The 144,179-nt window shown below is 37.5% G+C and overlaps 4 protein-coding genes across 4 annotated transcripts; 2 read left to right on the top strand and 2 right to left on the bottom strand.

Moving 5' to 3' along the window:
• Nucleotides 1-6,164: 6,164 nt before the first annotated feature.
• LOC140237079 (adhesion G-protein coupled receptor G6-like) lies at nucleotides 6,165-25,359 on the top strand. The gene is made up of 14 exons (XM_072317019.1): nucleotides 6,165-6,294; nucleotides 7,317-7,435; nucleotides 8,638-8,863; nucleotides 10,200-10,313; nucleotides 11,317-11,441; nucleotides 11,651-11,797; nucleotides 12,310-12,495; nucleotides 13,305-13,445; nucleotides 13,974-14,240; nucleotides 15,549-15,719; nucleotides 16,790-16,899; nucleotides 17,428-17,705; nucleotides 18,929-18,995; nucleotides 24,858-25,359. The coding sequence occupies exons 1-14, from the start codon at nucleotides 6,165-6,167 to the stop codon at nucleotides 25,357-25,359; spliced, it is 2,583 nt and encodes an 860-aa protein (XP_072173120.1).
• An 8,799-nt stretch (nucleotides 25,360-34,158) lies between these two features.
• On the bottom strand, nucleotides 34,159-60,233 carry LOC140236673 (calcyphosin-like protein). Its single transcript, XM_072316596.1, has 5 exons — nucleotides 60,093-60,233; nucleotides 57,151-57,328; nucleotides 55,666-55,875; nucleotides 35,763-35,932; nucleotides 34,159-34,339 (listed from the first exon to the last, which is right to left on the bottom strand). The coding sequence occupies exons 1-4, from the start codon at nucleotides 60,161-60,163 to the stop codon at nucleotides 35,831-35,833; spliced, it is 561 nt and encodes a 186-aa protein (XP_072172697.1). The 5' UTR covers nucleotides 60,164-60,233; the 3' UTR covers nucleotides 34,159-34,339; nucleotides 35,763-35,830.
• Nucleotides 60,234-65,663: 5,430 nt separating this feature from the next.
• Nucleotides 65,664-91,035, bottom strand: LOC140236669 (cystathionine gamma-lyase-like). The gene is made up of 9 exons (XM_072316593.1): nucleotides 90,729-91,035; nucleotides 84,670-84,751; nucleotides 83,671-83,876; nucleotides 82,760-82,891; nucleotides 81,021-81,156; nucleotides 77,117-77,269; nucleotides 75,780-75,954; nucleotides 73,904-74,042; nucleotides 65,664-66,000 (listed from the first exon to the last, which is right to left on the bottom strand). The coding sequence occupies exons 1-9, from the start codon at nucleotides 90,921-90,923 to the stop codon at nucleotides 65,989-65,991; spliced, it is 1,230 nt and encodes a 409-aa protein (XP_072172694.1). The 5' UTR covers nucleotides 90,924-91,035; the 3' UTR covers nucleotides 65,664-65,988.
• Nucleotides 91,036-98,411: 7,376 nt separating this feature from the next.
• On the top strand, nucleotides 98,412-120,136 carry LOC140237080 (uncharacterized). Its single transcript, XM_072317020.1, has 14 exons — nucleotides 98,412-98,415; nucleotides 105,313-105,539; nucleotides 106,789-106,896; nucleotides 107,995-108,246; nucleotides 109,659-109,745; nucleotides 110,232-110,330; nucleotides 110,902-111,006; nucleotides 112,131-112,268; nucleotides 112,731-112,859; nucleotides 113,278-113,486; nucleotides 114,338-114,433; nucleotides 115,252-115,538; nucleotides 118,558-118,768; nucleotides 119,875-120,136. The coding sequence occupies exons 1-14, from the start codon at nucleotides 98,412-98,414 to the stop codon at nucleotides 120,134-120,136; spliced, it is 2,214 nt and encodes a 737-aa protein (XP_072173121.1).
• Nucleotides 120,137-144,179: the final 24,043 nt, after the last annotated feature.

Genomic DNA, 144,179 nt, shown 5'->3' on the forward strand with positions numbered 1-144,179 from the left:
TCGCTTCCTCGTATTCTCGGTCTTCGCGTCGTGTAGCAAAAACTTCCTAATGACAAAGGTTTGCAGTGGCTTCTTCCAGGATCCTCCCATCAGCAAGATGAAGGGCTGTGGTCTCTGCTTCCTGTCAATTTGTCCAATGTAGAAAGCCAGGTCTGTGCCCTCCTGTAAAATGAAATGGAAGTGGAAAAGAAATATGCATTCTATACATCTCGATAAAATCTTGAAATAATCTACGCAGAAGTGTTGGGTTGAGGCATTGGTATAATGAAGTCCATCAGAACAGATATATTTCCCACACCTCTCCAATGTTCAAGGTAGAGTTCATAATAAAGTGCCTGCCCAAATTCTGCAACATTTCATTTGCAAACATATACCCTAAATTGGGTATTTTATGTAGTATATAACATCCATGTATTACATTTTCTATTCTTGCAAGGGCTAACCATGACCTGGCTGAATGAATTTTCAACTGTGTGGCCTATGGGAACTTCTGAAAGGCAATTAATTTTATTGCTGGCAAGCCCAGGCAAAAAGTATTATCAAACAAAAACTACTTCTGAATTGCATTTCATTATTTTGGGTAAGTTACTCTTTCCAATACTAGTAGTATAACAACTTTGTCCACTTACATTGTAGGAACATTAAGGAGTATGCGAGGTCTTTGTTCTTTTTGGTATGGGGGGGGGGGGTGGGGGGAGACACCCTGTATCACATTGGATGTATGTGAGTGGTATGTGATATATTTCCAGCATCTTGCTGAATATAATGATACCATAGGTCAAGTGCAATATTTATTGATAAATGGAATATTCCTTATTGGTGACATTTGGGACCAATTTTGCATTTCATGCGAATTTTTCCCCTTTTTATCAAAATGAAAAGGACATATTGATATTGGACAAGTGTGTGATTGAGCAGTCAGGCACAAAATAAAGTAAATATGTATGTTGACTATGTAATATAAGATTTTTTTTCATAAAAAAAAAAAATTATTGTGATTCACAGCATACATTAGCAACATAGTAAATTTGCATAAATATGTAGAATCCATGGACTAAACTAACAAATGAAACAGCATAAACTGGGAATTTCTGTAACTATGGACCACAGCTTGATGATTTTTATATTTTGTATTGCAATGTCAAAGTCCATCTCATCATTTTAATAAGAGGGCAACACATCACTTGTTTTAGAAGATTAGCCTCCGAACAGTTAGGTACTTACAGGTTGAAAGTCGTAGAATAACTCCAACGACTCCTGAAAGGAGCACTTGCCCCACACCCTCGCAGTCCAGCCTCGGCAAACTAGCGGCAGCATGCTGAATGCAAGCGTCTCTTTTTCCTCTGTGGAGCAAAATGTATGACACAGGGGGAGTATTTGAATGATAAGTACAAATATACCCTTTAAAAATATTAACACAATCAAGGCTGATAAAGAGAAATGCTGACAAGAATCAGCTCATATTCAGATGCTAGCTTATGTACTTATATTGTACTTGATTGCAACCAGGATTACTAACTGTGGGGGGGGGGGGCTGTTTTAAAGTTGTTTGGAGGGTATTGTAGAAAATACTACACATTTTGAATGAGGGACTGATTCTGGCAACGGCATTTACTACCAAGACGGGCAAGTAATTGTGGATGAGTAGAGCCAAACTTGTAAGGCCAAGCATTAGAATTATAATGCTGTAATAATCATCATGCTATTCTACAAAGCAGCAATCAGAGTTACCATGAACTTGAATGAAAGAAAGTTGAATGGTGTTGACAGCCAGTGCCTTAATAAGAATAATCTTGCACTACTGTTAAGTGCTTAACAAAGACTATTGCAATATGAATGACATTTGGGCTTTTGCAGGAGGTTCATGTCATATTTTGGCATTGCATAAAGCAAGATCAGTTGATATGCATATATCTTAATTAGATTAGCAAGAGCAAGGGATGTTCAAGGTCCAGTGACTTTTATTTCAAGTAGTAGGAAAAAGAATGCAAGAACTTTAATAGTTCATAAAAGACTTCTCTGTTAATGTTATCCTATAATGACAAAAGCTTGATTATCATGTGAGTTGATCAGGCAGTGGAGAAGAAAAGGGGAATGGTAGATGAAGGAGGCAAGGACAAACCGTCCAGAAGTTTCAGTGTACATGAACTGTGTGGCCGTGGGGTGCTACAATGTGAGAGAGGGGCAGGAGACAGCCTCCCCCAAATAATTGTCCAAGCTGTAGTTACAGTCATTAAAGCTGCACTACCGCATGTGATACAAGGAGCGAAAGAAGCTTGTATGAGCACAATTAAAGATGTTCTGAATCCACATGTCATCTCTTGAGGATTCAGTTCCAGCAGGACGAGGTCCAACATGAGCTAAGGAGGGACAATCTCTGCCTGACTGGCCTGCCAGAGGGGGCTGAGGAGACAGAGGAAGAGCTTACTGAGGGCGAGTCAAATGTTGCCAAGGAAGTTGGCTTAGACATTTGGAAAGAGGACATCTCATCTTCATGATCTAGTCATCATCTTGGGGAAAAGGCAAGAAGGAAAGAGCATTCAGATCAAAGTCCACTTTATTGCAAACAAAAGGAACAAACTGTATTCTGGGCATTCTAGTCTGAAAGGAAAAGAGAACATGAAAAGTGTGTACATCAATGAAGATCTAAAGGCATGCAATGTGTCACTCGATCAGTGCATGATAAATGCCAAGGAAGCTCATGATGTCGAATCGGCAACAAAACCAAATACGGGAACATGACATGCAAGTTGAATGATGGACAAAGCAGAGTCATCAAGAGCCCGGATGATCACTTTGATATTGGCTTTGAAATTACAGATCCACTTCAGTTTTTGCAAGTTTTTGCGAAAGTCTTAGAAATTAACAAGCATTGAATGAATTTATCGGTCTAACAATTTTTTTTTTTTTATAGTCATGTTCATACTGTAAGTATTTTGTTAATAATGTTAATAAATTCACCTCAACTCAAATGCAAAAAAGGAAAGGGTGGTACTGGTGCTGTAGATTAGAATCTCTACACAGAGCAATGCTATCTAAAATGTACCTTGGGAAAGGCCATCGGTGTCACCCGTGTGATGAATAAGCAGCGTTTGCTACGATGGACATCTTGATTCCCCACAGTAGAGTACTTTGTTAGCATACATGGCCATGCTGCAAACATCCTGTCTTCAGCCATGATCTCCTGGCTGAAGTCTTGCTTGATCTGTACAAATTAGGGAACAAGATTGCATTTGTAATCATATTAAGGGTGGCCCAGACAGAATGCTATAAACCAAATGGAAAAAAAATATAATACTCATGTTAATAACAAAAACATAAATGATGGAGTGAATTGTGCATGATCATTAGCTTCTGCAAAAATGTTCATTCTATATACATTTTTCTCACAAGTTTGTGTGAATTTGCACAATGTGCTTCGTTTGGCATAATCTTGACAGACTGAGAAGAAAGCTCCTAATCTTTGCATAGAAACTTATTTGAAAGTGACAAAAGTGCCAAAAATTGGTTCCAACCACCTACCTACACGAAACAAATAGAACTCTACTAAGGTGGTATATTATTACTACAGGCATTAAGTTTACGTGTGGTGCATAGACTATATTGTGCGTTAAAAACACCACAATCTGTTTTCTGTCTTTATCTTCATTTTCTATAGGGGTTCTAGGCCTTTTTTTCTACTAAAAGCTTACGTAGACCTTAATTCATCGAGCATCATTGATGGCAATGATGCTCAGTAAAGAATGAATTGCTCCAGCAAAAGTATGGTAGCAGAACTTAACTTGCACTTTAGTATTGGATTTTAGGGGGTTCGTTATGTTTACAGTAGATTTTGGTTGTACGGTTGGACTTACTACTCATCGACCGCCTAATGTTTATTTGCTTGATAAGAATATTTAACACTACTAAAATTCATGCAAAAAACTTGACCTACATGATTGAGAAAATCCAGAGCTAGGCTATCAAATGCCTTTGTTCCCTTTTCGATTCGAAGTTTCAGTGCAAAAATATCGCCGTCGAACTTGCATGGCCTCGTTTCAGCTCCCCGCGGTAACGCTCCTTATTGAGATCGACCGCTGTTTTTGCATTGACAATGCACGCAAACCGAGTTGTATTGAACACCGTGTTGTACGAAGCTTTTTAGAAACTTCCATAGACACTACATTACGATTCGGTGAAAATATTCATTCGAAATTTTGTCCTTGATTAAAACCATTAACTTTGTTAATGAACGGTGAATTTTCGCGTTTTCCCACACCATCCTCATCAACAGTCAAAGCCAATCCATTTTTACAACTGTATGTGCTTTGCGTGCAGTGAAGTGCGTATAAGCGTTCAGTGCGCCAATTAATGCATGGTCGGTCTATTACAAGAGGGTGGTCGATGTGGTAGGGCTATCATACAGCCGACCATAAGTTCTAAATTATGAGGTAGGATTCATAGGAAATGATCGAGACATGTCATTGTGTAATTGAACTTAGTCTTAGTTAGCACTAGCAGTCTAAAATATAGGCCCTAGCCCTTGGCTAGGCCCTAGCATTGCCTAGCTAGGCCCTAACCGTCACGTTAGACCCTATGCCTAACTAACTTGTTAGTTGTGTTATAGATTTCTACATCATCGAACTCGGACACTGCGCCTATATAATTGTGCATGATGTGATACGGTGCCTGTTACAACTTAGAAGTTAGAATACTGTACAACGAATAGGCTACTGTACTGTGTGACAATGGGAATATTCCGTACGCTGATTTAGAGATTAGTTTTTGTAAAAGAAATTCGTATTTTATGTGAAGTTTTGAAAATGTATGTAAGGATTGAATTATGCAAGTGTTTATACAAGCACGAGTTGGTTGAAAAACATAATGTACGTACCGGTACAGACGACCTATTACTTAACGTTAACATTAACAGTTTGTTAGATCTAAACGTTACATGCATAAAGGCGAGGCATAGCGCAGCCCGGCCAAGAACCCAAAGCGTGAGCCGTGACTATAGCTTCATACATCATGCAAATTACAGATGGGCATGAAGCGATGTAACTATCAGTTAAATAAATAAATACCTTGGAATGACTGGCAAAGTTCTTCTATAGCTAGACCCCATTTGCTGAGAATGTTCGTGACTCCATATAGCTGCATTGCAGTCATCGTCACCGCCGTCCATCATGATGAATAGCCGCGTATGAGCTGTATAGCTACATTTATTGTAGCTATAATGTACATAAACGTGTGATGTACGTGTGTGTGTGAGGCGCGGTGGCCGCGGCGCCCGGCGGCGACCGATCGATTGCGCATGCGACGAAGGATACATGCAGGCCCGCTGATTGGTTCATGACTATCACATGACTTTTGCCCATCAATTTCTAAACAACGATGTTTAATTGTTTGGACAATCATTTCGAATTGTTTTTAAACAACCGCTGTTTAAGGCAATCAAGCTCCAATTTTCTATATTTAAACAACATTGTTTAGAATTTTAAACAACAATATTTTAAACAACGAAATTTTACACAGCGTTCTAACAGTGTGTTCACAGAATTAACTGTGTGAATACACAGTGTGTTGACTGAGTCAACTGTGCATACACTTTGAATACACTGTGAACATAGTAATACTGTGGAACCCTATCAAAGTATCTCAAAGTAAGAACAAAATATGGAAAACTTTTAACATATGGCTATAGTAGACCTTATGCATTCGTGAAAATAAAATCAAAATTTTTTCCCTGTTTTGCTGAAAGTGAAATCATGCAAATATATGATTCATTAAAGCAGAATATTCATCAAATCCAACAGGAATGTAATTCTCTTCCCCTCATTCAAAAGCAAAATATATTTTTGATAGGTTTAGACGAAGCAAAATATCGTAAATACTGGCCCACTAGAGAAAGCCCGTGTGTATCACATCTTCCCTTATATTGTTTCTAACGTCGGTCTTTGTCAAATGCTCACTTCATTCATCTATCAAGCGTGATTTAGCAAACATGAACAAGTAGTAAGTGAATTATCAATAAACCGTATTCATTTCGTTATTCTCTAGCATCTATCACAGTACGAATCAATCCTATTAGTCATGAAGTGGGTAAGTCTGAGAGAGTGGAGCTGACGTGTGAGTTTAACAACGCGCTTTACTTTGAGTGGCAAAAGGACGGTGCCCCCATTCAAATGACGGCGATGCAGAGAAAGTACGTGATCGAAGCCGTGTCGGTAGCTGATGTCGGCTACTACCGATGTGTTGGACGTGGAATACTAAACGACACTGCAGCTACCGTCCCGGCGGCGGTTGCAATAATAGGTAATAGTAGCTTTTACACCAGTTAGGTGCACGAAAGTGCCCAAATTAAGTCCCTGGCAGGAGATAAGTCGTATAATCCAAAATTATTCTCATTATAGTCAGACATAAAATTTCTTTGATTCTCATAAACCAGTTGGCCTAACGCAGTTCGAAGTGTTTTCGTATCCAGCCTTCATCCTCTTTCATTTAATCTATTCTGTCAGTGCACACTTCAACGTACACATATATATGGCAACAATTGACCATTGACTTATGTTGGTCAAACATAAACCCAGAATCTATAACTGGATGAAGGCCACGAGTTTGACAACCACAAATCATACAGCCCACGAGTCATAGAGTCATAGAGTCCAAGTTCGTCACTAAGCAAATAAGGCCTAGAGCTGTGAGTCCGACACTAAGCAAACAAGGTCCACGAGTTTGACACTAAGAAAAAAAAGGTCCGCGAGAACGACACATTATTAAGACCCGTGATTTAATGTCGACCTCGGAGTTCGTTTTTACTTAGTGTCGAACTCGCGGGGCTGCTGGCAGGACACTTTTGCTTAGTCGATGTGGAACTCGTGGGCCTTGTTTGCCTGAAGTTGAACGCATTGTTGTATGACTCAAGGACCTTTGTTCAATGTCGAACTCGTGGGTGTCGGTCTCGTGGGATAACCCCATCTAACTCCACCATAACTTAAATTGTTACATTTTATTTTCTATTGGGAATCAAGTCTTGTACTCTTGAACTCATCCGCAATAGCTATACATCCTTTGTATTGTACTGCGACTATTTTACGCCAAGTAGGAATCATATAATTCTCATTGTGTTATACCTCAGATGTAATTAATGTGAAGCCCCATCTATAACCCCATCTAACTCCACCATAACTGAAATTGTTGCATTTTATTTTCATTTGGGAAGCATGTTGTACAATAATTGAACCCGTCCTCAGTAGCAATACATTTTTGTATTTTACTGTGACTATTTCACGCCAAGTTGGAATCATAATTATAATTCTTATTGTGTCATACCTCAGACGTAATTAATGTGGCTGTCAGTAACCTAGTGTTCAACTACCAAGTAAGGCGCCCTCAAGAGCTATCTGACCCGTCTTCTGAGACATACAGAAACCAGAGCAGGATCATCCGTGACTTCGTAAGCAGTTCATCTTTTTTATGTGATTTTGATTTAATTTGATTTATTTATTTTCTGTATGGCATCATTTACCATTCTTTTTTTTTATCAATATAATCAAACATATAAACAAATATGATACTCATTATAACTAGTTTCTACTATTTTAACAAGTACATGTATCATTACAATCATATACATCTGTGACGTAATTGCAGCACATGTGTTATGAATTACCATACATTTTATTTGAGGGAGAGATGAATATATATATATATATATATATATATACAATGTATATATATATATATATGTATATATATAATATATATTATATATATATATATATATATATATATATGTATATATATATATATATAATAAAAGATGTACTTAAAACTGACACTTAATGCATTCAACCGTTTATTACACATCCATAAAGATACCTAAGATTGGGAATGGAGAGTAGACTATAATTCACCCTTCAATTTAACTGATCATGTCACTACAGGTGTACTTATCTAATCTGACATAATTGATGATAGTCATCCGACTATCATCATAATGATGCGTAGGCCAATTTCGTGTGGGCAGATCGCCTAACGGTCGGGTAGGGCTAAAATAAGATTCAAAACAACCGACCAACTAATCCACTATGTGGTATCTATTATAAAGGAGATCATAAAGATGAAACTATCAATTAACGCCAAATTATACTTTCGTTGAATTTGTAGAATTCTAGGTATCATTTACCAGGTTAACGGCTTGTTATAATTGCAATTACAGTGGACTGCTGTTATAACGAAGTCCTCGGGACCGGCAGTTTTCTTTCGTTATACAAAATTTCGTTATATCCAAACAAAATAACAATGATGATGATGACATTAATAGTAATAATAATAATAATGATAATAATATTAGTGATAATAGTAATGATAATAATAATTATCATAATAATTACAATAATAACAATAATAATAATTAATATACTGATAATAACTATTATTATCATTATTATAATAAACATAGAACGTATAATGTTGGGACCTGAAATTTTATTTCGTTATAACCGGAATTTTGTTAGAACGGTGTTCATTATAACGGGGAATGCACTATATAAAGTATATTCCCTTATATTTTCTCCTATCTTAAATCATGCTATAAGATGGAAACCAAACAGTATATTCCCTTATATTTTCTCCTATCTTGAATCATGCTATAAGATGGAAACTAAACTTGATCTCGCCGATGAGTTCGAATATATGTTACCCTTCGTGGTCGTGTCCAGTCTCCGACCAGGAAGTGTCGTAGCCGACGTTGACATTTACGTAAGTAGTGATGGGCGTTCCGCCACAGAACTTCAGCAGCAAGTAAGCGACGCTCTCACCGTCATCGCTCAATCTTCCGACGGTCTTCTCAATATCTCACAAGTGACGGTATCAAGTCCATGTTAGTATGCACCGACGACTTAGTCATTTAGGATGTATCTGAAACCAATAAACCATTCAATGATAAGATGATCAAGGATAATGATTGCACCAGAAACGGTGCCAAAGAATTGATTGTGCTTATCATGCCTGCCACATATGTTGCGTATTTATGTATAAGGTGCCTTGAAACACCAGCGTGAAAATGAAAGTAATAACACTTTTTACACGGTCGATATCACACCAAAAAAAAAAAAAAGTACCAAGACAGTTAACGAAGAAAACCTAAATTTTCGAAGGGCAGGGCAGTTATATCATGATGTTGGAAAGATGCTCATAATTCATGAAAACAATGTAGCTTGCAAATAAAGAGTAGAAAATAGAATCCACTGGAGAACCGTATCAGTTTACCTGGATCTTCTCAAGTTTACCGCAATTTGATTCTAGAATCTCCCTATAGGCACATTCCATTTGTTCTCTGCAGGTAAGATAGTATTGCCACAGAATAATAATCCCACAATGTAGATTTGGGTCGAAATACAGGGTTTCCCAAATATTGATACAATTTTAAAACAGCCCCCCCCCCCCCACCCCACCCCCATTTAAAGAATACTGAATTCTTGGGAAATCTGTATATATATTAGGTGGAGGTCTCTTCGGTCATATGGAAAGAATGAGTCTGGAAACATTTCCTGTTTGGTTGAGCACTGCCCACTTTTGTAAAAGATATTGAAAAAACAATGCTGTGCAGTATTCACTATTTGGCTGGTGGGGTAGGATAGACCTGTGCCTGCGAGTGCCCCCACAACAAAATGGTAGTGTTGGTCTAAGAAATATGGAATGAATGTTTCCGAGTGGAGCGAAAATGCTAGAGATGGACCTACGACAATGAAAATCATCTCACAATATAATTCGTGGCAAGTTTAAAAGTGTATAGTTTTATTTGAGACACCCTGTAGCGATACCTAGATCACATGTGTCTTGTGTGCTTCCATTGATCGGAATGCTGAGCTTTATAATCTTCCACGTTTCATTTTTTTGCACATATCTAACATAATGTTCTATCTTAAAATATTGGAAAACAAGGCAATTGTGAAACGCTCAAGAGTTTCCTTTCAAACGCCTTTGATATGAACGTTGACGACATAGGGCCTATGATATATATATATATATATATATATATATATATATATATATGATATTTCACAGATTAATTAAAGGAAAATATAACCCTTTCCATCAAACGTTTAACACTACAATGTTCAAAAGGGGAAGCTAAATAAACAACTGCAATTGTGTGCTATTGGGGTATAATGTTCTTTAAAAGTTAAAGATAATGACTCGATTTTTTTTTCCAGTGATCTGTTACCCATCAAAGTGGTCGACCGAATATGGCGTAGTGTCTTTTGGACAAGGAGAACTAGGATCCATGACGTCGTCCACCAACATCTGTCCATTCTACACTTCAAATGGTATTTACCAGTCTTTTGAAAACGTGCTTCTTTACTTGGATGAACTGTAAGAAGTATAGGCTTTTTCTCTTTTAGTCACAGTTTTCTCAATTTTAATCTTCTCTTGTTTACTTTTTTCTCTCTCTTTCTCAAGTATATTTTCATTAGTTTTCTATATTCCTTCCTTCAATGTGCATAGAGACATTATTTCATATGTATTTGTGTGTGTGTGAGTGTGTGTGTGTGTGTGTGTGTATGTGTGATATGCGCCCTTTTAGTTTAAGTAGCATTTTTTTTTTAGTGTGTATTTCTCATTGAAATAGATTTCCTTTCTGTATCACACAGAGATAGCTATTTTCAACAACAGCAGAAGGGGCCTTTACTGCAAAGCTGGCCCGAGGTCATCCCACAAGCCCAACACCCACGAGTCATACACTCTACGAGTCACACAGTCCCGAATCTTACGGCCCACGAGTACGACATTGAAAAAAAAAGGGTCCATGAGTCATACAACCCATGAGCTCGACACTACTCAAAAAGACCCAAAAGACCGACATTTGGCGAAAAAGGCCAACGAGACCAACACTGCGTACATAAACCCTGTGAAATTATAATGTTGGGCTCGTGGGCCTTTTTGGCCTAGTGCCAGACCCGTGCGCCTTGTTGGCCTGGTATATCGTACTCATGAATCTATTTCTGGACTGGTGGACCGTATAGCTCGTGGGCCCGTTTTATCGAGCCCATTACTTAGTGTGTATATACCTTAGTGTTGACCTCGCGGACTGTATGATTCGTGGGTTGTATGATAGTGGGCTGTATCACTCGATCGTGGGTGTCGGCCTCGTGACGTGCATCCGGCTGGCCCTCACTACACTCCTACACAATTGCATCAATGCAAGAACTCCCCTTTTTTCGCTAAGGAATACAGTATGCGGCCTCGATGCTTGATGCTCATACCTACTTACCTCCCCATTTCATTTGAGTATATGCTCATACTCACAAAGAAATATCACATATTTTTCAGCTGGTCAACGTATAGCCACTGCCATGTGTTCAGGAAACAGAATATCCCAAGCCCAGTGGGAGCCGTCGGAAAACTGTGGAGAAATCACACGCCCACTCTCCAGAGTCCTGGAAGATGTCCAGTCGGTAACGTGCTGATATCTTTATGCCTCGTTTGATGACATAAAAAAAAATTATCTTCATTTTGTAGAAATATAGCTCGCATAGTACCTCCTTGTACAACACACTGAAAATTACTTGCTCTTTGATATGGGGACAAAAACTATCTTAAAAGCACTTGGCAGACTATTAGCACGTGGTGATCGGAAAGCCCACATGCTCTTTTCATTGAACAGGGTGGCATTTCTGCAGAGACGGCAAACCAAGCCAGCAGTATCGTGGCCAATGTGACTAAAGATACACCCTTGATAACGGCAAGAGACATCAACACGATCGCAAATATCACAACCGTAATTGCCAACTTGAACATCGGAGATCCAAAGGTAGGAGTTGAATTAGGACGTAAGCTACACCAATTCATCTTAAGTTCACAGATGATTTTGTTTTCCGCCAGTTAACCTGTCGGATCTGTTTTAGGATCCATTTTCGTAATGAAACTGTTAAAGTATGTATTGGTTGTTTACGTTGAGAAATGATAAATGCTATGCAGCTGTAACAAATTTTTACCGTACATCCGCGAAAGTTCTGGCGAAAATAAGTTTTAGGATGTATTTGAGATAACAATGTTCGATGGAACAGTTTCCTCATTGCAATAATGCTTAATTTTGCGTGCCGGTGATTCTTGATGTTGCATTAATGTATACAATATTGTTAGGGGATATACTTTGTGTATTTGACAATACATGTACGGAGTGCATTAACACAGTTGAGATTCCACAAACTGTTTTGTGATAAAGCAATTCAACACGCTAACACTGTTTTACCACGAGGTGAAATAGCACGTCAAAAAATAGAACGTCAAATGCAAAACCTTTATTCTTGAAACTGGTTGCAGGTAACTGAAAACATTGTAACAATCGTCAGCAATGTGGCAGCGGTGGAAAACTCTCAACTCGAGAGAGCAGAGGAAGAAAGCGATGCCATCTCCGACATCGTCATCGCCTTCGAGCAGCAGTTGATGAACACGGACGTCGAAGTCGGAGAAGCATTGGACATTGCAGAGGAAAATGTTGTGGTTCAGGTACAATCAGCATTCATCATGAGCGTCAGAAAAGTAAAATCACCCTTAATGTTTTCATTTCGACGCACACTCAGACAAATGCAGTGGACGCGCCCACTTACAAATACTGTGTATGCTGTACCATGATACGTCCTAGGGCCCCATTTCATAAAAGATATTAGGATAAAGATAATGATAATGATAATGATAGTTTTATTTGATCCTAGCAGGAATGCTAATGAATGACACCTATATAGCGCTTAATACCGATGTTTCTAAGCGCATTAATCCGGAAAATGTTAAGGTAAGATACAGAATATTGTACATGTAACAACAGCAACAACATCAACAAAATTTATATTGAGTAAACAGGTAAGTTTACTAAAAGATAAAAAGATAAGGGTAGTAACTCTTGCTGGAATGGCACCTTCCAATAGCATCAGCCAATCAGGAAGCCGGATTCTTGTTGTTACCATGACAATTGACATTCCTGCAAGAGTTGTTATCATATCAAATGGTTCCAAGAACGCATTCTCACAACAAATACACATAACTTTTTGGGGAAAAGTGGGAATCTTATTCAAATCACGCATTGACATTTCATTTCATTTCTGATCATGTAGTTCATAATGGATTTAAGATAATCTGTATTCAGGTACTTTAATTTCCAATGTGTAATGAAGTGGGATGAAATGATTGAGGATTTTAAATAGGTCCATGTTGTAATATCCTAGGGAACTTTAAAAATTTTACATCATTATATTTGGTGACTTGTCATCGTAGTTACACAAACACTTGACACCACTTTGTAACTTAATGTTGTTCTGTAGGTGACGTCTCTTCCATCAGACAGACTGCAAGGAGGCGTGGTCTTGACAGTTCAGGGAGAGGGCGTGTCTGATTTGAGCCAATCGGAAATCAGATTTAACGCCACCGGTGGAATTTCTGGCTCGGAGGACGTTATTGCTCAGGTTTGTGGCGTAGTAGGTCTACATAATGATGAAGCTCCTACACACCATAAAAGATATAAGGCCCTAATCAGGATCCAATTTCATAAAAGGTTGTTGTGATAGCAACTTCTGCTGTGATGGTAATGAAAGTGCCAAGGTATAATGACAAGAATGCTGCTTTCTGATTGGCTGTCGTTACAAAAAGATGCTTTTCGAGCAAGAGTTGTTGCTGTCGTAGCATCATTCAGTGTCTTTCATGAAGATTACGTGACAGTATCATTCATTTCTTTGTAGAATGGGAATACCGTGTAGTTAATTAATTATTGATTAGTTGATTGATTGATTGATTGTCTACATGTTTTTTATACTCGTAAAACAAAATCAATCGAACAAAATTATTGAGTATAATTATGATAGTTTGGATGTAAGTGTAAGTGACTTACTGAAGTACGATTTTAACTGGAATAAGAGTAATCCGATGATGCTCTTATTTCTACAAACACATCTCAAAAGTGGATAATTTTCTTCCCTCCTTTTTCCCCGTGACAGAGCGCCATTCCGCCTGATATTGTGGGCACCGTGACACCTGTTCCAGCTGGTACTAACCAAACAAACTCCAGCAGTGAGAACGTGCGGGTAATCATGAGTTTGTATTCCACACCAAGTCTGTTCATCTCCCAATCGGTGATAAGGTTTAACCGACAGAGCATGTTGGTTGACCGCAGTGCCAACACACCCGTGATTTCGCTGAGCGTCGGGGAATCAAAACTCGAGAACCTGGCTGAACCAATCACTTTGACTTTCGTCGCTTTGGAGGTACTTACGGTTTATATCTATTTCCAAAAGACAGGGCCGGCGCAGTGTTTTCAAAAGTGTGGGGGCCCACTTTTCCGGGTTTCATGAGCTAACAAGCAAAAAAAAGAAAAAGAAAAAAAAAGGTCCTCAGCTCATCTCTCCCCGTCCCTGTCCACTTCCGGGTTTCTTCAGCTGACAAGCAAAAAAAAAAAAACAAAACAAAAAAAAAAAAAACAAAGAAACAAAAAAGGGTCCTCAGCTCATTCTCTCCCCTCCCATTTCCGGATGTTATTAAAAAAAAAGGTCTTCAGAGAAAACACATAACCTTACCGCCGCCATACTTCAAGATCTCTATCTACATGTATTTCTATTTTAGTGCCACTTACGTACTTCTGGGTTGAAAAAAGTGGGGGGGGGGGCCCTAAGTGATGACACCTTATGTATTCCTTTGTATGGTGCACAAAAAGTGTGGGGGCCCGAGCCCCCACGGCCCCCACGGCTGCGCCGGCCCTGAAAGAGATTCGTTCAGAATCGAGTAATCGGTTTGTTTAACATGAATGTTTAAAATCGATCGCTGAAAACTTTGTTGGATCATCATATCGGATGACGTCATGACAAAGACTTACATTAAGTAAAACATTTATCTCTGAGAGCAAATGTTTCCATCAAACTTATATTGTTTCATATTTTCAGTGCTCTGATATGCAATGGTATCTTTCCTCTGGCATCCTCTCTATCTCCACCTCCCTCTCTTGCTCTGCTTACAATGTGGAGTTTATGTTGTCATGATGAAATTTGTGTAATCTTGTCATGAATTAATTTGTATATTGTTTATATGAAAAACAAATAAAAATTCGAGATTCACGAAAACAAAAATAATCTATTATTTTTATTTTCATTTCTTAAAATGAATCTAGATCGATTCTGACTCTATTTTCTGACGATGTTTTAGTTTTTAATCGGGCGGTTTTCAGAGAAGGAAAATAAAAGGATTTTTTTTTTTTCGAGAAAGAAGTTTCGGAATGTGCCCAATTGCCATGAGCAAACTATCGTGTCACCGTTGCGGTCATTTTGCGAGAATATGTCTTAAAAAAGGAAAACGGATTTCGTTTCTTCGGTCCAAAAAAAAAAAAAAAAAAGGAAGTCATAATGTAAGATTGACATCATTTTGTACAATGTTTGTGTATAATGCATTTTGTCTTTGTATAATGTCTTGTTTTTGATTTTGTGCATGTGAGTTTTGTGGTATTGGACGAAATTCGAATAAAAAAATAAAATAATCACTAATAAACACACGTATTTTCATACACACGCCGCGGAAATTTGTAGGGCGGATCAACCAACCAAACATGCGTTTCATGGGATTTTCTCACCTCTGATTGGTCAACGGATGGATGCATCCTAGTCAATGTGACTGAAGAATTCAACCTCATTTCTATGAACGGAGAAGAGTACTATGTGTGTTCTTGCAATCATCTCACGAATTTCGCAATCCTCATGGTGAGAATACAGGAGTTACAGCGACGCCTATTGTTTTGATGATAAGTCCAGTCAATTCAAATAAGATTTTTTTTAATTTTATCTATTTCTAGTTGGGGATGAGCATTATGAAGGAGGTAGTACACTCCTGTTAATAAAATGAATAATGATAAAGTCCCAGAGGTTCTTGAACACCCTATATTGTAAAGAATACAATGTTCCACAGTGTGTTCACAGTGTTGTCACATAGTAGACTGAGTGAAAACGCTCGAATTTAACAGTGCAAAGATGATTTCACACTGTGGTTTCTTTTAACAATGTGTTTTTGAATACCCTATACTGGAAAGAACACAGTGTCCCACAGTGTGTTCACAGTGTGGTCACATAGTAGACTACGTGAAAACGCTCGAATGTGCGCAAAGATGATTTCACACTGTGGTTTGTTTTCACAATGCGTTCACATGATAATGTTCTGTGAAGCACCGTGAATTGATTATTCACAATGTGTTCACATTGTTAAAACACTCAAATTTAACAGCATGAAAGATTTCACACTGTGTTCGCAATGTGTTCGTAATTACTGTGTTCACATTGCGTTCAAACTGTGCTTCTCACACCGTGGGACACCTTGTTCTTTCCAGCAGGGATATACATACAGTACCAATGCCCTCACAATATCCATCGTCATGCCATGGAGCTAAGTAGTTCCATGGTCATCTACGAACACACACACACACACAAAAGAGTCATAATGTCCCCTGGATTTAGATGATAGTAGATGATTCGTATATTTTGAAAACACCAATCCATACTTTATTTACTCAATGTAGCAGCGTCCACTTTCTCTTGATGAATGGAGTGACCTGCGTTTTAAATAGAATACTCGTTAACGATGGTTATACGACATAATCATAACGTCGCGATTAAAGCACTTTAATCATGGGGCGGTATGAAGTCGTTATCTAACACCCATAGTAAGTGAAGGGAAAATTCAACAAATGGTTTTATTTAGCAAGGATGTTTATCGTATAATGAGCTAAATGCGAAATGATCTGACTCTTTGCCAACGTTATTATTACTGTCTTATACAGGACATCCGACAACGGGAAAGTCCGAGGGCATTTGGCATACTCACCTACATTGGGTGTGCTGTGTCCATTGTATGTCTGGTGCTAACCTTGGCCACGTACCTCTGGAACAAGTAAGACGAAAAAAAATAAAAATGAATGTAAAATGTTAGAGAATCATGTCACATAAAGTGAAACTGTCATTTCTATGCTTTAAAATTCATCAAGAAGACTTTAACCGACATGATATTCTGACACACTTTTTAGTTTCATTTCAATTCATTTTTATGTTTCTCAATGAAAAAATATATCAGATAAAACGAAATAGAATAATTCATATTCCATGTATCCAGCTTGGATGGATAATAAAATAATACTGACATAGAACATGGATCCGGGAGGTCAATGTATGAAAATTTGAATCTAAGTAAAAAATATAATATTAAAGGAATACCATGGACCCTACCTAAAAAGCAAACTTATTATTCAAAGCCACCGAGTGCAAAGAACAAAACACTTTTGGCCGCTCTGTCTAAGCTGTGGTGATTATGGCTGGCTGTGCCCATACTGTGACCAATCTTTTCATGGGTATGATGCCATTGTGTCCATGATGTCATTTACAACTTCGGTCAAATTTGGTTCAATTTTCCTTTACTATGCAGAAAACTTCGCAACAGGCAATCCCATCGTATATTCATATGTCTCTGCGTCACTTTGCTCGGCTTCTACGTCACGTACGTCGTCATGATCTCACTGGACTCGGGACTGAGCGAGGCAAATCCCATCCCGTGTAGCGTCGTCGCGGCATTGGTTCAATTCTTTATGCTGTCATCCATTGCGTGGATGGGCGTAGAGGGCTACAACACCTACCTCATTGTTGTCCGTGTTTTTAACACCTACGTGCCGTACTATTTGCTGAAAGCGTCTCTCGTGGCTTGGGGTAAATTAGAAGTAACATCATATCCTCTATTGAGTTTACGTCACATTATATTCAGAGTGTACAGGCAATTCAATGAAACGCCAGTGTGATTAGGATTCATTTCTGGTCATTCATAATCGCTTAATGAAATTGGCCTCGTTGTAGGCCTACGTACGACAACCACAGTACAGCGCACTCCCGTTATAGCGAAGTCCTCGGGGCTGGCAGTTTTCTTTCTTTACGTCGACAGTTTGTTTAGTCGAACAGTAAAGTACTAAAGATAGGCCTATATTGATGTTAATTTTCGGACCTGATTTTTTACTTCGATGTTAAATGTTCGCTATAACGGGAGTGAACTGTATTGCAGGTTAAGAAATCTTCGAAGTTTTAACTTTTTCCTCTGATCGTCGCTTTTCTTATGCTTTTATTAAGATTTTTTCCTTCCGAATTTCTTTCCGCTGACTTGCAATGATGACAGGTGTCGATCTCCTCTTTCGTTACTATGAACATTGTTATTTTTTATGATGTTTTCCACACATTTTCATTTTTTTGGTTATCTAAGGCACTAGGTAAAAATGATTAACATTATGTCTATTGAATCGTGGGTGCCAAGCATTCGTTCGAGTATCTTTATAATGCACGGCTTTCCTATATTTCTATAAAATCAATACAATTTCTGTATAATACGTGGTGGACCTTTTTATTGATATATTACATTTGATATTTTCGATCGGGAAGAAAAATACTTTAAAATTACTATCTTGGCAAGAAAGTATATGTAAGAAGAATAAAGGAGTAGGCCTATAAATAAGAATGGAAATTCGTAATGGGTATACCACACAATATTAAAAAGAGTTATATTCATGACTGATTGTCATTATCAATATTACCTTCAGATTGGGGACAAATTTCAAGATATTTCGCAAGCAACATGACAGTAGTCCTACTATGTAATGATGAATAGAAAAGATCTTAAGATTATGTTATTAAGGCAAAAGAGAGCCCACGTTCGCGATCAATTTGGTGTTAGGGAGCCCCTTCCCCAATCACCCACCACCATCACCACCATAGTCCTTTATCCTCCCAAAATATTGATGGGATATACGTCACGCTAAATGAGTGAAACATATTTGCTTCAAAAGCAGGGTGTCTTGTTTTGCATTCTCGTATCTGGTGTGGTATCTGGCATATTCAAATGATAGTATTCAGCTGAACCCTATTTTCTGACCATTTTGATGTTACAGGGATCCCAGCCGCGGTAGTCGGCGTAACCGGCGGTATAGCACGCAACGACTACGTGAGGGACAACCTGTAAGTATTATTGGACAGTCGTTACAACTATCAGCAATAAAATGCGGGTGATTTGAAGTGACACGTACTCCTCTTTGTGTTAAAGTCGATTGTTCGGAATAGCAAGGTCGAGTTAGCAGAGCAATAAAAGCTTCATATACACTCTCAAACATTATTAGATAATTCACTAGCTTATTATCCTTTCCCATTTCTCAGTTCTCACCAAAAAAAAAAAAAGCGAAGACAAAAACTTATATATAAAAAGTATAAAAGTATAAAAACGATCAAGCAAAATCAAAAGCTTTGATTTGATTTGATTTGATTTATTCACAAAATGCATATACATACATTATTCACAAAAAAATATGCACATAGTTTGTACATGAAACATATTACACATTTTGTCTGGATCGTCATAAGCTACGAAAAGCTTGACTGGGACGTCCAGTATGGATAACGTACACATATTATGTACATAAACATCATTTAAAAAAAATGATAGGAAGATGAGAGAAAGAGAGAAAAAGAAAGAAAAGTGAGAGGAAAAGATAAGGAGAGGGATACTCTACATCATGGTAGTTAAAGGTATACAAGATTGACAATTCTGGTAATAACTAACATAGAAAGACTCGATGCTATTATGTACGTAGTGTACGTATGACAAAATAAACCTGTGAACCTGGGGTAAGACAGCAGGCAAGAACCATGCAAATAGTATTGTTTAAACGTATTTGTAAAGAAGGGTATTCTTTACTAGTCTTCTAAAAGTATGCTTTGATTGGCACCGTCGCACTTCATGAGAAAGAGAATTCCAAATGTCAGAACCGGCATGTCGTATGGATCGATGGGCAAGGGCAGTTTTTGGATTTTCTAGGTGCACGTTTGTCGAGGTTCTGGTTGAATAACTATGAATAGCCGAATTAAAACGAAACATGTTTAACAGGTTGGTGGGAAGTTCTTGCGAATGGAATCTATACATAAAGACAGCACTTTGGAGGTAATGAATGTCGTAAATGGAGAGTGTACGCAATTGAAAAAAAACGGGTGCACGTCACGAGACCGACACCCACGAGTCATACAGCCCACAAGTTATACAGCTCACAAGTCATACAGCCCACGAGTCATACAGCTCACAAGTCATACAGCCCACCAGTTATACAGCCCACGAGTTCGACACTGAGTAAATAAAGCCCACGAGTTCGACATCAAGTAAAATAAGCCCAGGAGTTATACGGCTCACGAGACCGACACTACACACAAAAGGCTCATGAGACCGACAGTAAGCAAACAAAGCCCACGAGACCGACACTACACTTTAAAGGTCCACAAGACCGACGCTACGCATACAAGGCTCACGAGACCGACATTACGCAAAAGAGGTTCACGAGACCGACACTAAGCAAAGAAGGCCCACGAGACTGACAGGATGAACAGCGCCACCTATAGACCAATAGATTGTTTAGGGTACCGTGTCCTGATAATAGCATAGGAAGATATGAGAGATGGAAAAGAAGAGTTGCCATCTCCGGCAGGGTGTTACCCCATCAGTTGCCCCCCCCCCCCCCCCCCTGAAATGATCAGGATCTTTAATTGTGTTTGCATGGGTGTGTGTTTGTGCCAAAAAAAAATGAACAAAGTACAGTAAAAGTGTGTAACAGATCTTTCCACAATAAACCTCCGAGGGTGTTGATTTAGTATTAATTAAAAATAAAAAGTAACGGAATCGTCTATTAAGGTAGCATTAGGGATTCGGAAAAAACCAGATGCATCCATGAAAACAGCTATTGTATTTCACGATAAAATGTACTGTTCGGAGGAGAATAACACAAGCCACAAAATTGAGGTGAATCCCTGCGATATAAAACGTTTTAATCAGTAGAATTACATTATAGTTACAGAGAAACGTACAAATAGATCTCACTGCAAAACGTCAGGGCAGGAGGGTAGAATATATAAAATAGAATAAGTAATTAGTGAATCGGGAAAGAGAAGAGGTAAAATTTATACCTTGTCCATCTTCTAGCTAAAAACTGAGAAAGCCTGTTAGAAATAGCACGATGGCATTATCAAAGCTCTGAAATTAATCCATACATCGTTATTGTCCTCTTTTAAATTCATTTGTGGTTTTGTCTCTTTTGGGGGGCATGAGGAATACAATTCATAATATTTTTCTGCTTGATAACAATTTCGCTCCCTGACACACTTGCCCCCCCCCCCCCCAGAAGTATGTAGAAATACATATTTGATGTCGTTCATAATTGTGTAGATGGTCACCATCTTTTAATTGATAGCGTTACGAAATTACACCCGCCAGTATGTTATTTTTCTGTTCATGGAACACCCTGTACAGGTGATTGACATGTAGATGGCGCTGTTTATCCTGTCGGTCTCGTGGGCCTTCTTTGCCTACTGTCGGTCTCGTGGGCTTTCTTTGCTTAGTGTCGGTCTCGTGAGCCTTTTTAGCTTAGTGTCGGTCTCGTGGGCCTTTTTTGCCTACTGTCGGTCTCATGGGCTTTTTTGCTTAGTGTCGGTCTCATGAGCCTTTATTGCTTAGTGTCGGTCTCGTGGGCTATGTTTGCTTAGTGTGTCGGTCTCATGAGCCTTTTGTGCGTAGTGTCGAACTGATGGGCTGTATGACTCCTGAGCCGTATAACTCGTGGGCTGTATGACTCATGGACCTATTATTGATGTCGGTCTCGTGGACCGTATGACTCGTGGGTGTGGGTCTCATGGGATACTCCCGAAAAAACAATGGGTTTGCATGAGACCTGTAATCCGAGTTCGTGCAAATACGAACAGCTTTTTTTTGAAGGAGAAACAGTGAGTTGAGTTTAGTCTTCTGACAAGCCCAAACGATATTGCAGTAAGAAATATAAGGCAGGATAATAGAATTATAAATAGTGAACAACGTAGAGCTTGATATGTGTGGTCTGAGTTTGTACAATATTCCAACTCCGCGTGCTACAGAAGTCACAACATTGACAATATGCAGATTCCAGTTCAACTTGTCATCTATAGTAATGCCTAAAAACTTCGTACTTTCTTTCTGTTCAATTTTCATGTCATCTATAATAATATCAAAATGAATGCCACAGTTTAGTGATCGTTGACTTTTGAACTTTATATAATTTGTCTTTTCTACATTTAATGATAACTTATTGCTTCTGAACCATTCGGAGACTTTGGGTAATTCTGTATTCATAGTGTCAATAAGACGCTCAAGATTATGATCAGAAAGAAATACATTGGTATCATCTGCAAATAGAATGAAATGAAGTAAAGAGGATGAATTACAGATATCATTGATGTATATAAGAAATAACAAAGGCCCCAGGATTGAACCTTGGGGAACCCCACATTTGACTGGTAATACATCAGAGTGAAAGTTATTATAGACGGTATATTGTTTTCGGTCACAAAGATAGTTCTTGAACCACATAAGAGGAGTTCATCAATGGTATCAAAAGCTTTACTAACGTCCATAAATACTCCAAGTACATGTTCTTTCTTAGACAATGAAATGGAAATCTTATCACATAGTTCAATAAGAGCTATGTCTGTTGAATTGTGTTTCCTAAAACCATATTGACAAGACGTGAGTAAGTTATTTTGTATCAGAAAACCGTAGAGTCTGTTATATACAATTCTTTCCAGAACTTTTGACAAACTAGAGAGAATAGATATAGGACAGTAATTGCTTATAAAGGAAACATCTTCTTTCTTGTGAATGGGTATAACTTTGGCAAGTTTCATTTTACTTGGAATAACACCAGTACTTAGTGATAAGTTGACAATATGAGTAAGTGGAGTAACAACATTCAAAACTACTTTCGTTAAAAGATTATTACTTATATCATCATGACTTACTGAATCACTACATTTGAGCGAGTTAACAACTTGAATGATTTCATTATGTGTTGCTGGAACAAAAAATATAGAAAACTCACATGGGGTTTCCAAATAATACCTAAAATCTACCTTTGTGCTTGGCACCTTTGAAGTTTGATTAGGTCCAATATTTACAAAATATGAATTAAAAACATTTGCTATATCTATTGATTTATGATATGCATGATCTCCATGTCTGAAACTATTTTGGGTTGTTGATTCTTTTGAACGACCAAGTACATAATTTATAATTTTCCATGTACCTGAAATGTTACCATTTACCTTCTCAAATTTAGAAGCGAAATATGATTTCTTAGACAAACGAATAACAGATGTTAATTTATTCCGATAAACCTTATATCTATTTATATTACTCACTGTGGGATTTCTAATACTCATTTTATAATACATATTCCTCTTTCTTATTGACTTCAACATTCCTTTAGTTATCCAAGGCTTAATTCTACGTTTACGTTTACATTGCCTTTTAACTTTGGGTATATTTTTGTCTAAATGATACTGAAAACATGTCATAAAAACATTAAAAGCTTCATCAACATTTTCTTCCATCAATACACTGTCCCAATGTTCATAGCTGAGATCAATATTCAAATCTGCTATTTTTTCGGAGGTATTGTTTGTTTGTTTTTATTGTTCCATATTCCACATTTCAACAAATACATAAAACATAAACATCACAATACAAAAGCCTGGATGAATTGTCACGTACAGCTTATAAGACAATAAAACATGTGAAATATGAGGAATCTACATAGAAGCATTGCTTGTAGGGTGTAGATTCCCCGATGCGGATGTGAGATTATTTCTTACTTGGGTATGTAATTAAAGAATGACAATTTCTGAATTGGAGAAATATAAACGCCAAAAATTAAAAAGAAAAAGAAAAAAGAAAACAATGAAAACAATGTCCGCGGCACAGACTTCTTGAGTGTTGCGTGATCACCCGAGCGAGGTACAAGTCAGATGCAGTGTACAATAGCAGAGATACCAAATGTGTACAAAGGAAGTTCAGGAGATAATACAGAAATCACGAGCGAGGCACATGTTACATAATCGATAATGTCAGTAATGTGAAGTATGAACAGATAATATCGAGGAGGATTGAAGAATAGCTATAGATATGAATTCAGAAAAACTAGTTTAAGTTTATGTTTAAATGAATAAAGAGACTGAGATTGGACCATTTCTCTATCCAACTCATTCCAAAATTTAGGTCCTGTAGTGGTTATTGTTTTTAAAGCAGATACGGTTCGTACAGGAGAAAGATGAAAAGAATCTTTTTGTCTAGTAGGGTAAGAATGAACTTCAGTATTTTTGACATTATATTATACTCTTTTATGGTTTTCTTTGAGGTAACATAGTATTGTGGATAAAGTAGATTACACTTTATTGATTGTTGTTCCTACACCTGAAAGGTGCTAGGGACCTTCAGCATCCACCGTACAAGACCACTTTACTGTCCTTATTTGATCAAGTGTCTCCTGCTTTTATGTGATAGACATTCTAAGACATTAAAGCAGGAAGGTGCCTAGAAGTTTGCATGATTCAGATTTTAACTCGCACGAACAGCCCTGGCATTGGTGGCGAAGGTACAATTAACCATTAACTGTCTTCCCGAGCGTCCGTGATTGCGAAACATAATGGCAAAATATGGCACATTAACTGGACATAATGCGGGATTTTTTCTCTGTTTCTTGTGTATAGATAATGCACCTGCACGTTAGAAATGTTGACATGTCAACCTCGTGTTTCTCTAATACATATATAATCTCTTACTGTTGTCGATCTCGTGCTGCTACACATTTTATATTAATTTTCAGCTGTAATACGTAGGCCCTACCAGGAATGGGGCTCTGGACCCTACACCACAGCATCGAGCAGGTATCAACTGCGCAATTAACTGAGCAACAGTGATCCTGTGCTGAACCAGCCAAAATCTAACATACCGTCACTTTCTCCTCTCTTTCTATAAAGGTGCTTTCCAGACCTGTGGTCTCAAGTAGGCGGACTTCTCATCCCAGTGGCGGTCATCTTGCTAATCAACGTCATCATCTTCATCCTGGTCATCCGCCAGTTGGCGCTCTCCGCCAAAGTGGGCGGAAAGGTCAAGAAAGACAAGCAGGCTGAGCGTCGCGAAACCATTGAACGCGTTCAGAACGCAATCACCATTTTGGTGCTGCTCGGTCTCACCTGGATCATCGGATACCTCCTCTTGCTCGATGTCTTCGTTGACGTCATCCAAACCTTGTTCATTGTGTTCAACGCTTTCCAGGGCCTCTTCATCTTCCTACTCTACTGCGTGCGCAAGCCGGTCGTGCGCCAGCAGTGGGGGTTGACCTGCGCGACCCGCGGGGGCGCCACGAATGATGGAAGTAGCTCCGAGATGCGACGCAGGTCTAACCCAACCCCTGCTCCAACCTCCTCCATGTCACCCGCAACTGACACTCGTGCAGTCTCCCAGGACTTTAGTAGTTGAAAGCACAGCTTTGGAAAAAGCACTTTTAAAGGGATAGTATAGTTTTGGTTGAGATGGGGATTCAGGTTCTCACTTTTTACGAGATAATTGGAAACCACTAATATGAAATATGAGTTATATGCACTATTCTAAGAGGGATTAAATGTTTATTTGATGAAAATTGGTTTTAAATGGATGAGGTATCCAAAAAGAAGCAAAACAAAGTGGTCTAATAAACGATGGGACTCACATTTTGATAGGACCATCTTGTTTTCTTTTCTTTTTGGTTCATCATAAAACAGTTATTTTTTAATTCAAAGCAGAATGTATAAAAATAAATAGGCCCTACTTCTTTATTGGTACAAAGGGCTGGTCTCCGATGGTATTGTATGGGAAATGCATTTATGAGTGTGTGTTTGTGCATGCGTGTATGTTTATGCGATAGATAACTAGAGAGAAAGAGTGTATTCATGATAATTTTGTGATTAAATATTGCCTGACACAGTTTTCATAATCTCACTTTACAAGGGCGAAAAATAAATGGTGAACACTACTTAATTGTCTTTAAATTAGACAACTAAGTTGTAGGAAATAGTTAGTAGCAGACATGAAACGGATAGTTTACAAAACAGAAGTTCAGAAAGCTGAAAGCATTCTGAAGTATTCGGAAACGCAGTTTAAATTGTACGTGTATAACCCCTACCCAGGGAGGTGAGAGGAATGGAATCTCTTCCCAAAATTATGTGTGCAAATTTATGCATAGCTTCTATAGTGTGACAATTAAATGCTAAGTATTGAAGCCTCTCTTCCATATATAGATATTTTACATGATGGCCAGAGAAGAGATTCTCGATTGTAGAAATTTTGTGCTGTATTTCAGAGGGATTGTTAAAATCCTGTACGGAACTATCTGGTAATAAAATCGGAATAAATCCTTTCAGTTTTTCTTCAAATCCTTTTGTTACTTTTACCCAGCACTAAAAAAAAAAAAAAAAAATAGATATAGAAAAAGTTATACATCATGCGCACATTATATTGTGCATAATTTTGTTTGCCAAGTTAAGTAAATGTCCCTGAATGTGAATATTTTTGGATTATGTGATTCGCTAAATGCTTTAGTTAAAGAACTAAAATTTTTAATGATCATTATTATTATTATAATTATCTTCTCTTTTTTTTTTTTTTTTTGGTTCGCGTGTCCTGTTCTGTACGCACTAAGCAATTGCTGCCAAAAACGCTAAACAATGCTAAAAGGGACAGCAAACGTACTGCAGCTCGTTTGTTTGTTTGTTTGTTTTTTTTAAAAACAGTCGACAAAGGAGAGATTCTTGTTTCTTCTCCTTACCTTCCTGCTCTACCCACACGCCGAGTATTACCCAGATTACTCGAAGATCAGGTTATTGCGATGTTGGTAAGAGATCTCATAAAGATGAATATCAGACGGTAGTAGATTTGCAAACAAATTAGTATCGCTGCGTTTTTCTTTTTGCTGTGCTACAGTGACATCACGAGTTGTTGCAGAGTTTCTTTCCCGCGCTAGATGGAACTAACAAAGAACTACAATGTGCATACCGTAAATTTAATAATTTAGTAAAAATTGTGGATTTAGTTTAATAATTATCTAAGTATCTTTCGAAGGCTGCCGTCTAATGTGCTTTGATAAGTTGGTTGGTGTAAGTGGTGTGTGTATGTAATGACTGTATACCCAGTGATCTACAAGCTAGTACAATGCAGTATAGGTGAACATATACAATGTGATAAGCACAAGGCATCACCACTCACCACTGTATGCGCAACATGTTATGTACTGTATAACCTCTATTGTCCATTGTTCCGAATAACAAGCAATCAACAACAACAAATTGGAGGGGGGGGGGTGGGGACTGAACGGACAAAGCAACAACTATCGTATACAATCTAGCTAAAGGGCTCACACCTGTAAATAAAATGGAATGTCCCAGACCCCTTCACAATTTCGTACCAAAGATAACAAAATAAATGAAGAAAAAAATATGATTGAAAATGAATAATGCAGTTTGGCAAAAAACTGAATAGCTGCAGATGTTGAGTATAAATTCCTCTACAAACTGCACTTTGGTTGGAAGATGAAAGCTTTTCTCATAGAATTTGAACGGAGTATGTTTTATTGGGTGCATGTAAAGAAAGTATGTGATATTTTGAGTGAAAAGAACTCGTAGTCTGGCTTTGCGTACCCTTGGACAGAGTTTGAGCTGAAGAACCAGCCTTGGGAATTTGATGGATGAAAGGAAATATCTCACTTGTCCAGGTTAGTGAAGATGAAACACCTAATTTCTCCCAGCTGCTATTTCAGAGAATTTTTTTAATTTTAACACATGTCTCTATGGGGAATTATTTACCCGTGTGAGCCCTAAACTGTGTGGTCTTGTTCCTATCACATTATTTGTCCCTGGTTTCAGTGGTGTCGGTATAACACAACTGTTCGTGTCATACTTCATTTTGATATGATTTTCAAATAAAACTTTTGAGCTTCCACAGATCATTGGGCTGATATATTCAATATGTATTATCCAACGTGCCGAAATGCAATACCTGTGTGTGTGTGTGTGTGTGTGTGTGTGTGTGTGTGTGTGTGTGTGTACTTGTGTGTGTAAATAACTGCGTGTGAATTAGTCCACAAACGGTGCGTGGAATACAAACTGCCATCGTTAGAAGTGAGCTTCTTTCTGATGAATTCTCCAAGGCTTTTTCCAAGGGTTTCGACACGATTGACCAATTCTTCTTTGCAGATTGAATTGTTATGGCACACTTGGGAAGGCCTTTGAGTGGTTCAGAAATTACATGAATAATCGTTACATAACAGATGCTTACAAAAATGAATTTAAAAACCAACATGCTTGTTGGTACGAATGACATTTCTTCTGCTCATGAAACCACCGTCTTTCCGAGACCAGGGAGGTGAGACGCTCACCTCCCTGCCGAGACCCATTACTGTATACCAATAATACGGTGCGACATAATGACAGATTGAAAATGCCAGTAATCTGAGAAAATAACACGTTATAGGGTCATACCATACTGTATCAGTATTGGAAGATTCTTTGGCATCAAAGTTAGTATCCTATCAATTCTCTCTTGGAAAGCGGAGTCAACAAAAAAAAAAAAAAAAAAAAAAAAAAAAAATATATATATATATATATATATATATATATATATATATAGACAGGGAAAATTGTACGGCATTGTATGTAAATAACAGGTGTAATGACCCACCTACCAGCATTGTCCTGTTTTGTTTTTGTATCTAATGTGAATTAAGTTATGTTTTAAAAAAAGTGTTCTGATATCCATACACTGTGTATTACGTTTATGAATGCTAGTCACTCTCATGAAGTTGCCTACGCCAAACTGCTCGTCAAGGATAAATGCCTCAAAAAGAAAAAAAATCACAAGATAAACTATGTTTGCTTTGAATGCGTGCATGTGCAATCATAAGTGCATATCAAACTCCATAAAATCTAGTAGAAATATAATACAATAAATATAACATAACATAATAAAATATTCGTGTAATATAATATATAATATACATGTAATATATAATAAATAATAAATACACGTATGTATATATATATATATATATATATATATATATATATATAATATATATATACATTTTTAAATATACAGTGCATATACAATCATCTGATTCATCATGTAGACAGGATGGAGATAAAATAAAATCATGAATCATAGTGTTAGTATACTCAAGTGCACTGTGTATGTATTAAAACACCCTGTAATGTACATTAATTCATGCACCTGTTCTTTGTTCAAAGGCAGAGCCTCATTTTTCTTTTCTTTTTTTCTTAACACGGGTTATTCATACAAGAACTACGAACAGAATGAGTGTGCTGGAATTTTGTACATGTACTAACATTTCCGTAGCTGACCATTGTATGTTTGACAGTCCGAATGTATTAAATATTTGTCTAAGCATTAATGTCTCCAATATTTTTATAATCCATATTCTACCATCAATACACTCCACTGCACGAAGTTAAGATACATATGCCCTTACACGTTAAAAAAAAAAAAAAAAAAAAAAAATAGTAATTTTACAATGTCAAATCGCAGCGGCGACACGTCTTTATCTCTTAGAAGTACAGTCTGTACTTTAATAAAAACTACGACAAAACACGATTCGTCAAATACTACTGGATTTTATTCAATAATTCTTTTATATCAATGTAGACTACGATCTTACAAACTACTTGTATTAAAAACTTCAAATATATTTAATAGAATAAAAAGACAATCGTGCCCATTCTATCCAGAGACAAGTGAAAGACAAAATTACACTGTAGACTCTGTGCATAATATTCATCAAAAGATAATACCACCCGATAGTACCATCACCTTCTTGTATATAGTGATACGTGAAAACATAGAAAATATATCTATTTGTGAAGATTCAGATGAAAAAGACATCGACCTGCATATAATGCTTTACAAATGGAATGACTTTCTTGTTTCTAGGTTGTATATTTAAATGCACTTAGGAAATTACTCATGCAAAACTCTTATAAAATATACATGCAATACACTACATTTCACTACTTGTATCTTGTCAGTAACTTCCATTAATGTAAAAGCAACCCTGTTAAGCAATTTCATGATTAGCAAATCATCGTCATGCGCCGAAATAAAGCAAGGTTGCAGAAAGCATCTTCTAAAAACGTTTGTCGTTGATGTTGAGTAAAGTGAAGCCTACTCCTGTAAAATATTCTGAGCAAAATGATAAACTTACGACATACAGTTCACAAAAACAATAGATATTTTGATTTCTGAATGCACAGTGGTCCACTTTAAAAATCTTTTCTGTAATTGCTTTCCGTTAACATCTTGTAAGTATACACATCAAATTTTACTCTTTTCGCAAAACACTATGAACGGTCCTTAGATGGGAGTCATTATTTGGCATGAGTTACGCCTCTTGCCAGAGGCGCACGTTGTACAATGTAGTACCATGGGAAGTAGTGACTATCATCACAATGCTTTAAATCTGGAGAGTGATTTTAAAGTTATTGGAAAATGACGCAATTACAGGGATGTTTACTAACAATATGACTCTTTCATTACCCTAAAATTATACAATCGACCCCATGCAATTCTCATGCATTCCAGTAATGAAAAGTGTACAATCATAATTAATATCTTACTGATATTAATTGCATTTGCTCAATGCTAGCTGAATTTTCCAACTGTAGCTTTAAATATGCCATAAATTATGGGTATCATTTCAGATGTTTTAAATGAGGAATACTCTTGATAGTTCAGTACAAATATAGCTCCAAATACTGAATACCTAAAGTGACAAGCATTTTAGTGAGTCTTGTCTAAAATGACTTTTGGCATTTTCACATTGAGTACTGCTAAAAATATCAGTTTAATCAAGAATCATAGAATAGAAAGAATATTGATCACAAATTACAGGAATGTTCTGTCAAAAGAATATGATCTGATGTGAAAGTAAAATGTATAGAATCTCCATTTATAGTGAAACAGGATATCTTCAATTTGATCTGCAACTGACGATATTCCCTTAAAATCTGGAGAGGTAGGAGGAGAAACCTTCCTCTGTTACATTTTTTTAAACAATTTCAAGTTTGTTCTTTTTTCAAGACCCCTGTTAGTGACTATACATTTTAGGCTATAAAATGGGGGGGGGGGGGGTTCAAATAAATTATGAATACACAGAACCATTGCACCACTTAAAAAATGATGTACATGTAGCTGCTGACCTATCATGAAATACAAAGTACTGTCAAGAATGTAAATACTATCGCCAATTCTTGATCATTTAATATCTTAATGCAAACTTATAAAATATATAAATTACAAATATCTGTAGCATACCCTTCCTGATGTATACATTTCCATGTGACCTCCCTCTTTAAACTATAATGCTTTAAAAAAAAAATTAAAAAAAGAATGGGGGAACCATTAAGTTAGCAAAAAGCACTGAATTAAAAGATGCCACCACCATCAAGTAGTATTGTGCATCTTACAAATATCACATAATGTCCAATTGAATAAACACATACACTGTATTACAATACATAGATATATGCGTGAACACAATAAGAGTATCCAAATTCTTCAGATTACAGTTGCAGAAAGGAAACCAAACTGCTGTGTAACATTCAAACACTTTTCTCCCATGGCAATCATTTGTTCTGCATGACATTGTAATAAATCTCCATGACAGAATCCAGCAATTATGTATTAAAAGTCTTATGATTATAAAAAATCTACCTTACAGGAAGATCAGTTATTTACTTCAACAAGCAATCTCTGCACATAGTATGTATTTATACATGTGATTCCAATAGTTTTTTGTAGAAATATACTCTGATGAATTGTAAGGCAACAGGTGTGAATGAACTAAAGAATGTAGAAACATGGATTTTATCCTAAGCACACCTTAGTCAGCGTGCTATATGCTGCTGGCCATGTTTCAGTGCTGGTTCTGAGATTTGGTCCCTACCCTATGTACAGAGCGTTCACGCATGGCTCCTGCATATACAGTGTGCAATGGGTTACTATTATGCATCAATTCAAATACAACCCATATTCCACTGCACAAATACTGAAAAACTAACAGCTATAATGTCCTGATAAAGGGTGAAAAACTGCAACTGAATAACTATTCAACAAAATACAGCTTTGATGTAAAATGTAGTTTGTTCATTTCATACACATGCCTTTCTAACAATAGAACTCCTCCCTGGAGTTCTCAACACCTATGTAAGAACGGGTGCTGTTCGTTATTTCGAAGGTTCACTATTCCGAAGGTTCGTTATTCCGAAGGTTTGTTAATCCGAAACACAAAAATTCCCTATACCTAGAGGTTCATTAATCCGAAAATGAAAAAGGGTTCATTAATCCAAACATTTGTGGCGTTATTCCGAAGGTTCGTTATTTCTAAGGTTTGATAATCCGAAAATGAAATAGGGTTCGCTATTCCAAAGGCTCGTTTATCTGAGAATGAAATTGGGTTCGTTATTCCGAAGGTTCGTTAATCTGAAAATGAAATAGGGTTCCTTATTCCAAAGGTTTGTTGATCCGAAATGAAACAGGGTCCGTCACGAACCTCTGGAATAACGAGCTTTGTTTCATTTTTGGATTAATGAACCTTCCGAATAACGAACCTTATTTCTTTTTCGGATTAATGAACCTTCGGAATAACTAACCTTACTTCTTTTTCGGATAAATGAATCTTCGGAATAACAAACTTTATCACATTTTCGGATTAACGAACCTTCGGAATAACGAATCTTCGGAATAACGAACCTTCGGAATAACGAACCTTCGGACTAAAGAACCTTCGGAACAACGAACCTTCGGAATAACGAACCTTCAGAATAACAAACTGTAACCGTAAGAACAGTGCAACGTCTCTGGCTAGAAATATACATTTCACAGCTTTAAGAATCTGGCAAGAGATTCAAAAAACAAATGGAAAGTATGGCTCATCTACACAGCAGATTTTATGAGATGATAATTTGTGTAGGAGCATCTGCAGTAGGTCATATATTGTTGACAGTTTTAATCTGTAACAAAAGTATGACTGGCAAGAGTCAAAGGAGAAAAGTTTGCTTACACAGAATATTGACTTCTTGTATGCAATATACATAATATTGCAGTCAGTTCTCATGTCTGGGGTGATAATATTCATCAGAAAAGTGTCACCAGTGTGTAACATTTTTTTGATAAAGTGCACTTTATTTGGAAGTTGTTGGTAAAAGCAAATACACACCGTGTATAAGCACTCACACCATCAGACTTTACAGCTGTATAACGGTAAGCCACTGCCTACATTGTGGGTCCAGTATGCAGTTCATTGTAAAAGAAGGCATTTCTAATCTACAATTATATGTCTGCACTAAAACTGAGTAAATGCTACTCAGCTATCATTTCAGTAAACATTGATCTACCAGATGTATATTTGCACTCCCAAGATGCATTGTCTTTTGTCATGATTTAATGTTAAGAATGGTGACTCAGTTGATTACATGCACCTGTAAGGCAAATGTCAGAATCAGTGAGGAACAAGTGAGGAACAATACTTGACATTTCAGATATTTTGTTGAAGATACAACACACATGTAGCACCTTTATCTCTTTCAATTTTGAATTTAAAAAAAGTTCCTGCATGTTCATGAAAACACACAATTTCTTTGAGAAATGAAGTACAATGTACATATGTACACATGACTGATGTATTGCAGCATGCTTGCCATTACTACAAGCATGTATATACCAATACAACCAAGGTTGTGGTTGTTGTTTTTTTTTTCCTTCATGTGACATGTGTCTACGGAACAGCTGTAAAACCAAAGATGTTCCTGTGGATGAAACTTTCACAAATTTCACAAAATGCCAAGATTCACTGTAAAAGTAAAATGCATGTGACATGTTTCTGTCAACACAATGCATTGAATGCCACAACAATGTTGCACACAACCATGGTCAACAATTTGAAAAAGTTGTATGCTGAGAAAAAGGCCTTCAGCTCAAATATGCAAAAGGTTCATACTGCAAATATTTCTGGTTTTACAGTACTTGGTATTCTCCTTGAACACATTATAGCTTCTTGGAACAAAGAGAACCCTTGTAGAAACTGCATTTTGTGTACAAGAAATGATGCATATACAATTTGGACAACAGAGTTCTGTACAATCAGGAATTTATAATAATTACAATAATGAAATAAAGCAACACATCAAGACAGGGGCAAAATTGGTGGATAAATCCTGTACAAGTGTATGTGCACAGCATGGACAATCTAAACTACACATACGTAGTCCTACAGAGCATTTGTAATAGATATTTCTGCATTTTTCTACTGCATTTTGAAATGATGAGAAGAGACGGAACACCAGTGATGGGTGACAGCTTCTTGCCTGGCGTACCAGATTCCAGTTGAAGTTGTGAAACGGGTCTCACAGCTGAAGAACTGTGAGGAAACAACAACAACAACAACAAAATGTTTCTAATTAATGTTGCCATGAGAAGTCAGAACAACCTAAATCAGAGACTATAAAGTAAGAAGGAATTCACTCATAGTTATGCTAACATTTAAAGGGGATGGCTAGTAACTGATCAGTGGGAATCAGTGGGAATGCTGGGGGATGATTGTTCCAATTCTTGTGGGATGCATTTAAGAGTACATTATATATCTATTGTTGTGTCAAAATTATTTGCTTCAGAACGGTCTCATATTCAAGTAGTATATGCAGTTTAATGCCTCGTCACTGTACAGGCATGCTAGCCTGGAAACATTAAACTGCACATTACTTGAATATGAGACCATTCTGAAGCAAATAATTTTCACACAACAATAGATACATGTATATAATGTACTCTTAATTGAATCCCACAAGAATTGGAACAATCACCCCCAGCATTCCCACTGATTCCCACTGATCAGTTACTAGCCATCCCCTTTAACTCCATGCTTTCAAATAAAGCAGAACAACAGTTAAAGGGATGGTATATAATTTTTCTTGAGATGAGGCTTTGGGTTTCCAGCTTTTTCTGGGATAATGAGAAACCTTTTCTAAAATATTAAAAAGCATGCAATTTTAAGAATTCAAAGTTTATTCGATGAAAATTACATGAAGTTTTAAACAGGCTGCGATATCTAAAACAAAGAGGTTCTCATGAAAGGTGGGATGCACCTTTTATCAGGACCACTTGTTTCATTTTATGTTTTTGATGTCAGCCATTTCAAAGCCAATCTTCACCAAAATAATAAACTTTTCATTTCTCTTAGAATAGTATGCTCTTTTAATAATGTTTCATTGGTTTCTAATTATCTGAAACAAAGTTATAACCTCAATCCCCATCTCAACCAAAATTATACACCAATCCCTTCAAAGAAGTAAATTTGACATTTAAAGACAAAACAGTGAAATGATAGGTGGTGGAGCTTTGTATATTGGACCAAACTCTATTCATGTAATACATTTGGTCATTCCATCATATAAGAATATAACTTCTAATCAATTAAGTCACTCTGAAAAGATGTGTTCATAAACAGTATATGATTTTCTTGTTACAGCATAACATTATTCCACATGCCCTCTTGTTCCTGAAAATACAGCAAATCACACATTCACAGCATGTTCGGCAGTTCATTATGCAATATAATAACCAGTATATTTACATTATTAGAATCAAGCAGAAACTACAAAAATCAGAGCAGAATTAGCAATCACTGACAACATTGAAGGTAATAATGATCTTGTCAGAACAGTTACCTGTAGCTGTATCTTTAATTTAACCCTTTGGTCCTTTAAAGTGCCAATTGACACAGGAAACCCTGTAGAATTGTACACAATGTCCAAAGTCCCTGGCACAGAAAGGGCTATACTCACCTCTTTTGAACTACAGTGTACCATCTGCATATTATGCATTAGATGGCTGACCCTTGACCTCCAGCTGCTTACAGCTTCCATGCATTGGTCATCATTGTGATGAAGTAGATGTCTGTGTCAATGTTAGCACTGACTGCGCTGTAGTAGTTAATAAATTCTTCCTTTGTCACCTGCAACAAGAAAAAGACACATTGTGACAATTTTGAATGTAGTCCAAAGATCATGTAAATTTCTATCGAAAAGAAAAGTGCATTTCACATATCCTAAAAGCCAGAATATATCCTCACTGGGGTGACAAGACCTTGTATCCCAAATTTTGGTGAAAATGACTTTTTTGAATTAATGGTCAGATAATCAGTTAAGTGATGTTCTGACCAAATCCTAGGTGTCTTACCCCCAAAATGAAGTCACCATGGCATGTCAAAGGAAAGACTATCCGATTTGATACAGTGCTTTGACTGTCATGTTTTTTTTTTGTTTTGTTTTTGGTTTTTTTTTTGCTCTCCTGAACATTTGACATTTTGTAGATATGAGGTCTTGTCACCACAGCGATGATAGAAGTATACAGAGTGTAAATCCAATCATAATTTCACGCTGACACACCCATTGTCAGTCAAGGTAGCCATTCTGTTGCTTATACCTTCCTTTGACATCTTATATTTTTGACAACAAAAACAGAAACAACCTGTGTACCACTACAGCATACATGTATATTCATCAGATCTACACAAGGCTGAAATTAACTTGCAGTAAATTTGGCGGAAGTGTACCATACATAATAGGGGAAAAATATGGAGAATACAACACTCAAATATGGAAATACACGCATGTTAAAACTTAGATTGTAATCATGGCAACAAAAAACTTTGGTTTTCGCAATGCACTATCTTTGCTGGATGAGAAGGCTGTGACAGTTTGTGATAAAACAGCTATGGAATGATGTGGAGAAACAGAATTCCACATGTTATTATTTCCATTCTGCCAGCATCATGAAAGATGTCTTACCTCCTCCAGAACACAGTGTGAATGATATTACTCGAAATACACATTGTACATACAACTGTACATATGTTTAGTAACCAATTAAAGGAATATACAACGTATGTGTATTTTTCATGTGAAATTATATTTTGTGGAATTCTCTTATTTTCTTTATCATTCCAAATGTGACATGAATGGATGTAACCTTTCACACAGTAATGAAAGAACATGGATTTATCCACATTTTTTTTTAATATACAGAAATTCATATTGAATAGTCCAATTTCCCTCATGCTTTACAGATGTGTTCTTCTAATTTTGTTTGGTGTAAATTCCCCCTTCTTCTTTCTTTTTTTTTTTTTTTTTTTTTTTTTGGGGGGGGGTAATACACAAAATTTTCATTTATATTGGCAAACCATGAAGGGCACATCAAATACTGTCTTATCCTCTGAGCTAGGACTATGCTGGATGTGTTGAAGACAATTATTATGAGCCTGTCTAGAAATGCACTGTCTGGTTTGAATTATTATTTAAAAGCAGAAAAAGAACAGAAAAGCACCTCAATTTGAGCCTCAGTATTCAGTCACATTACACTACTTAAAGCTCCACTACCGCTCTGTTAGAATAGATTTGTTGTTTCTTTTTAATTAGGCACTGTCACATAATAGGAAGAAAGAGTGCCCTTTACAGTGTAGTGCAGCAAAACAGTGTCATCCACATTACAGATGAATTAACAAGCCATTTAAATTCAGTACTCTGTGAAAGTGACCTTGAGAAAAGTGAATCTAGCATTTAGAGAGCTCCATTATCAAATAGAAGTGGACGAGTGAATTATCCCTCATCCATTCAAAAGAGAGGAAGCAGGTGATGCATCGCCATAGCAACGATGCACACTCTTCCATGCAACCTGCAGTGCAGGAAGCAAGCCTTCAAAACAAATTTTTTTTAGGGGCCGGATCCGTCAAAATGAAGAGGACTTTTATACGTTCACATGAAGCAGTGCACCCCTTAGGAGGAGGAAAAAAACAAAAAAACAAACCTCAGTATGGTACACATGAACATTTGGAACTTGCCTGTATGTATCAATTGTCTTTACATTGCAAAATAAAAGATTTTTCAGCATTACAAATATCTTCACCAATCATGGATCTACAATGTATACAATTCAAAGAGGAAAGAAAAATTATATACAAAATAAAATCACCCTCTGTGATTCTGGTCTGCATTCATAAATGGCAAGAATGCTTTGAATATTTTGAAACATGATTCTAGTGTTACGTACTAACTTCACTACAATCAAGATTCAAATTATAACGCAAACTCAGTACAGTGTACAAAATGTGAAAGCTAGGAATAATTGTAATAAAACCAACAGTACTAATGAGAATGATAATTAAAACATTATTATCATAAGTGTTGACTAAACAAAGTGCTGGAAAGCCATATTCCCAAAGATGATTGCATAACAAGCATTTATACAAACACAATAATGGACACTGGCACTGGTCTGATGGTCCAGGACCAGCAAAAATCACTGACGGACCACTAACTTTTCCAGAATAGACCAGTAAAAAAAAAATGGAAAAAACCAGTTGGGTATCTACTGGTCCGACAGACAGGTCGCACCAGTAGAAAAAATGGGTTAGTGTGCAAGCACTGAATAACAATGAGCTGTACAACACACAAACTTGCTGTTCTGTATCTCTTGTACATACATTTTGTACTATGAATTTACATTAATTACTAGTATTTGAATTGTGACACAGTCCACAATATGAAATTGGATGCAATGGATGTACTGCACATACAGGCGCCTGTATTATAGTCAATTATGTAATGATGTCATATTCTCTAGGCTTGCTGGTTTTCACAAATACATCACTACAGAAACAACTTTCGGGTTTAGAGGCTGTACGTGTACAGTCTGTATTGTAGCAGGAAGAAGCTAATCCAAGGTACATTTTGTACAATATCAAGTATCCTGCAAATAGTTTTGCAGGTACATGTAGAAACTGTACACTGTTGAAAAGGCTATCAGGAGTTTGGGCCAGATCAGAGGGATCTTACCAGCACCAACATAATTAAGATGTCTTTGGATGGATGTACATTGTACAGACATGTCAATTGAACTCCATAATAAGATGAAATGAATCTTAGTATAGAAATGACACAAGTAAAGTGATTATTTGTAAAATAAGAATCTCAGCGAGAACAGACAAAATTTGTCTGTACTTGCAATATGAATATGCAAATTATAATGATGAAAATCCGATTTAACTGTTACATGTACATTGTACATTGTCAGGCCTCGAATTTCGCCAGTTTTAGGGACAGGCAATTTTTTGGTTTTAGGGGCACTCTCTCTCAAAATTTTGAAGGGCAGCAAGGAAAAGTTGCAGTAAGCATGGTAATTTTGAGAGAGGCATTGCGGCAAGTAGATAGGGCATTGTGGCAAATTGCCTTTTGCCTCCTGGGTAATTCGAGGCCTGCATTGTACATGTACATTGTACAAGTACATGTAACTGAGACAAAATCATACACGTAGATGACTGCAAGAAAGAAGATTTTCCAGCAATCTTGCAGCTTCAAGTTGTTTGCCAAGCATGCTATCTGCATGATGCATTCAGGACTACATGTAGAAGCACTGCACAGACCAAATGACAGTTCCTGCATTTAAAAGATCAAATTATGATACAAGTGCGTGGGCACACTATGCCTTTAACTTTGTGTGCATCACCTTCATGTCATAAGGGCAATTCCACGGTAACTGACGTTACACGTAAGGATTTTCATGAAATTGTTTACCTTGTAGTTTTGTGAATGAAAGCACCTTGGGCTTGCAATTAGCATTGATGAATAAGTTCATGAGAATGAAGAAATGGGTGGAAAGTTTTTCTCTCAAACTGCATTTCTTATCACATAGCAAGTGAAAATGTGTCGGTAACTGACGTTACTGAAAAAGGACATGGGAAATTGTGGTGTAGATGAAAATGGAAATATCTCATGTCCCTGACTTTTAGCCTTTATGTGTTTAATATGGCAATACACCTAGGTTCTTAGGAACAGGTGTGCAAAATAATGTGCACTTTAGATATTTCCTTTTAGCACCACGCCAATTTCAGTGAAGGCATGACGGTAACTGACGTTACGTAACTGACGTTACGCTTACATTTGCCATAGGGTTTACACATGCAAAATCATGATTGGGAATAGCTATGTGATATTTCATAATTCTGACCATTCAGAATGATTTGGTTGATATGGAGTCATACCTTGGTTTATCAGTCATAAATACACAATGAAATGAAACAGTAGTCCATTTTCTTTGTGTTCTATGAAAACTTAAAGGTAAACATGTCAGTAACTGACGTTACACATACTTTGCTGTGGGGTTTACAGAGAACAAATTTATTTAACAGGTTATTATACTGCTGCAATGTACCAGTGACAATCCCAGGCAACTACAGAGCTCAACAAATTAAAACAAAATCTAAAGACACAAATAATATTGGGTGGGCCCTTATAGGGGGCACCCCCCCCCCCCCATGCCATAGCACAGTTGGGCAAAAATAATGTAAATGTACAAGAGGATATTTCTTGACATTTGTCTGAAGATTTAACTTTTATTCAACATTTATGATTACACAGAGCCATTAATAGATTAAGCAGTTCCAAGTATAAATATATTGACGTGGCTAAGGGCTTTTTTGTTTGTTTGTTTGTTTGTTTTTTAATGAACAGGAAAGTTTTTATCTACAAATTGTACATAGAGTGCTCCACCCATAATACCTTGTAGTACTACACAAAACATGGATATTTTTGTGCTTGAAAAAAATATCAAAATATCTTCCAGGTCATGGGGAAAAAAAACATGTATCAACTCATAAATATGCATAAATATGTATGAAATCTATTGTGATATATTTCTCCTTCTTTTCTTTATTTTACTCCTGATAATGGAGATCATCAATTGATTTAAATGAAAAGTGTCGCACTTTTAATATTTCTCTGTGAAGAAGAAAAATAAATGCTTTTTTGGTCAAAAGAGCATTATTGTTTTATTCCTAGCTTGAAGTAATTTAACTGTTTTGCTTTTCCTTTTCACTGATATATCACGGCTTGCAAATACATTTGAGATACCAAGAAATCGGACTTTGCAACGAAAGAATACTAAAATCAATATAAAAGACTCTTCCTGTTCATAATTATCATGTGTTGTATTACAAAATGTCCCTGCTTGAATAGAGTAAAGTAATCAACAAATACACACTGTATGAACAATATTTTTTAAACCCTATAGAATCCTCTCTCACTTTGAGCAACATCAGTGAGTTTCAAACAATAATGAGTACATGCCTTACGTACCATAATGCAAGATGAGCCATGTTAACTACACCACACATTTAAGTGCAAGAGAAGAAATATCTGTTTGTGCATTTGCCTTGAGGTAGAAACTTGACTAAGCTTCCTGAAAAAAAAAGAAAAATGCCAGCAAAAGCAAACATTGGTGAAGATTGTTAAACTGTTGGTATACAGCTGTGCAGAAGTTTGTTTGTTTGTTTTTTTGTAGAAAATGTGGTTAACATGCAATCATGTCACTGATTAGGCCTACAAACTTTGGTAGCTTTATCATCCCGTAGGACTGGGAATGTATTAATTTGAGTGCGTACACTGCATGTGGCAAACTAAACTTCCAGATGATTTAACCTTAAACTTGTGCTGAATCAAAAATTGAAAGCTCAAGCCCCCCCCCCCCCCCAAAAAAAAAAAAGATAATCATGGTAAATGAATGAATAAATGAATTTAGAAATAAAATAAAAAAAAAATATCCATGGACATACCATGGTAATGACATCATTTCCTATGAAAGGGATTGCTGCTCTTTGTTGTAAGTTGACTTCCCAGATGTATTGAAATGGTCAAAAGTCAAAAAATTTGCCTCAGTTATAATTACTGTCATGGTAACTGACGTTACATACTCGTGTATGACGTTTCGGTAACTGACGTTACACATTTGGTAGTGTTCATTTTGACTCTCCAGTATGCCAAGTATCCTTATTTCTGGTATTAAAATAAAGGCATATGGGCATACATTAGAAATCCCAAGTTACATGATACAGCTCACTTCCTTTGATGAATTAACTTAAAAATTCCTTGTTTTTGGTAACTGACGTTACATCCATCATTATCAAAGTAATTAACAGTTTTTATCAAATTCTTTAAAGCAACCAGCTTTTTTTTCTATCGTGTGGTAAAAGACTTCTCTGGTAACTGCATGCATATGAAAGATTGTTGTTTAGGGTACTAATAAAGTGGATATACAGAGAGTAAGTTATGCGACAATACACTCTTTTCACCATTGAGTTATAGGCATATTTTGGCAGCCATTTTGAAAATCAAAATGGCCGCTTTTATTGAAAAACATAATGATTCTTAAAACTTCAACTCAAGTACTGTCTGAAAATGTATGGTGTTTGAAACAAATATCATTTTGAATTTTTGGCACCTGTGTCCTAGTTACCGTGGAATTGCCCATCAGAGCTTTGCTCTTCACATTAACCCGTTGAGGAGGACTGATTTTGCAACAACACACATTTCCCATAGACACCTGCCTACAAATTCATAAGTACATGTACTTGAGACTCATCCTCAATGGGTTAAATGGAAGGATGCCACCTTCCTTTTAGCCACAATTCGTGAACTTGTGTACATGAAACCTTGATACATGTGTGATTATATTCAAATACAATACATTGGAACAGCTGGGTAATATGCAAAAGCTACATACAGCACACACTAGGCCATTCACACAAAGGAGATCGTTTATTGGATCATGATGAAAAAATCAATCTTATTTGTACAAAATCATTCAAATACAGTCAACCTTGCCTATAAAAGTTAAATCCATTTTGTACTTCATGAAGAAATTGCTTCGACTTCGAGAAAATTCAACTTTGAGGAATTAAAATTGATAGAATATAAAAGAGAAGAGGACTTGAAAACACCTTTGACTTACAATGTAGGCGATTATTTGACTTACGGGTCTTTTCATAGGGTTTGGGCACATATAGGCATAATCTCATCACCTGCACATACAAATGCAACTTCTGTAAATACACACTACCCAAAGCTCAATGTTTTTTGTAATTATGGTATGTGTGTATGTATGTTATAATGTGTGGTACAGAAATTGAATCTTCCGTTTTTGTTGTTGTTCTTTAATATGTTCATTAATGTTTGGTGTCCTAGCCTATTTTTGGGGTACCAAGTGCAACACAAATGTATGTTGGGTTCAAAACACTGATACACAGAAGTGCCTCGTGATAGATCATATTAGATCATTGCAAATACACTATCATGAGTTGTCTCGCTCACAATAAAAATTTTATTTGGCCATCTGAAAGTTAATATTAGAAAATTACACATGAAGATTGCTGTAACTACAATGTATGTGATGTTTCACATTGATCCTTTGAATGGAGCATCACATAGGTATGCTGGCTATCCCATCAGAAATGTTGCATTGTTCAGAGCTGCAAAACCTATCAATGAAATCAACCCTGGGCCATAAGCATATGTGCCAAAGATGGAAGTGATTGGAAGCTTAATGGTTTCATAATTGCAAGAAGTAACAGCCATTTTGGGCTTTGGTGTCCTCATCACATACACTTGTAGACCAAGGAAATGTCAAAAGTCACTTTTTTACATTGAAGTCTTCAAAACTGACTAACTTATACCCCTCAAGTATTGTGAAATTGGATAAATTTTTTTACTACAGTTACGGCACATTTGAAGAACGCTTTATTTGGGACAAGGGCAAGTTTGAGGGTTTGGTGTCCGCATCACATGGTCATATATTATTGCTTGCTGGTTGCCAAATTTCACAATAGATTCAAAACTATCGCCTTTTAGGCTACGGTCACAACCCCCAAAATCAGCCTGCTCGGCGACCAGTCGGCGAGTTTTCAGCCAAAACCGGTCGGACAACCACCGGTGACCAACCAGTGACCGACCAGGCGCCTCTGATTTTTAGGGCATCGGTCGGTCGCCGCTGAAGTTTTAACGCGGAGTTAAAATTTCAGCGGCGACCGACCAGTTTTCACTCGCTGCCAAAAATACGTTCGGTGTCCGAGCGGGAACCGCCCAGGCACTGACCTAATCGAGCGGTCGCTGCCGAGCGCTTTTAGGGAGCAAAAATAATAGAGACAAAAATGACAACAGCACAGAAGAAAACCAAGAGAATAGATCGAGCGGTCGCCGTCGAGCGATTTAGGGACTAAAAATGTTTAGATAAAAATGGCAGAAGCACTGAAGGAAACCAGGGACTAGATGATGGGGGAGAGAAGCCAGGGCAATGTGGAAGAAGCAGGGGGGGGGGGGGAGGAGGGATAGAAGCAAGGAAACCCCACCAACATCTCAGCATCTCAACATTGGCAAACAACATGAGGGACATGGAAGACAGGGATAACCACTTTGGGCAAAAGAGATGAAAGCTAAAAGTTAGTGTCGATATGTCGACGCAGGGAAACATGGTTTGGTTACCTTATCATTCATTAAAGGCCTATTGATTGAAGAAGAAATGAATGACAAGAGATTGGGAAAATCAAAATATGGAATTAAATAGGAATAGAAAAATACTGTAAAATATAGAACCAAACAGGATATTTTGGAAAATTCTAATCTATTCTAATCTTTGTTCAATCTTGGGTGTTCCTCCCTTTTGTTTTATTTCCTAATTTCTAGTTATCTGTGGTATCACGTAACTGAGGTTTGTTAGTTGATAATTTAACTCTTAGATCTTTAGCCTCAAGTTTTATCTTAATTAATTAATTAACACATCACAAAAGGTACATTATAAACACAGGTAGCTCGTGAAAAGTTTTCGTCAGAGACCGGCGGGCAACCGCCAGTACGCCTACGGGTCACCGGTAGATGACCTATCGATCACCCGTCGGTCGCTGAGCGATTTCATAAAAATCGGTCGGTGGCCGTTGGGAGATCGTCCAGTTGCCGATGGGGCATCGCTCGGTGACTGCTCGGACTCTGCGCATTGCAGATCCCCATATTTCGCCAAAATTTTACTGAAAATCGATCGGCGACCGACGGGAAATCGACAGGGCACTGCTCGGTCATCGCTGGGGTTTTAAAGCCTGCTCAACATCTCCAAAAACTGCTGAGCGGTGCCAAAATTTCAGCAGCGACCGAGCAGGCTACAAATCGGTCGGTCGCCGCTCTGAGTTGTGACCGTAGCCTTATCAATGTTTTACGGTAGGATGGATAGATTTAATACAGAATTCTGTGCACAAAAATATTTTTTTCTCAGAGTTTGAGTACCTATGTGATGCGGACACCGTGTCCTAGATTTTTGCATCACATCCATAGGTAAATCCTGTTTATGTTCATTATCAATCACTATAAACAAACTATAAAACAATAATGATTAATTTCTAGTCCATTCCTAATGCTTTTCAGTAAAACAGTCAAAGAATAATGTTTCAGCTCAAGAAAACATACACAAACCACTTTTTATCCAGAAATCGATGTGATGCGGACACCAAAATTTGGTGTCCGCATCACATAGGTACAAGGCTGTACGTTCGCTTGTCAGCCATGGCATGGTTACTGCAGATATTGCATTGTTTCTCAACTCATTGTTTCTAGCAGTTACTTCAAACATAATTCATTTTATGGTCAAAATAAGCATATTTAGGCCTCCTTAGACCTTATTTTAGTTCAAAATAGTACCTACAAATGTATGTGATGCAGACACCATTGTGTCATTGGTGACCCCATCATCCTGACAGCCTTGCATTTCAGTTCTATTCATGACTCTTTGCACTTTGTGACTTCTATTCTGAGTCTTCAAGAATCAATTGCTACTGGAACAGTAGGACTTTGTCAGCCATGAATTTCTTCAAAAATATCAAACTACAATATCAAAATATAATATCAAAATATATAACTATACTATGATGTGGACACCATGTCCTCATCACATAGGTAACCGTCATTTCATATCTGTTACACAAAAAGGACTAAATGAGACAAAATTCATCTTTCTCAAAAACTTGCATAATTGCATTATGTTCATTCTGGTCCATTCAAAATGTTTCTAGAGCAAATTTATGACAGTTTTTTTCGTAGTCAAGTTTGACCCTTAATGAACATAAAGAGCATTTAATTAGTACTACTCCTATGACAGGTTAACTTCAGTATTTTGTGAAAAATACTGTTACTTGGGAAAAGTGCATCTAATGAGGATGCTATATTTATGAACTTGTATCGCTGAAATGGTCTGATGTTCTGAACTCTTTTAATTGGAATTCTCATGAAAAAAATCCCTCAAGAGCTCAAATTTGGTGTCCGCATCACATACATAGGTATTCATGATTTTTAACATTTGGTCATAAAATTCTAAAATTAACTTTGTTGTCTACAATTTTTGTTGAATTGATTGTTATAATGACCAACAGTTTCAAAGAACTTCATTAAACTTGAATAAAGTGATGATGAAATTTTGACCACTACATGTATGTTACATTTCGTGCCCCAACCCCATGGAAAGACCCTTATAAATGCGAGATCGACTTAAGCAAGGTTGACTGTATAGCCAAAAACTCTGTCAGATGCAAGCGCAGCATTTTACAGCAATCTCCGAACTGCGAATGCCTACACAATGCCTACAGCTCAACCCTGGGTGAGTCACATATTTTTGTACATCATGGGATTAAACAATTTCAGTTCTCCAACCATGCCTTATTCACACATACTCCATGAGGCAAATTATGACACAATTTAAAAAGAAAAGAAAAAATCAAGATACATGTAAATCAATTTTTGATTACATATTTAAGTAAATTTGTTTTTTGGGCATTGCAACGCACATCAAGACAGAATAGTCATTTGAAATAATACTAGCTTTCACAATCCGCTGCAAATTAATGATTCAATCTTAAAAACGTTCAATTTCTAGTGTGTGTGTATTGGCCTACCATATAAACACTGTATTTCAACCAGTGCAAAAAGACTCACAGCCATGAAAGTTATGTTACTGGAGGATTATCAAATTGTTATTTTTGGCACAAACTTTGCCTTGCTATCAATCAAGCCACAGCAAGCTTGGCATACTGTCTTCAAGTGCATTGTATGTATATCAGTGGAAACAGCATACCGGTACTGTAAAAGTGGATATTTTTGCTCGAGTACTTTTTTGCTGCTTGGCCGGATAAGATGAATTTCGAATGTTTTTAATTCTGTGGAATCAAGAAATCAACTACTGGGACATACAATGTACAGCAAGCACAAATATTTGCATGTGTATTTTCGCACAAGTTTCGGGTTGCACAAAATTTCAACACCACAAATATTTCCACTTTTACAGTAGAAGTTTGTTTGCTAATCACAATCACATGATTAAGTATATCAAGGTTCCTCAAGGACAAAGCACTAAGTGAATGTCCGCTTTTCAAACATTCATGATTTTCCAAATGTTATTCCAAATCTGACATGAAATTTCATCTGTTTGTTGCAATGATTTCACTCAGCGCATCAAAAACAAAAGAAAAACTCAAACTGTATGTTTCAAACGGCCTTGAAAAAGATGTCCCTTTCATGTCTAGCCTGCTTCAAGTTGGCAAACAAAAAAGGAAGCACACTGTAGTGTGTGCAGGGCAAATGATTAGTTGGTGACAATAAATTAATGAATGACAGAAGTAAACAAATCTAGCACAATCATATCTTCAGAAGTGCACTCACAGGGTGAGGAAAGCAAATTTTGACTACACACTGCAAAGAGTGGAACTTGAATTCATACATTATGCTAATTAGTAATGGGTTAGTGTGTACATCATTTATGTCTTTTGAACACCGCGCAGAACTATATCTCCAACCGGAAAAGGAGAAAATTTGACATTTATGTCACAAATTATTTTACATGGTGCACAGCAAATATAACTTTAGTATTAAAGTTGCAGAGGAACAACTGAAAGGAGAAGAGATGAGAAAAACCACTCAACAGTAAAAGATATCCTCTAGAGATCAATTACCTTGCCATCAAAGTTAATCTGAACAAGCGGAAATGAGGTGGTACACTATTTATAGCACCTTTTGACAATAAACATGCATACGTGATAAAGGGAAGAGCTACAGAAACTGATATGAATGAGGGAGCTCTGGCAATACTATTCTCTCAATTTGTGACCCTGCATCACAAAACCAACAAAAAGTCGCCAGACATGGATTTTCAGCTACAATGTAAGAGCAGATTCTGAAAGAGCAGACTCTAAGCTCTAAAATGATGTATAACTCAATTCAAATACAATTGTAGACTCCCCTATCGTATCCTAATATGAAAAGAAAGCACATACTCTGGAAAGTGCGAACTGAGAAAAGAGGCCCTGAAGTACAGGGTCTATTCAAGCTCTTAAACTTTCACCAAGCCGATCTAGCTGTGCGATGAAAGGGACAAAACACATGATGCAGGGAGGTGGGCCCCCTCCCTGCATGATGTCAACCACCGGAGCAACATCATTGAAGGGATTATCAGATTAAGCTGAAATTGAGCATGTTCTATTGACATATTCTGTCTATGATTAATGCCAACTTTCAAAGCAATAGCATTATCCTTTCAAAAGTTATTAGACTTGAAAGTGAAGGGTGTGCAAAGGATTTCAAGAAATGAAAAGGGGCCTCTAATTCATACCTGATCATTCTAATCTCCCCAAAAAAGGGGTTGTACAAAAACTGCTGAAAACACACTTTCCCATTCGTGTTATGGTCCCAAACTAAACATTAATGTAGAAATAGCTCTTTCAGAAAATACGAAAAACTCAAGATTGGTTGAGCTGACCCATTTTACCTGTTTTGAGTCCTCACGTAAAATAAAGGGGTGCAACTTTTTGTTCGCTTTGTGGTTCACGGTCACATTTAGTCTCAAACTCACAGGGAGTAGTTTTCCATACATTTGTACTAACTTCAGAGCTCTGTTCAGCATATGGGGAAATTATATTGAGTAATATCACCTAAGATGTAGATTAAAAACACAACAACACTGAAACAGAATGTTTAAATTTACTGCAAGAGAAAATGCATTTTGACTGATTCATGTTTCATGGCACTTGCATGCATTTACGTACAAAAAAGTACAATTGGCACTGGAATGGCAGGGGGTGCGTTTCCTATACGGCCATTTTTACAATCAGTGGTGTAAAACATGGTTTTGGCACTAATTGGTGTATAACTTTCTTATACACTGACAGATATGCATTATTTTTTCTCATAAACTTACCACCCACAGTGTCTACCTTGGGTACCTTAATGAACTTTCCTCTCTTTTTCTTTCAGATGTGGCATGCACTTACATGCTTGAAATCCAACACTTTTGGTGTATGCACTCTGACATGGTTTTTTTGTCAGACCTAGCATATTAAATTGTTTATTCCTTTTCATTATTTTTGTTGTTGTGGTGATAGACAGGTATCCAACATTAAGAACTATTATGTTTACCAGGTTCTGCTTTGTCTTCTTTAAAGACTGAAATTGTCCAAACTTTATGTTTCGGAGGTGACATTTTCCGTTAACAATTAACCCCTCTTTTGAGTTAGCTCTTGCTCACAATTATAAAATTCAACTTTGCTAATTTCCATCAAAACAGAATAGTAATCAATCTGACTTAACTTCGATCCAAAGATTATTTGATTCAAATAGCTTATCATTTTTTGGTGAGTGTTTATAAATTTATGCAACTTTTCCGTTAACTTTTCTGTCACCTCCGAGACAACAGATTTATGTATTTGATTTTTTTATTCTTGACATCAGTTGTACATTATATTTACAAAAATGTAACATATCCCCTCACATTATCTGTGAAGGAAGGTAGTAGAAATATAGCCTGTTGTTTTCATTTCGGAGCAATTTACAATTTTCCGTTAACACTTGTCACCTCCGAAACAATCGTCACCTCCGAAACAACAAGCATATTATATTTGATAATTTCTCGAAGACAAAGCAATTTTGTTTGATTCTGTCCAATTGACAGGAATCTCTTATGGATGAAAATAGTAATTTGGCAACAGGAAGTGAGAATTTTCTAGAGATTAATAAAAAATCTAATAAAAACTAAGAATTACTGTTTCGGAGGTGACAAAACACTGTTAACAAGAGTTTTTGCTCATTTCTATTGAAGAGAAACCATATCATGTACGCCAATGGTTTCATTTATTTTAGTAACATAAGTCTCAAAGTGGAGAAATCAACTAACACACTCTCACTCTTATTTTTATTACTATACTGTACGTTTTAGGGCAAATTTACATTTTTTCACTTTTTTAACAAAGAGAATGCACAAAATACACCCATCTGTTGTATATATAACATTGTAATCAAGATCAATTCTCCTGCTTTAGTTAAGTAAACATATAGATGCTTTCATCTTAGAAGCTTGATTTCCAATTTAAGCAATTTAGTTGTGAAGATTTACCAATCAAAGCTTTCCATGTAGGTTGCTTTTTCTTGTGTTTCGGAGGTGACATTGTTTGTTAACACCATATTGTTGTGTGATAGTGAAAGGCAAGACTTCAGTTACTTTTCACTATCTATTAACATTTTCAAATACATTTAATATCTACAAAATCATCACAATAGAAGTGACTTTTGTATACCTAGCTCACCAGAATTCCCTTGAGACCAAAGTGATACATGTGGCAGTTCATGCATGCCCTAGTCCACAATCTTAAAAAAAAATCATAAAATAATCAAACTCCACAAAAAGGCCACATGCCTATAGCTGGTGCACAACTTGTTCTTGAATACTTAGTTGTTGTTTTTCCATGTACAACGTGGTAATCATAAACAAAATTATGTGATTTTTTTTTTAATATGACAATAATTATTACATTTTCCAAGTTGAACCAACTGTTTATGACATTCTGACAACTAAAGTGAACAGAGGAACAAGTCCCCAGGACTGGAAAGGGAAAGATCCAAAAACAAGATTTGTAGTTCTATCTCAATATAATTTTGATGACGTGTTTGCCTTGTTTTGTTATTATGTTTTATCTTAGAATTTGGCTTTAAGTACTGGAATTTCAAGGAAAAGAAAATGGTTTCTTAAAGGGCAAGTCCACCTTCATATACATGTGGATTGAGTGAATGCAACAACATTGTAGAACACATCATTGAAAGTTTGGGAAATTGGACAATCCATTCAAAAGTCACGGGTTTTTTTAAGTATCTATGCAATCACTGCTGGATGAGACGACTACGACAGTGTATGATGTCACATGCATACAATGATATAAAGGAAATATAAGTGAATTTCACAAAACTTTACTTTTTGAAAAAAAGTGCACATTTCTTCAACTTGCTACTGATGTTATGTTAGGGCAATATTATTCACCCTGCCTTCCAAAAGAGAGAAGTCAAGTGTTCTTTGTTATGCAAGAAAAGTGAAAATATGTTGAATTTTCTTGATACTTTCTCTATATCCTTGTACACGTGTGACATCACAAGCTATAGAAGTCTTCTCATTCAGCTTTGACTGAGCAGAAACTTCAAAAATTCATAACTCTGGAACGGATTGCCTTATTTTCCTCAAACTCTCACTGATGTGTTTTACTAATATTGCTGTATTTACTGAACCCTCATGTCTATTGAGGTGAACTTGTCCTTTTTCGGTCCCTTATAGGGTTATTTGAGACCAGTTTGTGTCCGGGACCTACTGTGAAGTTGATGGGTAAAATTGCTGAACAAAAAAAAAGATTTCCCCATAAGTTCACACAAAAGCATTATGCTGCTCTCTTCAGCTGGGAAACACAAACTGTTGTCTTAACCAATCTGTAAAAACTTGCTAAAGATTAGTATGAATTACAATCTAAAACAAAATATGAGCTGGTATCCACTATCATGAAAGAGAATAACGAAACAAAATAACAAGAACTGAAAGAAAGAGCTTATATTTGAAAATTAAAGCCATGAGGAAAGACATGAACGTTCACAATATATTAGTTAACACCTGAGAAGTTGGGTTGTCTCTGTGTTGTGTCACCTTCAAAACAATAAAATGATTTTTTCTTATCTTATACTTTTTACTCTCAAAAGTGACTAATATATATGATTTGCTGGTAATTTTCAAGCAATTCAGAAAGATACATAAAATATATTTTAGTAATGTCAACAGTTTAAATGAATCTGGTATATAGAAAATTTATCCCAGATGAACCAAATACCTTTCACCAGTATTACGTGTATTAACATTTGTATGGTGGCTATCAAGAATGATGAAGAATTCATGAACATCCTTGAATTAATCTATTTATAATATTTTGTGCAAACAAAAACATAATACAAGTCAAATAAGAATTTTTGCTTTTGGCATTCATAACCTATGTCCCCACCCAAAAATTACAATGGAACCCTCCGCAACAATAACTTTGAAGATAGTGAATCAATCTAAAATACAATTTGAGGGATTGAAACTATAACTCATTGCCCACACCTTACAGAAAACCCCATTCAATTTGCTTCAGAGGTCAAAGAGAAATGAGGATTTTTGTAGAGCATGTCAGGAATCCCTTCCCTCCAAGTTCTGTATATTGTGTTTACACATTAATATGCAGTTCCAAGAGCATCCAAGTGCTAAACTTGGAAGAATCAGACTCCTGACATCCTTTATAACAATCTACATTTCTTTGAGACCACTTAACCAAATTGACTGGGGCTTTCTGCAAAATAGAGCTAAGATGTTATAATTTAAGACCCCAATGTAGATTTTAGCTGATTTATTGGGTGCTATCAATGCAAAAGTCTAATTGTATTTTTTTTTTTTTTTGGGGGGGGGGGGCATACTATATGAATACTTGAACACAATGTTAACATTGAATGTCACCTCCGAAACAAAGTTATTCTTCCCTGGTGTTGTGGAATAAAATGTTCTGAGAGCAAAGAAACATTACTAAAATGATCTTACACCCTCATTTCAATTTAAGGTAGAAAAAGGAATGCCATGTTTCTTCAGGTTACAATATCTAGCTTATGTCCATCATATTCTTACTGTAAATGAATATTTCAACACAATGTTAACATTGAATGTCACCTCCGAAACAAAGTGATTCTTCCCTGGTGTTGTGGAATAAAATGTTCTGAGAGCAAAGAAACATTACTAAAATGATCTCACACCCTCATCTCAATTTAAGGTAGAAAATGGAATGCCATGTTTCTTCAGATTACAATATTTAGCTTACAACCTTCGTCCAAATGGAAGGCAAACTACCAGTGCCCATGCTAATTAATGAAGTGTAAAAAAACACTTGTTCTGTGTGGTTTATCTGCTTGAAACAGGAGTTAATTTCTTGTTCTCGAGTTATGATTATTAAAAACATTGATAAAAAGAAGAAGTTTTGTGTTATTGTCACTTATTCTAAAAAAAAACTGAGTGTTAATATTAATGTCACCTCCGAAACATTCTATTATGTTAACTGTCACCTCCGAAACATCCATGTGTGAAAAATCCAAGATTTAAAGAAATGATTGGAATTTCATTTAACCTACATAGGAAGGTAGCCCTTCTTAAAGACTTGTTATAGTATAGAGTTTGACCTGGCTTGCCCTCCAATAAATAGTTAAAATCTTAAAAATTGCATGTCAATTGGTATTTTTACCAAAAATTTATAAATCTCATGTATCTTTTTTTTAATTCACTTTATATTCAACCCCCAAATAGTTTTGATTCACAAACTATATATTGTTGTTAACCATATCAACTTTGCATGGTGAAGTTTGACTACAGAGTTTTGTCATTATAGTGCAATTCATGAAAACAAAATTTTGCTTAAATTTACTTCAGGTGCCGGGGTTTTCCTTAAATTACACCAATAACTCTTCAGCTTTAAGGTCTGAAATGTTATTTTTTCAAAAATTTGAATACTTTCCAACAGGAATCAAACAGAATAATGAAAAAATATTTTGTTTGAAATTTTGACCCTCTGAGTACAAAAGTTACACCACTGATCGTAAAAAAGGCCATACACGTATGACTGTATGAGGTGTACTCCCACTGTGTGCCACACGCCCACATACATTGTATTGGTCTCTATTGAGCATGCAGTCAGCTACAGGTACCTTTTGGCCTAAATTCATTAAAGGTCCAGTTTACCTTTGGGAGCAGTGATTTCAAAAATGTTCAAGATATCACATTTGATGCATATGTGTAGGTCTGTTGTATCATAAAACATCCTACCGTATGAAAAATTTGCAATAAAACCTAAAATATAAGGAGATATCAGGGTTTTTCTCAATAAACCGTAACTGTATACGTTTTAGTCTGGAAACATTTTTATTATAACTATTGTTCACATTTTGTGTATTTAACAACACTTAAAATCGATTATACGGATTCAAATTTTGACAGTGGTTGTTTCTATCCCTAACTCACATTTTAGAACTATTCTAAAGCACTAATGCTGGATTGTTGTTTCATCTGCAAATGGTAAATTATGCCTTTAAGGCAGCCTAAATAAAAATCCATGAACATAACACAAATGTGAAATGCAATTTTCACATGCACAGCCTGTCACCGACATTTGTACTTTTAGATGTCTGTCGGCATCATAGGCATACGTGTTCTTACACGTCTGTAGTGCACATTATAATTTGCAAACTAAATTTAAATCACCTCCGTGGTTATTTCCAGTCATAGTGTAGACTGAAGATTTCTTCTTTTTTTCTTTTTTTTTTTTGGGGGGGGGGGGGTCATATTCTGTTCTACTGTATGAAGGACACACAATAACAGCCTTGGACAGTTAATATTTAATATTATGTACAGGCAGCAGTTATAAACCTTGCAGGCACACTGCTATCATATCATGTAGTACAAATGGGACTGAAAGTCAGTTTAGATGTATTTTTTGTCATCTTTAGATGTGAATGTTTACAGAAAGTAATCTATTTATTTCAACAACATCAGACTGAACTATTCAGAAATTCATTAGGATAGAAGTTTGAAGTTTAACAAGTTTTCATGAATCAGTGTTATCAGATACCTGGTAATGCAATGTATCCACATTATTGTGTAGGGAGATGATATTCAGTCTTCGCTGGATTATCTTCTCTGACATATCAAAAGTTGTATCCCTGCATATTTCCATGTTGTAATAACCCAGCATTGTGACTACTTGAAGAAAGAGCTGTTTTCAATCATTAGATACACAGTAGACTGAAACATGATTCTATATTTTGGTGAATATATAAACAGAAAGTTCATTACCTCATAGCTGAATGACACTTGTATCCCATGAAAATGTGAAACTTTGAAATTATGTACATGTACATTGTAGGTAAAGTATTTTACCAGTATTTCACCTTAATTTCAGATGAACTTCTACTATTCTATTTCTCTGTATTTATTCTATTCATTGAAGTCAACTAAAGCAAGATATGGGTGTTAAAGCTGAAGAAGAATTTTAGAAATCTGATTGGGAAACTTGCATACACTGTACCTGGCATAATGATAAAAGTTATCTAGGTGTCCATAGGACACCTACACGTATTCACATAACTGAATGTATTGGGCATTCGTTGGCTTGATACTTTCTGTAAAGATGGGGCCTTTAAACAAGCTTAAACGCTTTGCCTGTACGTGCTGTTCCTCCACCTGCGAAGTACTGTAAAACACAATATTTTCACGGCATGAAATTTTTGCGAATTGGAACTGACAGCCTTTTTCACGGCATGAAATTTTCATGAGTTCCCCCTAACATTCAATGCATCCCCATAGTGTAGACAAGAACTTTCGCGTGCATTCTAATTTTACAAATTTTGGCTCTCGCAAAATTCGTGAAATTAAAGTGCATGCGAACATTCCTCATTTTACAGTACCTCGGACGATTTGAATGCATGCATCGTTATGGAAGCAAGCACAGGTTCTCACCTTGCCATCCGCATTGTTTGGCTCCTCAAATGACTTGAGGTACTCCTCAAACACCTTTTTTTCATCCCATTCCCCGTTCTTGTACTTGGGATGTTCTCTGGCATTGTAGACCCCTTTCAGGTCCTTGACCGTCACAACACCATCCCCAGTCTTGTCCATCTTGGCGAAAGCTTTGTCAACGTACTTCATGCGCGACTCGGACATTGCGGGCTGGATTTAAAGAAAAAAATTGAAGAGGAGAGTCAAAAGAACACAAAGTAAACTGCTGTACATAGAATATCTCACTGACTCAAACATTTTGGAGTTGATGTCCAATGCTGTAAAGACAAAAGAGCAGCAAGACTTGATACCACAGCTACATACTATTAAAACAATTCAATAATGCATACCAATATATCAACATGATAGCAAATTCACTGATTTTTAAAGCCCTCAACATCTTCACTCAGTTGGGCATTTCTAGCTTAAATTCCCTATTGTTTCCACAGAATTTCTTTTCTTTTTTTTCCCCCCATTCACTTTTGCAAACATATGTATGCAAGTATGCACAGTGTAATCAGGGCTGCACACTACACTCAATTTTTCTACTGGTCCAACCTGTCTGTCGGACCAGTAGGTACAGTTCCCCCTCCACCTTTTTTAAAAATACTGGTCCATTCCAGAAAAAGTTACTGGTCCAACAGTGATTTTTACCTGTCTGGACCACTAGACCAGTGCCAGTGTGCAGCATTGGTGTAGTTTTCCTGTTTAACCCCTTTCTTGCAAGATTTTTTATTCAAGTTTTACATGGGTGGCAAAACATTATATGTGAAAAGGGGAATCTTCTCTAAAGCTAGGTAGATTTAGTGATTCCAGAAAGAGCAGAAGAAGGCATCAAAGAAGTTTGAGGAAAATCATGCAATCCTTTCAAATCTCTCAAATAATGAATCTATTAGAAATGAAATATAAAATCAAGTGTTCTTTCAGTTTCTGCCAGAAGAGCATAAATATCAAAAATACACTTCCTTTTATCATTCTACTAGTATGACAATTTGGAACTCTTGTCTTGTACTGTACTTAGTCGGTGATGGTAACCAAAAAAATGTCCAAAAAATCCATATCTCTTGAAAGGACTGTTCAACTTTCCTTGAACTTCACTGATGTCTTTGACTGACATTGCTACATTCCCTGAATCCGGATACATGTAATTGTGGTTAATTCCTCCTTTAACATTTAACTGCCATCACATGGAATTACAGAGCACATTACATGTACAACACATCTAACTGTGACATCAAAGGTTGAATATTATTTGTTATCCTCAAGCTGTGGGCTGTTTATTCAGACTTTTACCAGTACAGTGTACCTGTCTTTACTACTTTACCACTATCACTGGGAGATGATAGTGTACACTGTGGTTCATTTTATAGGTGTTTGCATCCTTCATGAAATTATGCATCACAACATAAAAAACACACAGGAAATGTAAAGGATCATTCTCCTTACCCGGACTCCCAGCAAGAATTCATCGAAGTTGAGCGATCCACTTCCGTCCTTGTCAAAGTAGGCAAAAAGCTCCTTCTGCTTCTCTGGAGTTAAACTCACTTTAAAGTCTGTGAGACCCTCACAGAATTCTTCAAGGTTAAGACTTTTGTTACCGTCATCATCCATGATTCGAAACTGCCTACAAAGGGAATCCATTCAGTAATGTTATGCAAATTATGCACACAAAATTGTTCATGTTATGAATCACTACATGTACATTTAACAACATAAAAAATCAGTTCCTTATAGTATACATGTAGATGCATCAATTTAAAACAAGAGACCCGGGGGTCAGCTGTAGTTTGACTTGGTATGAAAGGTTTATAGGGATTATGCAATCAATTATGCAAAGTAGGTTGTGTTCTATCCAATTAATATGAGATGAGATGTGACTGTCCCATTATACAGGTACAAATTGTATGTAACAAAATGAGAACATTCAAGTAAGGTTTTTTTTTTTCTCTCTCTCTCTCTCTCCTCTCTCTCTCAAATTAACAAGTTCATTGATGGTTGATGGAATTTGATATTATGGGAAGTTCAAATTTATATAAGTTTACAGAAGTTAAAACCATAGAAAGAGAAAAATAGAGATATAGAAATAATAGTTTTGATTAGGCAATTGAATTAAATATACCAACTTTATGTTACGTATGGAACATCCCCATTATGGGCCTTACACTTGTGTACCGGTACATATTGCATGTGATAATGTAAGTAGCTGCACGTAGCTAGGAAGGTCTCTCAGTTCACAAATGGTCAATGCTCCTGCAGAAGGCATCCTGATTTTGCAACCACTCTTTGAGTTATACTAAATACATAGACACTTGAGACAATTACAATACTCGACAGTTCAATTCCAAAGAAAAAAAAAAGCGGGGGGTGTAAATAGTAAATCAGCATCAAGCAGAGGACAGTGTACCCTGGTACCGGCGTTACAGTATACAGCTTGTATGATTGAAAGAGAAATGAAACCCAAATTTAGGCCTATGCCCTAAAAGATGCAGATTGAGTGACTGCAGCAAATTCATTGTTTCTACGTGTAGGTCTGGAGGAAAATTGGATAGAGTCTTGTAGAGTAAAATACCCAATATGCTGCAGGGTGCCTATTTCTGGCAGGGGCACTTTCATTCATCATCCACACACGCATACATTTTTTGTAATTTGCATTTGCCGAGTGGTCAACGCGCCATTTTGAATTCTGCAATGATGAACCCCGATGGTCGGGGATTGCGCTAGTACTAGTAGTAGGGCTAGTAGTACGTAGTGGTCGTAGTACAGTACAAAAGTGCCATTTTTTTTGTTCATAATGGACTTAGAGGATCATGATCGAGGACTCTCTATATGGACTTATGTACCTTCTGTAATATAAGCATGCACTTTACGCGAGTATTTAATGTACAAATGTCTACTATACAAGTAATGTATAAATTGTTGTAAGTTTTTAGTTGTGTTGTGGTTCCCCACTTTGATGGCGAGGCCCTGTCTGTCAGACGCTGTGCTTGCACAGCGTCTGGTCGGGCTATCAAACCCTACCTAACCCTAGGCCTTAGCCCGACCAAATGATGTTATAGTGTACTGTTAGTACGCCGTGCGACAGCGACTGGGCTGTGTATAGTAGATCTAGTTACCTAACCCTTAAAAGGAAGATAAACCCCAAGAACAATGTGGATTGAGTGAAAGCAGCAACATTAGTAGAACACATCAGTGAAAGTTTGAAGAAAATCGGACAATCGATGCAAAAGTTATGAATTTTTAAAGTTTTGGTGTTGGAACCGCTGGATGAGGAGACTACTAGAGGTTATGATGTATGAGTGGACTACAATATCAAGAAAATATAAAGAAAATACTACAAAAATCCATTTTTCATGAAAATTACAAATTCCATCAACTTGATATTGACATATGTTAAGGGTAGCAATTATTCCCCCTGCTTTCTGAAAGCGGTTGGTCCACTGCTCTTTCATAATTCTAGAAAAGTGAATTTTTGTTGAATATCCTTTATATTTTCTTTGTATTATTGTCCACTCATACGTCATATCCTCTAGTAGTCTCCTCATCCAGCGGTTCCAACACCAAAACTTTAAAAATTCATAACTTTTGCATCGATTGTCCGATTTTTCTCAAACTTTCACTGATGTATTGTACTAATGTTGCTGCTTTCACTCATTCCACATTGCTCTCTGGGTTTACCTTCCCTTTAACTGCGACCAGCAGCCCCATACGCATGCAATGGAGCTGCTAGTCGCAGTTCTAACATTGTTATAGATCTACCTTACTAACCCTAAAAAAAAAAAACCTAACCCTCCTAACCTAACCTTGCCTTGCTTGCTATTCAAATGCACGGGTGCACTGTGGTGGGGTCTTTTTCACGATTTTGCCTAACAGTTAGTTAGGCCAATATTTTATATAGAATCTAACGTTACAGGTAGAAATTGGCCATGCCCATGCCATGGATTGTATTGCCGACAACACAACCGTAATTTACCCGTGGCCAGCCGTACCCGTAACTTTAAATTTACGTGGAGTCGTAGTGTGTGGTGAGAGACTTTCCCTTTAATCTCCAACATTGTCCAATGCAATCATGGCAATGCAATGGAGTCCAGTCTTGCCCATGCTGCACATAGTTCTAAATATGCCCCTAAAACTACCAGAAATTCTAGGGCCAATTCATTAGCAGATCTAACTCTACTAACGAGGTCAGCACATTACTTGTAATGTTAGAACTGTCGTTTGAAACTAAATAAATCTAGGCAATATGTGGCCATGCATGCTGCAAGCTGTGCGTGACTGTGTGCCCTGGGGCCTCGCGTATGGACCGGAAGGGCGCATGTAAATTTTACAGCTATCGTTAACTGTTAAAGCAAAACACGACAAAACACGCATTTTTAAAGATTGACATTTACCTTCCCAGCGATTTGATACCACCAGGACCTCGCTTTGCCAGGCTAGCTTTCAATTCTTGTAAAGCATCCATTCTTGAGCAGGTTTTTTTTTTCCCTTTTGGCTTCTTCTGTATCTAGCACCGATTCAGACAGTCACATGGGCATACACTGCTACTAGTATACGTTTTTAGCAGCAGCTTGTATATCAAACCACACCTATAAAATATCGATACGCATGGATATGTACGTACAATAATGTCAAATGCAAGCGCGTGTGTATACACGACCCCGCGTAGCTTACAAGTGTGTGTGTGTATCGAGTGGATGTGGTGTGGGCGGCAGATAGTGTGGATGGGGTGCCACCTGCCATGCCAACCAAAGAGTACTAGTATCTAGAAGCTACGCTCTGTGTAGCTTCTATACTCTTTGATGCCAACAACTGGGTTGGATGGATGGTCGGACCAGACAACTCACAGACGGACCGTGTACCGCAAGTGCATGCTCGGAGGACTTGTGGACTAGACCAGGGACTTGTCTCACCTCCCTGACTATTGACCGATTCGGGTTCGTTGAGGGCAGCAGACATTTTATGGCACTGGGCGCAGCCATGAGCTCAAATTGCGGTGTCTCAGCCGACCCCCCCTGCTCTCCCCCACCCCACGGGCAACATGTTTATCGCGCAACTGTAACAAAGGTTCGCGCACTAAGCGAGCATTCGCGCACTCAGTACGAGATGCCCATTGGCTAAAACAACCATGCATCAGTTTTTCATTCTGCGCGCGTGAGAGGGGTGGGGAGAGAGGAGGGGGGGTCGGATGATACACCGCAGTAATGGCGCTGCCCATGCCAAAAATACACATAGCGCGTCACAGAATCGGTCAATAGACTGATATGCTGGCAGCGTTTCCACATCATCGATTTAAAATCCGCGGAATTAGTCTTTTACATAATACTCCATTCATGAATTAATCACTTAAGTCTTTCGATGAATCTCAGAATGGCCAAATTAAGTCAGTGGAATCTACATGTAGGCCTAGAGAGCGATGTGTAGCTAGAAAAGCTAGAAAAGCACTTGTCCGAGCCATCGATCAGCTCTTTTTTGTGTGTGTGATTCTTTCTTCGTCGATCACTAGAATGCCTTCATTTTATTTGCATTTCCACCATTTTTTTTTTTTTTATTCTGCCGTGTCTATCCACATCTGTGTTTTGTTTTGTTTGTTTTTTAATGGCAAAACTTATTTGCAGGTCTGACCTACATGGGAGCCATTCCAGCAACATACATCCTGTAGTGATTTTAAGTTCTCCAGGGTATTTTTTTTTTTATAGTTACCAATAACTTTTAATTTGAATGTTCCACAGAACCCCCTTATTTTTTACTTACTCTACGTGGTATATTTATGTGAATGCAATACTGTAAATATAAATACAGAGACACTTGCACTGCTAAGGACTTCACGCCAGAAGACCACTTTGCACATACAACTGCACACTCTTACAATTTGTATCACTTGCTACGGTACTTTTTACACTTCAACTTTTATCTCCTGCCTGCATGTGCCCCCCCCCCCAAAAAAAAAAAAGAGAAAATGTTGGAAACTGATCTAAAAGTGAAAGTGTACATTCAATATACTTCTTGTAGACTTGTGCAAATTATTATATGGGTGTATATAATATAAAGATGTCGATTACGAAGGAGTCTTTACATATATTTAAAATCATGCTATACATATGAAGAGTTTGTTTACAAAAACCGATAAGTTCATTTTTGAAGATTTTGAAGTACAGTTTCTGTCATAAAGTACAAAATAATACCTTTTGAATGATATATTGGTCACTACATATAAAGGTATATTTCTAAAGTTATGGTCAAAAGAAGCAAAAATTTTCTTATTATACCCTTTATTTTTCTTTACCTTTAATCGCAAATATCTCCATTTGACAAATATGGACTTATCGGTTTTTACAAACAAACTCTTCATATGTATATATATATATATATATATACAAAGATAGATATAGATATGTATGTATATATATATATATATATATATATATATATATACATATATACATAGATAGTTATAGATATGTATGTGCTCTCCTCACCAGGATAAAGCATTTTAATGCCAATTTAGATTTTAATCACATATATACATTTATATATCAAGACTCTTCCTAATCTACAGCTTTCACATCCAAGAAACACACTAAAATTTTTACAAAATAAAAATGGTGTCAGAAGGTTTAATTTGATAGAATGAAACAAAATGCCATTGAGATAAATACAATGAGTGAAATGATGCTAACATTATCAATGTTACTCTTGAAATTTCACATTGATTTATTATAATGATACCGACAAGCATAAAGGATTGATGCACAGGACAGAGTAGATTGGTGAAAATTGGACACAATAGTTTAATAAATTGGCGCATCCAATCCTCAACGATCCCCAGAACAGGCCTGTGCATCATTCCTTCCATAAAATGGGCCTGTAAATTTATGAAATTCAGCATTTTTCCCCATCATGCGTCCGGTACACCTACAACACTGCAAGGTATGAGCCATACATTCAGATTTTACCGGACTCGTTGGTTCAGTGTGGATCAGTAAAAATCAAAGCTTGATAATTGTCCCATCAGATTGAAAAGATTCTATAAAGTCCATTTCATAATAGTATTTGACCACATCTTTCATCACACAGTGACAAAGGAATGTGGTGGATCACTGCAAATGTGTTCACATGTAAAAACACATTATCTGTACAGATATATAGTATCTTTGCATGATATTCATAGACTCACTGAAATGTGTACAAATTGCGAGATAAGATTTCAAGGTATAAACTCTTCATAGAAGGTGAATCTGTGCAGTTATCAATGATAAGATTGTCATAGTATAGCTTTTGAGAGATAAATTAACCTAACACTTGTGCTCCCTGACTGCATTACATTTGCATTGTACACTCAACATCCTTGGTACATGAGAAACTATAAGTTACCATGTACAGTGAGTACCGCACACAAAGACTTTGATAGAATTTAAGTACAGGTGGATTGGAGTTCCCCTCATCCGCATGTATCAGGCACAGAAGCAGTGCACATTTGTCACTAATATAAGAACAGCTGCTCTCTACAGGCAAATTATTGCCAATATTCCAGCTACACTCAATCTTGGTACATCTCATGTCTTGACTTCAACAAAGTTCATGTACTATTCAAAACCAAATGGTAGATCACACACCCCTGTCATATCACTGAAGCCTTTTTTTTTTTTTTTTTTTTGTGTGTGTGTGTGTGTGTGTGTGTGTCTTTGTTTTCATCATAGTGTGACCAGAATCTGGCCATCTCTTATCTGTACTTCTCTAGCTGTTATCTGGACATGTTCATGCATTAAAAATGGGGGGGGGGGAAGTGATTTAAAACTCAATTGAAATTCAAATTATTGTAATTTTCCCTACAGAAATATGTTAGGAATTTTAAATAATAAAAATAATATATTTCAATTTCAGTAAAAAATGGACTGTAAGTTTAGGTAGGCTAAATACCACTGTTGTGGTCAGTGTGGTTGCGGTGTACACTACCTACCTCACTACCACTGGGTCGGCAGCTACATGTACATACAGGGTAAACATTGTTTCTCCCATATGCATGCAGCCAAATTATCTGAATGGGTGCCGGTCCCGACATGGCACGATAACAGAAGTCAGACAGTTTTTCCATGATATCCTTCCCTTGCCCATAGTCATCCACACCTCTGAAAAAAGAATATCTCTTGGACTGCATAATAAGATTGGCCAACTGCATGATAAATATCCTGAAAGACTGCTATACACGAACTATGAAGCTTGATCAATAAATATGAGCAGTTTCTGTTCCACTTATAGTATTGGTGACTACCATGTGTTTTGATAATATTCCCTTAAAATTTCTTGACACTGATAAAGAATGGTTCAAACACATTTATATTGACATGGATAGAATAAAACCCTTACTAAGTAAACATAGCCAGTAGTCATGCAGTTAAAAACAGAAAAGCTTCCACAAATGCAAGTAAATGAAGCGATGTGTTGATAATCACATTTTCCCCATTTACAAAAATGTGTTATTTCAGATACATGACAACTGCAGTACTCTAATTTCTGTCTGAAACACTCATTTCATAATTATGTGTTTTATCACATCATCTCGACAAAGATTGGGAAGTGAAAATAAGAAAATTTTGCAATGGGAAACTGCTTCCCATCCCAAAATAATAGCCTTCAACCAAAGTAGTAGCCCCTGCTTCAAACATAAGATTGGCTCTCCAGTATCTTCATTTCATTATGAATTTCATCCTCATCCCACTTTATACATGTACCACACTGGATTAAATTAGATAAACTACGATAAAACCTGACAAAACAATACCTAAAGAATTAAACTGAAGGTACAGCCGTACTAGCATAATTGTGCAATTCGATGAAACCTATAAAAGTGCACACTACTATCTACACTTTACATCAAATGTACTGGAATGCATGTAACACTCTAATTTTCTTCTTGTACACTCTACATATTTCATAAAATTAGAGCAAATATTTCTTATTGAGCTCACTGTGCAAGGAGAGTCAGTATAAGTTTCCAACCAACTGACAAGATTGAAATCGTCTCAAATTCTGCCCAAAAGTCTTTCAGTCTGATATCCATTATCTCTTCTAAAATCAGTTTTCATTAGACTTCTCATAGCTGATCTCAACAGATTTAGCAGCTGACTGGTCGATTAATGAATCACTAAACTGAATGGACCTCTTAAAACATCACATGTTTAATCCCCCCCTCCCCCAGTTTCCACAAAGAAAAAACAAGCACACAAAAAAGGTTCCCCCTCCCCAAGAAAAAAACAACAACACACATAATAGATGTCTACAAAGAGGTTGATACCTAAGACTGTGATGTCACTTCAACCCAAAGAAGCCAGGGATTGGTTACCATTACCTTAAAAAGTCATCATGCCCTAGCGATTGATGTTGGTCTCTTCCAGTCTATAGAGGGAATGCCACCGTAAAATTATTATCCTGAATATGTCACTTCCCTTTGTATGACAAAGAGACTGAAGACTGAACGCCTTAGTCTTGATACAAATTACGCAAATGCAACAGAGCATCTCTTGGATATATGGCAGTTGACTGTTACATAGTAGAGATAATATACAAATCAAAAGTTTGTGTACCCATCCCTGAGAAATCCTCTGACCCAAGAATGCTATGGTGGTATTAAAGAGTGAATAAGACCAGAAAATTCCAACAGGGTGCTTTGGAGTATTTCCAGACCTATTGGGATTCATGTGGGAAAATTGCACAGCTCATAAAATGATCTCAAACTACTGCACATACTCTGTGAAACACAACTGTACAAATTGTTTAACTTTTTTTTCCCTTTGGTTTTAATGTACTGTGGTCACTCTTAGTCCACTCTAATTCTTCACAATTTTGAATATGATCATTCACACCTAGGTATATCAAAGCTCAAACATGTGTTGTACCATGTGAATTCACAGTCCTATGCAGAGTCCAAAACCCTTCCCCATCATCACAGATTACCGAACATCTCATATGCAAGAATTGCAGATCATAAAAATACCCATGAGATAATGGGTTCAAAATTGTAGGTAGTCAGAATAAATCCAACAATTACAGATATGTTTGCGTAATGCTTCAAAGATGTGGATTTTAAGCCTTCTATTTTTACAAAGAGTCATGTCTTATCAGGTACTATGAATTAGGGCTATTAACAGAAATTTATTACAGTCCTTTATTTTCTTTTTCTTAAATCTTGAAAATCACATGGAAGAAGACTCAATCAGCACGGCATCTGTAGGCATCTTCTAGGCGAGACCACATCCTCACAGCTGGTGGTTTTGATCTGATATCCATCTCCTATTCGGGGACCTGTCGTGTAAAGGAATGAGAGGTAGTAAGGTAGAGGATGGTATCAACAACTCAACTGATAACACTGGGAGAATCCATAAAGAAAATATTATGAAAAACACAAGCACAAGTTTTCTAAACACTGAGTCATTCTGGAGGTTAAAGTATATAAAAAAGCACAGAAGGTGAAAAAGGATTTGAAGAACGTTCCTATTTCCTCACCTCCCTCTGGACAATTAAAAAAAAAAGAATAGAGAAGTACTCTGAGAGCGCAGACCTCCACCAAGCATGCAGCTCATTTCCACCACTGATCTTGTTCTTCAGGCGTGCTGAAAGTTGCCCGATTTCCCAATATAGAAGCCTTTTGATAGGTCATAAACTTCCAGCTGCACGGCGTGCCTTAGCAGAAACCAGAGCACGCACTTTAATAGTGCGCCTATGAAAACCTCAAAAATGCGCAGCTTGTACTCCTAAGTTCGTTGACCATACCTACCACAATATCAAATATCCTTCATAAAATCCATAAAAATCCCCGGATCACCACCTTAATTTAATCATCTGTTACTTGTGTCATTCTCAACCTTTCCTGCAAGTTTCATTCAAATCCATTAACAACTTTTTGAGTTATTTTGCACACGGACAAACCAACAAATGCCGAAGAAAATATGGTGTACAATGTATAACCTCCTCCCTTGGCGGAGGTAAAAAAAACATATTATCCTCAAAAGTTGTCATCTCTATGCCATCAAAAACTGCAGTTGATTACTCTTTGCTGACAATTGCAGAATACCCCGCACAAATCATACTATTACATCGTTGGCGAGCCAACGATCTACGATGTGCTTCCCTGGCGAGCCAACGACCTACAATGTGAATTACCTAGTTGGCGAGCCAACGGCCTACGATATACTTCCCGTAACGTATGTGTGCATGCAATCTACCATAAAGACTACTGCACAATACCCCCCACAAAATATACTACTACATTGTTGGCGAGCCAACAATCTATGATGTGCTTCCTTTTACCTGGCAAGCCAACGACCTACGATGTGAATTACCTAGTTGGCGAGCCAACGGCCTACATATGTTTGCATGCCACCTACCATAAAGACTACTGTACTACATCGTTGGACATGTTGGTGAGCCAACGACCTACATGTACGATGTGGTTTAACTCTTGGCGAGCAAACGGATCTACGATGTGGTTTACCTCGTTGGCAGCCAACGACCTACGATGTGCTTCCGCTACGCCTACGCATGCAAGCCACCCATACCACATGTACTAGCTACGTCGTTGGCGAATTGAACCAACGCAAACGTATGATATGTGCTCCCCCTAGCTACGCATGCATGCGACCTTCCGTGTACATCGTTGGTGAACCAATGACCTACGATGTATATACCTAGCCAGCTCACGCCTATATACGTTACGTAACTCGATCATACATTGTACCACCATATGGCCATTACCTCCACAGCGCATGCGCATGCTGCACTATTTGTGTGTATACTTTAATAATTAGTAACTGGACTGTCTGTATTATATAACTCTTGTAACTTTCTAACTGTAAAAAGTATGACTTTAGGTTTTCCTTCTCCATAAAGATTCATTGTTTATACATGTAAACGCTTTGTGGGATATTATCAAATGTTTTCTTAAAATTATTCATTTTGAAATAAAAATGATAATTTTCATTTTTTTTTCATTTTCCATGCCATTTGCCCAAGGATTTCTTTAAAAAAAAGACAAACACCATCACAGCAACTCACTCACTCAAAGTATACTTAGAACCTAAGAATATTGATTGTGTTATTTTACAATATATATTTATTTCATGAAATGTGTTTGTGGGATTGTATTATGTGCTCTTAAATTTTTTAGTGATGAAATGAATATGTTAATTTTTTTTTTCACTATCATACAGTATTTATTCTAATAAATACAAACACCAACGCAGCAAGTCACTCACTCAAAGTATATGTACTTATAACATAAAATCATTGACTGTGTTATTACCTCTGCCAAGGGAGGAGGTTATGTTTTCGTTACCGTTGGTTTGTGTGTTCGTGTGTTCGTGTGTTTGTGTGTTTGTCCTTGTGCAAAATAACTCAAAAAGTAGTGAACGGATTTGGATGAAACTTGCAGGAAAGGTTTAGAATGATACAAGTAACAGATGATTAAATTTTGGTAGTGATCTGAGAATTCTGGGGGAATTTATGACAGATTTTTGATATTTTGGCAGGTAGGGTCAATGAACTTGGGAGTTCAGGCTGCCCGTATTTGAGGTTTGCATGCGCGCACTGAAGTGCGTGCTCTAGTTTCTGCTCGGGCGAGGCGCGCCATGCAGCTGAGGGTTTATGATGTAACAAAGGCTTCTATATTGGGAAATCTGGCGACTTTCAGCACACAATGCTATAAGTACGTATTGGTAGAAATCACTGAAATCTCTATGGTAGAACAAGATCAGTGGTGGAAATGAGCTGCATGCTTGCCGGAGGTCTGCGCTCTCAGAGTGCTTCTCTAGTTTTACAATATATATTTATTTCATGGAATGGGTTTGTGGGACTGTATTATGTGTTCTTAAAGTTTTCACTTCTGAATAAAGGATTATAATTTTTATATTTTGCTCACTATCAAGTATCATACCATTTGCTGGTCAGAGTATTTAACACAAACATCAAACATCAAGTCACTCACACCGAGTACGGTACTTATGACCTAAAATTATTGATTGACTGTGTTATTTTGTATTGTTATTCTCTTCTTGTAACACAAAATTCTTAACGCAACCAGTCACTCACTCATTTAAAGTATTCATATGACCCGGAATGATTGAATGAATTACATCACATGATAGTGTTACAATTCTCTCCTTTAATAGAATATTCAACATATTTACATATTCCCATACATAAACAAGATGTTTTGAAACTTGAGACATGATTCTATATTCACATATTAGTATATATATATGCATCTACATAATCAAGATTTGTTCAAAATTTACGACATGATACTAAAGAAAACTTGAGCTCAAAGTAATGTTATATTCATACATTAACATTCCGACATATAATACAGGTTTTGATATATATATCTAACCTTTTCAACATATTCACATATTTACATTTATACATAATAATTACATATTTACATGTACATGAATAAGATGTTTCGAATAAGAGACATGATTCTATATTTTCATATACACATTACATAATTAGGATTTTTTCAAATTTTGCGACATGATTCTAAAGAGAAATTGAGCTCAAAGTAATGTACAGTCACATTTATGTATTAGCATTCTGACATGTCTACATGCAGGTTTGGATATTCGCTTTACCTGTTTCATTAACATAATTTAGAGCACAACTATTCGTTATTGGATCAAAGTACATGTATTTAAAATCCTGAGTTACATGCCAAAATTAGAATTACATTTACCACTTTATTTCATGGGAATATGAAATATGTAATATAATTGAAGATCTTTCTATAACCGTCAAAAGTTATTTCAAAAATTTATTATTTGGATTCATATGTTTAAACCTATGGCTGCATAATACCTATATGCTATTTAAAGAAAAAACTTTTTTATGTTCATGACTATGCAACTTTTAATTAACACGAATTAAGATATGTATTTGAAAACAGGAATAAAAGGTAATATAGAAGCACTTCAAAATTATGGTTCATAAAATCAACGCAGATCTGCAATTATGTATAATTTATTTGAAATTTATGAATTAAACAACACCATTTATTGAAACGAAATATGCATTTAAGGAAGCTTTCATTCTACACATAGTGCTCGTATGCTGTTAGAATAGAATGCTCATATATTTTATTATATCAAAACGAGTATAATAAGCATTTGGAAACCCTTTTACATAAATATGAGAAGGTATATTACAAACATGGATTTATATATTCATATAATTATTTAAAATCTACTTGGATATATTTCAAAATCAAACTGAAAATGACATAACGAATGTCATTAAAACGTAGGTAAGCATGCATTTAGAAGTTCCAAAAAATATCACAAAGTTACATTATTCTTGAATCATTGTAAGAGTAAATTTAAATGTGTATTTGGTGAACCTACAATTTCAAAGAGAAACAACTTAGTGCGTTGAAAAGAAAATAAACTTTAAAATGAATCGATGATATATTAGATGAACCCTATGAAGGGAGTTATTCTTTCAGTTCTTCATTTACTCAGTTAAGATCGACTCCTTACTCTTTCCACTTGCAACTAGCGCACTCCTCATGTTACCAGTCACGCAGGATGGAATTTTCTTCAGGTATGCTGCACTGTACTCCTTTCTGCTCAGCAGGTCGAAATTGTCCCAGTCGATGACCTCAGGGTCGCGCTTGACAAATACAACGGAAGACTTGCTGCGTGATCCGCTGCGAATCAACGTCACCTCCCCGACGTCCTTCAGGTCCGACAGCGCCTTGGAGAACTCAACGCTGCTTACGCTCCTCATGGACTTGATGCACGTAGATTTGAAGGAACGGTAGGTCAGCACACTCCCCGGTGTTCTCGCAACAGCGGCAGCCACGGTGGTTGGTGTTGGTTGCTCTTTTGCCGGAGTGGTCACTTGGGCAGTCAAATCTCGAAGTTCCTGTAAACATCAAAATAAAATCGAGAAAAAGAATAATTAGATATACTAGATAATTACCTGCTTTAATTGAAATGGAAACAGTACTATCAGTGATTTACTTCAATCAAATTGAAAAAAAAAATAAATTTAAGAAAAAATAATTAGATTTACGAAATAATCACCTGCTATATAGACACAGTACTACATGTATTTAGTGATTAAGAGCAATTTAACTTGAAAATTATTTTACGATCAACTTGCAAAGATGTATTTTGATTATTAATATTTTGTCCATTTCTCAAATCCATACATATAGTATGTTAAAAATAATAAATGTGAAAATCATGAATGTAATCAAAAAAGTAAACATTTCCATATCCTTAAAAGTATCAGTTTTAAAAATTGCATGATATCTGCAATATAATTACATAATGGTTTAGGTTTAGATATATTACTTACCGTTAGAAAAGTCTCTTTCTGTCCCTCGATGTACTCGACAAACTTCTGAGCTGCCACGAGGCTTTCCATGCCGATCTCGTAGTCCGGTGAAGCAGGCGTAACCCCATTGAGCAGGTCCTCGATAACCGATGTCAGGACGTGGATTGGTGCAGCCAGCCGGACAATGAGGTCAAACTTCTTGGTCTGTGGTGGCGTCAGTCCTTAAATGATGGCCTGGTTGATTGATTCTATGTACTGTTCACATTCCTGTGTGAAAGAGTACTTCACTCCTTTCTTGTGAAAGTTCTCCACGATCTGCAGAACATGTGTAATTGCCGGCGATCCACAGTCGAGGAGACGACGGCGTGCTTCTCGCGTATTGCTAGGAAACGGTCGCAGACAGTCAGGGAAGTGGATTAAGAGTCTCTCCATCATGCCGCTTCCTATATCGAGAGCGGTCAGTTGGTGGGCTGCTGGTCCTGGTTGCGTTGCACCCAAGATGGAGAACGCACGTCCAGTTTCTATTTCTTGCTTGCTTTGAGTCACGTGTGTGGTCGAGACTTTCTCACCACTGAACAAGTGGCACAGCGTGGCGATATCCCCGGTCGCATTGTCTCCGTCATTCTTGGCCATCTTCAGGAGAACAGCGTGTATTTCGTTGGACACCATCATACCATTCCCCTGCACCAGACGCGTGAACAGTCCAGCTGACGCAGCCTTCCCGATGATGAGGGAGTTCGCGTCATCCAGTGCAGTTGCCAGTGCATGAAGATGGTCCGTGGTTCCCAATTGAATGGCCTGGGACTTCCCAGTCGAGGGAGGCCCTACGAAGACAATGTACATGTTGGCGTTTGTCGACATCCCATTGTATTTGATCGTTGATCTTTCCAAGATGAGGTACGCTGTTGTGGCTAAGATGCTGTCAACTAAGTACCCCTCACAGGTACTAATTGCCAGTGCGTGATCTCTGAAGTAGCCCCTTATGCCGACGGGAAACATACTACCGTAGTCAAAAGGTGATGCTCGTAGTCTTGAATGAAGGTTAGCCCGTGTCTTACAATTCTGCCTGGCCACCGCGGTCATGCAAGACATGATGGTACGTTTAGAAGAGAAATTTCGCAAAAATATCGAGAGTAAACTGTGCCCAACTATGAAACGAATGATTACACTTATCCTCATTACTCCTATTTATACCCTTATCTCTATGAAGTTCAATGAAAAGTTGTATAGCTTTGATCTCACGGTCAACACCGCGGCCTTTTGTTTGAGGATTACTGTAGAACGGTAAGCAAAGGTAAATTACCACATAACCACTGTCTTTTGTACTTCAAGACTAGCACGCGACTTATAATGGCAATTCGCCGTCATGTCATGTAACACAAAAGCTTTTGTTTCTTTTTGTATCTTAGAGTACATCAGAAAGTGTTAGAAGTTACCGGCAAGTGATTTGTATACAATGTGTTATCTGTGTATCGTATCAGTTCTGTATCTATATGTTTCCCTCCAAGAGACACCTTTTATAGCATTTTTTTCAGTCTGTGTCCTGGGTTTTGTTGTTAGCCTACATTTTTTTGTGGTCAAAATTTGACGTTTTTAAAACAAATAATAATTGAAATGAGAATTCATTATATTAACCTAAATTTCAGCGATGCCCACATAGATTGTTTCTCTATAACTGTGAAAACAGTGTACCTATAATAGTGTATGGTCATAATTCAAAACCTGGAAACGATTCTGTATGGCAAAGAGAAGACGCGCATCATTTAGATATATATCTCTATGGAGACTCCAGTTAACTTCCTCCATGCATGCATATACATAAAATTATAAATAGGATACGAAATATATGTATATCACTTTTGCTTTGTAATTAGTTCAGCAGGTGTTGTTGATGCCATTCGATCCTTTCCAGTTCACATCGTAGGTCGTTGGCTCGTTGGTAGCTATTTAGGGGGCAGGCAGTGACGTCATACTATGCGTCCTTGGACATCGTTGGTTCGTTGGACAGCTCACATCGTAGCTCACATCGTAGGTCGTTAGCTCGTGGGCAGATATTTTGGGGCAGTGACGTCACAGATGCATCCTTGGACATCGTTGGTTTGTTGGACATTGTTGGTTCATTGGCGGATAAATCAATCCTTTCCAATTCACATCATAGGTCGTTGGCTCGTGGGCAGCTATTTACGGGACAGGCAGTGACGTCATAGATGCGTCGTTGGACATCGTTGGTCCATTGGCAGCTATTCAATCCTTTCCACTTCACATCGTAGGTCATTGGCTCACTTTCATAACATGCTCTCGTAGTGTGGGGTGTTCTGTAGTTGTTCCCAATTTAGTATGGATCATGCAGAGTTGGCATAGCAGCATGTGGCAGTATTCTCTTATGTGTGTGTATGGTGGACGATTTCATTACATTGGCCCATACACCTTGCAAGGAGTGAAGTGGGAGGTGGATCTCTCTGGAATGTGGGGCCTCTATTGTATTTCTTTAACAGAAAATAAAGTGATTTGACTCTCTATAGTACTAAAGGGAATTGAATGATTACTCAAAATATTGCTCAGTTGGGATTGCTGGGAAATCTGCTATAGTACTTTAAGGGGCTGATGGAAGCTAAAAGAAAGAATAATGACAGAAAGAGAAAGGGAAAAACCCACACATTTTCAACTTGGTAAATGGAGGTCACTGACATCACTAGACAAGGAGAGAAAATTTGGTTTAAAGGAAAAAAAAAAGAAAGGAAGAAAGGAATTGTCTATCTGTTTACATGCAATACAAATTGCACACCACCGCAGACATCTTTGATGGGCTACCAATATATTTCACTGGCTACTGGTTATTGGACTCTACCAAGTCGGTATCAGGTGCCTTACTCACCGCAAGCTTGAGAGCCTGTTCCAAGTCCTGGATGAGATCCTCGACGTCCTCCAAACCCACAGAGAGTCGGATGAGACTGTTGTCGATGCCCAGCTCCTTGCGCTGCTCGGGAGGCACGGACGCATGTGTCATGACGCCACTGTGAACGACACAGAAACACCACGGAAACATGCTTGATACTACCTCATTGTGGGAAAAATACAAGGGCTGCATGACAAAATCAGAGGTGTACGCTAATAGCGTTTCTTGCTACTAAATCAGAAACATTCTCGGCATAAAACTTTTGCAAACTGGAGCAAACAGCTTTTTTTTTATAGCATAACTGCCATCCATGAAAAATTATGAGTATATTACATGTACTAGTAAAACAGGGATTTTTAACTTTTGCATGCATTTTTAATACTTTTGCGAGCCTTGGTGGCTCACAAAATTGGCAAAATTGTAACATACATGATAATTTCTGGTTTTACAGTATTTTTCATAATTTTATCCTAATTGCTGTAAAACCCAATAGGCAGGCTGCAGAGTGCAGTTTACCAGTGTCATCATGTGATAGTCTTCTATGTGCATGATATTACGGGCTGATTTTGCTACAACACACATTTCCCAAGGACACTTGCCGGAGTATACTCGGGACTCGTCCTAAAGAGTTAACTATTTGTGAGCGTGCATCACAAAACAAACAAAAAGTCGCAGCCCTTGATTTTTGTACGCGAGGTCTCAAAAAAGGTGAAATGGGTCAACCGAGTCAATGTTGAGTTTGTCATATTTTCTGAAAGAGCTTTCCTTTTTCTACATTATTCTTTAGTTTGGGATCATAACATGAATGGCAAATGGGGGGAGAGTAGAATAATCAGGTTTGTCTTTTGAGGCCCCTATTCATTTCTTGAAATCCTTTGCTCACTCTTCACTTTCAAATCTAATAACTTTTGAATGGATATTGCTACTTCTTTGAAAGTTGGCATTAATCATGGATAGAATGTGTTATTAGAGCACGCCTAATTTCAGCTTAATCTGATAATCTCTTCATTGTTGTTGCTCCTGTGGTTTACATCCTGTGTTTTGTCCCTTTCATCACACAGCTAGCATGGCTAGGTAAAGATTAAGCACTAGGTAAAGATTAAGCCCTGTACTTCAGAGCCTCTTTTGTCAGTTCACACTTTTCCAGAGTGTGTGCTTCTTTCCAGTATTTAGATAGGTTCGGGGAGTCCATTTGAGTTGAGTTATACATCATTTTAAAGCTTAGAGTCTGCTCTTTCAGAATCCGCCCTTAACTAAAAATCCATTTCTGGCGACTTTTTATTTGTTTTGTGATGCAGGATCACATTTTATACAAAAACAGAAACACCTGTAAAACGATGCAATTCTTGGTGGTGATAACAAACAACAACAATGAAGCTAAAGAAGTAGAAAAATATACAAGAAATTCCTCCTGACAAACGCAGAAAATTAACTAACAACCTAAAGGGTGCAAACTTGGTGGGATTTGTAAACCAACGTTAAATCTATGTGGACTTTTACAGTATTGGCAATAAACTTCATGCACTTTCTAAAGCACTGATGAGTTTCACCCTACTGTTTTCTGACAGGAAGTTTCTTTTGAGGAGGTTATATTCAATGCATGTCAGTGTTATGCCCAGCAGTTACTTGGACAATGTGCTACAGATGGCTATGCATACGGCAAGCCAAATATCTCATAAATAAATATCTCATTGAAAAACTCAGTTCATCCACTGATAAACTTTTTTTTTCAGTGACAAACTAAAGTTTACTGATCGATAAACCAAGCTTTATTATTTATGGGACATCTGGCTTGCCATATACCTGGAGTTTGGGATCACAGCAACACACAGCTCCCACATTATAGTGTACTTACGGCAGCTCAGCCAGACTCTCGTAACCCCCAAGGCTCTCAGCCAATGTGAAGATTTTGAGGCTCTTGAGGAAGACCTTGGAGTTCTCGAGGTCGCCCTTGAGGTAGAACGTCACCATGCCTCCAAATCCCCTCATTTGCCGCTTAAAGACCTCATACTGAGGATGACTGGGAAGACCTGGGGTTGGGTGGAAGGTCAAGATGGACAATCTTGTTTAAAAAAATTAAAACATCTAAAAATCTGAGACAAGCCACATCCAGGTTGGTTGGGACATATTTGCAAATGGTTGTAACATAATTTCTATGGCCTACTGGTGGTTAATCTTAAATGTGTGAAGAATGAGCATAGTTGCTGTCCTAGGATGAACAATGGCAATACAGGTTACTGTATACGCCATATATTCAGCGAGTCTAAATTTTTGCGAATCAGAAGATTTGCGATCGTGGAGTGCTGTACCGAATGAAGAAATGTATATATGCACGCCACATTCATATCGGGAACGGAGTCATTATTTTCCTGCGTCTTTAATTTCGTGAATAGCACCAGATTCGTGAAATTCAAGAAAATAAAAGCCTCGCAAAATATTTGGCGTATACAGTTACTCAAACCTAGCTTTTACTGTAAAGTAGATAAGAAAATAAACCCACTATCATTTCTTTCTTTTTTTATTCAGCACATATTGTCAGGTATAGTTAAGGTTTACATGAAAGTGATAAAAGGCAAAGCTCAAATTTAGAGAATGGGATTGACAGCATCCAAACTTTGCATTCCTTGCAAAATGTAATCCATGATGACTCAACAATGACACCAGTAACAATGGTGTTGAGTTTTTTTTATTCCTGAAATGCTAAAATATCCTGCCCGCTCTACGAAACACTTAATATCAAAGTGCAATATATTCAATGTGAGATCACAGAAAATTAAGACAAACATGGGAGATGATTTATCTTATATTTAACCCATAGTAGTAGTTATTAAAAGTCAATGTAACCGGCACTGTAAGGAGTGGAATGCGAAAGTATTTGCATGCTTTTATTTTTGCACTAGCTTCTGGTTGCGAAAAATGCGTGGAAAATTTCAGCACTGCAAAAATTTCTACTTCTACGGGAGTAGTCTTCAATGTGTTAATGTCAATTACCAGTTATTACCCATTGTCTGATGACTTTGAGGATGACTTTGAGTACACAATCCTCTAACCACAGGAAGCAATACCAAGTTTACAACTAACCAGATATCTTTTGTATAACTATTGAGGAAGGAATGGTCTCACAACATCTCAGGAAATTGCTGCTGAGAACGCCCAATCCTGTCTGAAACCCATTCTGCTGATCAGACCCACCTGGATATATGACCTTTCTGACCCGAGGATTGCTCTCCAGGGCCTTAGCAACGGCGAGGCCATTCTTGTAATGCTGCTTCATTCTGATGTGAAGCGTCTTCAGACCACGATTGACCAGGAAACAGTCAAATGGTGATGGAACACTGCCACCAGCTGTGAGTGATTCAGACACAAAATTTACAACAGTTTAGATGAAGTATGTCAAAACTCCCACGGCATAACTAATATATCAAAGATCATAATGTGAACAAACAATAATAAAACTAAAAATTTCAGCTTTGGAAAAGAAGCATAAACACAAAACTGGAACGAAACTAACAGACCAAACGAGACAAACAAAACACAAAAGGATAAGGAGGATCATGTGAAATTCATGCAACAGCAGTTAGGGAACTAAAGGCTGGGACAGAGCAGGTGAATACTGCTTATACAATAAAAGTGATCCAGTGTAGTAAATCTGAGTGAAAAATTGCACACTAGTCCCTGCCCCCCCCCCCCCCCATATGATAAGTGGTCCATATATGTTTGCCTTCTGTGTTTGTCATTTTACCTCTGACAAAGATTGTGCTGGGATCAAAAGTTCAAACCCCTTTTCAATCAGTATTGATAAAGTGTACAGAATTGGCAGAAAAATAGGGTCATTTTAAAGTTAAGAGTACAACTCCTACACTGGGTAGTAGAATTTGGCTTTGATCAAAGAGTGAGCAGCCTGCAGAGCCAGACTTGAGGTAATCCTCTTGCACCATGGCCAACATCTTCTAATATAAGAAAATATCTCTAGGGCCTCTTCAGAGTATTAAAACAAAGCTCTCTGTATCTGTCAGTTGTTGTGTGGGGAGGTATCCCTCTATCTGCACCTGTTTCAATACTCATTCACAGTGTTTATAGACCTCTAAAAACTTTTAATACAGGCATTCTGGTTAACAAAGATTTGCACCCTGTGTTCATCATGGTGACAATGAAAGATTGGAGAATCAAAAATTACTTTAGTGCAATGTTTAAACAATGCTTGGTCTTTTATCTGAGTCTTGAAATTATTATCATTGTTTGTTTGTTGTTGTCGTTTTGGGTTTTTTTTGTGTGTGTGTGTTTTTTTTTTGCTACAATACAACCTGTAGTGTTTGTGCAGTTTATGATAACTATAACATATCTCATTGGAGATACTGTCAACAGAATTTATCTGAACTTCTGCACAATCTTTGTTGGCAATATAGCCTTTGGAACAAGAAAGATAACACTCTGATTTGAAGCATCTCAATATGCCAGTAGCTTGTGATGCATAGGGGAGGGGAGGTGGTGGTTAAGCAAGAAATGTTTTGTCTAAAATCCATATGGCAATTTTGATTTATGTTTGACCAATTACATATCTGTCACAACTGCTCCATGCACTGGTGAGAATGTTAGTGTTTGCCTGATGTAATGGATTGCCACAATCTCTTGTAGTTTGTAGTCTTCACACCAATGTCATTGATATTAGAATAGCTGGTTGTGTTTATGTAAACGCCCACTCTCAAGTCAACCACTTGGAACTGGTCACTGAATTCATGCTGCCTGAAATGTACAAGATATAACCATACATCTGGTATACCTGTGATGCATAAAGAAGGGGGGGGGGGGGGGGTCACGGTGCCGATGATATGATGATACAACCTACTGTATGTCCTCTCAGAGATCAACATATCTTCTCAAAGACATCACAGGATTCCACAAAATCACCCCTTCGAGGTGATTCTACCGCAGGCCTACCAGTTCCCATAACCTATCATTTTATGCAGTAGGTGCAGTATGCATTCAGATGCAAACCTGCATGGAGGTTTTAATAAGTTGGCCTTTTTACTATTAAGTAAAATCAAAGTAACAGAATGGTAGCAATCTCATCAAAATTTGTCTTAAAGTAAGAAAGTTACTGAGTTATATTTACTCACAACCACAGGAATGCCAAGTACTTGTTACAGTGATGTTGATGTCACGGCTTTTCAATATCCCATTCATCCTTACACAAACTTATACTACACTAAAATTCTTTTTACATCATTCACATCATAATATATCATGATTATTTAGCCATGATGTCATGTTTTAGCTAATGTTATAGTTGGTGAATAACTGTCAAAAACCTAAAAATATCCAAAGTTGATGAGATTCAAACATCGAACATTACCTGATGATGTTCCATTTGTTAAAGGGATGGTACAGTATTGGTGGAGATGAGAATTGGGCTTTTAACTTTTTGCAAGATACCAAGAAAACATTTTTGATACAGTACAAAACATACCATTTTAAGAGGAATTCAAAGTTTATTTGATGAAAATCGGGTTTAGAATGACTGTAACATCTAAAAACAAAGTAAAACAAAGCGATCATAATAAAGTGTGGGTCCCACTCCTTATTAGAATCGCTCTTTTTTTAGATATCTCAGCCATTTCAAAACCAATTTTCATCAAATAAACATTGAATTTCTCATTATCTCACAAAAAAAAAAAAAAATGTTAGAAACATGAAATTAGGTCTCAACCAAAACTATACGATCCCTTTAAAGTTGACTTCAGCATGGTGTGGAATGGAACTATAGCAGAAATGTATTTTCTGTTTCTTGTTTTCAGGTCAGACCATTCAACCCTTTCCACCACCACCCCCCCCCCCCCCTTTTGCTCAATTCTATACTGTTTTTATTTTTTCAGCTTGTTTCATTTCACTCTGAATTTTCTCCCTATCTATAATTCTGTCTCAGGTTCAGGATATTGCATCTTTGTTCATCTTTATCCTTCACAGGTTGTCCATCTATGTCCTCTATAGAGACCATTAACCCTAAAAGGGCCGGGCTTTTTTGGCTATGCTCAGACCGGGGGATGTCTGCGGCCGTCAGATGGTAAAACGGTCTATCTCGAAAATTGCTGTTCTGAGAAAAATGACTTTAAAGTTTAGAGGTTTGAGCTTTTTTAGGAGATGGGTATAATGCATTTTTAGCAATGGGACACGAAGAAGCATATTAAACACTGATAACTGAAGAATTTTGTACTTATTTGGGGTTTTAATTATAAAATAAATGAGATTTTTGTGCAGATAGACTGTTTAACCACAGCACATGTATACACTCCCGCTACACATCATAAGATGGTAAAATGGTCTATCTTCTAGATAGACCACAAACACTATGTAAACTGGTCTAACTCGAAGATAGACCATTTTACCATCTGACAGCGATGATTTAAAAAAATCTCAGTTAAGAAGGTTATATGGTTTATGTAAAAGATAGCTCGTTTTACCTCCAAACGATATTACAGACAATGGGCTAACTCAAAGATAGACTGTTTCACCATCAAATCTGAGGGAAAAATACAAAAAAGTACCAAGATAGCGGAAATTATCTCTATTTTCTCGATAGCACCATTGGAAAGTGCACCCTCACATGTCCCAGAAAGTGAATTTACCTCAAAAAGTCAAATTTTCGAGTTATACCGTTTTACCATCTGACGGCCATCTGGTTGTGCATCTGTGGTTCATCTATGTATATTTGCATTCTGTGTCTTCATTTTGCCTCTGACATAGTTACTGCTAATATTGAAAGCTCACATCCCCTTTTTTGGCTCAAGTCTACTGCACTGCCTGGCTGTTCTTGAATATTAAAGCAATAAATGACAGCTCATTTCCCATGCTGGCTAAATGGAATATCTGTGAGCACCCACTGACAGAATAGATGATATGTAATCATTTCTACATAGTGATACAAGGAATCAAACATGCAGATGTATTTTTCTGAAATTAGGAGCCCTAAGAATTTCCCATCACAAATACAAACAATTCAACAGTGATACAAAAGGTCTGTAGTGGTATTCAGGTCACAAAAGCACAGACTGACTGCCCACTAAACATCAGTGACTCTACTTGACTCTACATGTCTCACCATACAGCTGGAAATGGAGTTTCTTGAAGATGTCCTCATCGTTGCAGGCGACCAATCCCATGACGACGTCTGAGTGGCCATTCATGTACTTGGTGGCAGAGTATAGGACAATGTCCGCCCCGTGGTCCAAAGGCCTCTAAAGTTGACAGTTAGGAGGGTAACAACAAAAAACTGTCAGTAATTGTATACACCATGTCACATATTTGAGAGTATTATCAAAAATTTTGTGAGTTGACCAATATTTGCAAAATAAAAGAAACACGCAAAAAAAAAAAAAAAAAAAAAAAGGTAGTCGCAACGCAAATTTAATGCAAATTGCTTCTGGGCTAGAAAAATTGCAATTGATTTGCTCTTTGATGAGGATTGATACCTACTGTAAAAGTGGAAATTTTCAGGGTGTCGAAATTTTCGCGCATTTCGCGCAACCAGACGCTAGCGTGAAAATAAAAGCATGCAAATATTTTTGCTTGCCATATGTTCCAGTAGACGATGTCTTGATTCCGTGGAATTAAAAACATGTGAAACACTTCTCAACCGGCTGAGCATGAAAAGTTAGCTGAGTGAAAATATCCACTTTTACAGTATTTCTCATTCCTTTGCTGTTATATATGATGTTAATTCAATCAAATGCATAGTTACCTAACAAATCAAAATTTGCAAAATGTAATATTCACAAAATATACAGCGTCTTAAAAGAAAGAAGCAGGTTTACCACTGCATTCACACTGATTACAGATGATTAACTCACTAAGACCTTGCAACAACTTATCATCATTTCACATCTACAGAGCTTCTTGGAAAGGGGGAAATTTATGTGGACATTGCAGGATGTTGGCCGTTCCACACAGGCACAACCTGTAGCAATGCAAGAGCAGCCATTGCAGTGTTGCAGTCTTTTTCCAACTTGATGTGCTCTGTTTGGCAACAGGCTCATGTGTCTGGAATCTAATTTTCAAAGATCAGAGATGATCTAATTTCGCTAGTCTTTATTGTATCACCACAACCTTCCAGGACCCTGTTTTATGAAGAGTTATAATTGATTACATAGTTGATTTCTATCATACGTCTATGGCAGTTTGTGTGGTATAAAGGGAATTTATCATCAATTATTATATCTTTTAATAAAACGGGGCCGTGTTGGACCAAGGCACATCGCCGCCTCTGAGTAGACTTACTAACTTTATAACCAACGGTAGGTGGAGTTTATTAAAGGGATCGTAGTTTTGGTTCAGACCTAATTTCAGGTTTCTAACATTTTTTGGTGAGATAATGAGAAACTTTTTATGAAATATGAAAGAGCATGTAATTCTACGAGGAATTAACGATTATTTGATGAAAATTGGTCTTGAAATGGCTGATATCAAAAAAAGAGCGATCGTAATAAAGTGTGGGTCTAACACTTTATTACGATCGCTCTTTATTATGATCGCTTAATTTTACTTTGTTGTTTCAGTCATTCCAAACCCGATTTTCATCAAATAAACTTTGAATTCCTCTTAAAATGGTAAGCTCTGTACTGTATCATAAGTGTTTTCTTGATATCTCGCAAAAAGTTAAAAGCCCAATTCTCATCTCCACCAATACTGTACCATCCCTTTAAATTGATTACTGAATTCTGATGTGAAAGCTTGGCCAGGTGTATGAAGGCTGAGTGCCTGGGCACATTGAGGGTTAACCAATGCTACATGGAGCACCCACATGTCAGTACGCTATGTGTACAGAGTGGAAAGCAAGCTTACCTGAAAGTAGGGTGAGCTGAATGTGTTGTCAGTAACCACGGCAACTCCCGGCTGTCGGTGGGCGATGTCACTGACCGCCTTGATGTCCACCACCTTTAAGGTAGGGTTGGTCGGTGTCTCCAGCCAAACAAACTGTAGAGGAAAAGTAAAAGTACACACAATCATTGCTTTGATAACAATACTGTTGTAATAATGTGTTTTTTCTCAATAATTAACAGTAGGAATTTGCAATGAAAAGTTCATTTACAATATTAAGCTACTGGATAAAATACACTTTCATCAGAAAGTGACATTTTAGCACAAACCACATTAATGTCACTGATTACTTGGTAGCTTTAAGAAGCATACACTAGTAAATGAAACAATGGGGAGAATAATGTATGCAAACTGTTTTTTGTTATTATATTTAGGTATGAGGATGAGCGGTCAATGCAAATGACACTGCTGACTTCAGTCACATGTTTGAGCAAATATGAGATAATGCCCAATATTTCTCCACTAAACCTTTCCTCATTCAGATATTATAATGTTAGGACTCCATAACATTCTGAAAAATGCACTATTTTATATACAGTGGACTCCCATTATAATGACATCCTTTTGGGACCAGCAGTTTTCTTTCATTATATCAAAATTTTGTTACATCTGAACAAATAAACAATGAATAAAAATAGAGCGGATAATGTTGCAGACTAAGTGTTTACTTTGTTGTACCAAGAATTTCATTATAACCATGTTCATAATAACGGGAGTGCACTGTATATTTATTTTTAGAGGGGGTAGTAGGGGTAGTGGTAATAATTTCTTTACTTGTTTGTGAATGTTTATTTTCTGTGTTTCCACTTTAATAGAGTTTTACTCAAAATTTTGAAGACTCATCAAGAATCAGCTGCTTATGCACTTTCCCTCACCTTCGTGTTCGGCCGCATGGCTGCTGCTACCCGCTCGGGGTACCGCGCATCGACAAACGTGGTCTCGACGTCAAACTTTGAGAGGATTTTCTGGAAGTAGCGGTTGGTGCCCCCGTAGATGTCATCCATGCTGATGAGGTGGTCGCCAGCTTGCATCAGGTGACAGATCGCCATGGTAGCACCAAGTCCAGAGCTAAAGGCTAATGCTGTATGGGTCATGGGAAGAGGAAGAGAGAAAAAAAAATGCTTCAACTACAGCAAAAACAAAATTACTTGTATAACATGATGAATAACAGAAATAATAATACTAACAGTGCTTAATACAAAATTTTAACAAATATCAAAACTTTTATGGCTTTCCTCTTCGACTTAAACACAAATACAGAAAGGAGATAAAGAAAGACTGCAAAATATTGTTCTTAAGTTGATGCTGAATAAGAACAAGTCACGTAGCAGAAACATACGCATGTATGCAAACTGGCCAACAGTGCTTGTGCTCATGTACAGTAGACCCCATTGCATGGAATTGGAATGAGGAATTGTGGAGGCCTCACAGCCTAGAGCAACTTGTGCTATCAAAAGCATAGTTGAGATATCGGGTGTATCCTGCTTTGCGTAGGTCCTAAAAAGAACACAATGAGGTTGTGGATTGGTGTGATGTTTCTGATAGTTTGATATTACTACTGAAACTCAAAAAATTATTTTGCTCTGGTTTCACTGTCTGGTAATAATTATCTTGATGTTAGTAACACTGACAATGCATGTTTTTACTCCTTAGTACATTTAAATAATCTATACTTGTTGCTGTTTTGCTGTTGCTGTTGTTTTGTTTTTGTTTTTGATGCTGTTGTTGTTGTTTGGTTGTGTCAAACATGAAAATTCAGCACTAGCCTATCACTACCAGTCACCCAAACATGCAGAGTACCAAATAATGAATGTTGACACTGAATAATCTAGTTCGCTCAAGAATAGGCAGGTGGGCGTGGTCAGTTTTATTACCATGCTTGGCTCCCTCGATAGCGGCAACACATGACTCCAGGCAGGTTCGTGTTGGGTTTCCCCCACGGCTGTACTCATATCCCTGTGATAAGGACAATTGGGGAAAATCATGTTGAAATCATCAACTACCACAACAAAATAATGTTTTCCAGCCAACACTGTATACACCACTGTACATGCCAACTCAAACAAGCTTTGGGTCTGTTTCATGGACGGATACAACCCAAAACACAATGCCTCTGACAGCTACAATGTATTGGGGTGGATGCATACAAAATGTACACAGTAACAACAATGACTTTCACTTGAAGGACAGAATTCGGCCTTGGGTGACACAATGTTTACAGAACACAAGGCTTGTACAATTGTACAGACCTATATTTTCGCAATAAGGAGGTCACAGACATTTTCACAAGTGGTTGTTGGTTTTTTCTTTCTTTTTGCTATTTGACACCAAGACTTACACGTAGATGCACTAATGCCTGTCCGTTCACAATATTTCCATGTGTTCTAAATTTGCGGCCCAACAGTGATTCCCAGAATTCACAAAAATTACAGCTTTAACGTTTATAGTAAAGTATGTAACATCCTAGAGATGATACATTGTACAACAAGCAGAATCTCTATCGCTCCTTATCTATTTCTCTCTCTCTCAAAAAAAAAAATAAATAAATAAATAAATAAAAAAAAATCCAGACCAAATAAGAAACACCTTGTACTACATGTAGGGCTGTACATGTATCCAATATATATATATATATATATATATATATATATATATATATATATTGTTTTGTTTTTGTTGTTGTTGTTAATAGTAGATAAATCCAAGTGATGGAGGATGCAGTTTCACAGTTAAGACAAAGTTTATTACTTTTGCTAGGGAAGCAGAACAGAATATTGTACTGTATGTATGAGCACTACAAATGTATGACTCATTCATGTATTCAGAATAATCATTTGACTAATTTCACTAAAAATTCAGTAACCTGTATACTTTTATGAAGATCATGATTTTATTTTTTGTTATCTAGAAACATATTTTTTTTAAACACATCAACTTTTCTGAGTCTGTGACAAGTTGAGTCTTAACAGATTTACCAGTACTTGAACATGGTTACTGCTTTTAAATGCCTCTTATGATCTCAACTAACTGACTGACAGTAATTTGACAAGCCTGGACAGAAAGTGTTGTATGATGCAGTGAAGTTTAGAACTATTTGATCAAAGTACAATGTACTGTATATTTAGAGTGTCTGGAAAGTTTCTGGTACAATTGCAGGAAGCTCACTAACGAGTTAGGGACACTGAGTTCACAGATAGTGGTGCTCTTGATAGGAAGTAATCCAATTCAGAGCACAGGAAGAGTTTTACATCCACCTGTCACCTTGTTACAGTAGCACCATCAGGTTGGTCACACACACCCTGTTTCAGAGTGTGTTGACCATCATTGCTTTTAATTTTTGGGATTACACTATGATTATCAGTAATCAATGGGAGGTGATGACCTGACAGTTGCAATGACTACCTACAGACGTACAAACTAAACATTCTTATTTTATCTGTACAGCTGTACAATGTACATGTACTCAAAAAAAAAAAAAAAAAAAAAAATGCCGCAGAGAAAAGGGTATTATAGAAGCAGAGCATGTACCGATAGTCTTGAAAGGAAAACTTCTAGATGAATTTTGTCTATTTCCAGAGCATTTTTATGACATGTACAAAATGTATTCTCCTCATTGAAATACTCATGAGTTTGCTTAAAACTTGCCCCCCCCCCCCCCCAAAAAAAAAAAAAAAAAAAAATTGATATGCACCAAAGGAAGTTCAGCATGATTGAATACATTGTATCATCTGTGTTTGAACTTTGGAATCTGCTTGAATGTGATCAACTGTGACAGCCATGCAGCCATATCACCTGAGGACAATAGTGTGTACACACTACACAGTATCAGGAAGTTGTCCAATCAGAGCAAAGAGACATGTCCCCACCCTCCTCCCACCTCCTCCTGTGTGCACTGATATTCAGTGACCCTATTCTTTCTTTCTTTGTTTTGAATAAGGGTCTACCTACTGGCAATTTTCCGCACAAAAGGCGTATTCTTCTTAACCCATATCGGGCCAACGCACTTGTGTATTTCAACAAACACTGCAGTGGCCCAGCACCGTTTGCACACACGCCGACAGGTAGACAACTCTCCAAACAATCGCTCTTCATTAGCAAACAGTAAAGAAAACATAGAAAAGTTATATATCATTTGAAAGAAGATAAACAGTTCAAGGCATGGGAAGCATCTCATCTCTTTTGGTCAAAAGGAATTACGTAAGAAAGATACATATTGTGTAGCTTCCAGTTAAAACAACCCACTTGGAGAGCTCACTGTCCTACATATTGTACATGAACAGTTCCACTACACTGTATTCTAAGGGAAACTAGCATTAAAAAATAATTTAATCAAACAATAAGATGTCCATGAAGTAAAATGAATTACCTGATCTCTAGTGTTCATGATCCTCAAAAAACTAGGAATTGAGCTATAGTATAGAGTTTCGTGTGTTTTTAATTCCGCGGAATCAAGACATCACGCACAGGAACGTATGGCAAGCAAAAATATTTGCGTGTTTTTATTTTCGCGCTAGTCTCTGGTTGCGCGAAATGCGCGAAAATTTCAACACCGCGAAAATTTCCACTTTTACAGTATTCATAACAGCATAGATATAAAAACCCTGCATTCTGCAGAGTCATCACATGATTCACATGTTTTAGCGTACACATTGTTTACACAGAACACACACCCTCATACATTGTAATTGGACAGTCACTATTCTTCATACTTGCCCATTCAGATAAGTGAATTTCAAAGTCCAGAGTGATTCTGCAGCATGTTTATTGCTACTGCCCCTCAAAAGTATTTTGTACATGAATTATTGACAGAAATAAAGCAGTGCATAAACTATAACTTGTACCAATGCTGTTTGCATAAAGATTTACATACTGGAAACCGACAATTTACTACAGAGGCTAGAACTGAATGCATCCTGTGTGAAATAGTTGCCAGCTTGTGAATCTCACAGCACCTTTTACTGAAGCTTGATATGATTTTGGGGTTATTACCAAGGTACGATGTAACTGTCTGACCAAGAACAGCATAAAGTCTATGATCATAATTTTCATCATTTAACAGTTTTGAAAGACTACTTGCATTCTTCCAAAGCAGGATTTTTAACAGCTGACAATGTACAATGTGTAGTGTTCAGCGGTACACTCTTGTACATCCAGCATGTTGCATTTGACTTCACTGTCAGTGTTGTTTTTCATGGGGATCAAGGAACAAATTACCAATGGACAGTGCACAAAGTCGGATGTTGCCTCCTACAACGTGCATACATGTGAAGAGTTTGTTTGCAAAAACCGATAAGTCCATTTTTGAAGATTTTGAATTAACGTCTCTGTCATAAAGTACAAAATAATACCTTTTAAGATATCATTGGTCATTACATATAAAGGTACATTTTTTAAGTTATGGTCAAAAGAAGCAAAAATTTTCTTATTATTCTCTTTATTTTTCTTGATCTTTAATCGCAAATATCTCCATTTGACAAATATGGACTTATCGGTTTTTGCAAACAAACGCTTCATGTAATACACTGCAGTTAATGTTTAACAAAAAGAAAAAAAAAACAAATAATACAATTGTAGTTCTTTCATAAATGAGGGTATGACAGTGATTTGCAAACATAAAGTACATGTATGAAGATTACTGTATCTCTCATTCCTTTCTTGTTTTAGACCACACTCCCCCCTACCCCCCCCCCCACCCGCTATTTCACAATCAATTCAATTTTACTCTGATACAATTGTACTTAAACTTCATTATCTGCAACTGTACTTTGTTACCCACACGATAGCATTGTGCAATATCTATCATAATGCATTGATCACTCCAATACTGCTTTTTGCTTATCGCATGGCCTTTCTACTTTCAAAGCCCCATTGTTTAACTAATGGTGATATCTACAATAACTGGTGGTTTGAACTCTCAAACACATTGGAATGTTAATGATCATATAATTAGCCTACAATGTAGTCAGCTTTAATGTACAATTTATTTGTTAAAACAAACACACACACACACACGCATGCATTGTACTTAATAATCCCAGGGAACATCTACTGTAAAAATGAATATTTTCGTGCCACTAATTTTTTGCGCTTGGCCGGGTAAGAAGAGTTTCGCATGTTTTTAATTCCGCGGAATCAAGACATCACGCACAGGAACATATGGCAAGCAAAAATATTCGCGTGCTTTTATTTTCGTGCTAGTTTCTGGTTGCACGAAATGCGCGAAAATTTCAACACCGCAAAAATTTCCACTTTTACAGTCGTCCAAAAGATTTCATTGGAATTTACCTGTGTTTGCTACTGTTCAAATGGTACCTGATAATTAACCCATTGAGGATGGTTTGATTTTGCTACAACACGCATTTCCCATAGTTTGAGGTAAATCGGACAATCGGTTCAAAAGTTATGAATTTTTGAAGTTTTTGTGCCGTAACCGGTGGATGAGAAGACTAGTGCAAACTTAGATGTCACATGCGTACAACAATATGAGGCAAATATAAAGAGAATTTCACAAAATGTAATCTTGTGAAAAAAGACACATTCCCCTGACTCGTTACCGACTAATGTTATGGGTAATATTATTCCCCCTGCCTTTAGAAAGAGGCAGGTCAAGTGTTCTTTTATTATGCGAAAAAAGTGAAAATATGTTGAATATTCTTTACATTTTTTTTATACTGTTGTACGCATTTATGACTCACAAGCTGTAGTAGTCTCCTCATCCAGCGGTTCCAACAAAAAATTTTAAAAATTCAGAACTTTTGCATTGATTGTCCAATTTTCCTCAAACTTTCACTGATGTGTTCTACTAATATTGTTGCATTCTCTCAATCGTTATGTTTATGACCGGTGAACTTGCCCTTTAACTACTCGCTCAATATGGGCCCCACCCCGCCCACGTGTTTTTTTTAGACGGCACAGATTGGGGAAACTAAAAATCTATCGGGGACCCTATCCCTAAACCTAACCCTAATCCTAACCCTAACCATCAAACCCTAACCCTAACCCTAACCCCAACCCTAACCCTAACCATAACCATAACCAAAAACCCTAACCCAACGTTTTTCCCATAGGTTTAAAGGGAAGATAAACCCCAAGAGCAATGTGGATTGAGTGAAAGCAGCAACATTAGTAGAACACATCAGTGAAAGTTTGAGGAAAATCGGACAATCGATGCAAAAGTTATGAATTTTTAAAGTTTTGGTGTTGGAACCGCTGGATGAGGAGACTACTAGAGGATATGACGTATGAGTGGACAACAATACAAAGAAAATATAAAGGAAATTCAACAAAAATTCACTTTTCTAGAATCATGAAAGAGCAATGGACCAACCTCTTTCAGAAAGCAGGGGGAATAATTGCTACCCTTAACATATGTCAATATCAATTTGATAGAATTTGTAATTTTCATGAAAAATGGATTTTTGTAGAATTTTCTTTATATTTTCTTGGTATTGTTGTCCACTCATACGTCATAACCTCTAGTAGTCTCCTCATCCAGCGGTTCCAACCACAAAACTTTAAAAATTCATAACTTTTGCATCGATTGTCCGATTTTCTTCAAACTTTCACTGATGTGTTCTAATAATGTTGCTGCTTTCACTCAATCCACATTGCTCTTGGGGTTTATCTTCCCTTTAACACGCGCCATGCCCCAATCTGTGCCGTCTTTAAAAAAAAACGCACCCCGCCCAGGTGTTCTTGCAATATGGTAGGCGATAGTCCACAGACAACATGCAACAGCCTTGTTGTTCTTGGTAGGCCTAACTGGTTACACTTGTATATCAACGCCTATGCCTGGTTCTATATCTATGTTCAAATATTTTTGGAGTGCACAATTGCCGTTTTCTTTTTCTTTTTCTTTTTTCGCAGAAAGGCTTAAAGAGGAGGGCACCCATAGGACAGATCCGGTCTCTAGACTTTTAACTAGATAACTTACCCCTGGCATAACTCCTGGAGAATCCTGCTTGAACGTGGTCGAGAGGGATATCAGCGGGACGACGGCTCGAGAGTTCCACTGCTCGGGCTCCTGCCCGGCGTGGATAGCAGCAGTGCCGAAGCCAGGAAACGGCACGAAATTATCCACGTCGTTTGATCCATTTTCCTCGGAGGTTCTCTGTCTCTTTGATGCCATGGTTTTTCACTTCTCAGGAATGTGGCCAAGAATGTGACAAATTCAGTTATGTTAGTCCCAACTTGTAGCTCTGCGTTAGTCCACGCCAGGAAGAAATTAGACCCCGACTCGGTTAGTTGCCGTATTTTGTACAGTGGTAGAATATAATATCACGTGTTTACGGTGTAAACGTGTTCATCAGTGGTTGTATGGTGCGAGGTGCACGCGCCGCGCGATGTGATGCGTACATTGATTGTGTATGTACTGTACAGCACACACTCGCCGCCGCTCGCTCAATCCCAAGGCCCTATGATGGTGCAAAATCGATCGGTAGCGCAGTCCCTTGCCTGCGCAGTCGAGTCCTTACTCGAGTCTTCTGCTCATACTGCGTTGAAACTCATGGATAACGTTTGTTTCTGCGTTTGTTTGTTGTTGGTTTTTTTTTCAGTAAAGCTGCATGTGTATTTCAAAATCATAAATTAATTGCACCATTATTTACCATTTTGCAGATGAATTGAGAACCCAGCTTTATTGCCTCAAAATAGTTCTAAAAGGTAAGTTAAACTTAGGGATGGAAACAATTCAACCAATGTAAAAATTCAAATTAGCTGATTAGTAGGGTCTATTGGTTGTTATTTATACAAAATGTCAACGATATCACAGTTATAATAAAAATGTGCCTAGACTAAACCGTCTACAGTTATGGTTTGATGAGAAAAATACTGATATCTCCTTATAAACATTTCAGGCTTTATTGCGAAGTATATGGTGGGATGTTTTGTGATACAGCTGACTATTACATGTCCATAGGGGTAGGGGCTATGATGCATCAAAACAAATGTGATATCTTGAACACTTTTTAAATCACTGCTCCTAATATCATAGTAAGCAGTACCTTTAATTAATTTTGTTCCTCCTTCTTAATCACCATAATAAGGAGGATAATAATACAGCTGTAGTCGCTCAAGCCTCTGTGTCTTCAGTTTAGAAGTTAGACCCAAAATCTGCTATCATTCGTTGTTTAACCATAAATCGCAGTTAGGATTCGGAGAAGATGATATCTGAACTCCAGTACCCTGTTGCATAAAACCCTTACCGCTGGACTTACCGCTCCTTTCTAGCGGTAAGTCTTCAAATTAGCGGTAAAGCTTATAATCCTTGATGCTGATTGGCTGTGATGCCTAATTTTGACGGTAGTTACCATTGAAATTCAATGGTAAGTTTTGTGCAACGGGCCACAGGTCATTTCAGTGTTATGATTGCCCTTGGTCAGATTATTTTTTTCCTCACATGGGAAGATATTTCCCTGATGGTATAGGAAAATAGACATGCATATACCCAAGCAATCGTTCAAAAACATTTTTAAAAATAAACAAATGCTCGGGATTCGGGATGAATTATGGTCTCTGCTATCAGTAGGGCCTACTTTTACCTTATGCACTGGCTAAGAAGAACATTGCAACTTATCCTATCCGAAGAAAGGGTGTTTGAATGTTATAGTCTTGGGGATTTGAATGATATCGTATACTTCGGGGATAACAAGTCATGTAACTTTTCCTGGACAACATGTTAATCCCGTGATAGACTACTCGGGTGGCATTTGGTTATCTGAATGATGCAAAAACTATTCACATCATTATCTTGTTTGCTTATTGGCGAAATTCCGTCATTAGATAGGCAAGCCAAATGTCAAAATCTATTTAACAGTCACCTCTTCGATTCCTTCTTGGGAGTCACAAATACAAGTTATGCTTTCATTTTTAAATTACCTCCAACAAAGAACACTATTCAGCTATTGTTCATATCATTGCCAGTGTGTTTTTTTTTTTATATATACAGTTTTTGAACTACTAAGGATCAAAAGTGGGAAATGTTTTTTGTAACACCTATGTACATTATTAGTGGAAAAGTGAGCAAAGAAAATGGGATTCCATCGGGAGTACATTCCTATGTACATTATCAGCATCGACCACACAATGGAGCACAGTTCCATGTCGTGAACACACTGTTCGGAGTTCAACCAGCACTCCCTCAATACGCGTACTCAGTAACTTCATCATCGCACATGACAGATGTCAAAGCCCGCCCTCTTTCGAAGAAACGAAAAGAATGTTGCCATGGAATGGGTGGAATGTTGCTTTGGGACTTGACCCAGTTGGTGTTCTTTTCGCCACCGATGAAAAGTAAGTAAATAAGTAATAGAAATATGGATAGGTGGATGTATTGATAAAAGATGGATAGATAGATAGATAGATAGATAGATAGATAGATAGATAGATAGAGATACATTGTAGATATAATATATGATATATATATATATATATATATATATATATATATATCCCTAGTTGGCACCTTAGGGAGACATATTGGGGGGAAGTGTCTTCATTAGGGAGACAACTGGTCATTAAGGAGACAATTTTCGTGTCTCCATTGCGTAAATTGCCATTGAACATGTATTTTAAAATTTGCATATAAAACAAATGGAAATGTCTTCCAAATGACCCATCTAGGAGTATACATATATATATATATATATAGATAGATAGATAGATAGTAGATAGATAGATAGATAGATAGATAGATAGATAGATAGATAGATAGATAGATATTAGATAAATAGAGAGATTCAGAGAATATAATATGAATATGAGAGATGATTGTGTGAGTATTTCTAAACACTCAACACTAATAGAGCGATTCTAGAGATTATCCAAGATGTACGAATAATGTTACCTATGATGAACAAAAAAGAAACAAACAGACCGTATTGACTTTGATTTTGCAGCGCTTTTGAATAAGTCTTTTATATGAATAACCTTTCTCATGGCGTTAATATTATCAAAACATCAATAAAGACTCACGTGAGTTCGAACACAAATCAAAACACAAACCTACACGTTCGTGTCAAACACGTCAAGTCGTTATTGATCTCGAACATTATTTTGCAATGAGGACTATGATAACATAAACAAGCTTAACTTAGAGACGCTGACATGGCTGAGTTGCAGATTCACAGATTCATTTTCTGATATACTAGGTAGTTTACCGAATGGATCGCCCGGTTCGATTAGCATGAAAAGAAACATGAAGCATAAAGAAGCGTCGATTTTTTTTTTTCTCTTTTGTGCAGTTCAATTCTTGCAAGACACAGACACCTGGCAACATCCATGCAATCGTAATCGCTATGCAGGGGAAATTCTAGCATTGTTTTCAATACCGAACCCATTGATGTTACTTCTGTAGGTACATTCTCAGCATTTCAGCTATTAAACTGATAGGGTCATGTATTTATAACTATCACAACAACTAAACTATCACAGTGTCCTATCATCGTTTCTTTTTCGTGTTTAATGTTTGTATATCCGTATCCACGATATCCAAATAGTCGAAATGATTGGCAGTGACTTTTACGGACGAGTCCTTGCCGCGATCCCCTATAGTAGAGCTGCAATCAACGGATTTCTAGTCGGTTATCCTATTCATTATCTCCATGGTCAGTCCCGCCAAAACATCAGGGGCGGATGCGGTTGTCATGGCAACACAATACCACATTGATCGTGTGAGAATCAGAGAAAGCAATGAGAGATGATTCGAGTAACCAACTTTGTGAACGTGTGTGTGTTGTGTGTGTGTGTGTGTGTGTGTGTGTGTGTGTGTGTGTGTCTGCGTGTCTGTGTGTATCCATAATAGGATTTCCGTCGGTACACACACGAGAAGCATAATCGATTGCTCGTTATAATTATTGCTTTTGCACATGATATATTTGGCATATAGTACCTTAACCAAACAGCCGATGACCAATAATTAAGAGGACTTCATGCGATTGCAAACAGGCAAAGTGCGTGGCGTGCTTTGATTTCAAAAGCGCGCAATTCTCACTGCATGGCTTGTTCTAGCAATCATTAGTTTTTCCTTTGAGTGGTTCACAATCTACAAGCTTGCTTTTTAGTGGACTTCTCAATTCTTTTTTTTTTTCTCAACTGAAACATGACCTTCTATTATTTTTGCAAGTATGCATGCATATAAATATATAATTTTATTTTTATCATTTGATATCCTTTGCAAAGTTGTATATGTATGCGTTTGTGAAATAATTCCTAATTCATACTGTGTTGTGTTCTGTTAGAAAAAAAAGAAAAGAATGAAAATAAATGAATTGAATTGAATTGAATTAAACTGAATTTAATAGCAGCCCCTTGCATTTTCACCGCGCAGTCCGCTAAAAGCATTGAATACTGATACTGCTACATGACATTGCGTTCTAGCTGGATCACCGGTGTAATCTTTAAAAGATACTCTGGAATATAGCAAAGAGAGAAGAAAACAAGGAGAAGAAGGAGGAGGAGGAGGAGGAGGAGGAGAAGACGAAGAAGGAATAGGAGGAGAAGAAAGAGGAAGAGGAAGAGGAGGAGAGGGAGGAGAAGGAGGAGGAAGAGGGGAGGAAGAGAAAATAGATGAAAAAACAATAGAAGACAAAGCCAGAATAGAATAGGAGGATAGAAGAGGAGAAGGAGGAGGAAGAGGAAGAGGGGAAGGAGGAATAGGAGGAGGAGAAGGAGGAGGAGAAGGATGAGGGGGAGGAGGAGGAGGAGGATAAAATAGATGAAAAAACAATAGAAGACAAAGACAGAATATAGGAGGAGGATAGAAGAGGATGCGGAGGAGGAGGAGGAAGAAGAGGGGGAGGAGGGGGAGGAGGAGGACGGGGAGAAGGAGGAAATAGATCAGTTACAGCTTCTGAAGCCTGAAGTGTTTGAAAAGATTACCTGCAATCCGGATAAATGTAGAGTCTCCTGATTATCGTGTAGGCCCTACTCTGGTGAAAGAGAGTCCTTACTATTCAAGGCTATACTGAGAGTAGTGGTTGGCTTAACAGACTATTGAAACAGGGAGGTGGGTTTCCCACCTCCCTGGTTGAAACCATACAAACTCGAGCGCATGCACTAATGTTCGTAATAAACTTTTGTGGAAAGATGGAAGCCGAAACCTAAAAATCAAGGGAGTTAGGTCATGATATCTCCAGAGGTGGCCGGAAGTCACCTGTTAACAAGAACCACAAGAATTTAAAGCTTTGACATGAAATGTCTACCCTCTTCTCTATAACCTCATAGTAAGCGAGCGTTAACGTAAAGCTGAAGATATTAATTTATAATATCTCACCACGCTCTAATCTTTTGGGGTATGAGAACATGAGTCTGTCTTGTTAAAATGGTCTGCATGTGCACGTCTTGTATCTTAAAGGTAGGGAATCCCATTTGCATGCCTTAAATGAAGAGTTGTATAAATACAGTGGTACAGTGTTGAAGAGAGTATCATTTTAGAAACTCCCATAAAGTATTGAAAGTGGAAGGTAACATTTAGTACATTTTTATTGACCGTTAAATTTTGAATTGAATTCGTTTCGGGGCTCACCGTAAATTCCAGTACATTACTTGGCTACCTTTGCAGACCCATGCACTGCATGTGTGTCCCTCATGTATATTTTGTGAATAAAGTTCATCAAAACTTACAAACATTTCTATATACATTCTTGCCACACACTCTATATGTTATTACATCAGCTCTTATACTTTTAGATTTGTGTTTATAGATAAAACTACAGAAGACTGCAACAAAAAGGCTTAAGTGTGGCTGACACACTGAACTACTGAGTGGTTGAGTTTTGTGCATTATTCAAATTGTAGATAACTGTTGACTTCCAAATTACTAAGCAGTGGCCTAAACAAGTCCCCTGAGGTTCATATTTAATGTTTTGCTGCATTTTGGGAGTTCTGTAAAAGGTATCCCCTACCTTTAAACTGCTTACTCGCGGCACTTACGGGTCACAGTAAAGTTCAGTTTGCATTTTATTTTTATTTTTTTTTGATGATCAAATCACAAGACAGTATAATCATTTATGGTTAAGTATTGTGTGCGTGTGTATAGAGAAAGAGAGAGGGGGAGGGGGAGAGAAATATTCAATCGAAGACAAACGTTGGCATCACTTTTGACAGCACGTTTTATTTTACTAAATTTGTGAGATATTATTATTCTTGTGCTCAAAATGTGAATAGTGGCATTATTCCATGTAAAGGCAAAGTTTACCTCAGGGTGTCGGGTGGACTACGTCAAGCAATAAATAGATTGTCAAGTATTGAATTGCAAGCCACGATTGAATACTTCCTCTTTTCCAGTAAACTCCTAAAGCCATCAAATCTACTTCCTTCAGTGAGGATGGAATCATTTCATACAAGGTTTGTAAATAATTGTACGACAATCTGATGAACACCGTCATGTTCCGTTGAAAATCTCTCATCTCAAAATATCCTGCTCCCATCCGATTCCTGATCAAACTATGATGATTGTATCTAGCTGTCTAGTCTCCTTGCATTTATTCATATAGTATGTGTGTGCATCACATGTGTATAATACGTATCATATTATGTTGTATGAATAGCTTACCTACTGTATAAATTATATCTTCAAACGACTGGTGTTTGAAATGGCAATTAATTATAACCTTTGTCGTGTAAATCAGTATTAAAACATATCAATCTCTCATGCGTAATCATTGCTCAATTCCTGCGGTGACAAAGAAAAAAAAAGAAGATATAATATATACAATATGGCGCGCGTGTGGCGATACGCCTCGGGAAGCAACAAATTGCCGTCATGGCAACTGATGTCATAATAATATCGCTCAAAAAAATAACAATGACTAAAACAACTACGGTTTGTCCGCTGGGATCTGTCCGTTGTGGGATCAGAGTCCGTATAGTAACTCGGAAGACCGTTGCAAACATCAACTTGAGTCATGAATTCCAAATTGGATTTGGAGTAGCCAACGCAAACATGGAGGAGGAGGAGTCGACACGCCATAGAAAGGGCAGATATGATAGCATGCCTCTTACGACGTGGTTAAGGGTGCCCTTACGGAGTTCTCAAAAGGGGATTAACTTCGCTTGACAGCACACAGTATTGCATCCTATCCTAGTTTTTCCCTATTCATCTTTTCTTTTTGGGTTAGAACACTTTTTATTGGCGCTGTGGTTTACGTAACACAAAAAACAGGAATAGCGTGGAAAACAGGATTTATCGCCAGAGTGTGCGAAATGCACGCATTGAGTTGCGAGAAGAATAAACAGAGAGAGGAGACCACGTACCAGTCCGTAACTTTGGGCTGTCTCGTGCCTACGTCACAATCGTGACGGGCCCTTTATCGTGTTTCCTTGTTTTATATCGCTGGGGATATCTCGCTAATTAGTTGATCACACGCAAGATGTAATCAGGGTACGACACCTCGACGTCCACACAACAAATACGACGGTGTATCGGTGGGAGATCGTTTGCCTTCAGGTGTGTCGTCTGCATGCGGGACACCGCGTATTGCCCTAGGCGGGTACATGGCGTCTCGTTCGCATAGTAACTGACTCTACAACACGGATTATCCCAACGCGCTGTATACTGTCGGCGGCAGGAAATAGCTGGAACACCTGCCTCTGAAACAGGGGCGAGGTGGGAGATGAAATGGGTGAGTTGCTTTGTATGTATCTAAATTTAGAGGGAAGAAACGAGTCGGGATCAAAATTTGAAGTTCATGGAGTATTAACATATTTTTCGGCTGTGCTGAGAGCTTCCCGCAGGTGGCTGGGACAGGAAACTGGCATACCGTGTTAAAAAACACGACACTGTTTCAACTATAGATTCATTTCGTATAGTATATTTTATTCATTTGTCTAGATTAGTTTTGTTTCAGTTCGCAGTTCATGAACTTTGCACAAATACACGTACATGTAATATCATAATCCGCAGTGCTACCTCCCTCATCTTTAAGTTAGGCCTATACATAGGTTTTCTTCTTTCCCCAATGAAGTAATCATCGGAAATGCTGATGTATTATGATAAACTGCATCAAGGAAAGGACGAATTATACATTTTGATGGTTATAGAATGAACGATAAGTGATAATGTTGACGTTTTAGCAAAATAGGAACACATGTATGCAGGAGTATGATATTGAAAATTCAGTCGCACGTTGTCGATATGTTATTTCAAGTGCCAAATTCCCACCTATAATATCAGAGAGAGGTCAGACCAATCAGGTTGTCAAGATATCGATGCGTCAGAATTAGAGTCTTTCACTAGTGTTGTAGAAACTTTAAACTTCCATTTATTTCTGTTCCTCGCAACCAACCCCAACCCTCAACAATATATAGCATGCTCATTGCACCAAACGTTGGACGACAATAATTATTATAGGAAAAAGAAAACAGTCAAGTCATGTCCACAGATCTACGATCAAACGCTGTGACATATACAGTAGTATCTTGCATGTGCATGACCATATACCAAACAGGACCTTTAATTCATTATGCAAAACGCACCTGAGTGCGTAGATTTGACCTTCGTATGCACGGATGAGAACAAATTATTATTTTTCTCTCGCTCTGTCTAATTCACATAGACGGAAAAATATAATCATATCGGAAATATTCTGAAAGATCGTGGGGAGTGATGAAAATTCCAAAGCAGCGACGAATCATAATACATTTCAATCCGACCAGAAACTGCATATAGAAAACATGTCATGCGGAATACATATACAAATTATATGACAGTGTAATAATTGTATTCAGAGTTTGGATGCTTGTAGTCGTGGAGTTACTTCATCGAGGACAAACCATTTTGTAGTGCCGATCTTATATTTTATTTCATTCTTCCTTTTTTATGAGTTGTTTGTTTGTTTGTTTGTTTGTTGTTGTGTTGTTTTTTTTTTTTTTTTGGTTTAACCTTTCTTTAACCTTTCTTTGTTGGCCACATTGCACGCGATTATCGTATGATAGTCAATATTTACAGTCATGGGATGATTCAATATGCACAATAGAATGAAATTAACAAGTATAGGGATAGCCTCCTTGTTAATGCTAGTTGTCTCTTATTTGTGAGCTCAAGTGTCAATTTGAAATAAAATCAATTTTGCCAAGAAGTAAGTGCATTATTCTTAAACTCTTGCTATACAATCAAGATAGTTTTGTCCAAAGGCAATGACAGGGAAATTCAACAGTAAACGTGGACAAGTGACGAAAGATGGAAAAAGAGCTAAAAATGAATTGATTAAAGTAATGGTTGTTATACATATATTCATATCTTCTGAATCATCGCTCATTGTCATCATATTTTTGTTGCTATCATCTCATTCATGGTAAGTCCAATTTGACTGCTGGTACGGTCTTTTACTATGATATGACATTATTTGTAAATTGTCGAAACTCACCAATTCCTTGGTGTTCAGAAAGATACACTACTGTACTCATATTTTCTCTTTAATCATTCGGCTGCAATCCACCACATCACAAACGTCTTGTAATGTCCAATAATGAAAGTGAGCGCAGCTCGTACATGACCCATAAACAGCGCATACAGACATTCGATATACACAGTATGCTTACTCTGGTACACAGCTCGTGTACTTTTGATATCGGCAGAAGTAATGAAACAGAGTTATCGATTGCGACCGAAACGCCTTCAGAACCGCAAATAGTTCATGTATTGAGTAAGCCATTATGATTACGGTCCGCTATATAAAAAAGAACAAATGTATTGATCCTCTGCTATGTCGTCACATCCCGATAGCAAAGGAGATTACGTAACTGCTTCTTCAAACGAGAAGTGCCAAGATGGAATCTATGCAAGTGATTTTATATTGGCAATCACACACTTTTATTAACTATATGAGAGTTTGGCAACACGTGAATGAGCTCTTAGCAGAAGAAAGAGCAATATTCTACTTGTCATGACACATCATAATCATAAGCGGCAGATGCATATTATTTTCAATCCACGACTCCTTTTTAAACGTACGTAAAACATTTTGTCCAAGGATGTCCGCTATGGACCGTACTCGAGTTCTAAATCCATGTTGAAAGAGAAGTGCGCAATTTTAGTCCTTCAAATTGACTTTTACTGCATATGAAGAGTAAAATCTAGCCTAAAGAATAATAAATGGTCTCAGGACAACCAGAATTAACAAGGAAAGAGAAGAGACTTGAAGGATTGCCATGTTTTCACGAAAAAAAGAAAAGAAAAAAAGGTCACAATCGCACATCACTAATCATTACTTTGATATCTTAACTAGATGAAGTATATAATGATGTTATCGCTTCACAAGTTTTCCACCGTCCAATACAGATGACACACATCGGCATTACATGACATATTAAACCCTGTTTGGCTTTTCATTAATGTAGCACGTGATCTAATTGGGAAGAAATAATACACACCACATATACTATGCAGAATTGTGTTTCAATCACAGCTAGAGTAGACCTCCTGCCGCACTATCGGTTTTTATTTTTTTATTTTTTACTCTCATGTTGATCACGGTGATCCAATCCTTTTTTCCTATTTCTCAAATTCCAAGACGGCAGAAGTTTAAGTGTACAATGTACATGCCTGGATAGATCGATATGAATGAAACGTGTCTGAACTTGAAGATAATATTTCACATCCGTTCAATTTTTGCATTTTATTTGTTCACAAATCAATTAAACATAGGGGGGGGGGGATATTCACTCCCTCTCTGAATGGTGTTATTGCATGTTACTATAGGTAATGCAGCCCAGAAAAAAAAAAAAAAACGGATAATTGTGGACAAAACACTGCTGAAAATAGTTTACCCCATTATTACATCTGGGGCATCTAACTAGAGTTTTTGTTTGGGAGCGCAGAGGAGAGGTCTGCCTGGAAAGATTGACCCTCTTTTTTTGAAATGTATAGGATGACCGAATAACGACCCACTTCTAGACATATTATTATTCTCCTTTCTCTTCAGTGCTTTCGTCAGTCTCAATTCAATAGAAGGTTGGTGGTTGAATCTACCTACAACGCCATATTAGAACTAGTATGAAAAAAAGGTGAATGATAGACAGATAGTACTATAAAGACAATCAGGTGGACAGAGAGATAGAAGATGAATTATGTATGTATATATATATATATATATATGTATATATATATATATATATATATATGTATATACATACATATTTATATATAATATTGATATATTAATAAATAGATATAGATTGATATTGCTCATATGGGTGGATGTAGATATATAGACAGCTATAAATAGATAGATAGATAGATAGATTATTGAATTTGGGGTGTATGCTTCCTTTGTTTCTCTTAGTGTTTATTGAATTTTTGTGGGGTGAGAGCTGTATAATTTTTGATCATTTTGATATGTCATAGGTTTTGCCATGAAATTCATTGAGTGCACATGAATTTGAAACTTGCTTGATATTGTAATGGAGACCTTACAAACCTAGTCTTCAGCATTCAGTTACAGGGGAAGAAACCCTTTATGCAAACCAGATAAAGTTATGATGATTTAATAATTCTGCTAGCAATCCAAAGATACAATATACATGTATGTGCATTTTCAACAGTAAAAAAACAAAAACACTCTGGAAACCTTGAAATTTCCCTGTCGTGGAACGTGTAAGACCCCTTAACCTCCCTAACAAACAAACAAACAAACAAACAAACAAACATAAAAACATAAAAACCTATCACACGCTGTGATACCAAACAGGGAAAAAATGGAATAGCTGTCACATCCGCTTATGAATATGCTACAGATGCAAGTAGAAAACTATCGTGAACATATCGACCATGCAAGGAACATAACTGCTTTTTGTCCAATTGCTCTGACCATGAAAAAATCATGATTAGTTTGAAGGACGGAAAGGACAAACACCAATAATAAACAATAATCGAATGACTGCTCTTCATGCCCCGCTGGCGCTGCATGAACACGCGTCTCACTGGGTTTCTATAGCAACGGACCATACTACTAGCCGAAAACTGCCGCATAGTTGCACTCGAGCGGAACCGACCACTCACTTTATACAGGAAACAACGCAAAGGGACGCTATCAAACCATTCATCTGAAAGGAATCTTGTTACGTCACTGCTGTCGTTTGCCGCAGAAAAGGGGACAGGCTTTCGTGTTCGTACACATGCAGAAATGATTGTATGCCGGATTTGTAATATAAGCTCACCTCCAAGTTAAAAAAAAAAAAAAAAGAGAAGATATTGTACGCAATTTGCACCGCATGTACACGTATCATGCAGCTACAAGATTGGATGTTAGTTCGTCCCTGCATTTCGCCTTGGGGGCAAACATCGGATTAATTCCAGAACTGTATACTGCATCATTTTTTTTTTTTTTTTTTTGCAACGACAGTGACAGCGACATTCTATAAATTAGACGATGGAAAGCTCTTAGCAGCAATCCAAAGGTATCCCTTGTTCAAGTTGTTTTTCCTGAATATGGCAAAAATGCATAAGAATAATTGGAAGCGTTTATTTCATTAAACTCGGATCTAAAAACAGGCAATTCTATAATGTTTTACAAGTCATGTTTACACCAAACAGCCGTGGCAATCGCAACTTCATACGTGCAAATCATAAATTAAAATAGGTGATGACCTTTTAGCATCTTCACCATTATCCCTCATTTTGGATATGGACCAAAATAAAGACTTGTAGTACGCTTTTTTCTGCATTTATGAAGAAGGGGGTGCATTAAAAAGCGTAACAATGGTGGTTAGTAGTGTTACTTTGTTCGGCCGAACACATGATTCTATGCTACAGAGCTCTTTCTGGCGTCGTGAACTCATAACAGGTCTATCCGTTGCCATGGTTTCTGCACGCAGCGTCCGAGCAGACAGCATTACGTAATCACAGAGCTGATTAAGAGTCCTCGTTGAGGTCACGAGCGAGATTGGATTCCAGCTTGCTATGATTGCTTTTTTGAAACAACTTTTCGATTGTAGGCGGATAAAAACAAAAGGGGGAATCAGTAAATCCACACAAACAGACCTGGGAGATGTTGGCAGCAGTCTAAAAAATGACAAGAAAGTAGGGTCTTATAAAAGAAGTTTTTTTTTTCATTTTTATTATATCGAACAATGATGATACAAATGCAGATATATTTCTGATTTCATCAAGTAAGTATAAGGCTTCCGTTAACAAAATGGACTAAATGGGGCTGTTATAAACAGATACAGTACATTGAAATACGTTGTAGACAAAAACAAACAAACGTGCCAATCTAACACCTAATTACCAGTATACAGTAGTTGATTTGGGTGAGTGTCATTACAAAAACAGCTCGTCATGACTTTTCTTTTCTAAATTCAGAGTGACCACATTATCATTTTTTCTCCTTAGATTCAACAACCATATTCCTTGCCGTGTACGATACCATTGATTATTATTGACAGCGACGTCATTTTGACTTTCAAGGTCATGTTTACCTTTGGGAGCAGTGATTTAAAAAATGTTCAAGATGTCACTTTTGATGCATTATGTGTAGGTCAGTTGTGTCACAAAACAACCTACCATATAACATTTTTGCAATAAAGCCTAAATTGTAAGGAGACATCACTAATTTTCTTATTAAACCATAGCTGTAGACGGTTTAGTCCGGGACATTATTATTATAACTGTTGTTTACATTTTGTATATTCAACAATATTTAACAACGATTATACTGGTTCATATTTTACATTGATTGTTTCTATCCCTAACTCACATTTTAAAATTATTTTGAAGTACTAATGCTGGATTTTTGTTTCATCTGCAAATGATGAATTATGCCTTTAATCAGTACCATTCATACTGGAAAGAGCACAGTGTCCCACAGTATACTGAACACATTGTGAACACAATGTGAAACGGAACATTCCTGTGTGAACTCTCCGTAAAAACAAGAACAAGAACAAAAACACAAACACAAACAAAAGCAGAAACAAAAACAAAATCAAACCAGCAGTGCGAAGTCTTGTTTACACTGTTAAAGGGATGGTACAGTATTGGTGGAGATGAGAGTTGGGCTTTTAACTTTTTGCGAGATACCAAGAAAACACTTATGATATAGTACAAAGCATACCATTTTAAGAGGAATTCAAAGTTTATTTGATGAAAATCGGGTTTGGAATGACTAAAACATCCAAAAACAAAGTTAAACAAAGCAATCGTAATAAAGTGTGGGTCCCACACTTTATTAAAATCACTCTTTTTTGGATATCTCAGCCATTTCAAAACCAATTTTCATCAAATAAATGTTGAATTCCTCATACAGGTCATAGAATTACATGCTCTTTCATATTTCATAAGAGGTTTCTCATTATCTCACACAAAAAAAAAAACCCGTAAGAAACCTGAAATTAGGTCTCAACCAAAACTATACGATCCCTTTAACGTCAAGCTTTTTCACACAGTCGACTATGTGAACACATTGTGAGGCACTGCGCTCTTCCCCAGCAGGGATAAAGGGGTAGAGAGGGATAAAACGTAGCTTTGATAGGTTCTTATAAGCGACTATCTGTTTAATTGTCACCTGTAATTTCCTCCCCAGCTGCGGAGCCAGAAAACGAGAACAAGGGAGTGGCGCCCGAATCATCTCCGAAAGCGGGCGATGATGGGCAGCCGACGGGTGACGAAGATGGATCGAAAGCAGCCGAAAATACGAAGTCAAGCAACGAGTGCAGCGAATGCGGCAAGCCAGCTAAATTCTACAGCATCTACCAGAAGGAAAGGACTGTTTTCTGTTCCTCCGAATGTCACGCAAAAAGAAACGGAAGGGTGAGTTAATCGACAGCATGGAACAAGAAGGGGAAAACATATGTCAAGAGTACAAACGCGTCAACAGTTACAATCTTAGCATGTGCAGATAAAGGTCATTGCAGGTCTTCTTTCAAAATTGACTTGTAACAGAGGTAATATGAATGGATACGAGGTCTTCATGAAAACTGTTACTTTGTACAATATAAACCTATCAACTAGGTACATGTAACGGAATGTACACAGGGGAATGCGGATATTCTTTCAACCAAATTAACAAAAGGTATTCATTTAGCACTTACATGCAGATTTCCATTTCTTTTCATCTACTCTTCTAAATCAAAACATCACTCCATGTTCTGAAAAGTCTGGTTCGGAGGACTGGTCATGTGCAGACCACTGCAATCATGTGAACGGACTTATTCATTATTGCATTTGACACATTGTATACCATCCTACTCACAGACTCACAACCACGCAAATATCAGAGATAACGTCAGAACGTACTTGCTGATTAATGTTTCAACTACTATAGTAGTTCGCTTATCGGGATTACAGTCAACAGTAACTCAAATGACGACATTGCTCGTACAGAATTCAAAGTATACTAGAAATAGATATCCAATCACTCAGTAACTGAGCTGTAAAGATCAATGATCCATGGGCACCGTAGTTGGGACAAACTATACCATATGCAGCTATGGTTGGAAATTGATTATGAATAGCCAATGATGGTATTGTCGATGAGTGCCGAAATATCGTAGAAGCCTTTCATGGTATATTTTGTGCTCATTGACCTTCAAGCCTAATTATTTATGAATGAAACTAACTACCGGCATATTATGAGAGGAATGTCGTTAACCTAAGTGCCTCATTAATCATGAAAGAATCTAAAATATTCATGATCGACAGATTGATATATTCACATTATGTCGTCACTGAGACAGCGAGTTCGCTGCTCAATATGCGTGAAATCAGCAGCTGCAATGTTGTTGAACACATTTTATCTAGTGACATGCGGATATGTGCGCTTACAACGCGAATTTCTCAGTATCCCAGACTAACTCTTGCAAGAGACCACAGCGCAAACACATCGTCATGATCGTAATATTATATGGCATGCTTTATCGATATATTCATTATATGTTTAATCAACCAGTATTCTTGTCAAAACTCCATAATTTGCTGGTGTTATTCGATCGTCGATATATTCACTGAAATAGTTATTACAACATCAACGACTTCTTGTTTTCTTTCTACGCCTTCGCAGGAGACAACTCCAAACCTGATGCTAGTTCAGCTTGATGACAGCGAGGACGGCAAGGGGGAGGACGGGGAGAAGTCGGGCCAGCACAGCAGTGAAGTGGTCGAAGAGGAGGTAAGAATTCTACGGCTAGTTTATCATCCCTCATAGGATGCATTTGAGAGTATCATATAATTTCCCACATATTGCAGGATTGTTTGAGGTATGATTTGGGGACGCACTCAGAATGGTACAGGAAGTGCATGTTACAAGGATAGTGGTTATTCCATCAGCAAAAATATTTCTGAATTTCGAAAAGTTACTAAAAGTTACTCATTGGACGCCGGTGGTCTTCAGTGACTTACCTACATGATTAAAGGTTACAGGAGAACCTGAACCGTTCAATTCCAAGACAACTCCGAGAACAGTGCAAGAAGACTGCAAGAAGACTGCACGACTTACTGTACTTCTGTAAAAAAAAAAAAAAAAAAAAAAAAAAAAAAAAGTCTCGTCTAAAAAGATGTCGCAAACAAATAAAACGCAAAAAGTAATAATCCCATCGACTGAGACACATCTTTCGTGTGGTGAAAAGCTTTCAGAAATTCATGAGATTGTGCCATAGTTTCCTCTTTTGTGAAAACTTTAGCATTCCCTTGTCATGCTTGTTGTCTTGAAATGAAATGAAGTGTGATAAACTATGCCTACAAGCTCATGAAATATATGATGTGCTTAGTAGATTTCAGGCGTAAATAGGTATTTTGGACTTGCTATCCTGCAGTCTGACCAATGTGTGTTAGACGCCCAATGCATGCCAACCAAGATGACCGTCTGACACTTAATTGATCGACATTTATTATTTGATTTTTGTCCCGCTCCGCACAAACGGCATACTTTCTTTCAGTTCTGTAATATGCCTGTTATTTTAATCATGCAATCTACACACATTGAAACCATCTTTGAAAATATGAATAACAAGGATGTGCCAGAACTGGGGTTTGATGAAGCCACTTGGGCCACGTAATGTTTGAACTGATGAGCAGAATAAAATTTCTCTGCGATTCAAGGGATAGGAAAAGAAACCGTTTTAAGATATTGGAGTGTACAATGCATCATGCTATGTCAGAAACTTAAATCCTTGTAATGTTCAGTACACCTACACACATCGACAGAAGTAATATTGAATTGACACGGCTATTGTAAGTTTAGAACTGTCATAAATCTGATCCCATGAAGATTGATGAAGACATCTTTGAGGCGTGTCAGGGCGGTCTAGCCAACAACAAAATCCTGCATAAATTACTGGAGGACGGGGCCGACGTGAATCAGAAAGACGCCAACGACCAACCTCTGCTCCTGTGCGCTGCGGCAAATGGTGACATCACCACACTCAACCTCCTGCTACAGAAAGGTGCAGACATCAACCAACGAGGGAAAGGAAAGACCACGCCCCTTATGATAGCTGCCGAAACGGGAGCTAAAGAAAAGGTAACCTGACATGTAAATAAAGGGGAAAGAAAGAAAAGAATAGTACGAACGAACGAATGAAAGAACGGAAGAACGGAATAACGAAAGACTGAAAATAAGTAACAGGCAAACCAACGAATAAACAAATCAGCAAAACACAAACAGCCACTGACAGGAACTCCTTGTATAGTTCCTGCTTGGAAGTATCTTTGTAATCCCAGTGCAGTCCCTGTAAAGTCTCTGCAATTATAGACCCTGTGTATGGTCCCTTCATCCTCCTCGTGCAGAAGTCCCTGTATTGAAGTCAAAAGCATATCAGAAGATATTCTGTTTTTTTTTTTTTGTACTTTCATGCCACCTTTTTGGTCGACACTGTTATCTGCATTATCATCATCATCATCACCACCACCATTCTGTTGCAATTTCAACCTCTTCGTGTTTATTGTATGAAATCAGTAAGTACTCGGAGTATCCCACCGAAATAAGTGGGCATGCTCCTCGTCAGCTTTTCTCAGTTTGTCAAAAGGCATTTGACGTAATATGGGGACACTGATGATGAATGATGGAAAAGATAACAAAAAATGGCAAAGTTTGTTGATCATCGACCAAAGAATGTTAATAATTGATGATGTAGGTATACGCTCATTCCCGAGAATTAACCAACCGAATTATTATCCGAAGGAGAAAACGCTACAACGAAGAGCGAGGAGATAAAAATATCATAATAGACTGCCCATAGGCCCTGTCCGATGTAAAGATTTATGTTGATTATGTCATCTCAATCGTATATACACGCGCTACCTGTTTGATTGTGGTTCTTTTATCTGCTAATCGAATAGTTACGGCGGAGTTATTCGAGCAGAATGAAATATGTATCGATTTGCCCTCACTTTCGTGTCAAGCAGACAACGTGTTTTGGCCATAATGAGATGTAAGCAATACCATGCCTTTGATACAGGGACTACCATTAGGTTTGTATAAGCCTTCGTGTTTTTTATATAGAGACTAGTGGCAACCGAAGTCTTTTATTAATCACTTTCGCTATTGTTATAAATTAGTCTATAATTCAAAGGAGACACGCTTAACGCAAGCACAAGTAAATTCTACTTCATATTGGGCTTTGGGAGAAGAAATGCCTCCGGTTTCAATGGCACAGAATTTAGGCGAATGTGTACCTCATTACAGTAAAGGCTGTTATTGACCTATTTCCGTGATGGAGTTTATTGTCACATTCGTTGCACAGAACAGTATGCAGAACATTTCGGAACTGAAAGAAATTTCCAATATGACAAGTTTCATCCATTATTTCAAACTTTTCACTGGTTTATTGCTTGCAGATATTACACACCACGCAGTAACTCAGTTGAGAAATATAATAACTCTAAGCTAATGGGTCAATTACATAATGGATTACCAAATTACCCACTCAACAGGTGTCGTTCTTACTGAGTAAAGACGCGGACACGACTCTGACGGATGAAGACGGGAAGACAGCCCTCCATCGCACTGAGAGAATCAGGGTGAGTGCCGATTGCCAACGATCTGGGTCCACCGTTCCGTCATTCTCCGGATGATAATTTTAAAAGTGCTATTAGCTTGATCCTGCTTGCATTCAATTTTTGTATGAATTGGATCTATCGTGTCGAAGATGTTGAAAATCTGGCTTGAATACGAACTAAGCATACATGCATATCCATAATATTTTCACTAAAATTATCTATATAACGCGGATGAGAAAAAGAGAAAGGTTGAAAGAGAGCAATCCAAGAAAGTTCGACATTTCGCACTGGGCATTTAACAAACGTCTAGATTAGTTTCCATGCTACAGAGCAAATTACTCAGTAATTTTGGTTAAATACATAAATTCAGTCGGTATCACTGTTTCTACAAGACAAAAAAAAAGTAATCAAAGGAATCATAAATTCAGAGATCACAATGAATGCCTTCATTACTCGGGGACATAACTGTCGTCAATGAAACAGTAAACATATGCTACTCCCATCCAGGTCACAAAATGTGCCGAACTTCTGATCGAGAAGAACCCCGAACTTCTCCAAGCTATCGACAACTGTCAACAGACGGTACTCCACCAGGCCGCTGGAGAGGTAAGCTGCCTGTTCCCACATCTCGTGTATACAACTCATAGAGTGTATAGTGCATTATACCCAGAGTCCACATCAATCGACATTAAGATCTGTTCAACAAAATGTGAGTATATAAACTTAGAATGCGTGGGAGTATGTGGATGCTGGGGTATAATAGTTATCTTCACCCCATGAAGTGAAGAATAAACTAGGTCTATGAGTGTTTGAAGTGCATAATGTTAATCCACTTGAAGCCAAGTTATCACTTGGTTATCCTACATTATTTTTGGGTTACATCCTACGGAGTAGCAACCGCCGATTCAGTGTGCACGACGGACAGCGAAAAGAGGATAGAGTTACGTGCAACTGTTTAAAGACGATCACGTTTGTTTGTTTTTTAATCACATGTCGTAAGAAATATTGGAAGAAACACTTGTTTACAGAAAGATGTATTTTATAAATCTGGCTGGAGTAGTGATCATTCGTTGACATTTCGCAGAAGTCAGTGTTTTTGCATCAAGATAATATGCATCTGCTTCATCTTCTGTTTGTAATAATTCCAATATGATGTGTGCATGCGTCTCTTGTCTAGGGCAACAAGGCACTCGTGGACTATCTGCTTGAGAAGGGAGCTGACGTCACAGCTACGGATAACCTGAAGCGCTCCGCTCTGCACTGGTCCGTCATTCAGGGCATGGTACGTTGTTGTCATGGTTACTCGCCACCGTCAAGGTCTCAGTAAAGCATTCAGTAGATAAATAATGCCTGCCTCATTAAATGCGTACGCATTCATGCATATAGGTGGTACACACATACAGATAAGCCTGAACGGCCACTCAACAACGGTTTGTGTCACACATGACATAGTTTATTGTTTAATAAAGTCTGAGTAGCTGCTACCATTGTTCGCCATTTTTTTTCTGTAATTTGAATAAAGTAATCGCTTTATTCAACTAGAAAAATCACAGTCAATTACAACGGAAAACAAACCTTACACAACAAAACAATTTAGCGCATGCACGAAACTGGGGGCTACTATACGCAATACCCAAATGCATTTTTAGTCCTGTCAAAGGAAAAAAAAAACAGGGAAGGATCCGGATTACGAAGGCATTACTCATGACTCCTTCAGTTTCATGTAATTAGTATTCATTACACATTTCGAGAAGTTTTCGATGTCACTTGGCGATTTTGTAGTTAAGAGTTCTGCTATGAAATTGCTCGCACAATCCATTCTAAACACGACCCAATATTTTTCCCACTAGACATTGCTAAACAGACAGAGAGGCATAACATACAGATGTAGATTCGATCGTAAACATATTTGTTTGAGAGTCACCTCTGGATATTGCATAACATGACCCTTCTCGGGAAAAATACGACGAATTATTTTGTGATAGGTTTTCTTTCGTATAGCCTGCTCGAGGATTGCTATTACAAGTCAAATAAAAACAAACATCTTCAAGGAAGATATCAATAACTACAACCAAGTGAGTCAATGTAGAACAGAGACAATATCTCAGCTGAGCGGAGTTGGATTTAGTTTTTACTCGGCAACCAATTAGATAAAGGGTGCCTACTTTCCGCAGTTCAGCAGTTCAAGCCCATTGTAATAATCGCATAGCCGATTACTTTTATTGTGACTATAAATAGGAAATCAGTATAAAGTGCATTGCCTGTGAGAGCAAGCGCCGCTGCCATGCAGCGGGCACAGTCATTATTGATAGCCCGAGTTACGAGAGAGAAAAATGCTCAGTCCTATGATGTTGATTGAAATACCCTTTTAGCTGGCTATAATTCATTATCTCCCAATGACGGCAGGAATCAGTAGTGGAGAGCCTCGTCAAGCAGAAAGACTGCTCCAAGGTGATCGACGAACCGGATCGATTCGGTGTTCGACCGATACATTACGCGATACAAAGCAATCGACCCGATATCGCTGAGCTGCTAATCAACCAGGTAAGGAGCGGCTGTAAGTTATGATTCTATCTTCAAGCAGCAATTAAAGTGTGACTATTATTGATCATTGATCAACGAGATGGTGCATTGTATTCAGTATTTGTAACTTAGCATTGAAGGTGAAAATGACAGAGTCAAACATTACCGATATATACTTTCGCTTATCAATCTTTCTTCAACTTAAATACTTTCTTCAACATATTAGGGCCTATGTTGTAATACAGCCTTATCAATATTTTATTCGCAGACATTCGGACAGAGATTAGGCAAGCATAGACAATAATATACACACAAGCAGGCAAATACATACAGACAGACAGACAGACATGTGGACAGATGAATAGACAGAGGCTAGCAAACACTGACAAACTGACGGAGAGACAGACAAATAGAGGTAGAGCTATTTATCACCAAGATAGAGGAACCAATAAGTAATATCTCATGACTATTTTTTTTCCTCAGGGTTGTGAGCTAGAGGCAGGTGAGTCGAGGGGGTTGACTGCCCTCATCTACGCCGCTGCCTGCGGCAAGAAGGACATGTTGGCTCTCATGATCCCGAGGTGTAAAAATATCGACATCACAGACACAAACGTGAGTTGACCACTTTTGGTCATTTCATTTTATTTCATTGTGTGACAGAAAACGAGCTTCGATCATTTTTACCTCATCCAATCACAGAGAACTCTTAGATAAAGTATATAAAGACACATTACTAACTGCAAGTGTCGACGTTGATAAAAAAAAACAAAAACATCGCTGTTGTGAAGAAGGCTTGTTTGCAATGATTATGTCTATCTTTTATATGTATGCATTCACTTATTATATTTTCATCTTTTCTTTTGAAAGCATTTGAAGAAATTTGGCCCTAGCAACGTTATAATAGATAGAAACTGAAAAAAAGAAATAGTCGTAAATTAGAAGAAAGGGGACTTGAGGAGACAGACTTTCTGAACAATTTCAATTGATGAATCTTTGTTGAATCTTTTTTTTTTCCCGCTGGTCTTCTCAGGGGTGGACGGCGTTACATCACGCGGCAAAGCGTGGGGACGAGTCCGTCTGCGCTCTCCTGCTCGACCACAAAGCCAACCCCGACCTGCAGGACGAGAAGAGGAAACAGTCGCCGCTCTTCCTCGCCGTCAACAACAAACACGCCGGCATCGCGAAGCTTATCGTCGGACGCAACAGCGGCAGCGTAAATATCAAAGACGACAGGGGGAGGTAACGTAGATCTCTGTGCTACTTGATTCTCGATTGGTAATCAAACCCGATTTGTCAACGGTTATGTATACTCCTTGATAAGAAACGGGGTTATTGCGACTTGCTTTGATACATACTTATCTAGTTTTAGAACCTAGATTCACAAAGTCGTAATCACCTGGAAATATGTATGTGTAAAGTGACAACTTGCAGACACATTGCCTTCCTTCTGTTCATGAGGAGTTCAAAGTTATACGTTCGTCAGTTTCATTTGAAATTGTCAAACGGAAGTTTGATTATTCAAATTCATGAAATTCTTCCGTCAAGATCTTTTCTTTTCATTGCAAGTGATTGACAAATTGCCCTAGTTTGATTCCAGTCTTTTCTTCTTCTTCTTCTTTTTTTTTTACACTCCAATCGAAGTGCAACATGGGACGCTGGAGCGCTATGCGATAGGAATACATGTTCCATTTTGCCTAATTAATCTTCGAAATTCCCCACCTTCGGATTCTTGTTTATATCATTATTATGACGTTAGCAATACATCTAACATTTCTTTTTGACAAAGTAGATTTTTGAATACATTTTAAGAGTTTTATTGCAAAATGAGCTAAGCGCCATTTTCAAAGTAAGTCTATCATCAGATAGAGCAAAATTGAACCTTTCCAGTAAAATTTCACTTGTAACATAACGAGGAATATTTTAGAAGTTATGATTAAAAATATCCAATACTTTCTAATAATTTTCCTTGCTTTTTATCAACTTAAATTACAAATATCTCACTTTAACAAAAATAGAGTTAGCTCGTTTTGCAATAAATCTCTTCGTTTCTTCACCAACGTTATCAAAGTTTTTCTTCTTTTTTTTTCCAGGTCGGCACTGCACTATGCAAGTGAACAAGGTCAACTCGATATAGTCAACGCCTTGGTGGAAAGCGAGAGCTCTTCTGAAAACAGCAAAGATCAGGGGTAAGCTTTCAAAGAATGACAAGAAACATGACTGAAAAAAACCTCCCCTTATAACATTTCTCAAATATCAAACCGTTTTGGCATTGATACACTAGTAGGTTCGCTTTTCAGACCACCATCTTCTTCCTGCTCCACTATAAAATTTTGATAAACATTCTCTCCTTGGTTGCTAAAAATGTATGCTGCAGTCATCAAAGGAGCAGTCTATGAATGAAACCCAGCTTGGCAAGTAAAGTTTGTTGCCGTCGTCCTTGTCGTTGTTCACCTGAAAAGCAGTTTGATAGCTTTTCTTGTAAACTAACTAAACAAGAGCATAATCTTTCAAGGTTAAAGGGGATGGCTAGTAAATGATCAATGGGAATCAATGGGAATGCTGGGGGATGATTGTTCCGATCCTTGTGGGATTCATTTAAGAGTACATTATTTTTATTTTTATATCTCTTGTTGTGTGAAAATTGTTTGCTTCAGAATGGTCTCATATTCAAGTAATGTGCAGTTTAATGTTTAGCATGCCTGTACAGTGACGGGCCGATCGTTAACGGCTCTGCACATTACTTAGTACTTGAATATGAGACCATTCTGAAGCAAATGATTTTCACACAACAATAGATCCCACAAGGATTGGAACAATCATCCCCCAGCATTCCCACTGATTCCCACTGATCAGTTACTAGCCATCCCCTTTAACAATGATGGCGCTCATACTGCTTGCCATTCCTATTAAAACATAATGATATAAGAAATCTAAAGTAACGAATGAACTGAACTCAGAGATAATGATATCAACATTACTCGTCGCTTTGTGTTGAATGATGTAGGAACTCCGAACAGACGAACTTAATCAACTCTCCAGACTCATCCGGTCATACCGCCCTCTACCTGTCGGCCCAGAATAGTCACCGGCAGTGCTGCGAGCTGCTCTTACAGAAAGGCGCGGTGATCGACAACATCTCCCGGCCTTTGCTCTTTGAACTGGATCTCGGAGAGCCCGAGGTCGAAGAGGAGAAAGTGGAGGATGATGAGAGGGAATCCCTGTCTCCAAAAGATCGTTATGGCGTGGAGGAGACAGCCAAGGAGGAAGAGACAATTGAAGACTTAGATTTAGGTGAGTAAAATGAAAATATACAAAGACACACACAAACAAAAATATCAGAGATATTACGTCAATATCAAAATCAGAATTTCTTCATGCATTAAGAAATTTAGAACCTAACGCTCGTACGTTTTGTATGACAGTGAAATCGCTTATCATTCTGAAAGAGGTGAATGAATATTATGTCTGAAAATCTTAACATCTATATACTAGTAAGCACGAATATTTCTTTGTCTATGCTACGGTACAAAAATGAAGCGAAAAAAGAAGTCAAAGTTTATAATCTCAAACTTTCACAGATAATAGACTGAATTTGCCTTCAGGGTGGGTATTTCGTTTTCTTTATGTATGATGTGTTGTCTATTATAACTTTAATTCAAAAAAGCACAATGCTCGAAGGAATTTCGGGGGGGGGGGTTGATCCACAAAATGATCTTTCAAACTTGCCAAGTAGGAACATTGAAGACGACAAATATAATCATCACAAATTAAAGAACATCAAGAGGGTACCGATTGCGTCATACCGTATTATTAACCATACCTGCAATCATGGGAAATTGATACGGAAAATACCCAAATATCGCCTAGATGTCATTTTTAGAAATGGGGAGCAGTTTGAAGATTGCCGAGTAAGCAAACGGTCAAACCTGTCATGACATTCTCATCACATACAAGTCACACAGAATAAACACTTCCCAATGAGCTGCTATTTTCGTCTAGAGTTCAAACAACATGCTACCAAATTTTCGTTCTCACTAAACATTTCACATTAAGAGTTATTTCCATCACTCCCTCTCCCTCCTCTCCCCCCCCCCCCTTTTACCCCCTCTCTGCTCCGCCTCTCGATCCTCCTCCCCTCCCTATTTTTCTTTCTTTCTTTTATTTTCCTCTTTCCCTCTTAAAATGTATGTTTGAGAAATGGAAAGTAAACGGCCCCAAGAGAAATGTAGTATCGCAGTTTCTGCAGAAGTTGCCCAACGAATGAGCTCTTCATATTTCCTGGTTGAATCCACATGAAAGGAAAAGAAAAAAGAAAAGAAAGAGAGAGTTTAAATAAGATTAAAAAAGTTAGGTAAGTGGGGCTCATTCAACATTTAGAGCAAGATATCATTTAGTCAGCTAGGTTGGAAGACAGACAGAGAGAGACAGATAGAGAATGGCGAGAGAAAGTGATAAACACATAGATAGATAGATAGATAGATAGATAGATAGATAGATAGATAGATAGATAGATAGGTAGATAGATAGATAGATAGATAGATAGATAGATAGATAGATAGGTAGATAGATAGATAGATAGATAGATAGATAGATAGATAGATAGATAAATAGATAGATAGATAGATAGGTAGATAGATAGATAGATAGATAGATAGATAGATAGGTAGATAGATAGATAGATAGATAGGTAGATAGATAGATAGATAGATAGATAGGTAGATATATAAATTGATAGATTGATAAATAGATCGATCGATCGATAGAAAGATTGATAGATGGATTGATTGAATGATTGACTAATAAACATATAGATTGATTGATAGCTGGAAAGATAGATTGATAGATTGACAGATTGATCGATAGATAGCTAGATAGATTAATAGATTGATAGATAGTTATAACTATCGGTGGGTAGATAGATAGATTGATAGATAGACAAATAGATAGAGTGATTTATAAATTGATCGAGTGATAGATAGCTAGATAGAGAGATAAATTGAGAGAAAGCTTGATAGATAGATTGATGGATAGATAGATTGATCGATAAATTGATAGATAGAAAGGTAGGTTGGTAGATAGACAGATAGATTGATTGATAGATAAACCGACAGACAGATAGACAGACAGGCATACAGTCAGAAAGAGGGAGAGGGAGCGAGATTATGTTTCGAGCTCTCAATATTACCCCCTGCCTCCTCCCACTTGTGCTGGTGATGATGATACGCTTTTTTGCGCCCTTTAGTGACGGCTTACCGGCGAAAATTTTGCACTCCTAATCCGCGTGAGAGAGCTACCCCTAAAAGAAATAAAAATAAATTTCAAAAAAGCCCCCGAGCAAAATGTGCCATTTGTCATGACACTGAATAACACCCCTCTCCCTCGATAATATGATAATGGGAAAATCATCCCGGTCGACAAGGACGAGGAAAGAATGAAATATTGCAGCATCTTACGACGTCCGAAATATCACATTAGCATACTATAAAAAAAATAAAAAAAATTAAAAAAAAACCCGTATGAGATTGTTGTGTTTTTTCCCCTCTGATAGAATCACGTCTGTGTGCTTTTTCACTATCAGAAGGTTATGTGAATGAAAACACAATCGATTTTGACAATTCATCTAAGACGTGTGTGTACGTGCCGCACAAGGGGCTGCACTTATTCTCATTTCTGTTCCGATTTATCAATGAAGAGTGTATATTTCTGCTCAATTACCCCCCTGCCTAACTTTATCTGTCGATCTATCCATCTATGTCTTTCCTAACTATCCAATTTCAATCTATCTATCGATCTGCCCATCTATCTTTCTTTCTTACTATGTATATTTATAAATCTATCTCGTATCAGGACAATTACCTCCCCCCCCCCCCCCCCGACAATTACCCCCAGCTAAATACTGGTTAGTGTTAAGGTTAGAGTAAAGATTAGGGTTAGGGTTAGGTTTAGGGTTAGAGTTTGGGTTAGGGCAGGGAGGTGACCTCCCTGGTTAGGGTTAGGATTAGGTTTAGGATTAGGATTCGGATTACAGCAAGGGGAAGCGTCGGGGTAATTGACCAGGGGGTAATTGCCTACACCGATCTATCTATTTTCGTGTTTGTATGATACTACTATATTCAGGTATAATTGACTTAAATATAAATATAATGAATTTCAAGTATCAAGTTAAGTAGTTCAAAAAATTAAGCATTGTATACTTAGATCTAAATAAATAAGTATATATATATATATATATATATATATATATGTATATATATATATATATAATTATGTATAATTATATATATGATATACCCATGTAAATATTTTACAGGGGGAGTGGCAGATACCGATGCAATAGCGCTGAATTCACGGTACATTTATGAAGGCCTTGGTCCCCCACCAAAGTCATCGCCCCGGACCGGGGGTAAAGGGAACGTCATCCCTCGCCGGCAGCCGTCCGTAGACCATCAAGAGTCCTTCAACATCCGCTGGAAGCAACTGCTGAAGAGCAAGAGGAGAGCGGAGAGGAACATCATGACAAGGTGAGTATCGTCACCATGGCAACCAGCCGGCATCAATGCGATACAGCTGCTTGGACCATTCTCGCAGGCTGAAATAAAATGCGAGAAATGTGTATTTGTCTTTGCTTTCGATTCCTTTTTTCCCTTCATTTTTTGTCAACGCTATAGTAATCATATTCTCGGTGGCACATAGCCAACGTAAACATTCTGACAGCGCGTTGAACTTGGAACAGACCTTATACCCCATGCATGTTTAGACTGCGCTCGACGATGTCAAAAATAGTTGAGACGGACAAATCAGACGGAGCCGCAGCGACGCTACGCGCATCGTTTGCGGTGACAGCTATGTAAATAGTACGCGTCATTTGAACGCAAAGATTGGCGGGGCGGGCAAGAAGAACTACACTCGGTAGAGGGAGAAATTGGCTTCAGTGTAAACATTTTACTCCTCGTTTCGGTTGCAGTTTTCGCCATTAGTCAGTCCGTAAAATCAAAACACAGAATTTGGATTGACGAATAGACGGAGTAGCTGTCATTGACATACCGGCTCGACAGGAATGAACATGACGAGGTTGTGTTTAAAGATAGGAAGTGTTGCGAAACGCGTTCACGAAACAGACGAAGCAGTTAGAGCAAGAAAGCACCAACAGGTGCAACCAGGTAAAAGTTAAAAAAAGAAAAGAAATTGCGATTTATGAAGAATGCACATGCCTTGACCACTGCCTTATGTTTTTCGAGCAATAAAATAATGCAAGTATTGTCGGTTGAGAGTAAGCCTAAAGCCTAAGTATTATTAAGTTATACATGGTGACACGACATTTGCTCCTGCGACAATTGCTCCGGTCGTGTTTTCTCCGAGGACTCATGGTTAGGGTTGGGGTTGTGATAGGGTTTTCGATTTAGTTTGATGTGAGGATAAGGATTATGGTTAGGGTTATCATGGTTATGTTTGTCTGTAGAATTTATGACTGGTCTAGCGTGCAAATATTTCACTGGAGAAATTTTTACTGGAGCAAATATCATTGAACCATTTTACATTCACGGAAATGAGTAACAATACGGTAATTAAAATACATATATCTTGATTATATTTCTCTTCTCCCTTGATTCATTTTTGACACCCACAGAGGAAGTCAAGGCTCCCCAAATTCGTCATCCAATAACCAATCGCTGACCGGCAACGAACCCCTCACGAGAAACAGCGGGCGACTTCGACCTCCGGCACCGGGCCATTCGGGCTCGCGGTCGGCGTTGACTTCGACCAATGTGCAAAAGGGCAGGTTGCCGAACAGGTCGCAGAGTTCGAGGTCGTCGATGCCGATCAACCAGCGGTCCAGCAGCAACTACTCGGAGGCGAAGAGATACTCGTATTCCGTGGTCACTAGATAACATGCATTATGCGTCCCACCCCCCCCCCCTCCTCAAAAAAATACAAACAGATCAAAACGAGAGAACTTGAATCCGCCAAGTCAGCATTCCTGACTTTACATGAAAAGAAGTCATCTCTACATTAGGAAAACAAAAACGTATTTGCTGAATAATAAGACAATTTGGTAGTTATGTAAAATGCTGGCCAATCGCTGATGTCTGATCTCTCATACAATATAACTGTGAACGCTATTTGTATTGGTCTTGCAATAATGCAACAAAAACGTCAAAGATGTCTTCGCAAGAAAGGCACAACTAAGCAGCAGCCATTCCTTTGGGTATTCCTTGGTCTCTTTCAAGTCGATGAAAATCGGTTTTGAAATGGCAGAGATGTCCACAAACAAAGCAAAACAAAGCGATCCTTATAATAGTTGAGTCACATCTTTTATTAGGATCGCTTTGTTTTGGATATCTCAGCCATTTCATAACCAATTTTCATCAAAAAATAAAAGCTGAAAACCCTCTTGGAATTACATGATCTTTCATATTTCATAAGAGGTTTCTCATTATCTCACCAAAAAAGTTAGAAGCCCGAAGCCAGGTCTAAACCAAAACTATACCATCGCTTTAAGCATGTCATTTTTCAGGAAGACAGAGCGTATTGTATTGCTTGAAAATTTTGTTTGGAGTGAGTGAAATGCATATCCTATTTTCTTTAAAGTGCGATTAATCTAAAAGAAAGAATAGAACAGAAAAGACAGAATATGCTGCAAGGCTGAGCATGCATGATATACATGCAACATTTCAACTGATGTAATGTGCACTTGATTTTAATTCGTTTACTCCTTTTTTCTCGGCTAGAAACAAGTAACTGTCATCGCAATGTAGCATCATATTAAAAATTAACTGATACCAAAAATGGAGACTAATTGGACATAGTCTGAGTGGAGAAAAAGTATTAGCTCTCATTTTCAGAGCAAATGAAATCGAGTGAGGACCTCGAGAAAGGGAAATATGAATGACAACAAAAATTGCTTTTAATCAGCTTTTAACACTAAACATGTCTTGCTTGCTTCTCCGTTTTTTTTACGCAATACACTTGATCTATTCAAGGGTTCGATTCAGAAGCTGCTTTTTCATATTCATGTAGATGACGTCATTTCACTTGTACAGTGTTATTTTCATGTTCGATTGTACAGTATTTATTACTCATGATTGTCTGCAAGAAAATAATATGTTATCATAGTCTTACAGTCAGAGTATTTAGTCTTTCATGAACGACGTGTGCTGTATTTTAAATACAAAAAGTGCTTTATCAACTGTTGATTGCCTTTTTCTACACCTAGTACTCGCTAACTGTACATACTCCCCTGGTGAGTTTTGTCATATTGATCAAAATCTAAATCTATTTTGTCTCTTTTTTTTTTTCTTTGCTCGTGATTGGTAGTTTCACCAGAGTCTGCCTTGAGACTTTGCAAATTCACAAATGAGCTGCATTACCACTATTAGTTACTTATATGTAGGGCCTATGTCTGAAATCATACCATGTATCATGTAAATGACTCCAAAGTAGATGCATTTTAGATCTACGATATGAGACAGACATTTTTAATGTCGAATAGAATTATGCGTTCAGTATTAATTTCAAAAGTAAAAAGGTCTGATGCAGTCAAATGAAATGGGATGTATGCTGGAAGTTCTCTTTCTGCAGTGGTGCTGTTTGTCACAAAACTGAGGACACTGAGGAATTTCTTTCCATATATTCCGCCAAAGTACAACGAAACTATACTTTCATCCAGCATCAGTGATAGAATGACGATCATTACGACGCCTGTTTCCGTTGGAGATCCAGTAGTGTCTGTACGAACAAAGAAAGTGGTATGACATTGTACTTAGCTGTCGTGGCATCTTCCTCTCTTTTCTATCCTATTTCCATTTACCTCATTTCTTTCTTTTTTTTTCTTCTTTTTTTTTCTTTTTGCTGCAAAAATTTGGTACAAGTCTCGCAGTAGCCGCGATATCTTTTCTTTCCTAACAAAAACATTGTGGTGATGCTTATCAATTCGTCGATTGAAAAGTCTGATTGAGATTGAGTCGATTGATAATCTGAATAGCTATTTCGCCGTTAGCGTAAGTATCCACAGCGTGTAGGTATTTTGACCTGCTTGGCACATCCAACATCAACATAAGCTTGGTGCTATCAACAGTGTGATTTAACCATCCCTTGCTGACTTCAACTACCTCCCCCTCGCCCCCCCCCCCAAAAAAAAAAAAAAAAAAAAAACATTTCCCCTTTGAGATGCACCTATTTCACAACCGGACTTTTGATCAGAGTACAATTGTACCTTTAATTCATATCATATCAAACTGCTATGCAGGCATGTCTAGATATATAGGGCTTATAAGGTGAATAAGTACAAAATAAGGACGACCAATAGACAAAGACATGTTTGCATCTTACTGCTGCAGCTTTAATCGCAAATATTATCTGTGCTATCTAATTTCACGGTATATCAAAACTTATCGACTTAGTAATAGATGAATGATTCTCCATACTCATCTATATACGTACTACCCCGCTGGAAAGAACAGTGTCCTAGAGTGTGTTCACAGTGTATTCACATAGTGTGAAAACGCTCAAATTGAACAGTGTGAAGCTCATTCCACACTGTGGTGTGGTTTTTCGCAGGGTATTCACATATCAATGTTCTGTTTCAAACTGAGTTAATGATTCACAATGTGTTCACACTGTAAAAATGCTCGAATTTAACTGTGTGATGAGATTCCACACTGTGTTTCACATTCTGTTTCTCATTGTGGGACACTGTGATCTTTGATACGAATAATGCCACCAGTTTCGCTCACTGATGTTACAACTTGATCAGGTTGTGGTGTTTCACTGATTTCATGGATTCACGAGTTAGTTTTATGTGAGAATCGGTGCATTAATCATGCTAATAATCATTATGTCAATGCTTAACTGTCTATACTGGTACATTCCATCATTTCGAAAATACGGCTATTTTCTGATGAAACAAATCGATGCGTGTACAATAAAATGAGTTTTACATTGTACTTAGGATCTGTCTTTGACAATTTCTTCTGTTTGTCTGTTTGTTTGTTTGCTTGTTTGTTTTTCTTTCTTTTCTTTTTTTTTCTTTTTGACCGTTTACAGATTATGGTATACTTGTCCCTGAATAGAGTCATTCGAAGGACATTACATACTCAGTACATTTGAAGATATTTAGTATGATTGCTATCACATGCCGTTTTATTCAATAGCGAGTTCAAAACTGTCCTGTCATAGGTGTTTTGTTTTGATTGGTGGTTTGTTTGTTGTTGTTGTTGTTGTTGTTTTTTGCTCCATTATGAATTAATAAGTCTTTTTTTTCCTTTTTTAAGGGGGAGAAAACTGCATTTTATATTTCCGCTGTCATAACCATGAAATATGTTGCCGTGCATCGTCAGGAACAAAGCTTACATCACTCAAATGTGAGAATTATGTTTTAACAAGCAAGAAAAGAACCCTATGACAACACCCGGTGTTATCAGTATACAAGTAAAGCATATTACACATGACATAGTAAGAATTCCCCCATAGCTACTTTGGGACAATCCAAAGCACACTTGGATAGATTATTTCTACTTACTCTGATCCAGACCACATAATGTGCATTATGTTTTTATAAAATGATATTGTGATTTAAATTCCGTGACGCGCATTTTCGCAAGTTTCCCAGAGCAACACCAGCTCCAACTTAAGACAAACAATTGTAATACAATGCATTTAGCATACACAGGCAATGCAGTTGAGAGCAAACGAATGTGTGTTAGTACCGGTCATTATACCGGTACACTAACGCTTTGTGAAAAGCAAAATTGGGCCTTTAGGTAAGCTAAGAGATTGGTCACGTGTTACCCTTGTCGTCGATGCCGCCGCCACAACAGCTAAGCTTTCACCAACACTCTCCTAATCACCGAAATTGTCCATTATCTCCTTTTCTTATCATCACTGCCATCCCGTCATCATCATCATCATCATCATCATCATCACTATTAGGCCCTATTACCATCAATAATTACATCATTTAACCATCTCACCAGCATCTTTTTCTGTATCGCACCTATCCTTAATCATTAGAGAAACTGTAATCATCTTCATCGTAATCATTTACTGGAACAACAACGGCGTCATCAAAATCCGCATTGGTGTCATTGAACTCCTCACGTTCAAGTCCTAAGTTTCATCATTAGTTATTTATTCCGCCATCCCAGCCGTGGTTATCGCGGACTCTTACACTCCTATCTTCGTCGCAGCTACTACCACAAGGCATCAGATATTGCTGTCAAACTACCACTACCACCTCCTCCTTCTCCTCTTACTTTCTCTTCCTCCTCCTCCTTTCTCTTACGCCACGTCATTATCGTCGTCATCAGTACCGTTACCATCATAATTACCATCATCTTCGCAATGATCAATGATGCTGATGCGCTGGTGATTTACCATGTCATGATCGTCAATGACGCTTTCGTCAAAATTGTTGTCTTCTGCATTTTCATCATCCCACCTGATTTTACCGACAACGACGTCATCGTACCCCAGAGCCCCTTTTTTCTTCTTTTTTTTTTTTTTTTTTTTTTTTTTGGTCCCTACACCATCAAAGTCTTGAATTTCCACGTTATCACCCCTCTTATCTATTCCACCTTTCTGCTCTTACCGATACCATCACTACGCACCCCAATCGCTGTCACAACATCCTCAGTTATCCACCCCCACATCCTCCTCCTATTCTTCTTCTCCTCCTCCTCCTCCTCCTCCTAAGCCATATCATCATTATCTTCACTATCATCACTATTGTCATCATCATCAGCAGCAGCAGAACCAATAAGTTTACCGTCATTGCCGCTTCTATATTTTCTCATCGTTATTCAGAATATTTACTTCACCATGTCCCCTTAGAATTCGAATAAATCAAGTGCAACGAGTTGAAGGAGTAGTCTGCACAAGACAGTCTGAAACCTCTCTATAGAATGATACTGAGCTCACAACACATCATGTAAATCGCCTATGAAGAGGGCCATTGCAGATATGATGCAGCGTAATAAAAATATAAACACTGATAATGTGGAATATACAATATTCTCACTAAGATTCTTACCAGTATCATAGGAGTAAACAAAACAACACTACGGTGTAGTCATTCTTCACTTATACATTTTCAGATATTTATATTTGCAAACGTTTGATTCATGAATACATCTATCTCTAGAACTCATTCCCATTTAAGGAAACCGTGTTGTGATATTCGGGCGTGTTGCTATTGTATCTTTATGGAAAGGGACATTTTATTTGTTGTTGTTGCCTCTTATTCTTTGCGTTGTTTCTCCATTTTTACTTCCTCCTTTCCTTCCACCTGTTACCTGTCCTTCTACACCTGCTCTGTTCATTTTCATGTTCCTTGTCACCATCATCATCAAGTAACCATCATTAATCTGTTCTCTTCCCGTTATCACATCTCTTCTGGGGACCACTTTACACTGACACCTATACCAAAACCACTATTCTCATCTGACTTGCTACGAGCGTTTCCCAGCAAGCCCGCTCGCTTCACCGTTTCAATTACCCACACTTGGAAGAATGCTGAGTGGATCAGACATTTTTCCTCCCCTCACGTGGAGCTAACAACACATGAAATGGTTCTCCATCCTCCTCCCTACAAATCTCCCACAGGGATCGGAAGATGGGGGACAAAAGTGAAAACGAGCATCCAAACAGAGGTGCACACGCTTACATCAAGAGATCGTTATAACGCTCGTCAAATCCTTTTCAACGCGATGTCATCGCCACTTGAACTTGATGACATCGAACTCGTCTTTTCTCTCTCGCTCTCCATCGATCTCCTCTCCCTCCACCGCTCTGTCTCTCCCTGTCTGTCTGTCTGTGTGTCTGTTTCTTGTTTCTCGCTCGAGTAGATTATCGACGGTGCCAGCTAGGCCAGAAATTGTATTCAGGTCATATTTTGTGCACGGTTGATTACTGCTTGTCCTAGAGAAGGTCTAAAAAAAAAAAAAAATGGGTCGCGGATTGTAAAAGTGGTTTGGACATAACGAGTTGTGTTGTCTTTTCTTTTTCTTTTTCTTATTTTTTCTCCTTCTGCTCTGATGTCGATATGATAAGCACATTTTTCGAAACTAATCTGACATGACATGCACTTTCAAGGAAAACCCGCATTTTAGTAGCGAGTGCATTAGGGAGTAAAGCGATCATGATTATTGGGCGAAAATTCGTGGCTTGTCGGCAAAATTGATAGCGTTCGCTGACCCTGGTTACCTGGCGACTTGTTGGCCGAATTGGTGGCGTAAAAGTCGGACAAAGTGAATCAGTGAACTGGTAGCATTCTATTTCAGGCCCTGATCCTCATCCTGCCGGGTTTTTGTAGTGGTTGTTATTTTGTCTGAAAATAACCCTAAAAAAAATAAAAAACGTGTTAGGCGTGTGCAGATTTTTCGGCCGAAGTGTTCAGACAACGACGACAATTCGTATTTTTCTATATCATTTTCTTTATTATCAAGTCACGTTTTCATATGATTATTTATCTGTCTGTCTATTTATGTGTCTGATTGTTGACTTATCTATTTTTATTCATTCATTTATTTTGTTTAATATGGTAAATGTTCTTTATGATTTTACTGAAAGCGTCCGGTTCCCGATAGGATATCTCAAACTTTTGAGGAGGACTTCTTAAATCAATGTTTCATGACAACATGTGTACCACACTATGTGCTCCATGACACTGGGTCATTCTGTTGTTGTTGGTGTTGTTGTTTTGAGAATCCAGTGTTGCTTGTCAAATGAAGGCCTACATTATAACTGAAAAGAAATCCGTTTGTTTAAAGGGAAATTTACCTCAAATAGAATCTATACATGTGAATTCATGAATCATGCCGTTGCTGGATAAGCACACTACAATTGGTGATGTCATAATATAGGGCTACGATAAAGAAATTTGAAAGAGAATTTCACACAATTTATTTTTTCTTAAATGAAAATTACACATTCCTACGACTTGCTACTTACATTAGTCATCCTGCTTTCAATACAAATAAGTCAGGTGCTTTTTCACAATAGAAAAATGAAAATAAGTTTCCCTCTCACAATCTACTTCTCATCACTCTCCATCTCCTTACCTTATTCTCTACCTCCTCCTCTTCTCTCCATCTCTTAGCTCACCACTTCCTCCTCTTCCTCCTCCTCCTCCTCCTCCTCGTCTCTCCATCTCCTCACCTTATTCTCTTTCTCCTCCTCCTCCCCTCTTCCTCCTCCTCCTCCTCTTCCTCCTCCTCCTCCTCTTCCTCCTCTTCCTCCTCCTCCTCTTCTACCTCTACCTCCTCCTCCTCTTACTCCTCCTCTTTCTCCTCTTCCTCCTCTTCCTCCTCCTCTTTCTCCTCCTCCTTCTCCTCCTCCTCCCCCTCTTCCTCCTCCCTGAAAGTTGGATAATGTAAAGCTAAAAAAAAAAGGAGAGAGAAAATGAAGAATAAGAAGAACACAAAAAGAAGAGAAAAAGGAAAATAGAGGAAAATGAGAAAGAAGTTGAATTTACAGGGTTTTTTTAAAGTAATCGTGATTATTTATGGCAATGAAGAATAGTTTAGAAATTTTACATGTATAATATGTGTTTGTTTTGTTTTAAATGTTAATATTGTGTAACGAATATGTTTGATTTTTTTTCATTCTATGTATTTATAGAATCTTGTTCATATTTTACAATAATCGTGCTTATTTCTGTAAAATGTCTGCAATCCAGCCTGCGGGCTGCAATGGACATTATTCAATAAAATACCCTTTCAATTTCAATTTCCTCCTCTTCCTCCTCTTCCTCCTCCTCCTCCTCCTCTTCTACCTCCTCCTCCTCTTTCTCCTCCTCCTCTTTCTCCTCCTCCTCCTCCTTCTCCTCTTCCTCCTCCTCTTTCTCCTCCTCCTCCTCCTTCTCCTCTTCCTCCTCCTCTTTCTCCTCCTCCTCCTCCTTCTCCTCTTCCTCATTCTTCTCTTCCTCCTCCTCTTCCTCCTCCTCCTTTTCTTCCTCCTCCTCCTCCATTTCCTTACCTTGATCTCTTCCTCACCTCCTCTTCCTCCTCCTCCTCTTCTTCCTCCTCCCCCTCCATTTCGTTACCTTGATCTCTTCCTCACCTCCTCTTCATCCTCTCCTCTCTATCTCACCTCCTCCTCCTCCTCCCTATCTCCATCTCACCACCTTTTCCCCCATCCCTCTTACACCTTTTATTTAATCTTTTTTATTACCTCCTTTTCTTCCACCACTAAAACTCTTTCGCATAGCGTTTAGTGAGGCACTTGTCTTTGCCTGTCAGTTATTATTACTTACTTCTTTTCTCTTCACTCTCGCTCTCACCTTTACACGATTAAAACTAAATCCATGTGTCTCGTTTCCGCTTGCATTAAAGGGACATTATAACATTAATTGTGAGGACAGAAAGACAGAAGTGAGTCCGCCATAAAGTTAAGATAAATGGTCTAATAAACCACAATGTGTAGGGAAGCTAATATCAGATAATGATAATAGTCATATCGTTGTTTTTGTAATCAATTTCTGTTTATCTCTTCATAAAAGATTGAATTACAGCGTGGGCTACATTCGCACCATGATTGTGAAAGTGATCACATTACTGGTTGCGGTCATCCAAGTCAAAATGAATGATAGACAGATTCTATTGCCCTGTCAAAATAGCGTATAAAACTTTGAGATGAAGAAAGGAAAACGCATTTCCATGTTCGTTGGGAGTGATGCATCAATGGTGAATACAGAATATTCACTACTGTAATCTAAAATTCACCGGAAGTTTGCTTGCCGCTGGTTTTCAAAACTTGTCACTTGCATAACACTTCTCAATGAGCAAGTTTCATACGAATCAGCTAAACCAAGCAGACAGGATCCTCCCTGAAGAACAAGGAGAAATGAGGAAAACTAAGGCATCAACGTCATTCTTTCTTTCATGATCCAGAGAAACCAGCAGTCAGTCGGAAGTTCGTAGATGTCTTTCACCGCCAGAAAAACATAAAGAGGAAAAGGAGGGAAAAATAGAATGACTGAAAAAACAGGGGGGGAAAAAAACTCAAAGAGAAACGACATGGGACGACTGCATTAAAGCGAAGTGCACGTACACCAAGCGGTTTTCTAAGAAGATCCAACGATCCTGAGGTTAATACACCGTGCATGGGTATAAACAGGTACATCGCTTTTGGGAAGAATGGATATCCTTTCTAGAGTGCAGTGTATTTAATGGATTTTTTTTCTTCAGAATTTTGCCCTGAGCGAGTTTTTACTCTCTCATCAATGGTCGGGGATAGACAGCGCCCCATGAATCCTTTTCTTGCTCATCAGTTCTATTTTCGTTCCTTCAGAGAAATTCTCGGTTGACACTCCCATTCTTTTTGCTCTCTGTCTCTCCCTCTTTCTTATTCAATGTCTTTCTCGTTCTTCCCCTTTTCCCCTTTCCTTCCTTTAATCCATGTATTTTATTTCCGTAATTTGGGTCTGTTTTCTTCCTTTCATACTCGCTTTTTGTTTGAACACTGTCTCCTTAATCTGTTTCTCTCTTTGGATTTGATCATCGATCTTTAATATCTACAAGGTGTCTGCCTCACCCCTTCTCTCCCTCTCCCTCCCTCTCTCTCTCTCTCTCTCTCTCTCTCTTTCTCTCTCGCTCTTTCTCTCTCTCTATATATATATACATATATATATATATATATATATATATATATATATATACATAATGTATACACATATGGATACATGTACTTATACATAATGTATAAGATCTAAGTGACAATGTTTGTCAATCTTTCTACCCCTATTTCTTTTTTGTATGCTTTATTAAAAATCAATTCAAATGACCAAGATTTACATCTGATTATAAGTGATTGGAACATATGGAAAAAAAAAAACAGCAGCAAAAAAAAAAAAAAAAACAACTGAAAATAAAGAGGCTGCAAAACATATTGTTTTGCAGTGAAGCCACCAAAGGGACTACAGGGGGACAGTCGGGGACATCCCCGACGATACCAAACATGAGCCCCCTGCCGAGCGCCCAAAATCCCCACCACTTCCCGCGCAACAGATAGGTCGAAGCCCACGGGGTCGAAGCAGGATCCGTATGAAATTCATAAATAAACTGTGTTATGGTGAGTACGCAACAGATGTAAATATTCTTTAAAAAGATATGCCCCATTTCTTTCTCTTTGAATTCTGTGCCTCTCTGTGTCCAGAGGAAATTAATCAAACATCTCACTCACTGGCAGTCTGGGTGCCAAAGTCAGATTCTGGGCGTATATAACATTGTTTTATAACCAGCCGGATTTTTGTTTTGTTCTGTTTTGTTTTGTTTTACCCTATTTCGAGTTTGCATGCTGAATCCGAATCTGAATGATGCAACTCCTGCATTCTTGAGGACTTGAAATATTCAAGATGGCCACCAAAAATCTGATATTCCTACATATTTCCTTACGCCTACCTGCCTTAAATGTAGAGTGAATGAATACGAGCAGAAATCCTCGATACTCAGTCGTGGTATTCTTACGCAATGTGTATAGAAAACCCAGCTTGCATTATCCTTTTGTCCACTCCAGTCTTTGAACTCTAATTCTCAACCACACTGCAAGAATACTGGTGTCAAAGTTCCTTTTCAGTTAAGGTCAATTAGCAGGTGTATTGAACTTAGTAGCAGTCACTATTCACAACCTGTTTTATACAGAATCACTGGATTCTGAGATTGTGGTTTGGAAGGGGATAATTCTTTCTTTTGTAGATACATTGTTAGCAATTAATACTTACAATAAAGGTTTTAGTCTTCATCTGCAAGTCTTTTTCACATCACCCTATGTAAAGTGATAGTGCTGTTGGACACTATTCTCTACATCTTAAAGAAAGCGCCTGGCAAGGAAAGACTAGGTTGCTAAAACTATTGGACACCATCTTTAGGTTTTAGAGAAAGTGGCTGGCATAAGAGACTAAGCTCCTCCGGAATCATTCATGCAGAACAACCAGAGTCAATAAAAGAGATGCAACCCCCGGATGGTCGGGCGGAATTCTCCCTGGTGGTCGCCATGAGTGGACGTGCAGCACAAGCCCCTCGCAGATCATCACACGAACAACATGCGCGCGCGCCCACACAAACACACCCATACCGCCCACCATCCCCGAACAAAACCAACCGGACGATAGCGCAACCACGGGGAGCGCGCATGCACAATGCACTACAACCATCCACAGCCACGCCCAGCAACCACACACTACCACCAAATAATATTTATTGGAGCGAGCATGCACCACCACAACCATCCAGTTACGCCCAGCAACCATACAGAATCAGAAGTAAAGCAGACCCTCGATAATAAAAATCATTGTAGACCCTCCATACCACTACCACTCATAGCAGTCATAATCACCAGAATGGATTTTAGCAAAACACATGTAATCTGGATGCCCCCAACCTTGCCCATGATAGTCATGCATCACGACAAAAACAACATACAGCATTGGTTCCGCAAAGCTGCCAAAGCCAAAGTTTGGGCCTACACAAAAGATACAGATATTCTTCGTGTTCCATTTGGCAAATAAGGACCAATCTTTTTCATAATTGGTTTTAGGAAGAGTGCACCTCGAAGGATAAGTGGTCTATGACAAAACTTTCAAGTTTGGCAAGCGTGCAATGGTTGATATTGGCGAATGTCATGTGATGAGCAGTGGACCAATTAGGATAAAAGTATCTTTTCATATAATTGTATTACATTAAAATGTAAATCTAAAATGGGACACCTAAATCTTTGTATATCGTTAAAAAGTTGCATGACGGATGTACAGGCATGTTTATAATATCACAAAAAACAACATCAACAAAAAATTCCTTTGTCCTTTTTGACGGAAAGTTTGAAAGTAAATAGAGGCGCCTTGGGAGCAGGCTACGAGGACTTCAAAAACACGGAACGTCATCGCTCTTGAGGTTTCTGCACACTCACAGCATATCGACAGGCCGAAAGTAAACGAAAAAGAGAACAAAATGGAACAACGTGTGGTATTGGGTACGTCACCTTTCCTCTGACCATGATACTCAGATTCTTGTGTTTGCCTGAAATATGAATCACACTTGATTGAAGTATAGTCATGAAAGCCATTAATGTATGACGATAATTATGAGTATTTATTCGACCATACACCTGAGTTAGGCATGAAACAATGCGACGTGCGCAATTCGTAAGATTCTAGATTCTGTTGTGCTTGTTCATTTCGACTCAAACTTCACAATAATGTCATTGTATCCATCTATTGCACACTGTGTAAGCGTCTACCCCATTTCTTTTCACGGAATGCTACATTGCCAATCAATTGTAGTCCTATTTCGGGTAATCTTCTGCTGTGGATATGGGCAATTTGGTCTAATATTCTAAATTGTTTCCTTGATAGGGCAATCTCAAATGACGTCACAAAGCAGAGGATTGCGTCATCATTCTGTTTACCTCCACCAGATTTATTATCCCACGTGTATTGACAGTTGCTCGTCTATTATGTATTCATATACGTATTCCTCATCAAGCAGGCCTAATTTATTTCTGTTTTCTTTTGTCATTTACAGACAGTAAATTGGGGGGGGGGGGGGCTTGTCTTTAATGAGATTTCAATACACAGTGACCTGAACACCCACTCATCCCCCATAGCACACACATACCAAATCATAAACATTTAATCAACACATACTATACGCGAAAACAAAAGAAGCCAAAGTAGATATAAAGTTCAAGAGTAGAGCAATTGTTTGTATGCAGGTATACTGGTATATGCGAAATATGATCGAATTTTACATGCAAAGTTTGCAAAGATACTTTCAAGCAACAGTACCAGCTAGATATGAATAAAATTCTAAATCGTCTGTGTATGCTAATGATCCAATCCAAGCATAACAACTCTATAATACGGCAGAGAATTTAAAATAGAAATCCACTCCAAAACTTCATCAAATACACAAGAAAAGGACAAATTAGTATTCCCTGCAGAACAGTGCAAACGTGATCAAAATCGGATAAGAAATAACAAAGTTATGACAAAGTGACATTTCAAAATTTTCGGTAAACACTTCTTGACCAGTCGTTATGAATATTTCGAACAGGCAAAGTGATGATGTCATGCTCTCAGAGTTTCTCATTCCATATACAGATATGACAAAAATATCATATTTCAGCTGTATGAATATAAAACTTGCCTTAAAACCACCCAAACTGAAAAAAGATCAAATGTTAACTCTCATATTTTGGTATGAGGATATGCTTTTGCATACTGGGGGCATACTATCAGAAACTAACAATTCCATACATTATAACATACAGCTGTACATGAAAATTGTGAGGGCATGAAATCATCAACTCGCTCATTTTAATATTCATAAGGACTGGTCTAGATAGTTATGTTTTCCGGGAAAAATGTGAAATTTCAAAAAGTCATATACTTTCTTTTTCTTATCCGAATTTTGTCAGTTTTAAACTTTTTGTAGGAAATAGTTTTCTCTTTCTTTTGGGGTTATTTATTTTGGGGTGGATTTCCTTAAGACGGTATGTATGGAAGATAGAGAGAAAAAAAGAAAGAAAGAAAGAGAGACAGAACGCGAGGATAAAGAAAATAAAAGGGAGAGAACCAATAGAGATAACATCTGAGGAGGCTACGATGAAGACATTTATATATCCACCCACGTGGGTTTTCTCTGCCGAAATGTTTGTAGTTGTTTGCTATCACTGTGCTGTTTTAATCATATTCATGCTTCCGTGCTGATAGGCATTATGGTGGGAAAACTTTGAGTAAGATAAATCACTAGGTAGCTAAACATCCACCGACACAATCAACGACGTAATACTTCCATCGTGTGTCAGGAAGAATGTGTTGCATAATGTTGCCATGGCGACAAGTCAACGGCAACTTCCTGAACGTTCACCTTCACACTTTGCCGTGATACGAGACGACGCGACGTCTGCAAGCTAGGGCTCAGCTAGATTGAAGCTCTGGAAATAACTCGTTCACATAATCATCCGCACCGAGTTTCAGACTCAGGGCGATACCCTGATGACTGAGTCGATTTCACGTTTGTTATGTGTATTTTCCTCATGTGATAGGAAAGAAAACGGCTTTGGGCAATGTCATGCAAATTCATGCAACATGACTACATTTTGATCCATTGTTAGTCGAATTTCAAGAACCTAGATTTATATCATAATAATGGGCTCTTAAAGGGAAAAGCAAGTCCAAATACAAGTTAGTCTGATAAGAAAGAGTAAAATATTACCAGTTCAACGGTATAAATTTGATCGAAATCGGATGCAAACTAAGGAAGTTATGACAATTTGAAGTTTCGGGGGCTGTTCTTGAACAGTCAATATGAATATGTAAATGGCAATGTGAGCATGTCATTCCCTCACAACTTACCATATAGTTTCTACATAAAATTGTGAAATTTCCAGTTTTTCGTTCAAACGCAATTATACCAGAGGCTCAAACGTATATCTAACTAATCACTATTCTAAAGTTATTCATCCAGGAATAACATCATGTTTCAGACTTCAATAAAAGAAACACTGAATTTTCGTCATTTATTTTTTAGTAAACGATCAATGGAAAATTGTGAGGTTACGACATGTTAGCTCACTCATTTGAATATTCATATCCCCTGTACAAGAACTGTTTTGCAGAAATTAGCAAAACTTCAAAATGTCATAACTTCCTTATTTTTCATCCGATTTCAGTCAAAGTTTTACCGTTAAACTCGTAAGGTTTTACTCCTTTTTTATCAGACTAACTTATATTTGGACTTGATTTCCTCTTTAAGCATTGCCATGTATTGCTTTTATTCACAGACCTTTATAAACGGTGGTACATGTAGATATAATATGAAAGCATACTTTAAGGGTATTATTTACCATTTGCCACTTTTGCGGATGAAACAAAAACCCAGCTTTAGTGCTTCAAAATAGTTTTGAAATGTGAGTTGGATATAGATACAACCAGTGTAAAAAAAAGTTAATCAGTATAATCAATGTTAAGTATTGTTAAATATACAAAATGTGGACAATAGTTATGTTAAATTGTTTCCAGACTAAACCGTCTACAGTTATGGTTTAGTGAGAAAAATAATGATATCTCCTTATATTTTAGGCTTTACTGCAAAAATTTTATGTGGTAGGATGTTTTGTGTTACATCTGAACATTTTTTTAAATCACTGCTCCCAATGGTAAGAGTACCTTTAACCAGGGGTGAGAGAGAGAGAGAGAGAGAGAGAGGGAGAGAGTCACCTTCCTGTTTCAACACTCTCATCAACAAATCAACGCTTAAATCAAATTGAAAAGGCTGCATTGTGGATAAATTGGCTTGAATGAATGATAATATCGAATGTGAGCAATTGGAGCGGTGCATGTTTCATTAACATTAGACAATCAGCAAATGTTTTATTCTCAATATACAGTCAAACCTGTCTATAGCGGCCACCCCAGGGAGAGGAAAAAAAGAAGCGGCCATTGTAGACAGGTGGCCGCTATATAGAGAGAGCATGGCTTGGGGAACGGGGGGGGGGGGAGTGGGGGAGGGTTAATCTCCCTTCCCCCCCCCCCCCCACTTTTTGTGCACCATACAAAGGAATACATAAGGTGTCATCACTTTGGGCCCCCACTTATTTTTAACCCGGAAGTACCTTTAAATGGCACTAAAAAGAAATAGTAATAGAGATCTTGAAGCATGAGCGTGGTAAGGTTATGGTTTGTTGTTGTTGTTGTTGTTGTTTTGTTTTTTTCTTTGCCTGTTAGCCGAAGAAACCCGGAAGTGGAAGGGGTGAGATGAGGTGAGGACCCTTTTTTTTTTTTTTGCTTGTTAGCTCATGAAACGCGGAAGTGCCCCCCCCCCCCCCACCACCACCACGTTTGAAAACGCTCCGCCGGCCCTGCAGAGGGTCTTTAACATGACTTTGCTCTTCGAAGCAATTGTGTTTAGTGGTCGCATACAGCAGGTGGTCGCTTTAGACGGTGGTCGTTATAGACAGGTTTGACAGTAAATGATTCATGCACGAATGAGAAATATCTGTCACAAGTGCACTAGCAAGTATAGATGTGGAGAAGACGCCAACAACTAACAACTCTCCTCACGATTGTACTGCCCTATCCACTTTAGAGTCACCATTGCTGAGATTTTGCAACATTTCAATTACGATGCAATGAGTAGAACTGATTCCTCATGATTTCGATGAAAAATAAAAGAATTACAATGAAGAGAAATGTGGCAGACACGGACCAACTATCTGAAATACTGACGGTGAATAGAAAGGCACATTTTCCTATTTACAATTCATTGCGTTAGTGGTTGTATGTTCGTACAAATTGAAAGAAAAAAAAATACATAGTTATATAGATGTACATGTACAGACAGATAGAACACCAATCACCCATAAACAAATACATAGATAGGTGAGAAAGGAGATGGCACTTTATACGTAAACATGGTATATACACAATCTCTTGCAGACCAGTGAGCTTGGTTCGTTTGTGTGTGTGTGTGTTTTTTTTTTTTCTATAAAAAATTTAATATATCTCATATAGCGCAGGTAAATTCTCCTTCTGTCCTCGTGACATGATTATCTTATCAAACAACTAATGGATGAATGAAGTTATAAAGTGTCTGATGGGTGCCATGGGTCAGTAGGACGAGCATTATGGGTTGGTTTTATCACCCTGTTGTTCCTTTGTTTTTGCCATATAGCATGATTTATTGAATACCCCCCCCCCCCTTAAAAAAAAGAAATAGGAAGAACAAAAAGAAATTGAGCTCTTTACCACCCAACAATGGTATCATCCTGTTTAAGATCAAGTGACGTGTCTAGGAGTGGGCGTTCTTATAATCAAGGTAATAAAAGTTGCCCACGTAACAAAAAAACAACAACAAAAAACCAATATATATATATATATATATATATATATGCTTATTTCTTCTTGACATAATTTCTTCTTTTTAAAGAGATCGTTTAGAAGTAATCCAGCTACCGACTATTAAAGGAAACCAAAACTCAAAGGGAAACGTCGATTGAATGAAAGCAGCAACATTAGTAAAGCACATTAGTGAAAGTTTGAGGAAAATCGGACAATCGATGCAAAGGCTATGAATTTAAAAAGTTTTGTTGTTGGAACCACTGGATAAGGAAACTACTTAAGTATATGACATCATGTGTGGATAACGAGATAAAGAAAACATAAAGAAAATTCAACATGCTTTCACTTTTCTAGCGTAATGAAAGAGCACACATGACGTCATGGACCCTAGTAGTCTCCTTTAATATCCAGTCATCACAACACGAAAACTTCAATTACTTTTGCATCGATTGTCCGATTTCCCTCAAACTTTCACTGATGTGTTCTACTAATGTTGCTGCGTTCACTCAATCCATACTACTCTTTGGGTTTTGGTTTCCTTTAACTCATATTGTTGGAGAATATGATAAGCAGGACAGCTTTTTTTTTTTTTTTTTTTTTTTTGCTTTGTCACGAAGTGGGCGTCATGATATCGTATAGGAAATATGTTATAAAAGTGCACATGCACTAATTATCATATTGCGTCACATGTATATTTAATGCTAATTAAATCGTATCTCCCTCTTTCTTTCACTCTCTCTCTTTCTCTATTCGTATGAAATTATATTCATATATTCATTTTTATTCAGAAGGGGGGAGTATCAGGTACAGGTAATGCACTGAATTAGTAAACGCTTAAGCCACCAGTCATTTTTAGCAGTAGTAACAGGGCCAACAAATAACAGCTTACTGCTCCATATAGCGGAGTGTGATGATCAAATTGGTCAGAAAGTAAGTGACGCATGATTTTACGCTCTTATACGAAACTGTTTCTTAGGAAAGAGCATGTCTGTGTTCAAGAGTCCAGAGATGTGATTACGCTTTTGGCAACATCTCACTGTCGGCTTTGAAAGAAGAAAAAAATGGCATAGGCCTAAGTAGCATCAGAGTCAATGGAAACCGAGACAAGTATCGCTTGATAAAAATGGAGAATAATGAGTTTTCAACACTTTAGTGATTTCCGTCCTCCAAATTACGTTTCGCGTCTAGAGATATTGTCCGTGATGTTATTAGTTCTCTGAATTCAACACCACAGTGACGGCCGGATCCACCCACTTAAAACAGAGAATGTTTCTTCTGGTGTGAATTTCATGTTTGTGTTCGGTTTTCCATGTCTGCAAAATATATTATTTTGGTTTGTTTGTTGTTGTTGTTTCCTCGGAGACATAGAAAAAAAGAGAGGTCCTTTTCGGAGACGGCCGAAATGCGTAATTAAAAGTAGAAATACACTCCACTGTTCAATTTTACTCTTAATTAAAGAGAAGAAGCAACCAATGAAGAAGTGCTGATTAAAATTGGATTTAAAAAGACAGTGATATAATTCAAAAGTTTCACTTTTTGACAGAATGACGTCGGTCTCAGTTACAAAGGGGAGTAAGGAGATGACGTCATAATAATATCTGTAAAATCTCTCATTTACTGACAAATCTCTAATTAATTCCATCGAGTTTTCTAAATTTCTATTCAGCTGTTTGTTTAATTTCAATTTGCCCATAATATAAATACTATCTATTTAACAAGTTCACTATTATATCTTCCGATTTCAGCTTATCGGCAATTTAAGCGCAAACATATTAACAAATATCACCAGATCATACTGTTGTAATCAAACCATGCATGTAAGGCGTGCCTTAGTTTTACTTATGCGATTATAGTGTATATTCCTTTATCATGTAATGTGAAGAGTATGACTTTCTCTTGAGTTGCTTTAGGACAAATCAAGGCCTTCAGTGTAGTCTTAACATTAGGGTTATTGTTTGGAAGAAAGTAACAGCGTGTTCTGGACAAGTTTTCGAAAAAAAAAAGATACATATCATTCATAGCTGCTCATGCCTGAGGGAAGAATAATTATGAATGGTGTGTCGCGATGGCGCATCCACCTGTGTTGGCACAATAATGACAATGATAATTGCTTGATCTCATTAAGTTCTGGCTCGTGCGTAGATGTATTGTTGATAATCAATACTTTCACGTCATTAAAGTGGATAGCCGGACGTATGGATGGCTATTAATCTATCACACATTCTAATATGGGGAGAAAATAGACGTGGGACCTCCATTTTGTTTGTCTGTTGCCTGGTAGCAGGTCGATGAACTACGTCAGGCAATATAGGAGCCTTGAAATCACTGTTTGAGAGAGGAACCTATGAATCGAAGATTAAACTTATTTTGAGAATTGGATTCTCTGTAATTGATGAGATTAATTCTATGATTGGACTATCTTTTTTCTTTTTCTTTCTTTCTTTGTGAATGTCGCGACGGATCGTCAAATATCACCGAGGCCGCGGTCTGCTGGAATCTGATTACGAGACAATGCGGTATGAATCGTGAAAGACGTGATATAATAAGATCAAGCAATCGTTGGTGGCAGGAAACACGTGCTGCTGGGGCGATAGTCTTCCGTGAGTTTGATCCGTCCAGACGTCGACTGTCCCGGGGTGTAGGTAACGCCGTGTGCAAGTCACAATATTTTGCACGTATCTCCTTCTCCTCACAATATCTTGGCTTTGTAATTAAGGACAGGGCCCAAAGGACAACATATCACTGCACGTTCGCAGCGCACTAACTGATGCTGTATGTGTATGTATGCAGGCAATAACAGATGGAATCATCGCTTATTAAAAAAACAAAAAACAAAGGCAAAAAAAAATGTAGCAGAAAGAGGTTCAGTCCTTGAATTGGATAAAAAGAATAAAATGGAACAAACAAAAAAAAAGAATAAAATGGAACAAACAAAGCAGATAAATTTATAAGATTTTTACAAGCACTACGAGAGTTACGGTTTTGGTTTTTTTTTTTTTGTCTTAACTTTACATAAGTTCTAATTTCAGTACAAAACGGTGATATCGGCCACTACGCCAGCAAATTAATGAGAAAATGAGTATATAATCGTTTAATTGACCCGCACATTAATCTTCACTATATTCCGTTTGTAGATTCTTATCTATTGTGTTGTTATTAAAGAAATGCTTTGGAGCCTTCCCTTTTGATTTCTGGCCATACCAAGCGACAGTTTTTAATGTGGTTGACACAGATAGAATCACAAGAAGGAAACAGAGTCGTGCAAACTTTGACGTACAGATACACGTCTCGTAACGCTAAATTAAAAATGTAAAATTACACGCACCCGCATGCGCACACACACACAGACACGTAGGCATTACTATACAACCACAAATGTATCAATAGCACGCTTTTGAAATCAGAATATCACGTACCAGTCCCAGATGACAAACATGACAAAAGCATTATTCCTTTTGGTTTCCTCACGAGTGGGCATGATGTCTGCCATAACCTTTGGAAACAAGTTAGTGGTGAACAGACTAGATGAAGATATCAAAGATACTGTTTCCATGTAGAAACAAACTCGATATTCCTTGGCACAGGGGTGTAAACATACAAAATCAACTTTGCCAGTCGGAAGATTGGTGACAAAGAGCGAAACTGCTGCTGGCAATAAATATCTGTTACCATTTTATGCAGTCTAGTTCGTCTCCTGCTTGTGTATAATTATCAATAACCCCGTATAGGGTCGTCAACAAAACAAAATGAAAAACAATCTCAATTCTAATCAATCTCACACAGTGTTCTTTCTTGACACAGTTCGGCAAACTTTAGCATATATCATTATACGAGATATGATTCTTGTTTTTACATTGTGTGGAACGGATTAACAACCTTAATGAAATATAGTGATTTTTGTTCATTGGTTGCTCTTAATCATATGATTTCAAATTACAATGTCTCCATGTGATTTCAGAAGACAAGAAATACGTGCATTATTTCTATACACATCTATCAAGACCGGACAGAAGGGACGAAGGATTTAAAAGTGATATAGAGGAAAACTCCAAAAGGTTAAGGAGACGTCAAAATTTGCCTTAACATCTAAGTACTCATCTTTGAAGAAAGACCGCGGTGTAAGAAATCTGAACTACATTTCACTGTTGCTGATATTGTGTATATAGTGAAGTAAAAAAGGAACATTACAAAAAAAAAAAAAAAAACCAACAGCAGGCGATAAGGATCGTTAAATGAGTTAAAAATAAAAAGACTTTGAGTGACTAAATCAATCATTTTCAACCTTCCCAAGCAATATAAGAAATTTGATATGTTCTTACCGATATTTCACAGCGACAGCATGCTTTTTCAATGAGCGTAGGCTTGAATCATCTTCATAAACACTAACATATACCTAAGTCAGCTACACAAATGTTAAATAGTGACTTTGAACATATCAAGCATCCTGTATATATGTTCACATGTAGTTGAAAGACAGGAAACGAAAATACGGAAAAGGCCTACATGTTCGATGGCACATGGTATTCTTGTAACTTCGTGTTGCATTAGACCACGGCCTCAAAATGTAAAGCCGCGCTGGTGGTACAACAACCCTGACGTCCTATCCAAGAATTTTCGATCAAAGTATTTTTTTTTTCACGTAGATATGAATTTTTTCATAAGTCGCTTCAATGACAGACAAATGTCAAAATATTTTGCAAATGTCAACAAACCCCAAACCACAAACTCTTTAATTCATTACCCCTTTCGCATGATGTGCGCAAAAGCTACAAATAAATGAGCAAAAAATGGACGAAACCGAACTGCCTCCGTAATACAAAATTCGCATGCAATTTCATCGCTACCCTTCTCGATTGCACAAATGGTGGAAAATGGGAGAGTGACTCGATCGTTCCACTTCACTTTCTGCCAATTATTAGTAATTCGAAATGGCAGAAATTGCAAATACGAAACGTTGCCAATGTCTGGCCTGGAGTGTGTATGGGTGAGTCATCGAGACTTCTGAGGAAACTTTACCCGATGATTCTGGCGGGAGCCGTGACGAGGCATCCGTTGGACGAAAATGTCGCATCAGCGCCTTTTCCTGTTCCGGTACACCGTCATATATATATATATATATATATATATATATATATATATATATATATATATATATATATATATATATATATATATTTAAGGATAGATATATGTATGTAGATATATAGATATAGATATATTTATAGATATATGATGCGTTCGCGTTCCATGCCAAAGACCCTCGTTTTTATTCCCGACGGAGACCAATTTTTTCAACTCGTGCACTTTCCTCACTTTATTCATTGATTGTTATGTTATTTATCAAAATGATAAACTTTATACTGCAATGGGATTGAGAAATAATTTTCATATTCTTATTCAATTCAATTCCGTTCAACTTCTCGTTTTATTTTCCAGCAAAGCAATAGAGAATACAAACGGAAAACACAAAACTGATATATAAAAAAACACATACGGGAAGCAAAATGATAGTGAATGAAATATTTTTTTTTCAATATCTCTGAATTAGAATCACATGTCTTTCTGGGACTTACTGAATAGTAATACTTGTAAGCTACGGGCCCCTCAAATATTTTTTCAATGTATATAAAATGAAATACTACTGAATAAATAAGACATATATAAAGGGACAGGAGGGATATCAAACACGTATTAGACGGCTTACAAGCCGTCCTACTTCTGTTATGATGAACATGAGCTTGATAGCCTGCAGTGTGAGCGAATAGCCTATTACCTTGATTACTGAGGTATATTGTTATCATTTGTATCAAAATCAATCACATTTCTTTGTATTCGACAGCGGGCCCGTTTACCAATATACAAACATTGATTTTATCAACAAGAAGAGGTGCTTTCGCTTAATTTTCAAGGATTTTATTATTATTTTTTTTTTTAACTTTCGGCTTGCATTTGAGGAGGTAAGGAGGTATCATAAACAAAACTTATTTCATATCATAGCTCAACTCCTTTTCATAGTCAGCTTGGAAAAAAATCATTTATCTATTCTTCTTTTATTTTCTTTAAATCTATCAATTCCACCTCACTTCAACTTTTAATCCGTCAATTACGGAATCAAAGTCATCTGATATTGTTGCCCCTGCAAGCATAAATATCAACGTAACACCCTCACTACATCAATAGCTGATCAAAATTTATGAAAGGCCCTGAATATGTAGGTCACCTTTTAGAAACAAACCAAAAAGAAAACAGCAGCAAAAGAAAAATAATAAAAGTTATTTTCCCGCTCTCTCTCTCTCTCCCTCCATCTCTTTCTATCTACTTCACCACTCGGGTTCTCTTTAAGTTTTGTTCCACCTCGTCTTATTCTCACGCCTGAGTTAGACGAATCTATTACAACTTCAGTTATTTCTTTTCAACATGTAATTCACATAACGAGTCAAATTAATGAAGACTATATTTCATGATTGTTGCTGTTTAAGTTTTTTTCTTTCATGTTTGACTGTCTTGTAAGTGGGTTAGTGAGGCAGATAATTTTCTACGCCTGCTCATCATTTGATTCGTCATGATGAGAGCCATAACAATTTTGTCTTAATCTTCTTTTGAAATTCGGCGCAAAGTAAGAGGCATTCACCTCATTTAGGTTTGCCGATTTTTATGACAGTCGCAAATAATTGCTGACTCCAACCGATGTGTTGTTGACTTCCAAAAGTACATGACTTTTCTCACGTGAGCGTTGACACACCCATTAAGAACCCATATAACCGAACTACATCACGACAAATATCCAGATATCTAACAGGAACATTGTAAGAAATGATAAGCACTGAGATATCAAGCCAACACATTATAATATATCCAAAAAGGAGTACAATATCATATGAAAGATAAGTACAACCGTCAGATATGAATACGAGAAAACGCGGGTTTTTTCCTGCTAGTGCTAGACGTTATAAATCCCTGAAGCGGCGCACCTGTTACTCAGTAGTACGTGATAGACATGGATGAATGTATAAAATAAATTGCTGCAGATATTTCGGGGTTTTCCTCTCTCTCTAAACATTGCTAAAAAAATAATCAAAAAGTGACATAAGTGTGTCTCT

Source organism: Diadema setosum, chromosome 13 (assembly GCF_964275005.1).
Source record: "Diadema setosum chromosome 13, eeDiaSeto1, whole genome shotgun sequence".
In the NCBI taxonomy this organism is placed as follows: Eukaryota; Metazoa; Echinodermata; class Echinoidea; order Diadematoida; family Diadematidae; genus Diadema; species Diadema setosum.

Excerpts from the sequence above, each read along its gene's own strand:
- LOC140237080 (XM_072317020.1), top strand. Across the intron at positions 105,540-106,788 it reads ACGCAAAAAGAAACGGAAGG|GAGACAACTCCAAACCTGAT; the intron begins GTGAGTTAATCG and ends ACGCCTTCGCAG. Across the intron at positions 109,746-110,231 it reads ATCGCACTGAGAGAATCAGG|GTCACAAAATGTGCCGAACT; the intron begins GTGAGTGCCGAT and ends ACTCCCATCCAG.
- LOC140236673 (XM_072316596.1), bottom strand. The coding sequence starts at position 60,163 with ATGGATGCTTTACAAGAATTGAAAGCTAGCCTGGCAAAGCGAGGTCCT. Across the intron at positions 57,329-60,092 it reads GGTATCAAATCGCTGGGAAG|GCAGTTTCGAATCATGGATG; the intron begins GTAAATGTCAAT and ends TTCCCTTTGTAG. Across the intron at positions 55,876-57,150 it reads AATTCTTGCTGGGAGTCCGG|CCCGCAATGTCCGAGTCGCG; the intron begins GTAAGGAGAATG and ends CTTTAAATCCAG.
- LOC140237079 (XM_072317019.1), top strand. The coding sequence starts at position 6,165 with ATGACGGCGATGCAGAGAAAGTACGTGATCGAAGCCGTGTCGGTAGCT. Across the intron at positions 11,798-12,309 it reads TGAACATCGGAGATCCAAAG|GTAACTGAAAACATTGTAAC; the intron begins GTAGGAGTTGAA and ends AACTGGTTGCAG. Across the intron at positions 15,720-16,789 it reads CGAATTTCGCAATCCTCATG|GACATCCGACAACGGGAAAG; the intron begins GTGAGAATACAG and ends TGTCTTATACAG.
- LOC140236669 (XM_072316593.1), bottom strand. The coding sequence starts at position 90,923 with ATGGCATCAAAGAGACAGAGAACCTCCGAGGAAAATGGATCAAACGAC. Across the intron at positions 84,752-90,728 it reads CTCCAGGAGTTATGCCAGGG|GGATATGAGTACAGCCGTGG; the intron begins GTAAGTTATCTA and ends TCCTTATCACAG. Across the intron at positions 82,892-83,670 it reads CCATGCGGCCGAACACGAAG|TTTGTTTGGCTGGAGACACC; the intron begins GTGAGGGAAAGT and ends TTTCCTCTACAG.